Raw genomic sequence first — 119,879 nt, 5'->3', positions numbered from 1 at the left:
AAATACAAAAGGGAAGTTGCCTGTTGGAGGGGACATGGTGAAAATGCAAATTTCCCTTTGCATGTGGAGGAGGAAGTGGGAAGAGGCAGGGGGTGTCATGCTGCAAGGATGGCATAGAGGGGAATTGCAGCTGGAACCTGACACACTCACAGGAGAGTTTAGCATTTTCCAGGCTAATCTAGAGTAGCTGAGGAATCTGACCCCTGCAGTCTTGTCAATGGACTCTCCAGCTACTGAAGGGACATATTTTTTTTTTCCCAGGAATCTGCAGAAATGTGTAATGTACAACAGAAATTCTCTCCTCTCCCCTCTGACAGGCTGCTCAGCTGCCTGGATATGGGGTTTTCCTCCCTTAAGCAGGAGATTTTTTAATTTAAATTAGGACTGTAAAGGTTCTGTGAATATGGAAAGTCTCTTCATTGGAAACTTTTTCCCCATTGCTTCCCAACTACTGCAGACCTGAGAGCTGCTCTGGTCTAATTTTATTTATTAGGACAACACTGGAAGAGAGAAAGTGAGAGTGAGACCTGGTAATTCATGGTGTATTTGACATCCTGTTTTAAAAAATATTATAAACAGATTTTTGATTTATTTTACGTCTTTAATTGGCAGTGTCACTCTTGAAGACAGGCTGGCATGTGTGGTACTTTGGGTGTTGCCTGCCTTTTGTGTCTTTGAAAGGCAGACCTGTCCATGTTAGCTTGTAAGAGAGGAATTCTCCACTGTACCTGCATAGAGCTGCAGTAACCAACACTGTCTTACAGTTTCTGTTGGCCAAATATTTCTGAGAGAATATGTCTGGAATTATTTTGCTGTAAAAGCTAAAATGACACACTTTGTTCCCTCGTATGTTTCATCATTCCCTCTATTTTGGGTCAGATGATTCATCTCTGCATTACTGGTTCTGCATTTCCATTGCCTTAATTGGGATTTCAGAGTCATTGCAGTCTGTATAGAATTGTCAATGCTATTTCTAACAACATCCAGATTTCTTCCTTCCCTTCATTCCTCCCTTCCATGGCAGGGGATGTTGGAATTACATGACCTTTAAGGTCCCTTCCAACCCAAACCATTCTGTGATTCTTCTCTTCCTCTCTCTCCTCTGCTTTCCCTGGTGCCCCCTCCTCACCTTCCTCAGTCCAGGTGGTTTCTCTCCTCCTGTCTTTGCTGCAGCCCAGCTTTTCAGGGAGTGAGCTGGGTTTCACTCACTCTCCTGCTGAAAGCTGACTCCTTTTCTTTAGCCACAAGAGACTCTTCATCTGTTTGAAGGTACAGCCAGGTACGTACAAAAATCCTTGCAGGTAAAGGCTATCAGGAGATGCCCTGGACCAGCACATTCACTGATTATTTCAGACCCTACAGCAGCATGTCGGAATACAGAACATCCCTCTGGGTGCCCTGGATGGCCAGAGCCGCTGGCAGGGGGCTCTGAGACCCTGGCATGCAGCCAAAGACACTCTTGGGGTTTTGATCTTAGCCCGTGGAGCAAATTACCAACTCTGTATGAAGAATTACAAGCCACACACACAAGTTTAGGTGTTGTAGTAGAAGTAGTCACAAAGTGAAAGGAAGGGTTTTTGAGTGCTGTACAGGGGGGTTTTAAGCCTTGCACTCAGGGGTCCAAGTTTTGTACATGGGGGTCAGGAGATCTAAGATGGAGGGATTTGGGTGTGCCCTGTCCTCCTCCTTTCTCCTTCCTAGCCTCCATGTCTTTGGTGATGTTGGCACTCACAGATTGGTTTAGAGTAGAAAGTCACCATTCAATATAGATAGTGGGCATTGGGGGAAAAGTATAAACATGTAACAGTAATGTGTGATATAAAAGATAGCACCAGCCCCCTGGGAGGGCAGTGTGCCTTTGTCTGACCTGCTGAATGGGCCACAGCAGCTCAGGGAGAAGAATCTTTTAGATAAACAACAATAAACAACCTTGAGAACAGACAGCAGAAGACTACTGAGTCTTTCTTTGAAGGCATGTGTTGGAGGAGAGACTTTTCCATCTTTCGGGGTCACCCCGATCTGGGGGTGAAACCCCACAGCAGCAGTTATTCTCATTTTCAGCAGCAGCCCCCAGCACATGGGGGATGTCATGGTTGCTTTTCTTCCCACCTTTTCCCACCCAGGTGCCTGCAGACACCAAGAACAGCCCCCACCCAGCACAGGACAGCCCTTCCTTCTGTGTGCAGTGATTAAGAGCTGGGCTTAACCTAATTGCACCTCCATATGTCAGTAGGGTGCAGCTGCTGGGTGTGCAGAGACCATGGCAAGTGCTGGAGTTAACCACAGCTTATCAGGTCATCACTGGCCACCGAAACTGAAAAATCTGGCTGGAAGCATGCTTGTAGCCAGCGGTGAATAAAATAAAATACTAAGAAGAGTGTTTAATATTTAAAAGTGCCATCCACGAGGCCTAATTGTTCTTAGATTGGTGCTCAAAGGGGCTGTGCGCATTCACAGTTGAAAGGAAGCATTTGAAAAGGAAGAAATTTGTCATTGCTACTCACAGAGGAACTTTCTGTTTGGGATTTTAAAATCCTGAAGCTAAAGAGGACGATTAATTACAATCATGTAATACATCTCTGCATGTAAATAATCCTCATTAACCCTGCACTAAATTTCTGGCTTCTGCTAGAGCTGTGCCTTTTCTGCTTGCTTGAAAGACTTGAAACTTTCAAAGTCATCTGCTCTCCAATTAAAACTTAGGAAAGAATGAGCATTTGCTCTCAAAATATTTTAAGCAAAAAAAAAAAAAAATAGGTAATTAATATTAAAGTTTCCAGGACTGGGAGCTATAAATTCAAGAAAGAAGGAAAAGGAGGGTTATTTTAACCATGAGAATTATTAAGCACTGGAAAAATTTGCTGAGGGATGTGGTGGCTTCCCTGTCACCACCACTGGGTTCCTGTGCCACAGCTGCTGCATGTGCCCAGCGTGTTCCCCAGGTGTGGTGGTGTGTCCAGAGCCTGTGGGAAAATTTCAGCATGGAATTTTCCCCCACAGATGCCCTTGGAGCTCGAAATGGGGCAGCCCTTCAGGTAATATTTCCAGGTAATGTTGAGTGGGCACAGCCAAACTCCTAATTCCTGCTAAGCTGCCTACTGATTGTTGTCACTCAGTAGCTACAGGGTTTGGTGAACTAAGGGGATTGGAGTTTCTTAAACTGCTGAAATTTCTGGGCATCTGTTTAGATTCAAGACTGGGCTCACTGGAATAAAACCTGGGTGAAACTGTGAGTCGTGTCACTAGCAGATGACCTAAAAATAATAAATTCAGGGCATTCTCTCAAGATAGAGCAATAATTTTCTGTTGCCTGGCAATGTCTTTGGCACCGCATACGGAGCCGGGAGTTTATTTTATGATGCTGTGCAGAAAAATTTGTTTACAGTTTTCCACTGTGATTCCCCCAAGAGGAAGAACCCATGGCTCATACAGAGAGAGCAAACATTAATGACACCTTCTTTTCATCTTGGCAAATTTATGACCAAGTTTCCATTCCTCCTTCTGTATTTCCAGAAATATTTATGCAGAGACTTGTGTTGTCTCAATTCATCCCACTTATTTTCAGTGGGAATAGTTTGAAACTACTCTGAACAGCTTATTATAGCACAATTTAAATTTTAGTTGATTTTTATGTACTCCCTTTTTAAAATAATCCTGTCTTCACATGGCAAGCAAAAATCTTTTCCCATTTTTTTTTTTTTCATGGAGGAATAAGGAATTTTCTAATGTATTTCTAGATGACATTTTATTAACTATACAGTATATTTGGTATGGTTTAAAGGGAATATTATTCACCCATGATGTCCTGTGCTTGATAGAAGAATCTGACAACCCAAATTTCATAATATCCTTCAGGCAAGTAAGCTGCTGTATCCCCCCCAAACAACAGTATTTACTGTCACTTGTAGGACTGGGAGATTTTTGTGACTGAATTAACAAACAAAAAAAAAGATAAATTGAATGTTTTGTTTTGGTTTGGTTTGTTTTTTTTCCTCCTGGAGTATACTGCTAAGAGTTGGACAGAAACCTCCATGGCTTCTTGGGCTGGAATGATTTTTTCATATGACCTGGGACAGACCCAGCTTGCATTTTTGGGGGAATACATTAACCCTGGAAAGAGGCTTGTATGAACTGACTCCACAAAGAAGATCATGAAATGAATCACCCAGAGCTGTTCTGATGACCGTCACCTATTGCACATTTAGAAAGCAAATGCCTGCTAAAGTCAACAGTTTAAAATACTCTGAATTTCTTGTCTCCGTTGGTATTTTAACATTTGGTCAATCCCTGTGATAACTGTAACCCCCAAATCTCCTTTTACGGTCACTTCCATCGGAGAGGATCCTGCTGATGAAGGGAGAGCTGATCAAAATTAGGCTCGGCTGCTGATGAGCTCAACAGAGCCAGTGAGATTTTGTCCTTGTTTTCCTTTTGTTTACATGGTTACTGCCTCTTTCCTCTTCCCATACAGATGAATGTCATGCAGCAGAGCAGAGATGTGCTGCCCTCGGCTTGCCAGCAGAAGTTTCTAATAATTGAATCACTTGAATGCTGAAATTTAGAGGCAAGACTTCTCAAAGGAAAAAAAAATATTAATATGCAACCAGTTGAACTTTGTGACATGTCAAGACCACCCTGTCACTCCTACATCTTAAAAATAATTAATTCTTTCATTTCTGTGGGAAAGGTGATGAAGTTATCTGGGTAATCAAAATTCACCGTTCAAGTCACAGATTTTTTTTTGCAGAATCTTGATGGTTTTAAGCATAACCTCAGCAGAAGCTTCTTTTCGTGGTACAGGAGAAAATAATTCAGACATCAAACTGATCCTAACTCATTCTGTTAAATACTTTTCAAAGAGGACAGATTTTGAACTGCTCCTTCAACACGGGGAAAAACAGAAGAGGTTTCATTTGTTTTCACGGCAGCTAATTGCATAATGTGATTTAGCTTGAATGCAGAGGGCTGGAAAGAATAAACAACTTAATAAGGTGCTGTGGGACTTGCCTTTATGATGCACATGTAAAGACTTGTTAAGGATAGAGGCTTAAAGTAAACTGATAAATAAAAGCTTCTACAGGGTGTTTACAGCATCCAGCTCAAGCACTCAGTGCAAGGAGCATTTCCCTCCTCATGGGTTGCACACAGTTACAACCCACTGTTTCCATTTCTTTTTCTTTTTTTTTTTTATCCTTATCACATTTGCTTTCAGTAAAAAAAAATGCGATGCTTAAAGAATGTAATAATTGTGGTTGAAAAGGGGGTTTGCAAGATCAAGTTTCAACAGGTTGATGCAGTCCCATCATTTTAAATCTAAATATTTACAGTGTTGAATCAAACACAGTTCCTCTTGCAAGGGTTGTCTCTTTGCATAGATGTGTTAACACACTTATATATGCTTTTTTTGGTGCCTGTATGTATTTTTTTAAATATACAAAGCACATATGTTTGTGTGTATATATATGTACACATATAGACATGCATGTATATAAAAATAAATGTGTAAAATGGCAAAGATATGTAAAGGAATAAACCTAAGCAAAACGTTAATCTGCATTTAATATTCAGACTGATAGAAATGTAAAAAGGTGGAAGACAGAAGAGGCCCTAAAAGTAAATGAGATGAAAAAGACCTTTCTGTTTAGATAATCATTAGTGCTGCTCGTAGGAATGCAGAAGAGATTTTCCAAGTGGACCCTGAGTTATGTGCCTAACCCTTGCCCTTTGGGAAAACAGGCCTCTCAAATTTATTTTTAGACAAGCCTAGATAGAAATCCAGCTCATTTTGGTAGGGACAAGGTAGTTGCATAATGTAGGCACATGATTCTTCAAAATGTGGATGTTTGCTTCTAAAAAAATGAAGCTGGGCTTCCCATTTTTGTTGTTGGTGCAGCAGAAGGGAATACAAGTATTAGTGGAATTTGACTTTGCCTACTCTTGATCATGTCTGCCTTGGAGTGTGTTTCAGCAGCATCTGACAAGCAAAAATGTTCTGACTAATCCTTCTTTTTTCTGCCTCAAGGAGCAGAGAATTACACAGATTTTTTCGGGTGTACATCACCCTTTGTTGTGCATTGAACTCCAGGTAATTTGCTGAGTTTTTGGCTGTTCCTGGCACTTGCTGCAGCTCTTCAGAGTGCAAAACTGCCTCAGCCATGCTGGTTTTGACATGGAAATGTTGCTTTAGTTGTGGATCATACGAGAAACCCTTTCTTACTGGACCCTTGCTATCCATAAAATATCCTTGTTACCATGAGGATGCTTTTCACAGTGTGAGGTTTCCACCTTGCTGGTGAGGAAACATCTTCTCCACATCCTGAGGAAGCGTCAAACACCAGCACTGACATCAGGGTGATTTTCTCAGACTGATGATTAAGGTTTTACCCATCTGCTGCTGTTTATAAGCCCTCAGGGCTCATCCTGTGAACTTTTCCAGTGCCTAAAATTGTCTTAAGTATTTTTGTCCCTTTTGCTTCTGGAAGGACAAGGCCTACCAAAACCAGATCTTTTGCAAGCAGGGAATGATGTTGCCCCTCAGTGTTTTTCCTTTTGGTTTGAAACAGGGGCATTTAGGCAAAGTGTTCATTTATTCTCATCATCAGCCAAGCTTTTGCATTCTTATTTAAGCAATAAATTGCAGCAAAGGAATGGAAGTTTCGTAGACTGTCCTAAAGCATTTTGTGACTTTGCCAGTGGGTCCCAGGCCATCCATCCCATCAGATCTCTGAGAAGAACAGTGAACCAAAAAAAAAAAAAAAAAAGTGGTAGATGCAAATTTATTTCATTTGCCTCCCACTTTTCAAGGCATGCACATCTCTTATCTCTCATTGAGCTGATTTCACTGATTCAGGTAATTAAATCAGCGGTGCTGCCTTTCGGAGGAGGCTGACACACCCTTGGCTCCCACCTTTCCATAAGAATTTGGGGCTTTGGATCAGTTTGTGAGCTCTGTGTCTCACATTGAACAATATTGAGTAGTTTTTAGAATATGATAGAAACTAATTGCAAAGATGGAGAGCGATGAAATATGTGCTGATTTATACTTGGCATTTTAGTGATAAATGAATGTTAATCACAGCAACAGTCATGCTCTCATCATCTCTTCGTGGCAGCATTAGCATTATTGTATCCATAAACTGAATTTCCTGTCATTTTCAGCAGCAAATAACAAAGAAAATCCTCCCTTCCCCAGAGCTCTTGCAGTCCACATATCACAAAGGACAGGGTTATGTGTCTCTCTAACCAAAGCCAGATGTTTGATTTCAAGGACGGAATTAAAATCTATTTTCACTAGGGATTTTTTCTCATGCAGAAGGTCAGCATGGGAGAAAGCATGCAGGAAGTTCCCCTACTGGCATTTGTACTAATTAAGGGTGCAGAACAGACTCAGTAAATAACCCACTGCTTTCTCAAGCCAATAAACATTTTGAAAATCATCTTGTGAGCTTTAAATATCCACTCTCAATATATGACAAAATAAGTTTTGTTGTGGATTTTTTTTTTTTTTTGTAGTTAAATAGAATGAGATCATTTTAGTTGGGGTTTTTGTGGAAAGAAAAAACACAAAAATTATTTTCCTTCTGTTTTACAGTGCCTGACCACATACTTCTCTTCACCTGAGGATGCCAAAACCTGGTGTGAAGTCTCTTGGCATTCCAAACGTGGAACATCCTTGCCAGGCATTTCTCATTTTTCCTGATTAGCTTTGCAAAAAAGGTGATAGATGGTTTCTTTTATGGGTTACCAAACCAGCGATGCAATGTAAAATCTTTATTCCAAAGCATTTACATTTCTGCTTCTCCTTTCAGCACTCTGGTACCATAAAGAAACTGCCAAAGTTTGTGTCAGCACTTGATGCTGTTGGGAGGTAGGAATGATTTCCTTTTCCTGAGTACCTGGAAAATCCAAGAGTGCTGCCTAAGTGAGGCGGGGGCTGCACTTTGGAGAGGGTGTGGAAAGAGCAGGAGATTTCTTGGCATCAGAAGTGGAAATATCAGTGCTGAGAAACTCCTGGGGGACAGACGCTCTTCCCTGGAGTGGTGTGAAACTCCTGCTCCAAGGGCAGAGCTGCACAGCCCTGGTGGTGTCCTCCTTGTGAGACATCTGTGGGCTACTGTCGGAGTTCTGGATGATGAGAATTTTAGACTTTCTGTGCTTAAAGGCACAGACTTGCAAGAGAACACTGCAATTGACCTGAGGCTGTGGAGAGAACTTCCAAAATTCATGGATAGCACAGGGATTACGGGTGTGCAGTTGGTTAGAAGTGTGTAATATCACAGGGTGAAAAACTTAAGAGTTTGGGGTTTTAGAATGTAGAAATGAATATGAAGCAAGATGGAGGTTATAGGGTGGAGGCAGGTTGTTCTTCTTCACCTTCTTCTTCTTTCTTCTCCATGGGTTTGGGTTATGTTTTGTAATTGGGCAGAACAGTCCACATTTGGGGCTATTTGGGATCAGTTATTGGGTTAAAAGGGAAAATAATTTAGGTGGCATTTCTTAATTGGATAGTTTAGTCTTACAGGACCTTGTAACAAGAGATTGTTAGACATTTTGTGCCTTCTAATGAGAGGCTGCAGAACTCATGGTTGCGAGGCTGTTTCACTGATAGGATATAAACGCCTGAGTCCGAACATGAAACACCATCCCAAGTGCCTTCAATCCCAACCTGGAGAAACCCACAGGCTCCTCTTGGACTTCCCCTCTTCCACTGCCCAGCTCCCAGGTGCTGATGGAACAAACCCTGCTGGGGAGCTCTGCGCAGGCTGCAGCTCTGCCCTCCTCTGTTTCAGCAGCAGCCTCAGCTCAGCAGATGCTCCAGAGCCTCTCGGTGGGTGGAACCATGGCAAATGCCCACGTGCCGGGATGCAGAGCCAGAGCAGCAGCAGGAGCCATCCCCAGGGTGGATGAGCCCAGCCCTGCCTTCTGGGCAAGGCTGCACTTCTGTTCAGACTTGGCTTCTTCCTGACAGACACCTGGTGGAGGGGCTCTTACAAGCAGTTTGCAGTTTTTATCTGGGGGAAGGGTGTGAGCAAGGCCATGGAAAACCCAGAAATGCTTTGATTTTAATTGTATGGATGATTTAGTATCAATCTAAAAATAAAAAATAAAAATAAAAATAAAGCTACAGTTACACTTGACAGCCAGCCAGGATTTTCTTTTAAAATAAGAGAAGAAAAAGGAAAAGCATTTCCTCACTGTGTACAGTGAGATCTCTGAAACCACCAGTGAATTTTCTGTTTGTTCAGAATCCCCTCAGAGACACAGATTTGGATTCATAACTTGTCTGGCCATTACATTTTGGCAGAAATATTAAAACATGTATTCTCATCCTTGCAGCCCAAGTTTCCCTGTACCTCAAACTTTCATTTCATACTGGTTTTAATAATTTGTTGTTTCAGTCATCTGGTGCTTTTCTGCCCACATTAAAAGCTCCCCACTTCCTTTGTGCTGAGTAATCCAGTATTTGTTCTGGGTTAGTCACAATTACAGGTATGAACAGGGAGGAAAAAAGAAACAATACACCTCCCCCAAACATCCTACTTTGTTCCTCCTTCTAAACAAACCTGTTTAAATGTTAGTGTCTTCTAACCAGGTTAAAATGTGCTGGTTTTTTTTGCAAACCTGACTGAATTCCTTACTCAGTATTCACACAGTAGGATCAGGATGCTATCCCACACCTTGTCTGTATCTTAGGATCCCTAAATCCAGTGTTTCTGCTCTGAAGGGCTCCTCCTTCATGGGCTCCTCCTCCTTCATGGGCTGCTCTGCTTTTAGCTGAGCTAGCTCAGGAGATGCACAACAATTGTGCCTTTAGGTGCTTCAAAATGAGAAGCTTCCTATAAACATTTAAATTTAATGCATCAATAGAGGCTCTGACACAAATTGTGAAACATCTTCTGGGGTTATGACTGCAGATTCACCTCTGAAACAATTCAGGAAAATCTCTCATCAGAAACATGTGCTTGGGTCTGTGTCTATGTGTCTGTAACTCTCAGCAGGCAGTGAGGGTTAAACCTTATGTTGATCAACAGCAAAAAGCAAATTGTGTGTTTTGGTTGGTTTATTCTGTGCTTCAGATCTGCTGAACAGAGACAGGTTTTGCATCTGTGTGCAGGGGACTGATGCACAAGTGGAATTTCCAGTTGCATGCAGAGTCCTCTGTCCTTCCCATGTGCACCTCAGCTGTGTCAGACGGGATTTGGAGGGATAAAAAAGCTGAAGTCATCATTTTCCCAAGAGGACCAGCAGGTGCCTTCAGTCAAAAGCGGGTTCCAGGCAGCAGCAAGGGCACAAGCCAGTGAAGCAGGGCCAGATCTTTGGGCTGGTCCCTGGTGTGTGCTGCTTGTGAGCCCTGTGGCATCCATGGGGTGGGCGAGGAGGTGGCATTGGTGTCAGGGCCATTCCCAGGCCTGCAGGGATCTGATAAAGTGGCATTGGTGTCAGGGCCATTCCCAGATTTGCTGCAGGGATCTGATCAAGTGGGATTGATGTCAGTGCCCATCTCCAGATTTGCTGCAGGGATCTGATCAAGTGGCATTGATGTCAGTGCCCATCCCCAGATTTCCTGCAGGGATCTGATGGCTCAGCCAGCCAGGCAGAGCCAGGACAGGCTCAGTCCCATCAGCAGCTGCTGACACAGGCCAGAGCCCCCTTGGATGGGACCTCCAGGTGGCTTGGCCCTTGTAACCCCTGGGGAATGCTGAGCAGGAGAGCCTCTGACTCTCCTCCCAGTAAAGCTCCATAGCAAAGGGCAGTTCCCCCTCCCAGGCTGCTTTCCCTCAAAATCACCTGGCTTTAGAGCTAAAAACAAGAAGCAGGCTACGTAATGTCTGAGATGGGATTTACTCCCCTGCAGCACTGCCAGGTCACGGATGAGGTGTGATCAAGTCTCATCTGGTGCCCAGCTCGTGTTGGGGATGGGATGCTGCCCTGGAAGTGCTGGAGGGAACAGGAGCTTCCCTGTGCTGGGATTGCACAACCTCCTGTGTCAGAGGAGCAGGGCCAGGCAGAGCTTCAGCCTGACCTCTGCCTGACTCATGTTTTTTCCTCCTGTTGCCAATAAGAACTTTTTCCTTGTGAGTCACTTTGAAACAGTTTGTGTGTGTTCAGGGGAAAAAAAACCCCAAAAAACAACAAAACTCAAAGATTTTCCTGAGGAACGGTTTGTTGGTGAGACAGAACAAATCACTGGGTACTGTCAGGGACTGTTCTGCCTGCACAGTTCAGTTAATGAGCTCCAAGGGCTGTCAGGGATTTTTTTATACTGTCATTGGTGGTATGTCCCTTCATTTTAATGCTTTCTTCTCTGAAATGCAACAGTGAAAAACACAAGTGCTGCTCTTCCACTCTTTGCATGCCTGAAGCTCAGGGAAACAATGACCCCTTCAAAAACTTGCCAGTTTATCTGTGTCCATCCCAACACAGACATAAAATATGCTGGCAAAACTCTTCTTTCTTCTTTCTTCTCAGGTCATAGAAAGAGAAGCACATTTATCTGTCGGAACCCAGGACATCCCTCTGGGTGCCCTGGATGGCCAGAGCCACTGGCAGGGGGCTCTGAGACCCTGGCAGCAGCCAAAGACACACGTGGGGTTTTGATCTTAGCCCATGGAGCAAATTACCAACTCTGTATGAAGAATTACAAGCCACACAAGTTTAGGTATTGTAGTAGAAGTAGTCACGAAGTGCAAGGAAGGGTTTTTGAGTGCTGTACAGGGGGGTTTTAAGCCTTGTACGCAGGGGTCCGAGTTTTGTACATGGGGGTAAGGAGATCTAAGATGGAGGGATTTGGGTGTGCCCTGTCCTCCTCCTTTCTCCTTCCCAGCCTCCATGTCTTTGGTGATGTTGGCACTCACAGATTGGTTTAGAGTAGAAAGTCACCATTCAATATAGATAGTGGGCATTGGGGAAAAGGTATAAACATGTAACACGTAACATATGATATAAAAGATGGCAGCAGCCCCCTGGGAGGGCAGTGTGCCTTTGTCTGACCTGCTGAACGGGCCACAGCAGCTCAGGAGAAGAATCTTTTAGATAACCAACAATAAACTACCTTGAGAACAGACAACAGAGGACTGCTGAGTCTTTCTTTGAAGGCACGGGTTGGAGGAGGGACTTTTCCATCCTTCGGGGTCACCCCAATCCGGGGTAGAAACCCCACATCTGGCGTCCCTGGGTGGGCAGGAGACTCGACATTTATCGTGTTGTAGCTGTGACTCTTACAAGGTCTGAAATACTGGGATTTCTGCCCCCTCCCATCCCCACGGCTTCCTTGCAGTGGCAAATTTGACCTGTGTGACTCACAGCCCAAGAGCTCTGTGGCAGGGGCAGGGAATTCAAGTCCCTGAAATCACAGGCAAGTGTTTTAACTCTGAGAGCTGAGTAGTCCCTGAGAAATTCTTTTCTCTGTAGGGAGCAGACATTCAGGTGTTCATTGTACGTATTCACTTTCAGAAGCAGGAATAAGTTTGTATCCTGATGGCAGGAATGATTTGGTTTTTGTATTTGGCTGCAAAAAAAGGTTATTTCTGGCTAAGTCAGCCTGTTCCTCTCTTCTAAGACCCACTGGCCTTGCTGATTGATTTAAGCCAGTTTTGACAGATCAGCTGCAGCCTCAAAGACAATTAAGTTTCTGTGGTTTTTGTGAAGTTTAGGAATATAAAAGAGGGAAGAAACCTTAGCACTGCCCCACTAAGGGAAAGACTGGCTTGAGCTCAAGCCTGGCTAAACATCTGAAATGCCACAACAGGAGCAGTTTTAAGACTGTCCTGATGGTGAGACAAAATTCACTGGGCACCAGAAAATGCAGTCATGGTGCAGAAATCAGGTGGAAATCAGGTCTCATCTGAACTTCTGGTCACCTTCATTGGCAGCATGGTTTTGCCTTTGCCTTCCTGTCCTGGATTTGTTCATTTCCACAGTGAGGATCTTCAGGACTGGTGAATGGGCTCCATCCATCCCACAGTGTGCTGTGGCCACAGCCTGGACTTCCTCAGACTGACAGGCTGTAACCAGGCTGAAGCTGTGCGAGCCTGGTGAGGTCTCTGAGTATTTACTGACAGCTGATTTTGAGAGGTTTTTGAGTGGCCAGAAGGTGAAGGAGGTGGTTCTGCCCTTCTTCTCTGCCCTTGTGAGACCCCACCTGGAATTCTGCATCCAGCTCTGGGGTCCAGCACCCAAGAAGGATGTAAAGCTTTCAGGGTGTACCCAGAGGAGCCCACAAAGATGATCAGAAGGCTGGAACACCTCTGCTGTGAAGACTGAGAGAGCTGGAGTTGTTCATCCCGGAGGAAAGAAGGCTTTGGGGAGAACTTAGAGCACTTTTCAGTGACAAAAGGGGCTTATCAAGAGGAAGGAAATGTATTTTTTTTTTATATGGCCAAAGAGTGAGGGGAAAAGGGGCAGTGTTTTTAAATTGAAAGAGGGCAGGTTTAAATTAGATTAAGGAAGAAATTCTTTACTGTGAGGTCCTGGCACAGGTTGCTCAGAGAAGCTGTGGATGCCTCATCCCTGGGAGTGTTCAAGGCCAGGTTGGATGAGACTTGGAGCAACCTGGGATAGTGGAAAGTGTCCCTGCCCATGGCAGGGGTTTAGAACAGGATGAGCTTTAAGGGTCCTTCCAGCCCAAGTCATTCTGTGATTCCAGGATTCTACCTTAAGTGATTTAATAGTTCTCAAGCTTGAGATCCTATTCATCTACAGGAAGATGAATAAGACCAGCCACTCATTGACTTCTGAAGCACAGAGCAATTTTTGTTCTATTCCCAATGAGATATTCCTCAAATTCCCAGTGAGCCCATAGTCCTGTTCCCCTCGTGCATATCAGTCTGTCCTGAAATGTCATGATCATTCTTTGCATCTGAAATAATGATTGCTTTATAGAAAAAATAATACAAAGCAAGAGAGAAATGTTCCAGCAATGACCTTTCTGTGTCAAACCCCTTGCCTAGAGAAGATCAGGATCTTCTAAGTGACTAATTAAATCAGAAGTGAATCTGTCTAAAGCAATAAATGCTGAAAAAGTATGATGAAAAAGCCTGCTGTCAGCTACAATAATTCAATTACTGATAGTACAGTCTAGGAGAGTCAAATCCCATCTCTAAAAATCTGCTTCTTGATCCTGTAACATTATCCACAAATGGATTTCAACGTGGCTTTTAGCCCTTCCTCGTATAAATGGCAAACTTTAGATCAGTTTAGACATTAGAAATGTAACTGCAGAAAGTAGAAACAGCAGAGCTGGGAGAACTGATCAGCTCCAGATGACTGTGCACTGGGATGAGCTCCTTCCAGGCTGGAGTCCAGCTCACTTGCAGCTCCACACAGCCAGGGCTTTTTTCCTCAACATCTTTTCCATCTCTGTTCCTGTCCTTCCTCACCACCAAAGAGAGAGTGGGCAAATCTGCTGGAGTCCTGAGGCAGAATCACAGAATCATTTAGGCTGGAAAAGACCTCCAAGATCATCAAGTCCAACTTTTGACTGACGCCCACCTCGTCCCCAGCCCAGAGCACTGAGTGCCAAATCCAGGCATTCCTTGGACACCTCCAGGGATGGGGACTCCAAACCTCCCTGGGCAGCCCCTGCCAATGCTGACAACTCTTTCAGTGATGAAATTCCTCCTGCTGTCCAACCTGAACTTCCCCTGGAGCAGCTGGAGGCCGTTTCTTCTTGCTCTGTCACTTGTTCCCTGGGAAACTGACAACACTAAAAGGGATAAGGGAGAAAAGACCAAAAATTTATCTGTGAAATTCAATGATGGCAACTAAAAATGTGGTAATGTGCAGTCATCCATGCATGTACAGATGTTCAGCTATCCAAAATATTGATGAATCTGTAGTTTCCCTGCAGGAGACTGTGCTGAGCAAGTGCAATAGATCACAGAGAGCATGTGCTGCTGCAGGGGATGCAGGACAGAACCTTAAACTTGCTGCAATTAATACAGGACAAGAATGTGGCTGGAAGATGGGAAAAGGGCTGGACAGGACACAGTTTGCATCCTTTATTGCCTGAGAGGTCTTTTCCAGTGTCTGAATTGCTAAAAAGTAAATTGCTGTGAGCCTAACTGATGGTAACTGAAGAAATAATGCTGATATAAATCAGAACCTCAAAGAATTTGCAAATTTCGAGGTAAATCCTGAAATACTCATGATTTCTGTAGCCATCTCTTGCTTGGATTAACCATTCACTGACTTTTCTCAAATTTTTATTTGAAAAGGGAGTTCTGCACATTCTGTGTTTAGGAACCATTAACTCACTGCTGCAATGGAGGTCCAACTCAGATGCAGTCCAACTCACATGGCAGTCTGGCATTACCTACATTTGAAATTGGACAAGACATATATTTCTTTATAGGAGGGACCAAGTCATTTCTAAGGGCTAAAGATCTGGTTTTCGTCCGTGCTAGCCAAAGAATTTCAGCCAAGGTATTTTTCCTGAAAATTTGGATATTTAAAAAAATACAGATGATTAAGAGAAATATTTATATTTGAACATTGAGTTTTACTGATTTATGTCCTCGTTCTTATGGTTATTTATTTATCAGTGGGGTTTTTGAGTCAGATGGCATCCCCTGCCCAGCCTACAGCCAGGGGCTTCGTGTTGCCTTCCTGGCAGGAGATGTAAGTGCATCTGTGGATAGAGCCTGGCAAGACATCCTGGTGCTAAGGTGCACATTCTCCTTAGAGCACAAATGTTTCCACATTGATTCTTTTTTTCTTTTAAATTTTTTTTATTGAAGCATTCTACAATACCGATTTTTTTTTTCTCCTGGGAAAGCTTTAATTTTCCATGGTTTTTCTTCCTTTTCATTTTCTTTTCCCCATGAAAAGAAAATGAAAAGGAAGCTTGATATTTGATTTTCCAAGCCAGAAGAACAGCTCACAAGTGCCTCAATGCTACTCCAGGCCCCAGCTCTGCTACCTGAACATACACAAATGAGAGGGTCTGTGGTTCCAAATCCCTTTCATCCACAAAAAAATTGTCTGCAACACTGTGATACCTATTTAAGTGCTTCTCTGAACATATTGCCTCAGCTCCAAGAGCTGTACCTGTGATTTTCCCATTCTTTAGTGTCAGCTCCTCATAAAATTTCATCCTTGTGTTCACTCCTTGTCTTTGCCTGAGCCAAGTGACATTGCACTGAAGTTATTGTCATGTGCTGTAAAGCTGGAGGCACATCTATCTTGGGAATGTGCCTTGATTATTTAGACAATGGGAAAAAAAAAAAGATTTTGGGGTTTTAGGACCTGATTCACACCCTGCTTAGCAAGGTTCTTGATTGCCTGGCATTGCTGTGTCTGAGGGGATGCTGGAATTGCAGGGAAACGGGGAGCACAGTGACAGCAGCTGGGCAAACAGCTAAAACTCAGGAATAAACACTCACAGAGAGATTTGCTTTTGCTCTTAGCTTGCTTTCAAGGCACAGAATTAAAGACCTTCAAAGTAGCACCACCTGATGTGTGGACAGGAGCTGAATTCAAGATGTTTACACCTGGGTTTTGAGGTGTGCAAGTCTGCCCAGATGTTGAGTGTTTAAGGGGTGAGAGGCAATAAATGCTCTGAAGGATGAACAGGGACCAACCCAGCAGTTTTAAAACGCCTTTTTTCCCCAAGTCAGGCCAGGGGAACCAAGTGGAACAGGCAGAAGAGGCAAATTCCCTGCAGAGAACACAGAGGAGAGAGAACCAGCAAAATTCCCAGCGGAGCATCTTTGTTTCTGTTGCCAGCAGTTATCACCTCCCTGCAAAAGGAAAAAACCCAGAGCACCTTTTCCCCTAATCCAAAAGCCTGCCTGTGAGGACAGGCAAGCTCTGCCACCTTGGAAACAAAGGGATAAGAAAGGTTTATCCAGGATGGGCCCTGCAGTGGCCAGGATCACTCTTATTTCTGTTCTCATCCTCTGGGCAGCCACGCAGCAGGGAAGGGGAGATGAAATTACAGGTGAGTGATGCAATCCCAGCTTCATTTGGATGTTGCATAGATATTTCTTTGAAATAAACCAGGCAAGGTGGCCACTCTCCAGAGAACTGGCAACGTCCCAGTGACCATTTAAGAATCCTCTGTTGATAATTGAACAGAGAAAATCTAACCAAGCAAAAAATGCAACCTTTGTCCCCAACCTTTCATCCCCAGGCAAAAATCCTTGTCATTTCCTTTGTGCCAGAAACGAAGAAGGGGAATTTCTGCTTTGTCTTCAGTATTGTGCAAATTTTTATGAAAATGGTCTTTAAAATGAGCATTAGCAGGAAATGTGCCTGGCAGATTCCTGGGGATGGATAAGATGAAGCTGTAGAAGACATGCTTAAATTTCATCTGTGGTACGGGCTGTAATTTTGAAAAACCCTAACCCAACTGTAACTGCTAAATGAACCCCTAATTTCTTCTTAATTTCTGGTTTGATTCATTTAAATGAGAAAATGTAAAGATTTTTGACTGCTCTTCATTGCTTTTCTTTACTTAAGTGGTTTTGTGCGTCTCAGTTAAATATAAACCATATTTCTTAGAACCTTGCAGACTTTTCTGTCATTCTGTCCAAGCCACAGCAGAAAAGAGGTTTGCAGGCATCAGGGCCAATAGAACTCCCATCCCAGTGCCATCTAAAGTAAATGATGTTGACTTTAAAATTTGGAAGCTGTGGAAATATCAAGCCCATGATCCTTTTTTCATTCATGTTTTGGAGAGTTTGCATTTTCAAAACTAAGCTTGAATCTGCCCTCCGTGAACCTGTTCCAACAGTTTATTTTTAAGGTTATGTCAAGATAAGAAAGGGGCTTGTCTTTCAGTCTGCTCTGCAGTGAGAAAAGATTTTGCAGATCCCAGCTCACAGCGGCTCCTGCGACACCTGAGTGGTGAAATTTCCAGAACTGCAGCTCTGTCTGTGGCATAAATGCTGTGAAGCATTTTTTTTATTGCTGTTTTTTTGGTCATGCTCTCAGTTCTGCCCTGAGTTTAACCTTGAGTTCCAAGGAGCCTGTAACTGTGCAGCCTTTGCTTCCCTCTCAGTGTTTGTTCCTGTTAATAAAGGGTTTGCTTTAATTGTTTGTGCTCTTGCTTAACGTAAAAACAGAATCGAAATTTTCCCTGATGGTGGTTTCTGAGACAAAATCTAAAATCCAGAAATGATAGGTGTAACATATCCATGCTAATGGCAGGTGACTGCCTTCTGCTGTGCCACTGACTTCAGCTTTGAGTCACTGCAAACAGCAGCCAGTGCCTTTCAATCCCATTTGACTGTGCCATAATCCCACAGATGGGAGTAATGAGAGCAGAAAGCCAATTTGCTAAAGAGCCCAAATTGATCCAAGCCACATTGCTCAGCAGCAAACTGCTGTCAGCAAAATAATTGAACTCTGTGAGTGTCAAAGCTTGTTTTGAATGGTCTGGAAGTGATGGATGGGGCAGAGGTTGGTGGTGCTCTGCTTTTCCCTGACACCTTCAGTCCAACTCCTTGCACTGAGGGCATCTTTTTGTACCACCACAGCCTCATCTCACAGCTTCTCTTTAGGCTTTGGCAGCCTCATTCTATACCTAGTGTGTGTATATATATAAATATATAAATATATATATATATATGTACCTAGTATCAATGTTTAAGTATGAAATATGACTTCATATCTGCTCTGACAGCTGTAGCTTCCAATTATAAACTGTGTCTAATTCCACACCATCTTATTCTCAGTTTCATACCTGTATTTATGTTGCACATTGCTGTAGAGACTAAGCCAGCTCAGCTGACACTGGAATTTTTAGCTTTCCAGGGCTGCAGCCTCAGCTCTCCACGGACAACACGAATCCTCAGTGCTCTCTTTACTCAGTTTTTCCCTTCCAGTCCCTGCTTTGCTCTTGCCAGGCTTTACACGAGCTCTGGAAAAAAAGGAGGGATCATGGGGATGAGGAACAAGGCTGAGCTCTTGCTTCTCACCTGCCCTACTCCCCTTTAAACCTGATTTTATACTATAACAGTCTGATTCCTGCATGTAGGAGTTTCTCATTTTCATAGAACAATATTTGTCCTGCTCTTGCCTCCCTCCCTGGTCACAACAGGATGTTTGTGCACTTTCTCCAGGGAAAGGCTATAACCAAAATTATTTAGGTATTAAATCTGTTCCACTCTGGTCATTTAGCCATTCAGATTACAAAATAAAAAAATATTTAAAAACCCCAAAAAACCAAAAACAAATAAAAAAGCTGAAGCAAAACTTTTCCCCTCCACACCTACATGCCTAGGAGCATTTGCAGAGAAAGGTATTCTTGGAGAACTCTTAACACATGGCAAGGGAATGCTTTCCAAAATGCAATGACAGCTGCTTGCTTCTTGTCAGGCACTTGTGCCTCGTGTGAGGTGCTAATGGATCGAACACACTGAATAAAAAGCAGCCCCTGAGCTCTGATTCCTGCTCCAGAACCCACATTTTCTTTCCTTCCCCATTCTCTCAGAGAGTTATCCTGAAGGTCCAGGATAACTGTAACCTCTCCTTCCGTTCCCTCCTGCACAGCCATGCCCTGCTCTGAACTCCATCCCAGCCTTTGGGCTCCTCTCCTGGCTCAGGCAGGGTCTGGGTGTCTTCTGTCCCTCCTGACCACCTCCTTCCACTCCCAGCTTAGGGACAAAGAGCAGCCTGCTGCCTCTCAGGGGTGTGGAGACCTCAGCTGCTGTCCCAGAGCCCCAGGGAGTGGACACAGAGGTGTCCTGCTGGAGGCTGGCTGGGAGGAAGAAGCAGGCAGTGGGGTTCCCACTCTCAATATTTTCCTGCTGAGCTGCTCCAAGGAGCAGCTCAGAGTCCCCGGAGCCTGCTGGGAGCTCTGTGGTTCTCACAGGCACTCCCTGGGGCACAACCCAGCATCAGCTCTGCCTTTGCTGCAGGAGGAAGGCTCAGATGAGCGAGGCAGAGCAGGGCTGGGCTTCCAGAGGCCATTTCTAGACACCAAGTCTATTCCATGTTTTTTTTTCTGGACTGTCCCTGCACTGCAAATGGATCCTCCTCTCCAAAGCTCTTTTCCTAGTCCTGCTCAAATGGATCCTCCTCTCCAAAGCTCTTTTCCTAGTCCTGCTCAAATGGATCCTCCTCTCCAAAGCTCTTTTCCTAGTCCTGCTCAAATGGATCCTCCTCTCCAAAGCTCTTTTCCTAGTCCTGATCAAATGGATCCTCCCCTCCAAAGCTCTTTTCCTAGTCCTGCTCAAATGGATCCTTCCCTCCAAAGCTCTTTTCCTAGTCCTGCTCAAATGGATCCTTCCCTCCAAAGCTCTTTTCCTAGTTCTGCTCAAATGGATCCTTCCCTCCAAAGCTCTTTTCCTAGTCCTGCTCAAATGGATCCTCCCCTCCAAAGCTCTTTTCCTAGTCCTGCTCAAATGGATCCTTCCCTCCAAAGCTCTTTTCCTAGTCCTGCTCAAATGGATCCTTCCCTCCAAAGCTGTTTTCCTAGTCCTGCTCAAATGGATCCTCCCCTCCAAAGCTCTTTTCCTAGTCCTGATCAAATTGCCCACATCTTTTGTTCAGCTGTGATAAAAGCACAGGATTCCTAAAAGCCTGACAATTGTTTTTTTTTCTTCTTGAATCGTTTTAAACACGTTTCACATATTCAGGCAGGAGATAAGTTGTACAAATATGATAAGCTGTAAATGTTTTAATTGTGTGCCTGGTGTGTATATTGTGTTAGCTTCAGTCTGTCTCTTGGCTGACCCTGGTGCCCTCAGAGCTCTCAGAAAAAAAGAAAACAGTCCTGCTATATTTGAACCTCTGCAGCTAATTCATATTTATCTTATTAAAGTTTCTTCTGCTTTGGCTAGAGGATGATACAGGCATTTTAATTCCATCCGATCTGTTTCCCAAATGGGACACAGGGTGACTCAGCCCCTCTGGCTTCTGTAACATCTCATTAGGAGCCAGCCTGATGTCTGTGACATGACTGTAGGTTGCTAACTGCTGATTCTTAAACTCCATCTGCTTTTGTTTCTGTTGTTGGGGTTTCTTTCTGTCGTATGGCGTTGGGGTTTTTCCTTTATCCCTGCTGAAGTATTTCAGTTTTAAGCAAAGCACCTAGAACTGGTTTCAGAGCTCTGGAAGCTGAGTCCCATGCCCAGACCTGTGTGAAATGATGCAGTTAATGACCTTATCACTGCCTCTGTACTCAAAGTCAATGAAGCACTGCAGGGTTCCAGTGGCTGATCAGCAAGGTCTGCTCCGGATGCAGAGAGGCAGTGCAGGATCTCCAGGAATACCTTTTGTGTCGGATACCTGGAAGTGCTTCCCAGTGATGTGTGAGTACCCAGTTTTAGCCTGGGGTGATGTCTGAAGGATGTCTTATTCCAGACATCTCCTGTGACTCATCTGCCCATGAGTTCCTCACCCTTTGTTCCCTGTGTAGTCAGTGGGGAGTGATGAAGGCTTTGGCAACAGCAGGCTGGAGAGGGCTTTTAAACTGCTTGGATGACTCTGCCCTGGAAATGCCAATTGTGCTCTACTGTTAATTTATATTAACATATGTAAATTTCCTTAATATTAACTTGAGTTAAATTGCCCTTTTCCCGCCTCGCACCTGAAGGCACCAAGAACTCTTTGAATTTTCTGCCAGTCTTCATCCTTTCATGACCAAAGTGATGCCTATGACAAGCAGTCACTACCAATTCTTTCTTGTGTCTGTTTTTGGAAGCCATGTTCTTCCCAACGTCAGCCTTCCTGGAAATCATTCATCTGTGTTGGTTCTGTCACTGTTTTCTTACAACTCTGTTTTCCTCTGGATACTGCAGGGAGCTTCTGCTCCGGGGTGTTGTTGGAGTTCTGGATGCTGAGAATTTTAGACTTTCTGTACAGACAGACTCTGACTCCCTGGAGAACACAGCATTCGACTGAGGCTGTGGAACAGGCTTCCAAAACTGATTGATAGCACTGGGATTACGGGTGTGCAGTTGGTTAGAAGTGTGTAATATCACAGGGTGGAAAACTTAGAGTTTGGGGTTTTAGAATGTAGAAATGAATATGAAGCAAGATGGAGGTGTTAGGGTGGAGGCAGGTTGTTCTTCTTCACCTTCTTCTTCCTCCTTCTCCATGGGTTTGGGATGGTGTTTTGTTGTTGGACAGACAAGTCCACGCTGCCGACTTTGAGGGATCAGTTATTGGGTTGAAAGGGAAAATAATTTAGGTGGCATTTCTTAATTGGACAGTTTAGTCTTAAAAGACCTTGTAACAAGAGATGGTTAGCCATTTTGTACCTTGTTAGTGAAAGGCTGCAGAACTCACTGCTGTGAGGCTGTGACATGGATAACAAACAATAAACACCCGAGTCTGAACGTGAATTATCATCTCAAGTACCCTCAATCCCGACCTCGACAGAGGTAGAAAAAGGAAGTCAAAAGCCATCAGGGTGACAAGTTACTGCTGATCCCTTTCTTTCCTGTTTCTGTTTCCCAGAAAAAGGCCTCTCTTTGCTAGGGTACCATCTGTGCAACTACACCCTGACCAAAAGTGTGTTTAAAATGGTTGCCTACCAAAAGTCCTATGAGAAGAACACATCCTGTGGAGGGTGGATCCCGTGGATGGTGTGTCCCCAGACACAGCACAGAACAGAGTTTCACAGCGTTGAAGTCCCTGAAACCATCACTCTCACAGACTGCTGTGAAGGATATGAGCAAGTTGGGCTCTACTGCTCTCTAGGTAAGTTTTATTCACAATAAAATAGGAAATAAATGCTTCTTATGGAAGAAGATTCACTTCAGCTGAGGTGTCTAAAGGCTTGATTCAGTTCTGGGCCATAGGTTCCTATTCACTGAAATAAATGAGTTTAAAACCATGTGCAGGAAACTTTGTCCAACATGGCAAGGAGTGGACATAGCAGATTAGAACTCCTGATACTTGCTCTTTGCCACCTCTAGTCACAAATTCACTAAACTTCCAGGGAAGCCTGAGGAAGGCACCTGCTGGTTAACCCTCCAAGGGCTCATTACCTGTCCAGGTTCGGGCCACTATCCCCGGCCAAGAGCAAGAATTCACTGTCTGGTGCTGTGTCTGCTCTGAGCCTGCCTGCATGGACACCAGGAGCTTTCTCCTCCAAAGTAATTCAGGATGCACTTGGAATAGCATCTCCTTTGATGTGGAGCAGGGTCTGTTCCCAGAATGCAAACCCAATTTTGGTTCAAATCTAAAACAACCTGTGACCTCAGGGGCAACTTGATACCAGATGCTTTCCAACCCAAACTAGACTAGGATCCATTTTCTTAGGACTTCCTTGGTTACCTGTGATTGTGTGGGAGGTCTGAGGACTGGTGAGCTTTTTGGTGGATCTGATCTAACATCTGAGTGTTAATAAGTCTACTCAGGAAGACTCAACCACCTTTGTCTCAAGATGGAAGCTTTTTCCCCTTCCCATATCAGGGTTACCAGCTGTCAATCAGAAATTCCCAGTTTTATCAGAACTTGAGACATAGATGGAGGGGATTCCTTGGGGAAAAGGAACTTTCTTTTTCCAATGGATAAATTTGGATGCTTTTAAGCTGAGCAGGCATCTTGAATTATCTAAACCAGCACTGGACTTTTCCATCATCCAGAAAAGTTCTGCAGGACGTAGTTTTGTCTCCTATTTTCAGTATGACATTGCATTTTCTCTATTTCCACTTTTCAGAATGGACCCGGGCATTTACTTAACCACACACAGGAAGAGCAGATTGAAAGGAAAGGTCCTGTTGCAGCCCTGGCCCTTGTTCTGGGTCATAAGAATTTGGGTGACTCAGATCTGTGGGAATGTCCCCAAACCTGCTCCTGCACAGGATCATGTAACAGTGGCATGAGGGGGGATGAGCCATGTGTCCTGTCACGGGATCTGTCAAGAACAATGTGCTCATCCCACATTTAAATTGCTTCAGAGCATTGGAAAAAGAGCTTCCAAACATTATTTTTCCCCCCCAGGCATTTTCTCCACAGTCACAGGTAGATTATTGTGTCTGGAAGAAATTTAACGGAGGGATGGGAGCACAAAAATGGTCGATATGTTTTATTTGTTCCTAAAATTGTTTGCTAGAGAAGAGAAATTAAAGCATAATTCCTAATTTACTGTATCCCGCTATTGTTTGGCTGTTGTGGAGTCCCAGCAAAGCAGAATTTGAGCTGCAGATTACTGTGTGCCCAAGCAGATTTGTCAGACAGGCAAAGGACCTGCTGCTGATCATCTCTATTTTCCAAGCATCAGTTCCACACAGGGGAAAATCTCCAGTGCATTTAATGATGGTTGAAAAGTTACTTCAGTGCAGTCTTTTGGATATACAGACATGTGCATACATGTGTGCCTGTAAGTATCAAATGGCAGGACTGAGAGGCAATCAGAGAAAATGGCTTTTTAATTCTGTAGTACAAGGAAAGAGCTGTGCCAGCTAAAAGTGGAAAAGCCACCGTGGCTGTCACTGTTTGCACAAGAAATTCAGGTGTTTCTGAACCTCTGAAAGTCAAAACCATCTTCTTGTGTGGAAAAAAAAAAATCATCCTGGTAACGCTTGAAATATTTCTTTCCCAGTATAATTCTGTCTCTTAAAAGCATCTCTAGGGATATTTTAGGCTTGAGAGCTGTTGATGATTCTGTTTCTTCCAACATGAACAAATCTGTAAATCTCTCGTACAGCTTAGCTGCAGAATTTCCACCCTGCCCTTGCCATGTTGTTGATGGGCACACCGGGCAAGTTTGTCCATGAGACACTGTGGTCACCCTGACACTTTTCCCTGTAAAAGTTAATTTGGGGATATTTAAAACCATTTAAGGATTTGTGTGGCTTCTAGGTGATTTCCATGTTTACATTATTCTGGTATCTTTGCTTTTCGGGGCATTAGTCATAAATTCTGTGAATGGTAATGCACTGTCTAGACACAGTCTTAAATAAATGATGAGAAGAGAAACTGGAACTGCAGAAATTACTGCACAGCACTCTGCTGAACTACTGTTATTTTCTTCCTGACATTATCCATGCTCCCCATCCTGCCAGGGGTGGAAAGGTCTCCATGACCTTTCACAGCAGCCTGTTCCTGGCCACTCCTCACCTTCTCTTCCTGGAAGGAAACGTTTTTTTCCCTGCCTGGGATATGGCAGGCCCTGCTTTTATTATTTCTTTACTCTAGACCACTGGTCAAGTGGCTCTGGGAGTTCTCACTAGTTGTGTGTCTGTCCATCAGGATACTGTTACAGGTGCACATACAAATGGCTTTGACATTTGTAAATAACAGCTGAAAAGCTAAATACTAAAAGTTAGGAAGTGCTGGAATTAACTCTTTAGGTAGAATTAAATTTAAAAAAAAAGTTTTCTCTCTTTTTGGCCATGCATGCAGATCAGTGAACTCTTTTAATTACCTGATCCAGCTCTGCAGTGCCCCAAGGACCACATTTCCCCTTGCCCAGGGATGATGGAGCCCCTCTGAGGAGCTCCCCAGAGTGTGCCTTCCTGACCTCCACATTCAGTGCTCTGCTCAGCCTCTCACTGAGTGGAGAATTATTTATCACCTCTGAAGGTGAATCCTGGGGGATTCACAGGCACCAATTTGTCTTCACAAAGGCTGTGGGAAGCGAGGGAGCTTCTGTGTCGTTCACAGATGGGCCACTGAGCTGCGGAGAAACAGATCAAACCATTCTGTCTTGGTTTCAGACCTGCTTTCAGACACCTTGGGTGCAGTTTTAATTTTTTTTTCACAGATTTGTTTTGATTTTCATAGTGCTTAGTGCTGCTTTTCACAACTTGTATGGTTGGGGCACAGGGCTGCAGGTCAAGCTCACAGACCTGTGAAACCCTGAAGGTTGCTTCACCATACAAAACTTCTCCCAGCATCTTGTCTTTTAGAGGTAGAGGTAGGATCCAGCTCTCCAGGCTTGTTTCCAGCTGCCTGAATGGATGCTGTGGTTATTTCTCCTGGTGGCTGGCTTGCTGCCCACTTTCCAGCACGAGATGAAACCAGAGAGCTCCTTATCTGCCATCTAACCCTGCCTGATCCCCAGCCAGGGAGGGAAAGAGTGCATCAGCACGTGATGAAGGCTGGTTTTTAAGCACACTTACTCTTGAAATAAGAAGGCTCAAGACAACTTGAATTGTGGAGTTTCTTGAGAGCACTCGATTTGCAATGTTCAAGTCGGGCTTTAATCGGCGTGCCGCGCGTGCACAACTTTGGAAGGTTTTCAGAAAAACAAAACAAAACAAAAAAGCTCATTGTAGGTGTGCAAGCAGCTCCTCAGCAGGGCTGGGACCTTGCAGAGCTGGCGTGCAGATGTTCCCATGCTGGCTGTAGGCACAGCAGCAGGAGCTGGCCACAGCTGTCCCTGTGCTGGGCTGTCACGGGAAAGCCAGGGGACAGTGGTGTCACATATGGGCAGCACTGCAGCGTCAGCCTGGGGTGGGAAGGTGCCAGAATGTGCTGTTGGGCTTCACCCAGAAGCAGGTGGCTCTGGCTGCCCTGCAGTTTGTGTCCCTTGTGTGCCCCCAGCAGCTGCAGAAATGGGATTATTGGCATCCCTGCCTGTTCCCCGTGCTGTCTGCTGATGGGAATCCTCTCTGGGAGTTGCCTTGTCCCTTTTTTGAGCCCCCTGAAGCTGCCTGTCTCCACACCCCCCGTGCTGACAAATTGCAGAAGTTCCCTCCTGTTTGGGTAAAGAAGTGAGTTCTTTCACCCATTTTATTGTTGTGGGTTCTGGTGAAAACCAGCTCTGCCTTCACCTTGCCCCCTGCCTTTGGGATTTTGTAAACCATGGTCACATCCCCCTTTGCCTTCTCCCCTATAAGGCAAGAGGAACACCCAGGATGGGTGTTAAATATTTGTCAGATGCTGGATCAGCACTAATCCAAATTAAACCCCTGGAGAGGCAGTCAGGATGGAAAGCATCCGCCTGAGCAAGTAAAGGCTACCAGTGCTCAAAGACCCCCCAAAACCAGGGTTGTGCGGTGAAAACTGCCAGCCTGCCTTTGGAACAGACCTTCCCAGGGGCTTCCTCTGTCATTTCATGGATTTGTCTCCACCTTCTGATACCTGAGGCGAATGCAGGGTGCTGGTCCCTGGCTCCACCACACCCTCTGGAAGAAACCATCCCTTCCAGATGGAAGAAGGGAGAGGAAGGGGTTATGGCTGAGTTGATGTTGTCCCTCAGCATCAGCCTCCTGGGCGATGCCCCATCCTACAGCAGATCCAGCAGCTGTCCAGAGGCAGGCTGGCAAGCAACCTTTGGTTGCTAAGCTGCAGTTCTGCTTCCATACATTTATGTAAATAACAGAGGAGAAAAGCCTGTACTCCATCCAAATGACACAGGAGTTGGCCGGCTTGCTCCTCGCTGCTTGCTTGGTCGGTGACTGTCCCCAGCATGATTGAAGGGGAGAGCATAAATTGAATTTCCAAAGTGCGTCTGGTACAATTAGGCAGAAATGTGAAGTGAATCCATCTCTGTTTCCGTTGATCTGAAAAAGATGACCTTTTGATTTTCAGATAAATGGCGCTGTGGCACCCAGCCAGGATTCAATAGAGTTTTCTGAGATTGCATGGGACTCATTAAACCATTTACACTGCAGTTAAACACACACACACAGACATAAAAAAAAGAGACACAGGTGGGGAAAAAACTCCTTTGAACCTCAAACCTGCTTGAACTGCACTTGAATCTCAGAGCTGGAGGAATTTCCACGCCTGGCTCCAGCTGCCTGGTTTGAACAGTAAAGAGCACAGTTGAATAGGGAATTTTCTAACACAAGGAAAGCCCTCGGTGCTCGTGTTTGTGCAAAGCCCAGCGTGAGAGGCTGCTGAGCTCCCTGCACAGGAGGCTGAGAAGGAGCCATCACTTGAGGCTGGGGATGTGTGTGACTCAGCTGAGGCTGTATCACACCTGAATGTGGCTTTGAAAAGCAAGAGGGACATTTCTAGGAAAAGGACCTGTTTGGGGAAACCTCCTGGGGAGTGCCAGCCCCAGGGAGAGGAGGACCTGGAACGTGCACGTGGCAGCAAGCTGTGTAGATTCAGTTTAAATCTTGGTTAATTAAGATAATTTCCTTGGCTAAGAAGGTCACTTGGCTGAGGCCAAAAGTGCTGCATTCAATATCCCCTCCTGCTTCTCAGAAACCTCACATTTACTCTCATCCAGAGCCTTGGGATAACAGAAATTGTAAACCCACAGAACTGACAGTTCGTAACAGATTTATATTTTGCCGTGGTCCTTTCACTTGCTGTGGGCTTTATTGCGTCAAATGTGGTTTTCCTGCACCACAACTGTTCCTATTGCAACAATCAGGTTCATTTTTCTCCTGGCTGACTTCAATTGCTCAGTAAAGGATCAAAAACCCAGAGGTGCAAAACAAATGGAAAAGAGATTTCTTTCAGGTTGCTTAGAAAGACCAGAGCTGGGCATTGCTTGGAGCTGTGTTTGAGAGTGTGGGTAAAGAAATGAGTTCGTAGGGCTTGGAAATATTTTCTCTTTTCCTCCCTAGAAGAGATTTTGTGCTGGCACTGACCCAGAACCACTGTCTGCCCTTGATTTGGGAAGCAGCAACCTCCTGCCTCAGCTGCCCTCTCGGCAGGGCTCTCTGGTGTGGGCTACCAACCTCCTGGAGTGGCCAGCTGGAATAGAATTACTGCAGCTAAGGTTAAATTTGTGCCACAAAATGTTAAATGAAGGTTCTCAACTTCTGTCTTACCTGTTTTCTTTGATTATTATATATTATTTGGATTAGTCACAGCTGGTATCAGGCACATTTTCTGTTTCTCAGTGCTTCAGTGTCTCCACATTTAGAAACTTACCTATGAGCCCATCCATCCATAATTATTAATGGAAAGTTAGAAATTCAAAATTTCTGTAATGGAAATGTCATGGACAAGAGAAAGATCTGAGAATATTTACATCCTTGAAATGAAATAATGATTTTTTTAGGCTGCTGTTTTCTTCCCATTAAAAACTCAGAACAGACACACTTCTAAAATGAGGAGGATGTGTTTGGTATAAATTAAATATCACAATTTTACGGGAAAAAAACTTTCTGTATTTTTGTTCTCAGAAATGTTTTTGTTACTTAGCACTCAATAGATCCACTGTATTTGCCTCAAGACCTGGTATTTGTCCAGTGAAGGATATGGAAACATTTGATTATCCTTGCACGTTCGATACTGAATGTCCAGGGCTGAAAAAATGCTGCAGCTCATCCAAAGGAGCAGGCTGTGTGGATCCCATGCCAGAGGGTATGTTACTGATAAATCCAACACTGCTTCTAATAGAAATACCCTTAATTTTCCCTCCTAAGGGTGGGAGTGGGCAGGAAAACTGTTACCATAGCTCTTCCTAAAACAAATACGGGAATGTGCCTTGGATGGACTCCAGGAGATTCAGCTTCAGCGCTTGCACCCGTGAGCACTGGGTGGTGTGTGGGTGCTGTGGGTCCAGCAAACCTTCCCTGGCTCCTTCTCCTTGTCTGGCTCCTCTGCCTGTGGCATATGGCAAACGAGGCCCCAGCTGGGCTGTTTGTGGGCCCCTCGAGGTTTGCCAGGTGAAATCTTGCTTGGTTTCCTCCAAGCCTCCCTGAAGTTTTGTCGCCTTCTGCAGCACCAGACCTCAGATGACTTGGCTGTTTTATTTCCTCCGCTGCAGGGAGGATGTTCTGGTACAACGTGACAGTGCTTGTGAAAATGGATTTCAGCGAATTGATCCGGGTGGATTCCCACCTTCTGAATCATTCCCGCCTCTTGCACTCCGTGGTATGTCCAAAAGCAAACTCTTCCCTTGCTGTACCCATGATTCTGGTACTCAGGGGCCACTCTTTGCCCCTTTTTGTTCTGCCAGATTGATTTTTTTTGCCCTATTTCTGATTTTTTTCTGTATTTCTGATTACTGAATGTCAGCTGCGTCCTTAAGCAATTCAAGTAACATGGATTTATCAGTTTCTTTAGCAAAGTTTTCAGGTCTCTTCCAAAGGCAATTTGAAGACATACTGAAATAAAGGGGGTTTTCCTGCTTAGGTAGTGCTTGCTCCAGCTTTGTCTCAGTTCAGTTTTGGGTCTATGACAGACTGGGACCAGGCTTCAAGACCTTCAAAGCATGATGTTTTCTGATACGGAATTTTAAGTTAAGCCTTTCCAAGACAAACCTATCTGCCATTATCTGCTGGCACTGATGGGCAGGAGAATAGAAATGGTAACAACAGCATGAGTGTCCTTCTTCCTCCTACCTAATTTCCCCTTCTCATATCCTAAAAAAGCAAGAAACCCTGGTCCTGTTGCTGTGTAGTAGGGAGTAGGGGCAAGGATCCACCAAGGCTTTTCCATCTTGGTCTAAAACAAGCAATGTGAAAAGTCGAACACTCAAGACATGGGGAGTTGAGGTGAAGCTGTTCAATGTGCTTCTCCTCAGAGTGTCCTGCAGTCTGTTCCACTGACTCCTAATGCTCAGCTCACCAGCAAATCCCTTCTCTCATTCCTGACTCTCCGTTGGGGTGGCTTGGTCTCTCTGGGGTCTCTCTGTGCCTCTTAATCCCACCCCTCATCCTGAGTCTATTGCTTTTCCTCTTTTTCTTTCTATTCCCTTTGCCAGCAGTCCATTTAGCTGTTCAAAGAAGTGTTGGACACTTTATTGCAGGTGAATTGTAGTGGCCTGGGTAATTTATGGTAATCCATTGAGACTTTGCAAAGCAGGACTTTTCCCACCTCCTCCTGGGTTACTCCTTGTCTTGGTTTGAACAGACAGGTGTCTGCTAAGGAAGGCAGGAGCCTCCCTTGAAATGGAAAATGCAAACCACCTCCCTCCAAATTGTTATAATTTTGAAATTAAAATGCTCTCAGGCAAAGATATGGGAGCAGGAATAACAGTTCTTTATTAAGGAAGAAAATAAAAATAAAATAAAAATGCAGTAATACAAAACAACACTGCCAGAGTCAGAGCAGGAGCTGACCCCCTGTGTGTCAGGGTGGTGGCAGCAGGGCCATTCCATGGTGGCTCAGCCCTCCTGCAGTGCCAGCTGTGCTTCTGCTGGAGCAGGGATCCTGCACAAGGCTGGAGTTTTCCTCTGCAGCTCCAGGGCTGCTGGAGATGGGCCTGCTCTTCCTCTGGGAATGCAGGGCAGGAGAAAGCTGCTCCTCTGGGAATGCAGGGGGCAAAGGCTGCTGTGCTGTTCCAGGCTCAGGTTGGATCCAGGTGGGAATGCTTGGCTCCTGCCCTGGGCAGAGCATCTCCCATGGGATGATGGAATTTTCTCAGCCATGCAGGGACACTCAGTGGCCATGGACAGCAGAGATCTCCTGGAGGGAGGATTGGCTGTGGGAGAGATAAAGAAAAAACTGCCCATGAACAGCAGAGAACTGCCCCAGCTCTGACAGATGGGAAGCAGAATACACACATCTTGCAACCCAGGACACTCCTTCTGCCAAAATATTTTGAGATCAGCTCCACACCCCCCTGAGCTTGGCATTTCTGTAACATAAATCTGCTGTGAAACGTGAAAATAAAACTCACCTTGCATAAATGCAGGCCTAAACCACTTTGCCATGGCTTCTGAATTTCTTCCTACACTCAGACTATGATAATAACCACTGCAGAATTCATGTGCTGGGAAACGACCGAGGTGCTCCAGTGTTTGCTGCCCTGTTTTCCAGGTCACTGGTGCACTGCAGCCCCTGAATGCCTCTGTGCACCACATCCGCAGTGACCGTGGGGACATCTACGCTGGGACAGTGGCCTCCCAGCTTCTCCTGGGCATGCACCATCCAGCTCGTCTGGCAGAGGTGTCCTCCTCCCTGAAGGCCATGGTGAAGCGCGTGTATGAAGTGATTGACGCACAAGTGCAAGGTCACTGTAATCCTGTCACATTTTAGGGGGTTTGTCCCTCTTCACTTGGGATCTCGTTTATATAACCAGTAATTTGCTTTCAAAGACGGCACAGAGGATCTTGCAAACTTTGCAAACACAGTCCTGACCTCTCTGTTATAGGATGGAGAGTTAATGATTATTTTGGAGTGAATACTTTGGAAGGGAATGCCTCTGAGCCCTCAAATTTATTTTCTCGCAGTAACATCGTTTTTCAGATGAAAAAGCAAATACGTGCAAATATTTGTAGCACAATCATTAGTTTTATTAAACAGGCTGTTAAAAAACCTGTTTTCTTGGGAAGCAAATATATTGCTTCCAGCAGCTCGTATGAAAGAAGTCATATTTGTAGTCTGTTAATTACTGTAGTATATTACTACATGCTTTCTAAATGTTACATAAACATTTCAATATATTAATTTTAAATTATGTCAAGCTACTTATTGCTCCGCAGTTGTCTGAACATTTTCACTCCTGAAATGCATTCTTATTCTGTGTTTGCTCAGTCCAGCTTCCAGTGAAATCACTGGGTAGTCCTCCTTCCTCCTGTGCTGACATCTCAGGTTTGGATGGCATCCTACAGCTGGAGCTGCCCCTAATTGTCCTCTAATTCCAAAGAATTGGGGTAAAAAGTGATAGGGTGGTAACATCCAGAATGGCTTTAACAGCATTACTGCAGCTTTACACTGAATATATCACAGCCACAGCCTGGTCTCCCCATAGTGCAAATCAATCTTGATGCTGCTCCCAATATCTGTGCAAGGTGTGTTCTTCTTCCTAGATGTCAATGAGTGCTCCTATGCTGAATTCAATGCTTGCCCTGAGAAAAGCAGCTGTGTGAACCGGGAGGGTTATTACAGCTGCCACCCCCAGCATGAACATGCCGCTGTCAGCCCTCACTGGCTGAGCCCAAGGAAGGAAGGTAAGAAATGTAGGTCTCGCCCTGGGAAGTGCTGAGGATGTTCCTGCAGGACTTTGTGCTCCTTTGCAGGAGTCACCTGCAGGAATTTCTGGAGCGTGAGTGCCCCTTCTCCTCCTGTTGGAGAAAATGCCACATCAACCTGTTACCTGTTTCTGGTGGAAATGCAGAGTATTCATTTCACAGTCCCTCGTGTTTCCTCTGTTTCATCCTCAGCTGTCCTCACTCACCTGTCAAAACCTAAAACTTCAGACCCTACTGCTTCTCAGAGCAAGCCACTTGTCAGTGCACCTCCCCAGCCTCTTGAGAACAATTCATGGCATTATTTCTACCATTTTCTTTGCTCCTGTTTTGACTGCAGCCCAGACTCAGTGGTTCTATGATCCCACCCTGAGCTCCTGTACTGCTGCTCAGCTCTCTGCTGCAAGCAGCTGGAGTTTGGCACTGGCTGAAATAATTCCTTGTGGTACCAGTTCAGCAAAATATGCTTACAGCCCACAGACATCAATGGGCCTGCTAATAGGCTTTAAGATAATGAGATGAATAACTGCTTGCAGATTCAATGCTTTAATTAGAAAACAATTTTACAGTCCCTTAATCTCAAAAATGAAGATAGTGTATTACTTTATGCTTTTGTGATATGATAACACTTTTATTTTTTATTTATATAACTTCCATTGCTGCTTTTCATGTGGAAAACCTGAATGGTATTATTTTGGATTTGTTTTCTTAGGAATGCTCTAACTCTGATAATATGATTTTCCCCAAGGCATTGTAGCATCTACTCCAAGTTCAGTAAATGCTGTTAACACTGGCAGTAGCTCTCCTTCTCTAAGGAAATCAAGTCTCTTGTCCATAACCAACCAATCTACAGATGCTGAGTGCTGTAAGTAACCTTGGATTTTAATAAATGTTTTCTTGATTTGTGATGGGAACAAACCTCAGTAGATTTGTGTTTATATGGCCGATCCAGCCCTTTCAGGCAAGAGTTATTACAACCCTTTTAACAACACCCTGTTCTTCTGTGGGAGGAAATAGACCTAAGTTGTTCTTTGAGACTTCAGAGAGACAGGCTGAGTACTCTTGATCTTCATCCACAACTTCTGATCGAAGCTGAAGCCAGAGGAATTAAACTGAGGCCCCTCTAGCACAGTGGGGAGTGGCTTTGGGGGATTTTGGCAGCCACCTGGCTCAGAGTGCTGGAAAAAATTGTGTTCTATTGATGAAAACAATTCATGAGTTGATGAAAACAACCTTTTCTCCTTAGTCTAACCCATTAGCACGAAAGAGCTGAAGCTGTGGCAGCAGCGTGCCGTGGTCTCTGGGTCAGCGTGGGGTGTGATGCTCATCTCTCCTGGCCCCAGCTCTCTCCAGCAGTGGTGTCTTGTCTGGGCTCTCTCTCTCAGAGCCAGACAGACTGGCTCTGCTGCAGGGCAGCTCATCCTACCCAGATTAAACACCTCCTCCTCCCAGGAGTGGAATCATCTCTGAAGGGCCCTGTCTTTCCCCACTGACGTGACAATGATTGCACTGGACTAGAGTGGAACGACAGGTGAAGTGCTGCACGCCACTCTCCCCCAGCCTCTGCTAGCTGGGGCCTGGGGGGTTTCCAGGATAAATCCAGGCAACCTTTGCCTGAACAGGTGCATTTTGATGGTTAAAATGACAGGAGGCAAAGCAGGCGTCAACACACGTACAGTACCCAGAGTCACTCTCACAAACTTACTGCTGTTGCTTGCAGCTGTAGCTCACTGGCTGATTACTTCTGTGACTAGAGATTTGGAGGAGATTAGGTTGTCCAGAGGAATTGTGGCTGCCTCATCCCTGGAAGTGTTCAGGGCCAGGCTGGACTGGGCTCTGAGCTGGTCTAGTGGAAGGTGTCCCTGCCCATGGCAGGGGGTGGAACTGGATGATCTTTAGGGTTCTTTCCAGCCCAAACTGTTCTGTGATTCTCTGATTCATCAGAAATGCAGATAGTAAAAGGAAATAAAAAGGTCAAACACTAAATCAGTCACTCTAGTGGGATGGTTCATGGATGAGGGGATCTGCTGGTGATTCTGTCCTCACCCTACTGGCTGTCAAAGTGCTTGTGTGCAGTGGATTTCAAACAGCACAAGGATTTAAAAGTGAAATGTTGCTTTTTCTGTGCCAACTCTTGCAACAGATCCCTGTGCAGTTACAAACCATCGAATCCTCAGCGTTACCAGCAGCAGCTTTGAAATGTCCTGGCTTGTCAGCTCCACTCTGAACCACACTTTCCAAGTCCGGGTGGCCAAGGGCAATCAAACTGTGCAAAACCTGAAGACAGAGGAAATGCAGATGGATGTGTCTCACCTGGAGGCAGGTGTGATGTATTCAGTAGAGATCAGCTATGAAACTTGTGGAAAAACCATTACCTCCCACCAAAATGTTAAAACAGGTAAAGAAACACTTTAAAATACATCTATATAATATAGCATATTATTATATGCTATATTCTTCTCCATTCTCCTCCTTCCATCCCCACTCACTTGCAGTTCAGCAATGACCCTTTGGTCCTCACTGAACAACTTCTTCAGCACTTTTTATCTCATCTTCTCCAGCATTTATCCAACCCAGAATATCAGGCAGCAGAACTTTGGCCTAAGTTGATAAAACAGTGCTGGAGCTGATTAGACTATTACAGACATCAGGCTAAACTATAATTCCTTGTTTAAGAATTTATTTCTTTGGTGCCTGGCACTGCTTTCTGCTGCCATCCATCTCCCAGCAAGCCTCATTTTTCCCTGGTTGATGGCTGTGGCCAGAGGGAAATCCAGGCAACTGGTTTGTCAAGGGCTCAGCTGAGCTAACAATCTGCCCAGAGGAAGGGCAGATTCTGCTGAATAAAGGATTAAAGGACTGAGTAAGAAAGCTGCAGACTACCTGCCCAGTTCTGTTCAATTAACTGGTGGCGGGAGCTTCCTGAGGCCCTGAGGTTTGTGTTGATCAAACAAAATTTTGCTTTTTCTCTAGTCTTAAATTATTTCCTAAGCCTCCATGCAAATAAAGAAATAAATCTCCCCCCCTTTTTTTTTTTCAAAGAGCAGGCAGTGAACTCTTTATTACTGACCACAGTGGGAATGCTGCTGTTCATGTTTATCCCTAAGAGCCTTCCCTTTGATGAGATGAGGGATGACTCCAGTTTGGGTCAGAAGGAAATTACTCTCTTTGTGGAGGGAAAGTAGGAGGTCTAGTGGTTATGAAAACAGAGGGCTGGACTTCAGAGTATGAAGTTGGAGCCTTTGAGAAAAAGAAAATTTTTTCCAAGGATCAGTCCAAGGAGTAACAGCCTGGGAGTGTTTATACAGGACAAAGCAGTTAGAGATTCCTTGGCTCTTGGTTTTGGCTCCTGTGCTCTGTACAGTATCTGTCAGGGCTCACCACGCACACAAGGGACATGCACAGCTTTTTTGTTGTATTTTCAGTTTGAGAATATATTTACTATCCCCACTACCAAGATCAGGAAAATAAATAAATAAAAACTGTGCCTGGTGGGTCAGAGGTGAGCCCACAGGCAATTCAACCCTGGGTGCAACTTCAAGGCAGGAGTTATGTAGGGCCATGCCCAGGTATGTGTAAACCCACACATAAATTATGTGTACACTCAGTTCTCATACAGTTAGGCACCAAAATATCTCTTTAGACCTGATATAAATGCATCTTCTCAATGTATCAGAAGCTTGTAGGAGTCTATTTGCCTTAATTTTTTTATTTAATACCAAAATCTCTCAATCTTGTCCTCCTTTCTTCCATCAGCTGAGATTTTGGTCCAGATATATAAATTTTAACTGAATCCTTTCCTACTTTGTCTGTGTGTTTTAATGGTGTGTTTCACAGAGGCCAAGATATTTGATGTTACTATGAGGATTCTCAACTACAACTTCACTGATGATTTCCACAATTCCAGCAGCTCAGCATATGAGGAATTTTCAAGGCTGTTGCTTACAGAGGTAAATGACTACATCTCAGGGTAATATATATATTTTTTTTTCAATGTAAAATTTATTTAATCTAATAGAGGATTTTATACCTGGATGAAATATTCCTTCAAAAACCAGCATACTATTTCCTGTGACCTTTCTTTATAATTACAACAAAATTCAACTGACTAGACAGATCAAGCCCTTGGCCTTGTTAGCAATGAAGCCAGTGAGAATTTTCCCCTGCAGAAGAGTGAAGGAATTATAAATGCAGGCATGCAACGGGGGCTCCTTTCCTTGCATCTTTAATTTGGCAATAAACTCACAGTAAATTAACTTGAGGCTTTTAAATGGATTATTGAAATGGCATTCCTGGCATTCATTTCAGCACAGTCTGCTCAATAAATGCCTTCCTCCTCTCAAATAAATAGTTCACTGCTCTCTTTCTTCTTTCAGGGAAAGTATCTGGATCAGGCTTTCCTCTCCAGCCCCATTCCTTGCCTGCACACTTGTGGTCACTGTCCACAGTCAGGTGTAATCAGCCTGAAACAAAACTTGAGTCGTGAAGTCTGGTGGCAGCTCTGAGCTTCCCAAAAAGGGGAGGTTTCAGATGGAGCATTCTCCTACATTTGTGCTGCACAGAACAGGGCCCAGACAGAGGCATTGGGATTTCCACCCAACACAAGGCTCCCCCAAAATAAAGGGTGACTTGTAATCATGTGGGAATTTAAATGCAAGAGAAAAACCCAAAACAATAAGGGAGCTATACATTCAAGGGCCCAAGAAAAATTGCTAGTTGAAATCCTCACATGGCTTTATTTCCCACAGTTGCGAGTTGCTCACTTTTGTTGTGTAGGAAGATTTTGGTGACCGAGTCTTCTCTGAGATTAATGCAGACCTGATTGACTTCATCAGGATGGGAAGAAAAGGGAGCATTGCCCATCTGTGTTGCTCCTGCCTCCTTGGGTGTTTGTGAGCACAACATCCCCCTCTCGTTTCTTCTCTCCTCGTTCTCTTGCCTCTCTACCCTGATGTGAGCTTAGACCAGCCACGCAGCTTGTTTGTAGGGATCTTTTTGAGCAAGCTCTCAATGGGAATGAATGGGAACAGATCTGTGCTGATTTATGGCTCTGGATTCGTGCTCAAAGGCACACTTCGAGGTGTATGCAGGAGGAAAAGGCTCAGGCAAGGAGTTGCCTTCTAGACATGTACGGTGAACCTGCCAGTTCCTGCACAGCTCTAATACTGACAGCAGTGTGCCAGCTTCAGTGTTCAGGGTAATGCCATTTGTTCAGCTGGTTTGGTAATTAACCATGATGTAATTATGGTGCTGCCTTGAAGCTGGGCTGTCTCAAACACATTTTTTTGAAGTTATCCACCTCCGTTTTTCTTGTCTCTCATCCTGAGGTTTCTTTATTACTGGACTCAGCTGCAGGCTGAACTTGGATTGGTGAATTTCAAATGCCCCCTGGGAACTAAAGCCATGCCCACACTTGCAAATGAAAGAAAATGTATATGTGACATACAGAGATAACATCAAGGCTGTGCTGCACACAGGTACCAGGACAGGTCGGCTCTGCTGCAAGCAAACAGGGCCGGGGGAATTCTGCTCCCTTGAGCCAAAATTTGGAGCTTGGTTTGTATGACCAGTGGTCAGATGGATACAGTTTTCAAAGGGATCGCACAATTATATAATCACAGAATGGTTTGGGTTGGAAGAGGCCTTGAAGATCATCTAGTCCTAAAGCCCTGCCATAGGCAGAGACATCTTCCACCAGACCAAGCTGCTCAGAACCCCATCCAACCTGGCCTTGGACACTTCCAGTGGTGGGGCATCCACAGCTTGTCTGGGCAACCTGTGCCCGGGCTTCACCACCCTCAGAGTAAAGAAGTTTTTCCTAATATCTAATCTAACCTTACCCTCTGTCAACTTGAAGTCACTCCCCCTTGTCCTGTCACTCCAGGCCCTTGTAAATAGTCTTGCCTCATCTTTCCAGTAAGTTCCCTTCAAGTACTGGAAGGTCACAATTAAGTGTCCCCAGAGGCTTCTCCTCTCCAGGCTGAACAATCCCAATTCTCTCAACATTTCCTGACAGCAGAGCAGGTCTGATCCTGCTGCCTCCTCTGGACTGGCTCCAGCAGCTTCTTGTCCTTCCTGTGCTGGGCCCCAGGGCTGGAGGCAGCTCTGCAGGTGGGGTCTCACCTGAAGGGGGCAGAGGGGAAGAATTCCCCCTGTCCTGCTGCCCACACTGATTTTGGTGAAGCCCAGCGCCCAGAGGGTTTCTGGGTCCCAGTGCCCATGGCCAGGGCACGCCCAGCCTCTCATCCACCAGCACCCCAAGTTCTTCTCAGCAGGGTTGCATCCAGGAGACTTGCACTACTTTGTGCCACGATAATAAGATTTCTGAAATACTTTGGAACTTTTCTTTTTCCAGCATCTTCTATGTTGTGCTTATATAAATGTTTAAGGAGATACCTGTTGGCTCCCTAATTGTCAATAATTGTCTCCCTTTGCTCAGCTTGAAAATTCATTCCCACCCAACGTTTCTGCCTTGTACAAATCTGGGAAGCTGAAAGTGCAGATTGAATCCCTGGCAGCAGGAAGCATCATTGTGAGGCTCAGAATCACCGTGCAGGATCCCGAGTTCCCAGTGGATGCCTCCACATTTGCCCCGGTGCTTTCCTACCTGCACAATGCTTCTGTGCTTGTGGTGGATCAGCAAAACACTGCAGTAGAAGGTAATTTTTTGGTTTTTTTTTTTTTGGAAGAGGAAAGCAGTGTTTGTGGTTTGATCACATGCAGTATCACCAATATTCTTCACAAAATAGAGAAATAAAGGATGTGGTTTGTTGAAGAGAAAACCATGATGTGAGAATTCTTCCAGGGCTTTTACCCATAAGCCCAGAAGGGTCAGACAAAGGAGCACTGGCTGTCCCCAGGTACCTGCAGGCACTGCTTCTCCTCGCTGTGGTTAACCCAAGTGGAGCCCTTGGTTTCCCTATTCATTTTCCTCTCTCTCCTCTCTGTCCCCAGCTGGAAGTTTGCCATATCTTTCTCAAGCTTTCTCAAAGGCAGACAGGATTACTGTGGAATAGCTGTAGCCTTTAGATCCACACGCCCTCTAGACAGTTTTGTGCTCCAAGATTGGGGGACTGTATTTGGGCCAAGGCTTAAGAAATCTAACATCTTCCCTCTAGAAACCCAGCCAGGGGAATTCCCAAATGTCCTTGCTGTGAAAAGGACTGAAGAAACATGCATGGAATTTATGTTAAGCCAGGCCTTTGTTTGATCTTCAGTAATCACCACTTTTATTTTCAAAGGACGAGTTCTGTCCTCAGGTTTCCCAACTGGCAGAGACAGCAGAGTACAGAAAGTTGCCAAAGCCAACAGAATGGGTTATTCTTCTCTCTTGGTGTGTTGAGTCTTTCTGAGCAGAAAAAAACTCCCTTTGGAGTTGCAGAGCATGTGCAGGTTAAGGAGAACAGGACAGGAAAAAACAGGAGACAAATTGCACTCAAAGCCTACAAATATCACAGTGGCAGCTGAGACTGAATTGCAAGATGCTGATGTGTGCCAAAATACTTTGTAAATGTCACTGATCCTGGGACCAAAAGGCTGAGGAGGAAGAAGGGCTCTGGACTGTCACTTTAGCTGCAGAAAACCAGGTGGCTTCCAGTAGCACCACACTAATCCAGGGGCACAGCCAACACCTCCACTCCTTAGGGGCTGAGAAAACGGGTTTATTTCTTAGCTCCACTCCTTAGGGGCTGAAAAAAAGGGGTTTGTTTCTTAGCTCCACTCCTTAGGGGCTGAAAAAAGGGGTTTATTTCTTAGCTCCACTCCTTAGGGGCTGAGAAAAGGGGTTTATTTCTTAGCTCTACCCAAAGAAGTGTTTCTTCAACATGAGTTTCCTAAGTGGAAAATAAGGAGTGAAACACAGGAAGGAAGGATCTGTATAATGGGATGTTTTGCTTCCTGACCCTGGAGAGCCCCAGGACGTGACCTTTGGCAATAAGCCCACCCAAATCCTGTCGCCTGGATTCTCCCTGCAGCCTGGCCACCACCAGGCTTTGTGCTTGGTTTAGTGACAGTCCATTCAACTGTGAAAAGCAGGGATGAGCAGTCAGAAGGGATAGCACAACTGAAGGGAGCGGACCAGATCTCTTTGAAGATCCATCAATTATTAAGTTTATTGCCATGATGAATAAAGACAATAAAATCTGTTTTGTGGGGCATGGTGAGAGAAGAGAAAGGGATGTGTGCTGAGTCAGGCCCAAGATCCTTCTAGCACAATGTCCCATCCAGGAGCCAATTCCTGGAGAAGGCATCACCTCCCACAAATAATCAATCCCTTAGCCAGTAACTGTTTTCAGCTCCGGGACTCCCTGAATCCAGAGGGATTTCTTTGGGCTTGTTTATCCCCCATGAATCTCCCCCATCAAATCAGATAAATTTTTAGCATCTGCCACATCATTTGGCAAGGAATTTCCCAGATTTTTACCCTTTGCATGTACCCCTTACAGGGGTATGATAAATAATCAGAGTGAACACAAAGGTGGCTTTTTAACAATTTTTGGACTAGCACTGTTGTTTGAGGTGTGTGTAGGGAAGTGCCAGATGTGAAGGGCCAGAGAGGTGCCAAGGGTGCAGAAAGAGAGCTCAGAGCAGACCTTGGCTGAGATGTGATGGTTTGGAGAGGAAAAATGTGCAGTGTGTGTGTGTGGATGTCCACAAGTGATGCACCAGTCAGTGCCAGCGTTTTGACCCGATGCATGATTGAATGTGGCCATCAGGGGTGAAGGAATTTGCTTAAAAAGCCGTGCTAAGTGAGGAGAAAGGAAACCCTCAGAGACAATGGAGGCAGTGAATGCAAGTGATTTGGCAATTAGCATCTCTCAGATGGTGTTGGAAGCCACCAAGGGTCACAATTATTTCATAGCACAGTTAGGAATTAACGAGATTTCATCTCTGGTGTTCAGTCAATCCTGCACCCTTCTGCATTCCCTCTAAGTGCCTTAGGCTGGAACATAATAGGCAACTGCTGGCCATAGGCATGTGAAATTGTCTAATGGAGACGATCATGGACACAGCAATTACCCCATGACAAAAAAAAAAAAGTGAAAAGAATTGAAATATTAGCTAGAAGGAAGGAAAAGCAAGCAGAAAGATGAGTGTGTGCATGTGCATGCACGTGGAGTGGGACATTGCTTTGTTTCAGAGAAATAATCACCATCACTAATCTGCAAGTTTGCAGAACAAGCACTTATTGTTATTCAGAATAATTTTCTAGCCTGTGATCAGAATGATTTGTCCCAAGACACAGTTTTTAGCCTCATTTGCTGCTCTCCCTCTTTCAGGGCCCTGAGGCAGCAAAGGTGAATGCAGGAGGCAGTCGCACAGGGAGGGCTCACCTGGGATTCACTGGAATGATTCCTGTCCACAGGACTAAATCAGCCCTTCCAAATTTGCTGGAGCAGGGTGTGAATAGCAGCACAAGACTCCAGATATAAATCCCTGAAAAGAGAAGAGACTCAGCAATCAAATAGGTCTATAACTGCATGAAAAGGCCTCTAACTGATTCAGAGCAGCTGAAATCAGACCTAAGGACACCCTTGGAGCATCTTCATGCATTGATGAATCAGGATGTCTTTTCTGACACTACCAGAAAGAGGATCACAGTTTTACAGCATTACTTTTGAAAAGAAAAATTGTAAAAAAAGAGATTTTGCCCTTGGCACTTCCTCTGTTAGGAACAGAACAGTGCTTCCCCAGGGAGTTACTAGCATTTACTTTTTATGTGAAGCAGAAGATTATTTGGATTAAGTCTCTATTGAATGTTGTATCTACTGGTAGCAGATCTATTCATTGCCTGAAATATCTGGAGGTGCTGTACACAGAACTTGGTATAGTGAGTGATTTTGATATAACTGTAGTACAAACCTACAGCATTTTATTTCAATTTAAATGTATTTACCTCTAAAAACGATGTTTTTAAAAGTCTTTACTCAGAGAAAATACTTTGCAGAGTACAAGAACAAGAGAATAACAAAACAGTTAGTGTTCTGCATCACTCAAAGCTTGGCTGACAGGTAAATGATGAAAAAGGAAGACCATATAAGTAAATTAAAAAAGGACTACTTAATGATTATTTCTAGCTTAATGCAGCCAACAGGGAGGTTCTCTGACCCTCGTTCTTGTTTTGGTCCCACAGACTGGGATGAATGTGCTTCCCAAGCTGAGAATGACTGCTCTGTGTTTGCAGAGTGTATCAATTTGATGGGCTACTACATGTGCAGGTGCAAGACAACCATGGATGCCAATCCATCCCGACCTGGAAGAAACTGTGAGGGTAAGAAAAAGGCTGGCATTTAGGTGGGTTTTTTTTGTTTTTTTTTTTTTTTTTTTTGCCACGAAACATTGGAATAAGTTGTGGGGTTCTACATCTGTTTATATAATTGCACCTTTGCACATATATATATATATATATATATATAAAAAATTATATATAATTATAAATAATAATATATAAATAATATAAATATATTATATATATTTATATATTATTATAGATAATAATATATATTATTATACATTATATTATATATATAATGTAAATAAATATATAAAATATAAATCTATAAAATATATAAATAAATATATATAATATATTAATTTATATATTTATATATTATTATTATATATATGATAATATTATATATATATATAAATAAAAATAATGTTAATAAATACATAAATTCAGGTGAAATCTCTCTGAGATCCTCCTTGATAAGCCTGATATCTGCAAGGAGTACTTTTCCCTTTTTTGCTATGTCTGTGGCAAACTTCCTCCCACCAAACTGATCCACAGCCTTGCCAACCAGAACAGGAGACTCAGGAATCAAATCTGCTTCTTTGTCTCAACCCAAACCAGATTCAACCCCACAAAAATCACATGTTCTACACTGTGTTCATGGCCATCCAAGACCCTTTTTTGTAATGCTGCCATGGGGGGTTGAGCGCCCTTGGTGCCATTTTCAGGCCAGGCCCTGGTGCCTCCTCCTCCAGTTCGAGGCCCCATTTCAGGGTGTGTTTTCTGTGTTGCAGGTGAGATTGTGGATCCTCTCACTGACACCGTGGCTCCTGAAATAACAACCAGCACGGACTTGGCTCCTGAAGAAGGCAGAAGCCCTGCAGGCCCTGCTCCCACTGCCACCACGGGGACAGCGGCCGCTGCAGGCCCCGCGTCAAGCGTCGCCACACTCCTCCCTGCTGCGCTGGTCCTGGGTGACAAACGAGTGTCCCACAGTCCCACCAGTGCTCCTCCAACCCCTTGGCAAAAAGATCTGAAAGATCTGGCCCCACAGATGGCTTTCAGCAGGGCCAGCAGCCCTGTGGCCATGGGGGTCACCCCCAGCAGGGCATTGACCATGGGGACAGCGGCTGCTGCAGGCCTCACGTCAAGTGCCACCACGCTCCTCCCTGTTGCGCTGGACCTGGGTGACAAACGAGTGTCCCACAGTCCCACCAGTGCTCCTCCAACCCCTTGGCAAAAAGATCTGGCCCCACAGATGGCTTTCAGCAGGGCCAGCAGCCCTGTGGCCATGGGGACAGCGGCTGCTGCAGGCCCCACGTCAAGCGCCGCCACGCTCCTCCCTGCTGCGCTGGCCCTGGGTGACAAACGAGCCTCCCACAGTGCCACCAGTGCTCCTCCAACCCCTTGGCAAAAAGATCTGGCCCCACAGATGGCTTTCAGCAGGGCCAGCAGCCCTGTGGCCATGGGGACAGCGGCTGCTGCAGGCCTCACGTCAAGCGCCGCCACGCTCCTCCCTGCTGCGCTGGCCCTGGGTGACAAACGAGCCTCCCACAGTGCCACCAGTGCTCCTCCAACCCCTTGGCAAAAAGATCTGGCCCCACAGATGGCTTTCAGCAGGGCCAGCAGCCCCGTGGCCATGGGGACAGCGGCTGCTGCAGGCCCCACGTCAAGCACCTCCACACTCCTCCCTGCTACGCTGGCCCTGGGTGACAAACGAGCCTCCCACAGTGCCACCAGTGCTCCTCCAACCCCTTGGCAAAAAGATCTGGCCCCACAGATGGCTTTCAGCAGGGCCAGCAGCCCCATGGCCATGGGGGTCACCCCTACCACAGCACTGGCCGTGGGCACAGAGGCCAGGAGCCCAGCGCAGCAAAGCTCCGTGGCCAGGGCTGCTCTCCCAAGCACAGCCGTGGGCACTGCCAGGCACGAGCAGCTCGGTTCACTTGGGCTCCTTCCAGCTCAAGCAGCCTCAGCTGCCACCAGCACTCATGCAGTGCCCCAAGGCAGCTCTCCAGGTGGCCCCGACACAGCTCTGCTGGCCACCAGGAACACTGGCATTGCCACCCCCAGAGCGGATGGAGAGGTGGGAAGGGAGAACAGCTCTTGGTCTGAGGGACACTCTGGAGCCTTGGGGACACCAGCTTGGCCAGGCACCTCTCCAACCCCCAGCTTGGACCGCAGTGAGTACACATCCCATGGGGTCTGCACATGTGGGAATCCACCTCGGGGAGAAGCAAAGCCTCGCTCAGAGTTCAGAAAAAGGCATCTAAAACTATGTTTTCAATGTCAAAGCTATTTTCTTGGTGCCTGCAATTTTTTTTTTTTTATGTCAATAATAGTTTCTGCAGGAATTGGCACTTTCTCTTTGCTAAATCAGCTTGTGAAAGCAACTCCTCTTCCTGGCAATTTAGCAGTTGCTTTTATTGGTGTTACATTTCTTCACTCCAAGAGGAGGAAGCACATAAAAGAATGCACTGAGCATGGCTCATGGCAACATTTGCTGCTTGTCCTTTTGCCACACATCCTGGTTTTTCCTGCAGCCCCTGGCACCAGGACATGGCAGCAGCAGCTGTCTGTGGAGTTAATTTAGGGAGCCAGGGAGGAAAAGGACCTGCCTTCCCATTGCTCTCAGTAGAGGATGATTAGTCAGAGTCCTCCACAAATCCCCTGTGAGGCAGGAGCTGCCTGGAAACCCAAGAGACACTGCTTCAAGAGATGCAATTGAGAGCAACAAGGCTGCTGAAGGTTTAATCTGTTTGGGTTTGGGCAGATGTGTTGCGGTTAATTAGGGGATTTTTCTGTTGATTGGAGCTGAATCATATTTCAGAGAGTCAGATTTGGTCTTAAAATTACAGTTCTGTTTGGGATAGGAATGCTGCTGTCTCTGCCCACCACTAAATGTATATTTTTTCTGTAGCGTGTCACTATTCAGTTTGGCTATTTCAGTTTTGCTTCTGCTTGTCTTTATTCCATCTCTCATGCCCTCCACATCTCTCTGATCCCATGTCACACATTCCTCTGCTCTTTTATCTCCCCCTCCCCTGTGATCTCATGTTCCTGGTGGTCTCCATTCATCCAACCCCAATTCTGGTGCTCCCTCATTCCTTTCTCCCTGGAAAATGCCCTTTTCAGCCATGTAAAGCCAATTCTGCTGCTTCTCCAGCCTCTCTTGTTCCCCCATCCCTGCTCACCAGGTGTCCCCTCCTGCCATCCTGCCCTGCCTTGGGCAGCTGTGCCAATGCCCTGCTCAGCTGCTGTCTTCTCTCCTCCTAAAAAAGATGTTTTGTTTTGTTTTTTTTAATGAAAACAAATATTTTTTTTTTACATGTATAAAATTAGCTAATTTTAACTGACAAAAAGCCACATAAAAGCTGTTCCCAGCTGGAAAAAAAACTGAAGAATTCTACACAAAAAGAGTTCAGTTTATAAAAACTTGTTTTATATTCCTGATGAATCAAATATTCAGCCAGGTGCTTTTGCTGGGAAAGAATCTTATGAAGGGATTATGCCTAAGGAATAAGAGCAAGAGCCACCAGAGTGGCATCTCACTAGGCTGGGGCAGGAAATCCAGAGGGCAAAAGTGAAGTTTCATATGCAGCTCCTCCTTGTGGCACCATCTCTGACCTGGAGGCTCAACCTCAGCCAAGTCTTCATAGTCTGGTCGTTTAAATACCAGGGAATTTTTTAATTGCTATTTGAGATTTGTTCAGAACATTTTCCCCTCTCACCTGAGACAACTGAATGTGTTTTATCCCCTCAATACCTGTGTTCACGTGACAGGACAAGCCCTGGCGAAAAGCAAACCCAAATCCTTTGATCTGACTGTCAGTGGTGAGGATTCCTTTGGGATCAGAATCATGCTGGGATGAAGGAACCCTCCTCCAGTGGCCTGCTTGAAGCAGGCATTTCTCCCCTCCCCGTAAAGCTTCACCTGATTATTATTTCTTTTCCTCCAGTACCTGCCCTAGTTCAAGTGATTCTTTTCCCAATGTGAACTTGGGTGTGAAGTAGTCCACAGAGTTTATGCAGAGCTTTATAATTCCTTCTGTTTCAAAGAAAGCAGCTAAAATGGCAGATTAAAACTGAATATAGGAGTCAGACAGTCTCAGAGCTGGACCCTGGTGCCTGATACCCTGTGGAGGTGCAGTCAGGTGCGTGCAGGGAGGAAAGCAGGTTGCTACACCAGAAAGTAAACACTGGTAACTCGATTCAGAATTTTATACTGAATCCTTAGCAAGATGATAAAGTTCTTGAGGTTTTTGGTGCAGATTATCCTGTATTTTTATAAACCATTGAAACATCAGGTTTTGCTGTGCCAGGAGTGATGATTTGTTAGGAGCTGGGGGCAGAGTGAAGGCAATTTGCTGGCAATGGTCACAGCACTGATTGCAGTCATCAATAAATGCATGTCAGGGGCACAAACCATGCCTGGAGAAGCCCTTTCTCTGATCTCTGATCACTTCGGTGTCTGTAGTAACAATGCCAAGCCCAGAGACACTGGGAAACACAGAGAAATCAGAAAATTAACTCAAATGTTTGAGTCTGCCTTGGTGTCATTCAGCCGATGTGAACTAGGAGGGAAGTGTACACCCTGTTGGGATTCATCTCATCCCACCACAGCCGTTCCAAAGTGTAGATGTGTAAGCTCAGGCAGCAGCCCAGCCTTCCTCTGAGGCTGCAGGGAGGATTTGATGCTGCAATGGTTTCCCTCTGGAGGGACTGGTGGGTCACCCAGCTGAGCCTGGGAGAGCAGTTGCAGTACCTGAACAGAGCAACATTCCAGATATCCCTGAGCATCCAAGGCAGAGCTGGCAGATATGAGACCTACAGGAGGCCAGTGCCTTTCTTGAGAGCCATCTGGGGCTCAGGGAGGGCAGACTAAGATGCTGGATGATTTATTTTTAGACTTTTGGGGTTGGGGCTACATTTCAGAGGGCTGGCCTTCTGCTGCTATGAGTGGATACATGTGGCCAGGAATGCTGGACACTGTGACACACCTGCCCATAAAGCACGTATTATAAAAATTGTCCTGTTTTTCTTACCTTGCAGCCTTCCAGAAACTCAGTGGCACAGTTCGAATAACAAACATGGAATACTCTCCAGGCTTTAGCAATAACAGCAGTGAGGAAAATCAAACCTTTACACAGCTCTTTGTTGATGAAGTAAGTGGTGAAGAGGGATGTGACCTGTTACCTGTCTCAATGAAACCCTGTGTACGGTCTTTTTCCCCCAAAGCCTGTGTAAGTCATGTGTGTCCCTTGACACACCTGTAAGGTTTAGCTTCCCCTGACTGCCTGAGGCTGCAGGATAAGTGTGCAGCTGGGCTTTAGAGGAAGATCAGGATTTTGGGATTCTCTGGTACCTCCATGTCCTCTCCTTCTCATACTTAGGATGACTGAATTATTGATCTCCTCCAGGGGGGTGGTGGAAAGGTAATGGAGCTAGCAAAGTGCTCTGATACCCTTGCCCTGAACAGCACTATCCTAATTAGCTGTATAATTGTTATTATCCTTTCCAGCTGTACCTCAAGGCTGACAGTTCTTGTAATCATCCTGGATTTTGTAGCACCATATCTGGAAAGGGAGTGGTTTCTTGAAAAGTCACCTCCACCCTCACTTCTAATTAGAGTGCAGGATATCAAAGCACAACATGCTATCTGCTGTGCCTTTAACCCTCTCAGCATTCTGGGGTGTTGCCTTTGACAGTATCTAATACTGCAGTGAATTTGCTAGACTTTTGTTCCTTCTGGTGCTCCCTCCAAGACACCCATGCCTGGAAATCCACTGGACATGCTGGGCTGCTTCATTGCCTCCCTTACCTCCCCTCCACTGTCTGTGTTTTCACAGGCTTTGAGAAATGTGGCGATAAATCCATCACTGGCAATTTGATGGATTTTCAAATCCTGCAGAGGCCCTCCAAGACTTACTGGGGACAGAGTCACCACGTGCCCGTGGAACACAGCTGGCACAGGGGCACAGGCCAGGCCAGCCTGGGGTCGCAGACAACTGCAGGGAGGGAAGAGGGTGATCCATTTATCCTTCTTGCACATCAAATCAGTTTCCCGCTGGTCACGACTGGTTTGCACCTTTCTGAGTGTGTTAGCAGAGCACAGCTTTCCTGGAGCTGTTTTGGCCCCAAGCTGTCACATCAGGAAAACTGTGACAAAACGAGAGTGATGTGATTAGCAAAGTGAAAAGGGAGCAATTCTCCAGTGACCTCTCTCTCATTCAGCACCGTGCTCTGCCCGAGGCTATTTCAGAGCAGCACAGTATTGAAATGGACTGATATTAATGTATTTCCTTCATTCAGTCAGATATCTCAGTCCAGAAAATCATGGGTACTAATATATTTCGGAAAAATTGTAAAATGGTTGCATAAAGGAACAAAACTCAGTTTTGCGTCAGTTTTACTTGGGTCTCAAATTTTCAGGCAGAAAATTATAATTTGGGATTATAAGGGACTAACTCCTTTTCCCAGCATTCTGGTTTTGTGGATCAGCTGGAGAGATGTCTTAGTGTTGATTCCTTCCACCTCTGAGCCACTGTAAATGGGCTATAATTGCATAGCTGCTGTAAGTAATATTATAAATATTGTATTTCTAGATGCCAAAGAAAATTTAGGAGACCAGAAAGATCTGTATATTTTCTTTTCAGGTTATGAGGACCAGAAATGGATCTTTTAAAGTAAATGAGGAAAGTTTTATGAGCCTTAAAAGCACTCTCAGGTTCCAGTTAAATACAGTTTGCCAGAGATTTTTTTTTTAAACCTCTTTGGAGTCATAATCTACAATTCAGAGGATTTATAAATCCTAATGTGTATAATGTTCTTAAGCTCCAGCACTTAAGTGCCATGTGGTTAAATTGCCAGAACAGCAAATGGAAATATCATCCTTTAAATAATGAGAAGGAAGTAAAAACTTGATGTGACAACCTGCACTGTCATTGTCCAGGCCAGTTCCACCACCTTTCTTGTAATGCAACTTAAAAACAACATAGCTAAAGGCAAAAAAGTATTTAAGTCCTGGGGTTTGTTCAGCTTGTGTTTTACGACATCCTCAACAAAATCAGTTGGGAAAGCAAAAGGTTTGAGTAGAAAATACATTCACTGAGGTGCAAATAATTCCCAAGTGGAAAGCTTGTTTTGAATTTGGGTGTCTTAAACTTAGCTCAGTGACAAAAGGTGTGAAACTAATAAATAATAATGCTTTATGAGTGACCCCCTCATTTGGAAGGCACACAACCTGTGTTTGTGTAGCTGAATGTACCCAAAATTATTGCAGTTGAAGCTATATGAACGTGGAATGAGTGTAGGAACAGGGATTAAGGAATTTTCACTGTTACAGTGGAATTTCACCCTTTTATCCAACTGCACATCCTGGAAGCTGCTGGTGATGGTGGCTGGGCAGATGTGTGCTCTGGTACCTTCTCCCTGAAGGTGCAGCCAAACCACAGACAGAGGGGAGGTTATATTTTTTCCTCTCTGAGCAAAAAAATAGTCTTCAAACAATGTTATGTTTAAATTTTACTTATCCCCAGTTTCCAGACTGTCAGTGCATTCCCTGCTTAGATTTCCTTTGTGTGCTATAGAAATTGCAATTATGACAGACCTGAAGATAATTTCTGTTGTGAGAACTCCCCATACTCAAGGGTATTATATGCTGAATATTTCATTCCAAAAAGTTCCCTTCCCACACCTCCATCCCGTTTTTTTTGTTTTTTTTTTCCTAGCCCTGTTTCATCAGGCGTTGTTTTGATAACCCAGGGTGTGGTACCTGTTGGGAAATCCTGGAGTCTCTCGGATAAAGGGTTTTGTAGTGTCACCTAGTGGCTAAATACAAATACTGTGAATGTGCCCTGACACTATTCAAGCTCTGGGTCGTGATTTGGGAGGAAAAATAGGAACAAGAACAAAACAAATAAATTCCGTAGCCAGGTGGGAGTCAGGCTCTGGTCACAGGGAACAAGTGACAGGACAAGAGGAATTGGCCCCAGGCTGCTCCAGGGGAGGTTCAAGTTGGACAGCAGGAGGAATTCCTGCATGGAAAGGGTGCTCAGGCCTTGGCAGGGGCTGCCCAGGGAAGTTTGGAGTCCCCATCCCTGGAAGTGTCCAAGGAAGGCCTGGACGTGGCACTCAGTGCTCTGGGCTGGGGACAAGGTGGGGATTGGTCACAGGTTGGACTCGATGATCTTGGAGGTCTTTTCCAACCTCAACGATTCTGTGATTCTGTGAAAAAGAAGAACTGATGAAATGAAATTTTCAGATAGGGAAGGAGGATGAAATCAGGGTGGGCTAAGAGGATGTCACAGGTGTCTGTGTTTAATGTTGAGAAGTTCAGACAAAAATTATGAAAGCTGAAAACTTAGGTCTGACCTCCGACTTTTCAGTACCAGCTTGTGAAACAGCAGAAAAAGAGAGCAGAAGGAGCCCAAGAGACCCTGTCTTGGTGAAATGGGAGATTTGGGGTCTGACAAGGACAGTGCATGTTCTGCCCAGGTGTTTAGAGGGGAGGCAGCTGTCTCCATCCTCCCAGCTCTGCCTGCATGCTCCATGGGGCACTCCCAGGTTTGCTGTGTGGGACTTGCAGGCACATGGCAGCTGTTTTCAGGGACACAACAGGGGGTTTGCTCTGTGCCATGTTGCCTTGGCGCCCAGCACGAGAAACACAGCTCTGGAGACTCAGGAGAGGGTTGCAGGACACCTGCAACTCCTGGGACTGTCTGCAGGGCTGGGTAACAGCAGTGGGGAAGTCAGGGCTGGGTAATGCACAGCAGGCAGGGCACAAGGCTGTGCAAAAGCTGTGAGAATCCAGCACTAAAAGCACCAGCTCTGAGCGTGGGTGCAAGGCAAACAAGGCTTCTCCTGGTGGCTCCCAGCATTTGCCTCTTCCCTGGGCTCTTCCTAGTGGGAATCACTGCTGGCATCCCTGAGAATCACACACTGAAGTAAACTGTGCCTTAAACTCATGGCTGAAAGCCAGCCCTGCTGCTCCTGGTATTCCCTGCAGAAATCAGGGAGAGGAAGAAGCAGTTGGAAGTGGCCACAGTGTAGTAGCCCCCACCCGGCCCCTTAATACCCTGGTGTGGGCATTTAGAAAGAGGTGGGTTTTGCTGGGCTCTGGTGAGAAATCAGCTGTAAAGCAAAGCTTGAAGGTCACCTGCTCTAAGCTGTAATGTTCCTGGGCCGAGAGAGCCCTCAGAGCAGCGTGGAGTGTCAGGAGCACCTCCACTTCCACCAGCAATTCCTTGTGTTGACTTGGAATTCCTTGTGTTGGATTGGAATTCCTTGGATTGCCCCTCTCCCCAGAGACATTTTGAGAGGCAGAACATGGGAGCTTCCCTTCAGTCTCCTCCCTCCCTTTTTGTTATCAGAGGCAAGGGCTTGTGCCAAAGGACAGGTGAGATGTCTTAATTGCTGGGCTCATTTAATATTCATGGTTAAACGTGCACCACATCCTTCAGCTGCTCTGGATTGAAAATGTTACGAAGCAAAAGGTCAATTTTCTGCTGCTTCCCTCCAGAGCAGGAAGCACAACCCTCATTTCTGAGCAGTGTACTCAGCCTGGAATGTAACTGTTCCATCTGCCCACCCCCACGTACATTTTGTTTTTTATTGCAGGTGCAGAAATCTCTGCCCCTTGAGGTGCTGCAGCAGATGGATGCTGGTCTGATTAAAGTGCTGGTAACGGGGGTTACTAATGGGAGCACAGTGGTAAGTTTCAATTTGCTGCTTGCAGAAGAAGTGGACGTCCACCATGTCATCACCACTTTTTGTGAGGCCTTGGAACACAGCTCCTACTTCACCATGGACAGGAGCAGCCTCTCCATACACGGTGAGGAGCAGCTTGTGCCCCAGTAATTCTTCAGAGCCAGATAAATGACAAAAGCTATTATTAATCTGTGTCTTCTGAGGTGAAAATACCTGTAAAACACATGGATGAATAGCCTGTCTCTCTCCTTATATTGCTCCTGCTTATCCATCCAGCAAGTTTTTCAGGGAACACCCACAGATGACATAGAAAGTGAGGTACCAACTGGTCTTTGTGACAACATTTAGAATCAGTTTTACAGAGAAAAAGGTAAGGAGATGTTAGAGCTTATGGGTTGAGGGGTTTGTAAGCTACCAGTGGAAATGAGTCCCTGAACACAGCTATAACTAGCACTGTTTAAAATAATTTAAAAACACATTACGCTCTGCTTTGCACTAATAATTTTTCCCTGAAATAGAAATCCCAATAAATAAATGAGCATATGAGTTCTTTTTCACTGGGAGTAGGTGTTTTCCTCACACACCTGTGGGTCTGGAGCTCAGGTGAAAGCCCCCACTTTGCCAAGCCCAGCGTGATGGCTGATTGTACAACTTCTTTTCTTTTATATGTAATTGAAGTAAGTAACAAAAAACATTAATCTCCTGACTAAGAGATGCTGAAATCTGTTTCACAAGTCACCTCTGAAAAAACCCCCAAATACTGTATCCCTGACACAATTTGTCCAAAGAACATTGTTATAAGCTGTCAATTAGAATCTCATGCAAAATTACTTCAGAAACATATTTATGCTCTGCTCTATAATTGGTTTTTTTTTGCCTGTTACACTCACAGCTATAAATCTGAAAAGTTATATATCCTGCTCATTAGTAGGATCACAACTATCTTGTGGTAGTGCTTTGTAGAGTGCCTGCCTCCCTCAAACCTGTGCTGAAACAAAGGGTTTGTTTCAGGGACAGGTCCCCATAGAGCAGGTGGCTGGTGCTGCTTCCTGAGTCCCACCTGTGGTCTGGTTTGCTCCAGTTTTTAGACCTTGGAAAGAGAAAGAGAAGTAAAAGCATGTTCTTTTCTCTCAAAAATGAAAATTTTGGCCAGGTAAAAATTAAGACAGCGTCTAGACTGCAACCTGGACCAGTCACACAAGCCTTCTGCTTCACTCCTGCTGGGCATTTACTCCTCAGAATTGTGAAATGGGGGAAAAACTGAGAAGGCCCCTGGGGTTAGAAGCATTCCCTTGGGCAGTGGATCACTTTGGGAGTGGGAATGTACTATATTAATATTTAATGCTGTAAGGTTCTTTTAAGAGTTCTGTTTCTCATACTTAATATAAAGAAATTGCCACAAAAATAGACAGGGTTGTCAAGATTCTTAGTGATTTTTATTAGCAGTAGCAGAGGGGACAGAAGAGGTGATAGAGAAAGTAACAGAAAATACTTGATAGGTGGCTTGACCTCTGTATGGCAAATGCAGGAAATGCTGAGGAAATGCTGATATTACAAACTACATTTTTCTATGAGCTGATTCATCTGGCTTCTCTCTTTCCTTAGGTCATTTGGTAGCTGATGTATGATGAGTCTTTAATTTCCTAAATTCTCTTAGGCTTCTTCAGTAATTTGTATTTGGTTTTGTGACCACAATAATAAGGAAGACACAATGATTTGTCAATTGATACCAACATTTGTTCAGTTTTAACTAAGATATTCATGTGATGATAAGCTTTTGGGAAATCCAGCTCTGGAAGAGCTCCAACTTTTATTTTCCTTCCTTTATTGTACAAATCAGTGACTTTTTAATTTGGGGCATTTCTGGAAGCTGGGCAGTTCCATAAGGATTTATATATGTGTACAGATTTTATATGTTACTTGGGAAATAGGTGGTATTTTTGTGTTTTAGCCACTAACATTATTTAAGAGAAGTTTTGTGCAATGAGACACATTGTTTGTGCTTCCCTGCAAATGGAGTTTATTGTCTTGATTCTCTCTCAGTCAGTGGTGGGTGAATATTTAGGGTGTAACCCCAGATCTGTGCTGGATGCTGGATGTTTGACACACATTGATCTGAACCTGTGCTTCCCTTTTTTCCCCACTTTTTTCTTCCTGGAGCCATTACAGATTGCCACTGACACATTTATTCACCTCTCTCAGGACACACCTGCAATATGGGGCTGCCACTTTGTCCCATGCATCCCCCAAAATGAGTTTTCCAAAGCACTCAAGGTCCCATCTTTTGGGTAGTAACTGGTCACAAATGAGGCCTGTTTTTTTAAAAAAATCAAACTCCTGGTGATGCCCCCAGCCAGAACTGGGCAGTCTCCTACAGCTCCAGGCAAAAACATACAAGCACTTGCTGAGCAACTTCCAGTGGGGAATATTGTGCAAGCGCTGATCTTCCAAAAGCTGTATGTACATGTGTTACACACTAATTATTGCAGCTGCCAGGAAATAAAGCACTTCAGCTTTACTGATGGCTCTTCATGTGTCTCATGGGCTCCTTTCTAAAAAAAACCCCGGCTTTGGCAGTAAGTAGAGCAGGTTAAAAGAACAAAAGGAACTGGTTTTCCTGCCAGTAACTGTGAGTTTCTTCCTAAGAATTTGCTTTTGCCTAATGACACCAATCTCAACACGTAAATTACAACAGTACCTTTATTTTTGGCACTCTTCAGCACTTCCCTTCAGCCAGGAGGCAACAGTGACGGATAAGAAACCTGTGAACAGCACAATTTCACCTGTGACATCTCTGCAAACTTCAGCTCGTGTCTCCTCCCCTGCTTCACTGGACTCCTCTCCCACTGAGCACAAAGCTCTGGAGGACACCATGTTCTCCAGCACAGCGCTGAGTCCTCTCACCATGGATCCCATGGCAACTCCTGATGCCTCTCCTCGAGCATCTCCAGTCCCCCTGGTCAAACCCGCCCAAGAGGTTTCCATTAAAGACGCCGTGAGCGTGTTTTGTGAGATTGAGAGGATTGTCCTGGCCATCCAGAAGAGATTCTTGCAGCAGGAGTCTATCCCAGAGAGTTCCCTGTTCCTGGGGGAGCCCGGCTGCAACGTGAGCACCAGCAATGGCACCCACGTTGTGCTGCAGGCGGGCTGGAGCGACTGTGGCACCCAAGTGGAGACCGTAAGTCCTCTCATCAAGGGAATGCCAGCGAGCTCTGGAGCACTTTATTTCTCTTTCAGGAGGGGAGAGGCAGTGGCAGATCCTTAGCTATGCGTGCAGTCTATTAGTTGCTGAACTTCTGTTGGAGAAAGAAATCCCCTTCCTGTGATGGAAAGTTACCTCCATGTGTGATGGGAAGCACCAAAGAGGAGGGGAATCTTTGAGGTCAGGCAGCAAAACTCATGGGCCTGTCCAAACTGAGCGTCACTTCCCACGCTTTTTCTGGGTTCCCTTTGCATCTCTCTTTTCTTAAAAGTAATTTCATCATCTCATGCTGACAAATACTTCAATAGCTACTGTTAGTGGGGACAAAGAGTGACAGGTCTCTTTGGATCCCAAACCAAGGCTGTGTTCAGACCATGCCAAAGTACAGAAACTCCCTCCTGGAGCAATGACCATTGCTAAGGAATGATCATTGTCCCATCCCTGGAAGTATTCAAGACCAGGTTAGATGAGGCTCTGGGCAACCTGGTCTAGTGGAAGGTGTCCTTGCCCATGGCAGGGGGTTTGGAACTTCATGATTTTTAAGATCCCTTCCAGCCAAAGCTGTTCTGGCACTCTATGATTCTATGATGTGACAAAAAGGAAAAGGAGGAAGACTGGTGTATTTTCTTTGCTTCCTGTACAGCAACAAAGGTACTGGAGGTTTAATCTCTTTTATTTTTGCTCTCAGGAGAATGAGGAACACCCAAGCACCTGAAACTGGTACAACCCTGGAAATACTGATGTGTTTTCTCCTGTCTGTGCTGCAGAACATGACTACTACTGTGGTGAGAACCACCCTTCGGAATGATGGTTCTGCTCAGGGAGTAATCCACCACTTGAACGTTGCCAGTCCCATCCACTGCGTGTTTCAAAACGACGTCTTGACTTCCTCTGGGTACACTGCAGAAGGGTGAGGAACAACTCTCTCTGCTTTGAAATTCTGCTGCGTGGCTGAGTGCTGCTGCATTGGGAAAACCCCCAGGGGTTGTAGCTGTATCCAGTGGCAGCACTGAGAGCAGTCTGCCATCCTGGGAGTCCTGTGCTCAGAATGATGCCTTAAGTTTTAGCTTTTGTATTTTTCAGATCCTGTCCTGCATTAGTGTGTAACTTTAACTCTGAACTCCATATAGAGTGTTAACTCTGAACTCCATATAGAGTGTTTGTAAGCTCTCTTCACAGTGTGGTCAGACAAAACAATCCTTCCAGGCCTGAGAACCAAAGTCATCATCACAGCCTCAGGCCTGAAAAGTATAAACAAAATTAAATTGGGGGGAAGCAAACCGAGGGAATGTGACTTAATTACCTGGACAATTAACCTCTGATATGCAAATAGACCAAACTTGTATCTGCCTGAAAAACTCATGACCCTTGTCCATCTTGGCTGTAGCCTCTGCCAGGCTCCTGCATGGCCCAAGATGTATCTGTTAAAGGCCTTTAATAAATATCCACTTTATTCTCTAACTCTGTCTAGCCTCTGCTCTAAGCAGCCAGTCCAAGGCATCAAGGAGATCCCTGCTGTGTGCTTCTCTCCTACTCCAGCTAATGTGCCAGTAGATCCAACAAGTTGGCCTTTACCTGGCTAAACCACAGGTGGAAATAAACCTTTGGGAACTGCAGGTTCAGGAGTCAGAATTCCTGATCTCCTCATTGCCTTCCTGGGCAATCCCTTGTAGCAATAACAGCATTTTTCTGCTTTTGGAGCAAATCAATCATGTATTTTTCTACCTGGTGTGGGCCTGCAGATTGCTGTGTGGCTTCTGAGAGTGGCAGTTTTTAACCCCCCACAAATCCTTCTTTGGTCAACTTGAAAAACCAGAAGATGCATCATGCAAATACTTTTTTTTGTTGTGGAAGGCCCCACCTTCAAGTAAGATGAAATCAGAGCCACATTTCACAGAAAATCAAGGCTGTGCTGACAGAAAATGTGACAGCACAAGCATTTTTGTCATGGGAAGTGTCCTCCCTCCATACAAATGCACCTCCTCTCCTGCCTATCATCCTGCTTAAACTATTGGCACCAGATCCAGTTCCTGTTTCCTAGCCCTGTCCAGAAATTGTATTTTCCTCCCTATTCCCCAGCAAAGTCTTTGTCAGGCCACTTTTCTTTGAGCTCTATAATTTTCTCATGCCTTTCACTTTCTGTTCAGATTTTCCCCATCTCATTTTTGTTGGCTCTTCTCTTCTGCACTAAGCTTTTACTGTCCTTATTGTGAGCTTCCAGAGAGCTCATAGCCTTGTTCCCCTTCTGCTCCACTCTGGTATTTCCCTCTGCCCTGTTTGAATTGCTGAGACCACCCTTTGGATTTTTCCACTTGTGTTTCCATTCTCTCTACCTTTCCAGATGAAAACCCAATGCTTTTTCACCCTTCCTTTTGAACTGTGTCCTGCCATCCTGGACTGCAGATTTTAAATATTTGGGGAAACAGGCACTGATTTAAGACTTGCAGAAACTTACAGACAACTTTGTGGTCTTTAAAGAAGGCTAATTGATTTTTCAGACTTTATACCATCTTCGAGGATTTGCATGGATCTGGATACTTCAGAACAGAAATGCAGTTGTTCATTGGAAACTCCCCAGTGCCCAAAAATTTCAGCGTCTCTGCCAGCGAGGATGTGCTGATCCAAGTGGGGATGCAGAGGGCAGACAGCCAGCTCAAGGTGGTTCTCACTGACTGCTGGGCCACTCCAACCAATAATTCAATGGATCCCCTGTCATTTGTTTTTATCAGCAACAGGTACAGCAATGCCATGTGCAAATACTATGAGCCACGCCTTAGGTCTTACAGTGGCACTGACTAATAATGTGTTATATTTTAAATGACTTTTACACCTGTTCTCATCATTCACATGCACAGTCCCTTTCTATCTGGCCCGGGTTACACCTTCTTTGAACAAGAAAAGTAGATATGAAAAGGGATTTCAAAGGGCTATGTGGAAGTTTTTTGGGTTTGGTTGTCTTCCTTCCAATTTTGTGAGGGAATTGTGCTTTAAACCTGAAGAAATCACTTGAAGGTGATTTTGGCAGTCAGTAGTGAAAGAACATTTGAGAAGTGAGTGCTTTATCTCCTGCTCTGTAGTTCAGAGCTTGTGGTTGCAGCTTTATCAAGAGCTTATGTGTCTCTTGTCAACAAAGAAATAGGTTTTTTAATTCCTCACAAATGATATTACAGCAGCCTCTGGTGAAAGAGGAGGTTTGTTCCTGTCTGGATCCCTGATCTCACCCCAATGTCTTATTTCTTAGGCTCACCTTAAAATACAGGACAATCATTTTGCTCAGTAACAAAATCTAGTCCTTTAAATTTGAAGGTTTTTTTAATTTGTGTTCAGTGAAGCCATGTTTAAATCTTTTTTTCTGTTGCTCTTTCCCTCCTTCTCCAGCTCTCCAACCACTTCTCACAGCTCCTGTTCCACTTGGTTACTGTGAGAATAAAGCAGCAAACAGCCCCTTACCACAACTGCACTGCCAGAGCTGCTTCATGAAGGGTCTGGCTGTGACTTCCTAAAGGAAGGAAAACTTTAAAACCCAAGTTCTGTGCTATAAGCAAAACCTGCCTTCTCTAGCCTTAGCTGTTCTGTGTGGTTTTTGTCTCCCTTTTCAGCTGCCCCATCCCAAATACTTACACCACGCTGCTGGAAAATGGGAATTCAAGCAAAGCTCAGTTTAAGATGAAAATTTTTTCCTTTGTCAACAACTCTGTGGTTTACTTGCACTGCAGAATTCGTATTTGTATGGAGTCACCAGGAAGCACCTGCAGGACTGTAAGTGTTTTGCTCTGATATGCTATTTCCCCCCCAAAAAAAATATATATATTTTTCTCAGTGCCATATGGAGTCGTGCAATGGGATGGAAGGAGTAATGTTTCCAAACAAGGTTTAAAATAACTTTTGAGGTTTCCTTTGTTCTCTGCAGAGAGCAGAGAGGAGTGGGGAAACACTACAGCCATATGGAAATGTCAGCTTTTCCTCCTGTGCCTCATCCTCCTAGAAAAAAGCATGGAGCTTGCACAGAGCTGGGCAGCCTGAGAACTGGACCTTTCACTCATTTTCAGGATGACTAAAAAGCCATGAAATTAGGCTGGTTAGGAAAGTATCAGCTCAGATGGATGTGTCACAAAATAGGAACTCCCAGACTAGCAGTGTCAGAAGAATGTCTGAGGAAATTTATGTATTTTTCTGTCCTCTTTTTCTTATCCCCTACAGATTTGCTTCTTCAGCTGAGAGTTTAGGTGCCAGGAAAGGAAGCTCAGTTTCATTAAGTTTCTAGGGCTGTGACTTTAATAGAGATTATTATGGCTTTTTAAAGCCTGGTTGCTTTTTAAAGCAATAATCCAAGCCATGTTCTGATAAGAACTGCAATTTTTAATTGTCTTTACTACAAAGCATTGGATTGTTTCTTTTTACTTGCAAGTAAGTGATACACAGCTTTATCTAAAATGTGTTGCTACCATAGAAATAAGGAAAAATATGTTTAACTGATGGCATTTTTTTCTTACTAGCAGACATTTGGGAATTCTCTTCCTCTGCCAACCTTCCCGGCTCTTTTTCTATCAAGGATGTTTTCATTAGCAGTTTGGTGTTCCCCCATTGTTTAACACTTTCCTCTAGCTCTAAATAAAACAGTTTAAACTCATTATAAAGCAAATGATCTCTTCCTGAAGGATTTTAAAAGGCTACCAGAAGATGCTTGTTTCCTTTCTCAAAGTATAAGGCTTCCTCCAGATTAAAAAAAAAAAAAAAAAAGTAGGGACAGGAAACATGACTGACTGACAATGGTAAGATGGCTTCAGTTTTTGCAGCTGAGTATGAATATAAATATAGATATAAATATAGACATAAATATAGATATAAATATAGATATAAATATATAAAAATATAAATATAAATATAAATATAAATATAAATATAAATATAAATATAAATATAAATAGGATGCATTCTTCTTTCTCCTATGCAAAATTTACCCCATAAGAAGTCAGTGAATTCAGTGTCTTGGATTGAGGCTAAATTGTGATGTGGGGAAGACAAGCACCAGGCACATCTACACAGGGTGAGCAATGGCTTTTGCAAAGAAGGGAGGAGGATCTGCAGAAGGTGCAAAGATCAAGCAAGATGAGCACGAACAGAGGATATTTGTAAATATTGTAAGCTGGCTGGGAAATTCCCTGGGTCTGGGATCTGACCCTCTGATCTGTTACTCTGGGGAACAGTGACTTTCTTCAGGGCAGGTTTAGCTCAGCTCTTCACCCACACACTCAATACTTACACCTTGGATTATTCCTTCTTACTCAGTCTATTTATTCCTTGTTTTCTCTGTGGAAGGGAGTAAGGTGCTCTAAAGTTTAGAGCTGAAAAAACTGACTGGCTGAGGAGAAAAGCTGTAAGAAATGAGTGAGAAAAATTACTTTGAACGGGAAGAGGAGGGATGTGCCACCACCATGCAGATGTTTGGTGGAATGTGGCTGCTCCATGGCCATGCAGAACCAAAAATTCATTGCCACCAGGGAGCAACTACATAAATGTGTTCTCTAACAAATCCACCTACCTACCTGGGAAAGGTACTTGAGAGCAGACCAAAATCATAAATAACCATATGAGTATTTTCCTGGGGGCTGACCCAGCTGAAGATGCTGTTTGCTGGCAGTGGATTGTAGAGGTTTTCCAGTGCAGCCAATCTGGTAACACAGATGGGATATTCTGGTGTCAACAAGCTGGAAGACACCCTGCTGATTTTGCTGGTCATGGTATGATGCTGCCACTTCTCTGGGGATTTTTTTTCGCTCTTCCAGGAGAGCCACTTTGAATAATGCCAGTAGGTTTTGCTTTCCATCGGGGACCTTTGGGTTGCAACTTAAAACGAAAAGGCAGCAAACAAAAACAAAGGAAGTGCACAGAAAATGTCTGTGCGGGTGCTGCTCACACAGAGCAGCTGAGCTCCAGCATCCCACAGGACAGGGGTTTCAGCCTTGCAGTTCCCAGGTCAGTGGTTCTCTTGTCACTGAAGCTGTGGGTAACTTCAGAACGACACGTGGCTCGGCAGGGTCTGAAAGCTGCTGCTGCTTCTGCTGGTGCTGGCTGCAGTGTGTGCTGTGCCTGCCATGGGCGGCACAAACATCCAAACAAAAGCGCTTGCAAAGCCCTGGCGTCAGTGATAAATTTATTCTCCCATAAGATTTCTCTAAAACAAACAGAAAGTTAATGAAAAGGTTGTCCGTGTGAAGTGTCTGTTCACAGCAGTGTGTTCCAGTGTGACTAATTACAGATTTTATACTGATTTTTCCCTGATGCCATTTCTTTCGGACTTCCTTTTGGTGCTAATTTCAGTTTAACAGAGCGTAACGCTAAGAAACAAAAGCTGGATGGTGGGAGTAGGACTGGGCTTCCACAAGCTCATCAGAAGGCTTTGTATTTTGAGTTAGTAAGCCACATGACTTGTTGGGGTTTGAACTGATCGTTGCAGAGGTGCCATGCAAGGGCTCGACTCCTGAAGGCTGGAGAAACCATCGCCCTGCACAGAACATCCTGGGGACCCCTGTGTAAATCAGCGGGTGAGTTGAGAACAGACTATCATGCCACGGGTATTTTGTGCTGGCACACAGGGGTTTTGTGCCCCTCTATATTCCTTGGGAGCAGGCATTCCTGCTGGAGCCACGTGGCAGCGTGGAGAAGCACGTGCCCTCCTCGGAGCAGGGACTGTCAGGTTGTCAAGGGAATGCAGAAAGGAAGATAAAGTGCTTTTGTGTGGCTGTTTGCACAGGGCAGCAAGTGCAACAACCACAAAATCAAACAATTATTTCAATTGTGAGGTGTGAAAGCAGAGTCGATCTTTCAGATTGCAATCGGTTTTCCAAGTGTTTACACTTGCTGTTAGTCTGCAATTATTTTGGGCTCTGAAGTCCCAAATCAGAGGATGTAAGAGATTTTATTGCTGTGTTTGCTTTGGCTCCCTGCTTGTGACTTCATCACCAGGGTGAGGGGAAGTGGCAGAGCACAGTTGATGCTCAGCACCCTTGGATAATTTGGTGCAGGAGAGGTTAATTGAGGGCAAACACCAGCACTAGGGACAAGCAAAGTCTAATTTGTTATTCGCCTGCATTTTCCTGCATTTAACCTGAGCGATGCTTTCAAGGGCCACCTTGGTCTCCCATGTTTTCAGTCATTTGGCCCCCTCCAGCTTTACATTTATAACTTCTTAACATAAACACTCATTGAGAGTGGTTTGGCTCACCAATATCAGAGTCTTAACTCGTGGCTGCCATAAACAGACAGTTCATAATGTTCTTTTGGACCTGGGAACTGACTCTGACTTAGAAGAATGTATTTTTCTTCCATTCCATGGTCTGTTCAAATAGGCCCTCAGTGCTCATTTCTGAATTAGTTCTTAAAAAAATAATACAGCTTTCTTTGTTTAACTCTTACAACAAATAGCTGTCATTTTTGCTGGAGATCCTGATTCATTTCTAATTTTGAAAAATGGCCATTTTCATAGGGCCTCTGGTGAGGGGGCCTTTCTTTGGATTGTGCTAAATTGATTTCTAGGCAAAGGTGGCACTTTTGGATGCTGTCTCTTATTCCTAGTTTGGATAATCACCTCACATTTTAAGTGATCTGCATCTCTGTGTTGAAGGGGATAACATGAATAATGATGTCAGTAATAACAGGTGTAAATGCTGCAGTGAAACATGAAAAACCTTACCTGCTCTGCCAGCACTTGGTCACATGCTATGGCAAAGGCCACTGTTCCGTGTCCCCAGGGGGGGCCTGCTCTGTGTCTGGCCACAGGCTGCCATTTCCACTGTGCATGTTCTACTTTATTCCTTTGTCTCATGCTGAAATTCAAAAATCAGACTAAATATATTACACAGCACTGCTTTGGCCTGTCTTGGAATGATGCCCTGGGTGTCTGCAGCTTGAACACTGCTCTTACTGACCTTTGTGGCTGCCAGCAGTGCCCTTTGGCCAAAAATCTTGTCTCTAATTGCAGGCTTGTGTGCAGTGATATTTATTTATCTTCTGTGTACCTCAGGTACCACACAAGTGCCTGGCAAAACAAGGGCTGTCCTGAAAATGTAAGCAAACAAATGCCTGTTTTTGTAGGTGCAGCCAGCCTTTGCAGGGAGGCTTTATAAGAACTTGTACCAACATGAAGAGAGGCATAATAATAAAGGGAGAGGGGTTTCTGCTTGCACATTTGGACAAATATATGGAAATGGTTCAAAGGGAACCAGGAGAACACTTTCTGTCTGTGATCTGTGCTGCCTTGGGAGGCACTTGGCAATGTGGGACTTGGCTTTTACCCACTCTGGGGCATTTGGGATGTTCTTTGCTTCCCCTCTGTGAGTGTGGGGGCTCTTCCAGCAGGGCACAGGTCTCCTGCAGGTCCTGTGCCCTGTCTGCCAGACTTGTGCAGGCATTGCAGCCAGCCTCAGGCTGCTCAGCTGCCTCTAAATGACTGCTCAGGTGCAGCACTGAGCCCGTGGTGACCAAGCCAGTGTCACTCCACTGAGCCACATCTCTGCTGGCTCAGCTGGGAGCTTGGAGACCCAGCAGACACAGAGAATCCTTCCCAAAAACTCTGTGTTTGAAGAACAGTTATATACATGATAAAAGCAAACCAAGACATTTTTATAATCATAGATGAATGGAGGCAGGATTAAGAGAGGGGAATGCTTCACCTCTAAAGTACTTCTGAAAGCAAGGCAGCATTTTAAAAAGTCACCAGTACTAAATCTTTAATTCTTGAGCTGAAAATCACACTAATGTCTGCAGGGACTCCACACTGGTGTGTAAAAAGAGAACATGGTCTGTCCTCATACCCTTTCCATGAGAGTCACCCTCCCCAGAAGGCTGATACACTTCTGTAGCACAGTTCTGTACTGGCACGTTGGATAATTAACATGCAGGGCTTGTTTCTCTCCCTAGTTAAGAGATTTAGGAATTTCTAAGGGTTTTTTTTTTCTTTCACTTCTTGATTTTTTTTTTTTTAATTTTAAAATTTTAAATTTTTTTTAGCATCTGATTCCAAGAGAGAGAAGAAGGCTGGAATGGGAATTGGACACATCATCCTCATAGCCCTTGCTGTGTTTGGTTTTGTGCTGGGAGTTGTGACCCTTCTCATTTTCCAGTACCAGCGAAAGACAGGAAGATACAACCTCAGGATCAAATCTGACAACTTCAGCTACCAAGTGTTCTATGATTAGTGACTCACAGGTTGCCACATGTAAGTACTCAGTTATGATCAGCTGCATTTTTTAGCTGTTTATCTCTTCCTGAAAGGGTGAAATACTTGTATATGACCATCTTTTGTATGAGGATATTTGAACCTGCTGTCCTTTTTGCTGTGGCTAAAGGCCATACAAGTAAGAAAGAAATTTCTGCTGTTCTTCCCTGTTTTCAAGGGATGCAAACTACAAGAGGAGGAAGACAGCATTTTGTCCTTCATCTTCCTTCATAGCTTTGATCTCAGTCAGAGTAAATGACACATCACCTTAGAAAACACCAATAAGCATTTCCACAAAAAAAACCATGTAATTTTTGGGTTTAAATCAGGAACTAGTATCATAAAGGAGAGAAACTTTACCACTCGTTTATAAATTTTCCTCAGCAGTTACCTCTTTCTGCAAAAGCTTGGGTTTAATTATTATTTTCTTGAGATTTTTTTTTAGAAAGTAGCAGGATGTTAAACTTAAAGAGCTTGAAATATCGAGATGCATAAGCAGTGCTTGCATGTGCCTGCAGAGAGTCTGAAAACACAGCTCTGAGTAGACTTAACCAGTGCCACGTGGTCTTGGGGAATTTAACACTTTTTCAGGATACCACAGGATTCAGCACTTTTTCTGTAACATCAGTCTGTTCTAGCAGCTCAGCATCATTTGCATTCTTGTCTCTTTAAGGGGAGGAGAGAGAAGTGAGAAAGCTGGCAGGCTGAGGAACAGCCCCTAACAGCACTTCACAGCTCAAGGATGTTTGCTGTGCATGGAATTCTGATCCTGGAGACAGGTTTATTTGCCATGATTGCCAGAGTTAGTCAGTGACCCTTCCCTGGCGCAGGCCTCCCACAGGACAATGCCATTATAGAAACAGGACAACCCCCACGGCAGGAAGGAATGATGAGGAGGACTCCACTGATACCAGAAGGCTAATTAAATACTTTAATATACTGTATTATTCTATATTACACTATATTACATTACATCTAAACTGAATCTGCCAAGCGCTCCACTGCACTCCACTGCCCAGAATCTTGTGGCTGTCACCCGACAGTCCCCACACACACACTTGGCCCTGACAGGCCAAGGAAACAAAACACCATCACTCTGGGTGAACAATCTCCAGATTGCATTCTGCTTGGGCACAAACACAGGCGCAGCAAATGAGATAAGAATTGTTTTTCCTTTCTCTGAGGCTCAGAGAATGTGAAACCCAGAAATATTCTTGGGAAGAATTGTGCCTTGCTTTTCTCTGTGAAGAGAAACGTGGCTGCGTGCCATGGCCTCAGTAAATGCACTGGACACATCCCCGTGGCATTTGCAGATAATTCATTTCAATTCACTGAGCACAGCAGTGGTTAATATACACCCCAGGAAAAGGGCAGGGGACACTATCCCAGCTTCCTGCTTGTAGGTCACATTTTGCTGTATTTCCTTTCATGCCAAGGCCACCCTCTTACCCATCTCTGGGCAGCTCCTGGGAGATGGCTGCAGGTGAGGGTGATGCTCTGGTGGCTTCCCAAGTGCCAGAATCCCCAAGGGAAGGTACCTGGGACTCCTTGGTACAACTCCAGCAGCTGTAGTTCCATCATGAATCCCACCACCATGGAGCCATAACCCAGCAAAAAGGGTATATTGAGGTCCATTGAATTAAAACCTACGCATGAAATCCCTGAGCCTCTCCACAGAGCAAGAATGGCTTCTCTTGCATTCATCACTCTGCTCTCCTGAGTAAATACCTCATAGTAATGGGAATTCTGGAGTTGTGCAAAGAGGTTGTAGCATAAAGGATATTGTCAGGCTCAAAACACTTCTACATCATGATGGAGCCTCAGTTGATGGCTCCATTTTGGAGCTGGCACTACTCAGCTCCTCTGTCCTATGTATTTACTGTCTTTGGAAGGGCGTTGATTACCTGTCTCAATCCTGATTAATTTGGTTCATATTTCTTTTTCCTAGTGGGATCATATGTCATCACATGGACAGCTGAAGTTTGTCTTCACTCAGCATTTGGCTTTCCTTGCTCTACACATCACTGACTCTTTCAAATTAATGTCATATATAAAAAGCTTCTGTAGCCCCTTTCTCCCCTCCACCTCTTTTTTTCTTAGCAATCTGGTTCTTCCCTAGTACCCTAAGAACTCTTTGTGACAACAGCTCCAGGTTGAAGTGAATTTTGGCAGTTTTTGCACTCATAAAATAGAAGGGAAGGAAACAAACACATCTGGCTGTCTCTTTGAGTTTCAAGATCTGGTTTTCTCACTGTGACATATCACTGTGTGCTCATCTTAGCATCACTTGTGCCATTAATATTGACAAGCTGCATGTTTCCATTAATATTCAAGGAAGTAAATCAGCAAACCCTCAGCGACATCTCTTTTTCAGTTCGTAATTTGCTGTTTACTCAGGGTGAGGTTGAAACTTTGAGCAGCAACAGCATTGAAGAGCTAATTGTGCAACGCCTTAAGTATACAGAAGCTGGGGAACCAGCATTGGACTTGCCACCAAGTGAGGAAAAGCCACTTTGGATCTGGGGTTTAACCTACTCAGGGTGTTCGTCAGCATGAGTTTTTGAATTTGATTCATTCTGTAATTGACAAGGTTTCAGTGGAAAAGATAGAGAGAAAAAAAAAAAAAGAAACTATTTTTGCTGCTGGCAGCCCATGTTTTTCCAGATAAATCAATTGGTCCCTGTGTATTCAGCTCAATTAGACCCTAACGATTGTGCAGTCAAGCCACACAGGGCTGCCCACCTCAGAGAGAGCTCTCCAATTGCAAATGAAGAGTTCTAAATTTGACCTGAATTTTGCCTGGCTGCACGACCACCGGTGCAGCAGCGCAGGCTCACCCAGTCCATTGGGTACAACAACAGTCTGGTCAGCTGGATAAACTGGAGCAAAAATCTCTTGATGCAGTCAGCATCCCCTGCAGGGCTCTTTCCTGGGCTGCTCTTCTCTGCTGCCCCAAATCTCCTCCTCAGTGAGTGTGTTGGAAGATGGGAGGTGAAGAGGTGTCAATAACTTGTCCCACCAGCCCTTGGTTCTGTTTGCTGCAGTCACTCCTCCTACACGGTGATAATCTGCTGTGCCTGGGTCACAGCTAACTTCGTAACTTATAAATAAATCCCTCCTTAAGCTCAGTGGACACCATTATAAACAACTCTTAGTGGAAAATGGTCCTTAGCTTGAAGTCATGAATGTTTCTAGTGGTCATAGCACTGAGGTGCTGATTTTTGGGGGCAGAATGGCATAGGAAAGTGGCTTTTCTATCCCTGTCCAATATCCATTAAGTAGTAAGATTACTGGGTAAAATACTTCCACCTCTTGCAAAAGGTTGTACTGATTGATTTTCGAGCTTTTATACACGCCTTTTAAACATATCAAGGAATTTCAGAGTGATCATTTGCATTCTGCTTTAGATTCAAGTGACTCTATGAGGAGTAAGACACTTTGACTTGTCTTTTCCTTATGGAAATAAGAGTTACCAGATCCTGATCTAAAAAAAAAAAATCCATTTAGTTTTAAGTGGTGAAACTATAAATTATCTTTGCTGTCTTAGTCTGATGAACATGGTTTGGGTTGGAAGGGACCTTAAAGACCATCCAGCTCCAAGTCCCTGCAGGGACATGGGCAGGGACACCTTCCACTATCCCAGGCTGCTCAGCCTGGCCTTGGACACTTCCAGGGATGGGGAGTCCACAATTTATTTGGACAACAACATAACCATTAGTTCTTGTTATGTAGGAGTCTCTTAACTTTTGCTCAATTTGCTGTCAAATGTGAAATGTGTTTGCCTTCTGCACTCAGTGACAGGCTCAGCTATTTTACTATAAATATTTTTCTAGTTTTTAGTACTTACAATCCTGAGCTTCTTGGAGGTGACAGGATTAGAGATCTGCCTGTTGAATTTGGTGGAGCAATGCCATTTTCAAAAGCTGAGCACTACTCCTCAGGATGAAATGTGAACAAGGATCTTGTATTTGATACCTTGCATGCTCAGCAGAAACTGTTATTTGTGACTGAGTCTGTTTATAGGAATTTTGGTATCTTAATAAAAGCAGCCTTGTAACTTATTGCTGACTTCTGTACTGTTATGTTTTCCTGTGTGATTTAGTCACAGGTATTAAAGATGTGCACTTGGTGGATGTGGCAGCTTCTGAACTGTTCCAGTATCAGTAAAATGTTCAGAAATCACTGAAAACATGACACAGGACCTTATCCAAAACCCAGTGGACTGCAGTTTCCACTTACTGCAAGAGAAAAGAACTCCTGAGGGTCTCTTTCTTCATCTTTACAAAGGGTAAACACACTTTAGTTTCATCCTTTCCAGCAAAGACAACCAAAAGAGCATTCAACATTCCCAGTCCAATTTATTGCAGCAATGTGGGGATTCAGTCTGAAACTACTGTCACACCAGCCTCCCCGGGTATTTAATTTGCACAGTTCTGAACAGCTGCTCCAAAAGAAGAATCAAGAGCTCTTTGCTTGAATAAATAGGTTCTTAAAGAGTGGCCAGCTCTGCACAGCTCCTTTATCCCTGAAGGAAGCTGTCCAGGGGGTTGTATCCACTGATTCCTTGAACAACTGAAAGTCTGGTCTTCTAAAATCCAGTGTTGTGGCTCTTTGCCTGGCCTATATACCTCAGGCTTGTGAAAACCACCAGGGCATGATCACTGCAGCCCAGGCTGCTGCCAATGTTGACATCTCTACCATTTAAAAACATAAAAGTAAACAAACAAACATATAAATAAATAAAACAAAGCGCCCAACATTCACTTTATCTGTGCTGGTAAGCAACAGGTGTAGTAATGCTTCCTGTCTTTTTTGCACTATCACTTGGATTAAGAAATGAACCTCCTCATGCCCCAGAGCCTCCCTGATTGCTCTCAAATCCCTGAGCTGCTTTTCCCCTTTCCAATTTGGCATTGCCCCTATTTCGTTCTTTCAACTAAACACTGGCTCTAAATAATTATTTGCAACCATGGATGGAAAATATGGAGAAACGAAGATTTAGTTTTGGCTTCTCACACTGTTTCCTAAGAACTTTAGGCCAGTGGTGTGCGTGCCTAATGTCCCCATCGTTCAGCACAGCACTGCTGACACCTGATGCAAAACACTCACCACTGTTCCTTTCCCCCATATTATAATGCTGCCAAATTCTGGTCCCAGTGGGGTTGGGGAAAAAGCTGAGATATTGAAAAAATTTCCTCATCCATTGAAATATAAACAAGACAGGTTTTTAATGCCTGCTTGGAAAGCTTTCTTGCAGGCTGCGGAAGGAAACAAAGGAACTGGAAAAGTTTGGCTGCAGTTGATCTAAAACCATGATGTTGAGTGTGATTTAGTCAAAACCTAGAGCAGAGAGCCTCCTAATGGCTTCCCTGATCACAGGCAGCAAATTCCCTTCCCTGCCTCTCCTGCCCTCCTTTTCCCAGTGATTTTTCCTCTGAAATCCACAGAAGGAAGAGTTTCAGAGACCTAACACAAATATTTACACACTAAAAACAACCATAGTGCAAGTGTGAAAGAAGAATTGAGAACAGGCCAGAATATTTGGAGATGGCAAGGGAAAGATCAGAGCAATGAAGCTGAAATTCTGTATGGAAGTTTCACAAATAAAACACTGGTGTAGTGCTTGCAATGGATCTCAAAACATCCACTCACAATTCTCTTTAAATCAGCTGGTGTTCAGTCCTCCCTGTGATGAAGGCTAAAACAATTAGGATGGATGGGGTAAATGAGTGTTTCTGCTTAGAAACTGGATTTGGTGAAATAATAACTGTAAGGAATGAAAAAATATTCGTTTTATCCAACTATCTTTTTGTTTGTTTAGGTGTGTTTAAGGGAAAGTTAAGCCTATTTAGGAATGATGCAATTTTACAGCGCAAAGAGATCAATTTGAGCTCATCTTTTCCCCTTTCTCCTCCCCCTTGTCCTTACAGAGGAAATACTATAAAAGTGCTTTTTCCTAGGTAATTTTCTCACATATCAAAATATATATAAAATATTTTATCAATATCTATTAAATATATAAAAATATTTAATACCTTCTCGAAAATTACAAGTATTTGTAGGAACAGGTGAAGTAATAAACCCTTATTTAAACAGTGATTTTTTTTCTCCTTTTCCTGCTTTACTACAGAACTAATAAATTTCAAAAGAAAAGTGTCATTTCTCTTCCACAATATTTCTGTTCTAGCCCATAAAGAACACAATCATTCGGCAGCTGCTTTTCTTTGAGTTATTGGATGTCTGCTTTTGCTACAGGTAACTCTGAGGAGGATCAGAACCTAAAGAAAACGAGAAGAGAAAATAAGCTTTGGATACTTTATTACTGATACAGTGAATATTTGGCAAATTGCTGCGTAGGACTTTAACTCTTTCTTCATCTGGATCAAGCCTTTGGGAAAATCCAAGGAAAAAAAAATTGATACAAGCATTGAGAAGTGCTGTATGGTGGCATTATGGAGTTGTTTTCACTGGTATTTGGAGGCAGATCAGGCATGGTTCAGTAGGATGTGAGGAGCTGCATTCTCAGCAGGCTGACACCAATCCATCCCAAAAAACCCTGCTCCCTCCAGGACTGTGGAGGTGACTCTGAATTCCAAGAAGAGGCTGCCTTCCTGACAGAGACATTTGGGTAGAATTTTCATTCAGGTGTAATTATTCCAGCAAACAATATCACTGCATCCTTGGGAATGTGCTGGCAGCTAATAACACTACTGACAGTGTGGATTCTTCATGGCTTATGCTTAGTGATACTGAAACTCTGCAAATCCACTCAGGAAATGTCCGGCTTTGCCTCTCAGAGTGTCTGGAGCTTTGAGATGGAATGTTGGCCACAAACAGTGCTCTCATTCACTAGCTGCCTTTGGCACCTGGCAATTTGAAAAGATGAAGGAGGGGATTCACAGCAATATTTTGAACAAATGCAGCTGTTATTGGTGCATGGAGACAGAAGGGTGGTGTGTTTGTTCTCCTGCCAGCCTTGAGAGGCTAATTACTGAGTGTTGCATATCAATAGTGTTCTCAGGATTATTCCAGCACATTTAATTGTGCTCTGTACCATACCTGCCCAGTGAGCAAAGTTGTCCACTGGTTACTCAGCCAAAAAAGTGAAAATATGGAGGAACTGAAATTCAGAATGCCATGTTTTACTGAATCCAACTTTAATTTTTACAGAGCAGCTCTGGGGCCCCACCTTTGTGTGCGTCTGTAAGGAATACATCAGGAGTTACAGCTGAACAAGATGCTCTTTGCTTCTGGGCATGTTTTTATTGTCCCAGAAAGATTTTCAGCTGATAAGCTGTTTGAGACTGCATTTTGTAGCCCATATAAAAATCAGCTGGCTTAGTCACAGGAGATGGTAGACACTGCTGCAAATTTCCTGAGTTTCTTGGCATTTATCTGACTACCTGTTCTCCTCCTTTTCACTTGACTGGCTGCAGCTGTGACATCAAATTCGTGAAGAGGAGAAAGGCACCTCTGTTTTCTGAAAGGTCTGTGAGAAGCATGACCTTGTGAAGTTTAGTCTCTTCCCTGAAAGGCCATCTAACTCTCACCTGAGTTCTCAGAAAGCCAAATTCAGTGTGCCAGGATGTCCTCGCTGTGTCTTTGTCCTGTATCTTGGATGTCCTGTATCCTGCACTTGTGACACAGCACTCCCGAAGATAACACAATTCTTACCTTCTTCTGTACCTGTTCTGGTACTCTCTGTAAAGACTGGAGGCCGTGTGGCCTCCCTCAGAAAATGCATGTTTGGCATCTTCCAGGTTGTCATTTCTAGCACTTCCCCTGTGGGAACCCAGAACATCCCTCTGGGTGCCCTGGATGGCCCGAGCTGCTGGCAGGGGGCTCTGAGACCCTGGCAGCAGCCAAAGACACACGTGGGGTTTTGATCTTAGCCCGTGGAGCAAATTACCAACTCTGTATGAAGAATTACAAGCCACACACACAAGTTTAGGTGTTGTAGTAGAAGCAGTCAGGAAGTGAAAGGAAGGATTTTTGAGTGCTGTACAGGGGGGTTTTAAGCCTTGTACGCAGGGGTCCAAGTTTTGTCCATGGGGGTCAGGGGTTCTAAGATGGAGGGATTTGGGTGTGCCCTGTCCTCCTTCTTTCTCCTTCCCAGCCTCCATGTCTTTGGTGATGTTGGCACTCACAGATTGGTTTAGAGTAGAAAGTCACCATTCAATATAGATAGTAGGTACTGGGGAAAAAGCATAAACATGTAACTCTTAATATCTGATATAAAAGATGGCAGCAGCCCCTGGGAGGGCAGTGTGCCTTTGTCTGACCTGCTGAACGGGCCACAGCAGCTCAGGAGAAGAATCTTTTAGATAACCAACAATAAACGACCTTGAGACCGGACAACAGAGGACTGCTGAGTCTTTCTTTGAAGGCACGGGTTGGAGGAGAGACTTTTCCATCTTTCGGGGTCACCCCGATCCGGGGTTGAAACCTGACATTCCCCCAAAACTGAATTTTTTAAACTGGGATTTTCGTGGGATAAAGGCACACACACCAGAGAAAGGAGCCCCTGGGGTGGCCTCTGCTATTGACTCACTGCCTTCCTCTGCTGTAACCACAGATGGAAATGTCTTCCCATCCATATGAGCAACTGATATTTGTGCCATGTCTTGGTGTGCTGCACCTTTCCTCCTCCTCCTTTGAATTTCCCAGTGCCACTCAAATCCACTCAGCTGCTGTGGCTGCCCCTGGCACTTGTCACTGAGAGCAAGATGTGACACACATTTGCCTCCCGGCAGCCTTCATTCAGGCCTGTGCAGGCATCTGCTCAACTTTTTTAAGGAAATTCAAAACTGAGAGTAAGGGATGCAGTTTGAAGCTAACGTGATGGGTTTAATGTAATGGGTTTTAAGTTAATGCCTGGGTTTTTTGAAAGTGGGGTGCTGACTGAAAATACAACCTCCCTTTGTGCAAGTTGCTGATATTTGAGGTAAGTCTTCATGGCAGCCTCTTGCTGGAATTCCTGCTGCATTTGGCAGATGATGGATGAAGCAGGAGATAGAATAAAGGATGAAACAAAGCCTTAAATTGTTTCTGTGATTGTACAGCTTTTGTGTGTTTAGGCACAGGTATTAGTGACTGAACAAACTGTATCTGTGCTCTAAAAGTCACCTGCTTGGAGTTTGTTTTCTTTCCCAGTCTCCATAAAGATGCAAACAGATCTGTCTCTATTTTAGCACTTCCTTGGGGAGTCAGATTGACCCTGCTGACCTACAGAGTCCCTTCACCTTGCTCTGCATTTACTGACACAGGTTCACCCAGGTTTTCTGTCTAGTTACACACAAAATCTGCAATTACAACTGCAGGACTCAATAAGTTCTTCATGGTGCCCTTGCAAACCAACCTTACATTATTAACATGCCCAAATCAAATCTCATGGAAAGTTTCACTGTGTTTTTACTGCTGCCAATGCAGCCTTGACTAACTCGCTCAGCACAGGCAGGTGAGTGAATGTTCTCTACCTGTTTCCCAGTTTTCTGAGTTCTCTGCTGGGAGCTCACAGTGGTGCCTTTGGCCTCTGCTTTGCTGGGAGAGGATCTGCAGCCCCCAGCAGCAGCCCCTCTCCCTGTCCAGCTGTGAGCAGCTGCTTTCAAGAGATACACAGAGGGATTTGAGCTGGCAGAGACCAGGAATCTGGCTGGTAAAACACCATCCTCTGAGGTCACAGCTGACCACACACACCTTCCTCCTGGAGATGCCCTGGTTGAGGACCAGCCACCCAGTCCCTGGGCTGGCAGCAGGGGCTCCTCCTGCTGAAGGGAGAGGGCAACCCTTCCTCTGCCTTTCACAGAGAGACTGTTTTCCCTCCTGCCGACAGGGCTGGGGTTTTATTTTTCTGCTCATGCTGCCATTGCTTGGCCACGTGCTGGTGCCAGTGGCAGGGAGGTACCCAGGGCAGGCAGAGGACACTGTCAGGGTGGGGAAGCCTGGCACAGGGCGCCCAGAGAAGCTGTGAATTCCCCAATCCTGCAAGTGTCCAAGGCCAGGTGGAAGGGGGCTCTCAGAAATCACTTCTAGTGGAAGATGTCCCTGCTCAAGACAGAGGGTTGGAAATAGATGATCTTTAAATTCCCTTCCAACCCAAACCATTGAATGAATCTACGATTCTAAGTCTTAAAACTATGTTTAATTTTTACCTTTAAAAAATATTTATATAATATAAATTATATTAAAAATTAATTTAATTACACTGTTGTGTAACACTGTGAAGTCAATTTCCTTCTTTTCTTTCACAGATTTCATAATCCCAAAACCAGGGGGAGGCAGCTGTACTGCACATGCCAAGGTGAGCCAGCACGGAGTAACATGAGGACAAAGTGTTTTTGTCACATCACTTCCTTGTCACATGATTTGGCACTGGCGGATTTTTCCTTCCCAGCAGAAGGTGGAAGCTGTGCAGCATCTGAAACGAAAGTGTTGTTTTGTTCTCAGCAGTGATTCATTCTGCACTGAGGACTCCTCAGCAATCTGGCAAATTTTTCTGTTTATCTACCAAGCAGAAGATGACACAGAAATAACTGTTCAAAGTACTTTGAAACCACGTCCCAGTAATAGCACAGGTTCTCCCATTTTTTCACAACGAACAATAAATGCTTTTGGCCTTTGGTAGGATTTTTTTTTCCTGTTGTGACTATACTTATATGTCCAGTTCAAACTTGTTAAAGTGTTTTATAATTTCTACCATGTTTTAAAGCTGAATGACTTGCCATGTCTTGGCAGGGTACATTTATTGCTGCACACTATTTATCATATTCTTTTGTACCACAGATATATGTAAATTAGTTTATGTAAATTATGTATATTAGTATATGTATATTAGATCTATGTAAAAAAGTGTGTGCTTTTAGCCGACAAAGGGATTTGCAGAGCCACGCAGGAGAAATCCATGTGTGATAAAGAGATCACACAAAGCATATCAAGAACGTTTTTCCCTAGATGCCTGACCTGAAACTGCCTCTTAACTCTGTGCAGGTGGTTCTGACCACAGGACAGAAATTTTTTCCTCATTTCTCCACACCTTTCTCAAGCTCTCCATTTAAAACAGCCACAGATACAATAATTCAGCTGTTCACAGTTTGTTGCCACTCGCTGTGTACTTTTATCGTTGCCCGTGGATTTCTCTTTTCTTTGCCCTGTGGCAAATAACACATTCCCATAGAAATCAAAGGACACATCACTTTCTTTACAAAACTGGAAACTCAGTGATTTCTACGCTTCTTCGAGTGGAAATGGCTTCTGTAAGACAGATCCTGTTCTGTGGCTTGAATCACTCAACAGAATAACAAACTTTATACAAGAGCATGCAGTGATAGGACAAGGGGGAATGGGAATCTAAACCTACTGTCCTTCAAAGATGGGATATCAGAAAGAAATTCTTCCCTGTGAGGGTGCTGAGGCACTGGAACAGGTTGCCCAGAAAAGCTGTGGGTGCCCCTGGATCCCTGGCAGTGCTCAAGATGAGGCTGGAGGGGTCTCTGAGCAAGCTGGGATTGTGGAAGATGTCCCTGCCCATGGCAGGGTTTTGGAACTTTAAGGCCCCTTCCAACCCAAGCCATTCTATGATTCTATGAAATAACTCATCTCTCACTGCAGCCAGGGGCACAATTTAAAAGTTTGTGGTCAGATGGGTTGAACTGAAAGAGGAAAGGCAGCCCTCTGCAGCTCAGAGGACGACCTCTGGTAGAAGTGAAGGTGCAAAGATGGGAGAGGAGGGCAGTGCAAGTCTTCCTTCATGCAGCTTTTCCTCTGCTGTGCACTTGAATCTACTGTCAGGAATATTCCTGGAAACACTCCCAGGAGATGTTCCAGCCCATCTGTCCATGATGGGCTCTCTGGAAGGCATCCCATGGCCTAAAGAGGATCGGAGGCCTGACACATGTGGGCAATATTTTAACTCCTCTAACTGCTGCATTCACAGAGCTGGATGAGCTCACATTTTGTACACTCCCATATTTATATGCAGCGACAAATTTATTTACCGTTGATCCTTAGAGATGACGTAATTACTCTTTTTATAGTCCCAGTGTCTGTTGATAAGCATCAGGTGAAGCTGTTTAATCTCTGCTCACATCGCTGCAGGGAATTTCCCCAGGCTAGGGGAACGAGCCAAGGGCAGCCACAAGTGAGGTGTGTCATTATTTCTGTCCTTCCTCCTCCTCATTTTTTCCCCAGTTTTGACCAGCTAAAAGGTGAACAGAAACTTTCTTCACTAAAAGTGCACTTTAGGGGTGCCTTTTTGAGGCATCTTGCTGTGCGACTGCATCACTACTGAAAACTGCTTTTTCATTTCTGCCCCTTCAAAACTCCTCTGTCCTCTTTCCCCCTTTCACCTGGGGCAGACAGACTCCTCTCCCTCTTCAGCCAACAATAGTTTGGCTGAAAATGCTTTGAAAAACTCTAAAACTGAATTCTTGCAAGGCTGGAGTGTATCTGGTAAATTCACTGCACCAGCAAGGTTAACCTGCTCATGGTGTCAAGAAACCAGAGTTTGGGTGGCAAATCTCCACAAAACCTGAACCCTCCTTGGTTTTATTCTTTTAAACACAGAAGAGCAAAGATATTGTTCACTTGGAGAAAGGAGGGAAAGCTTTGGGGTATTAAGGGAGTTTGGAGAGCCAACCACAATGAGCCAAATCTCAGGCTTCGTGGGATAAGAGTGGATCCTTTCTGGAATCCTGCAAGAATATCTTTGGATGAATCACTTAGTGGAGAGGAGACCAACCTAGGAGAGAAAATATGTTTTCCCAGTCAGATAATGAACCTCTCAGTGCTCCTCCCTCCACCCCCTCTGTTTCTGTACTGGTAGCAATAACAATAATTTCAAGTGGCATGAGTTTGGGAAAGTGTTGCTTTCCAGTGCAATAATGCAGGAAATAAGCAAAACCACAAAGCTGCCTATGATACAGACAGCTAATGAGACTCTTTTCTGAGCCCGTGGAGACCTGCTGTGCTGGGCACTTGAGCCTGGAGATCGTTTTGTCCTGCTTACCAAAGGATCTGCCACTCCCGGGAGCTGCTCTGGCTCCCTGTCCCCAGGTGACCCCAAGCTGCACAGTGAGGGCAGGGGTTTTACAAAGCCACGTTTGGGACAGGGGAAGGATGCTTTGAAGTGTCTGCACATCACAGCACAAAGCAAAGTGTTTATAACGTGACTTGGAGCCAAGACAGATTTTAGCACATCGCCTGAGCACACCAGTGGATGTGTTTTGTTTCTAGTTGGGCTCCAGCTTTTTGTGTTTGGAGGAGCTGGGCTGTGGCCAAGCCATGGTTTTTTTCCCAAACCTCCTCTCAGGTGGTGCAGTGCTGGTCCCTCCTTCATCCCTCACTTTTACCTTACCCCAGTGCAGTCAGCCACATCGTGATGGACAATGGGAAAAGCCCTCAGCAATCCTGCTCTCGGGCTGGGCCATGAGGCACTCAGAGCCAGGAGCAAGGAGAAAAGAATGTGCTGAAGCAAAAGCAAACACAGATCTGCAGTGATAAGATCAGAAATGGCAACGGGGGTTTTTTGTTCTCCTCAACCGAACGCAGGTTCTGATTTTTGCGGGTTAATTTTAGAGACTTGGCTTCAGCTTTCAGGTAGTGTTGCTTGTTTGGACAGCACCTGCAGTGTAAATTGGAGTCAGATTGATGAAATTACTTTCACTCAGCCAATAAATCTCACAGTTAAATAAGAAACCTATAGGGAAATATACTTCAAGAGTACTTGAATTGCTGCTTTTCTTTAAATATCCGGGGTGTGCACTTTTCTTTTACATTTGCACATGAATCTTTCCCTATAAATTTTATCCGCCTGCTGTTTGAGTAACTCAGGTTAGAAGGCAGTTTGCACCTGACTGTTAACATTGCTAAGTGATGTGTGGATTCAGGATTGCTCAATAAAGGAGGGGCTCCTTCCTTGGCTTGTTTCCCCCTTCCCTTTCATCTCATCCCTGTGTAATTTCCCCTTCCCTGTTACGTAGCAGAGCTGAACAGAAAGTGGTCACAGAATCAGAGAATCGCTGGATGGTTTGAGTTGGAAGGGACCTTAAAAATCACCCAGTTCCAACCCCTGTCATGGGCAGGGAACCTTCCACTAACCCAGGTGGCTCTCAGAGCCTCATCCTACCTGGTCTTGGACACTTCCAGGGATGGAGCAGCCCCAGCTTCTCTGGGTACCCTGTGCCAGGGCCCAACCACCCTCAAAATAAAGAATTTCTTTTAAATATCTAATCTAAACCTACGCTCTTCCAGTTTGAAGCCATTCCCCCTTGCCCTGCCACCACCTTCCCTCATAAATAGTCTCTCTCCACCTTTCTTGTAAGATGAATTTTCAGCTTAGTCTTACAAGGCTAATTCAGAATTTGCAGCCCGTTTTCACTTCTGGAGACTGAGTTCCCAGCTCCTTTTGTGCCTTCAGCAGTAACTGGAAGACAAAGGCAGTAGAAATGCCTTTGTGGAAAGCAAGAGGGTTTAATAATTCGTGTCCCAGTAGAGCAGGGGGGCAGATTGGCAGTGGAGCCACTGTGCTGACATGACTGTCCCTTTCCCAAGGAGATCACAGTGCAGGAAGTGACAGTGGAAGAAATAAGCTGTATGCAAAATACCCAATAAGAAAGAAATATTAAGAAATTTTTATGGTTTTGGGGTTTTGTTGTTTGTTTTTTTTTTTATGCCATGCAGTAACTCATCTCCCGTGCAGTAATATATGCCACATCACAGAAAAGGAGATTACTTACCACCAGCCTGTGTGATTTATATTTCACACGTGCATATATTTATATATTTTCTCTATCTACAAGGACACATATGTCATGAGGAACTCAGCACTGAGGCTTTTTTCCTTTCAGTGACTTCTGCACCCACCTCCCCTGATGTTCCCCACAAAGGGGCACTTGCCACCCTCCACACCCATTCTGTTTTGCACACTGGTGTCCCTTCACCCTCAGAAACCTGTGCATCAGAGGGACACGTGGTGGACAATGAGCAAGAAATGTGCACGTGGGCAGTGTGTCTCAAAGTACTCCAGTTAGCAGCAGGTAACCATGTCTTCCTTTCTTGGGGAAATACATTTACAGTCCTAAAGTTTCTCTGTTTCTTCATCTCTCCACAACTTACACTGCTTTCATAAAAATAAATAAATAAAATACACATCCTCATGTTGTTCAATCACTTGCATTTATTTGGGTTTTAAGCTTTCTTCAGGGAAACAGAAATTTTTCCAAGTGCTTGAGGTTTCCACACACCAGTTCTTCACCTCTTGTGGTACCAGTTGATCTGCTGCACTGATTCATCTGAAAGCTTTCCATGCCACATCTGGGCAGATTTTCAGTCTTTAAGGAGTGGTATCCGTATTCTTCAGTGGAAGTACTGAAGAATTCCAATTTTTGTGGAAGTACTTCAGCCAGATATCTAACCACTGAATTTCTCTGTGAATAAAACAAGGGAGATCCATCTCAGCGAAAGCCTTGGAGCAGATGAACTGTGAAAAGTGGCCAAATTGTGCTTCCAGAATGTTCTGAAAATCTCAGATGGCAGCTGCTGTAGAGATACAAACCTTTAAGGTTGTTTCATAATCCTTGGGCACTGGAATCAAATGACTGCCAATGTCAACACAATCTTAGAGGACTTGAATGGATATTTTAAATTATTTTTAAATATTATTTTATTTCCTAGTGATCATAGATCCTCTTGTCATCCTATGCGCTCTACACTTGAAATACAGAATCACAGAATATCCTGATTTGAAAGGGACCCACAAGGATCAGAGTCCAACCCCTGGTGACACAGATACCCCAACAATCTCACCCCGTGCCTGAGAATGTTGTCCAAACTCCTGGAGCTCTGGCAGCCTTGGGGCTGTGCCCATTCCCTGGGCAGCCTGTTCAGCACCCAACCACCCTCTGGCGGAAGAATCTTTTCCTAAAATCAAACCTAAACCTCTCCTTCGTGCCATTCCCTCAAGCCCTGGCACCGTTTACAGGGAGCAGAGATTGGTGCTGCCCCTGTTCTCACCTTCTCACACACACTTCTTTTGCAAAGCTCCCACAGGAATTTGAAGGATTGTTCTGTGGTGATTTATTTAAAGAACTGGTGCTTTAGAGAAGGATTGTTAGCTTAATTTTTTTTGCCATAAGATCCCTTTGTTTCTGGGTGTATTCTGAGATAAGTGTGCCAGCTTCTCATATGTTTTGAAAGCAGGGACAGATCAGGCTGGTGGAGGAGAAAAGTCTCCAATGCCACAGTCTAGCCTAGAAAATTATTGAATTAATACCCCTCAGGAGAGCAAACCAGACCAGATTAAAGTGAGGAAAGAAAAGAGCATTCTAAGGAACTGAGACAAAGAAATAACAGCGGAGGACAAGTCTTAGTCGTTGATCTCCTGCAGGAGCCCTCAAAGGAAGACAGGGAAACAGAGCCTTCCATTATATTTAGTCCTGAAAAGAAACAAAACAAGATTATGGGTCCCATCCTCCTCCCATTAATGCTGGCAGGCCCCAGAAGAATAATTTGCATTCCAGCTGAGCCCTTGTTGTTTTCCTACCTGACTTGCAAAAATGGTTTCTCAGGACTCAGCTGGAACAGGCACGGGGAGCTGAGCCCCCCTGGCAGCTGGATTCACCTAGAGAGGAGCTTGGTGTCTTTGAGCTGCCCCAGAGCATCGTCACAGGAAAATTCAAAACCATCTTAGGCTGAAACTTCTTTCACAAGCTTATGGGGTGGTTGCAAACAAGGCTGTTTAAACTCCCTGTGCCCCGTTCACAAATGTCACCGAATTCTTGTTCCCACACCTGTGCTGCGTGGGGACATTTTTTGTGAGGCTTTTGAACAAAAAAAGGGATTGTGATGCCATGCCTGGTATACTGAGCACTCATTACAGGTAACTAACTCTTTTTTTTTTCAAACTGCACAAAGGTTGAAGCTGTTTTTCATTGTGAGGGAAAAAAAAAAACAACAACAACAAAACCAGCTAGAAGCATTCAATAACCCACATACTCATGGAATTAACTTTGTCACTAATTGGAATAATTGGCGCTGACATTCTGTTGTGGTGCTGAGGATAGGCAGAGAGTGGGAGAGTCAGGCTGGGTATTTTTAGGGATGGAAGTTTCTGTAACTCTATATCCAGGCTCTGGATGGGGCTCTGAGCAACCTTGTACTGGGGAGGGGGTCCCTGCCCATGGCAGGGGGTTGGAAGGAGATGACCTTGAAGGTCCCTCCCAAAAACAAATCACCCCATGACTCTGTGTTGCGCACACCTTCAGGGTAATGTGTGTACAATGGATACAATATTTACATTTGTATAATTACATGAGTCACCTATTATCTCATTTTCACTGCTTTGAAGGTGTTCATGACATTGTCATTTGCCTGATTCATACCTTCATTATTCAACTGTTTCTAGTGATAAATAGCAGTGCTTAAGGCCATTTCAGTGTTTAAGGATAAATCCCAGATTTTTGCTGGGATGATTCCACAGGAGGCATGCCTGACTAGAAAAAATAGGTTGTAACTGCCTTGCTGCTAGTGATCAAAATCGAAATTATTTGTGTAAGAAAAACTGAACTGGTGGAAGAAAATGTGCACTAACTGCCTTGTGTGTTCCTCTGCAGGCTGAGCTAGTCAGAATTCCAGGGTCAGCCCCTCTGCCTGGACGTTTAGCAGGGAGCAGCTCCATTGCTCTTGAGCTATTTGTGCAGAGGGATCCAACCCAGCCTGGATTCCAAGGCTGCTCAAGCACGGAATGTTTGGCTGCTGCACACAGTTGGTTAACTCAAACGTACAGAGTGAATTCTTGGAAGGAAATCACTTCTTTAGCACAGCAACCAATAAATGATCAACATTCAGTCCTCAGCCAAAAGAGATCCCCACCGTACCCTCAGCGCATTTTCTTCATGAGGGTCTCATCCTCTAATTCTGGTCCTGAATCTTTTAGATCTTGCACCTGTCATTGAGACATTGAGACAATGAAAAATGTATGGTTGGAGCCTTTCCTTGAAAAAAAAAACAACTCAAAAACAAACAAACAAACAAAAAAAAAAACCAACAAAAAAAACCACAAAAAAACAAAACCCCCAAAACAACCCCCAACACCCCCCCAAAAAAAACCAAAAAACCCCACAAAAACAAACAAAAAAACCCACAACAACAACAACAACAACAACAACAAAAACAAAACACAAAAAAACCCCAAAAAACTGAGAAAAGCTTCCACAAATGCCTTCTCTGAATAAAAAGAGGTAACACATTCTCCCAGTGACATCTATGCTTCTGAAAAAGCGTGTGCCAGGGAGAGAGTTGATGCACTGAACCTCTGATCTCTCACAGGGCTTAACTCTTAACTCACTCCCTGGTTCTCCCCAAGACAAACCTGCTTTAGAGGGATGAGCTCTAAGCAGTGTAATTTTATCCAATTTTTGTCTCTTGTTTTGGGGCCCAGGAGGAGTCCATAGCTCCCATTTAGTGATGTTTGTGTTGAGGGTGATATTTTGGCACCTCCTTTTCTTTTTCACTTCCCATTTCTCGAAAAAAACTGATTTTTTTTGTCTGTTTTTTGGTTGTTGTTGGTTTTTTTTGTTGTGTTTGTTTCTTTGTTTGAGGGTTTTTGTTTGTTTTGGCTTGGTTTTTTGTAAAATCTCAACGATTTGAAAAAGGTGGTGGAAGTCTGGAATCCTGGTCCTGGCCGTGGTGATATTTTTTGCATTGTGTTGAAGCAGCAGTAATGATTTACTATGAAAAGGGTGGAGGTATGAAATAAGGCAGCCTAAAATGGGGTGAGGTTTTCTTGCACAGTCATTACCTAAAGCATATCAAAGAAAATGATCAACATAGAGGAGTCACTGGCAAAGTAATTGCTCCATTCAAAGGTCTTTAACTATGTTTTTTTTACCCCTGAGAGAACAGACTGTTGAAAAACAAAACCTGTTTACATGAAAAGAAAATCTCCCTGAGAAGCAGACCCTTTTCACTGGAATTATCTTGGAAAACGTCTCACAACACTTCTTCCCAAAATACTGTCAAATAAGTTTTACCTTGCCTTTATAATTGTATATTTCGGGTAGCATTGCCATTTCACAGAGTTGGGAAATCAAAGTGTTTAAATTCAGATAAGAGTCAAAATCAGCCTGCTCAGCCTTGTTGCAACCAAAACTTTCCTTTAGACTGAAAATCTTCTTTTTTTTTTCACAGCACCTTGCAGCTCTTTGGAGAGTGGAGACATTTTGAGTCTGGAGGTTCAGAGCCTTGAACCAACACGGTGACTCCCGTGGCTCTCACACCTCCTGCTGCTTTTGTTAATGCTGAGCCCAAACAATTTTCAACAATTTTCAACAATTTTGTGGCTCACTTCTGTGGACTAAGGCTGGGGAGGGGAATAAGTGATTTATAAAATACCCTTCTTAAAAAACATCCCGAAACACCTGTGGCCAAAAGGTGCTCACTGAACGAGTCCTTTGTTCCAATGTCTATAGGTGAAACAAAATTATTGATCACAAGGGTGGATACAGAGCATCAGAGCTGTGGTTGTTGAAGTTATGCTCTTACTGTTGGCAACAATCCCTGCCTCAGTGCTCTTGAATCCTACCCTGGAACCCACAGGTAATTTCTTTAATTTCAGCCCTGGTCTGTGATTAACGTGGGTGTTTGTCCTCTGACAGTGGGGTATTTGAATGTGTTCCTGCAGCAGAGGTTGTGTTGGGGATGCTGCTTCTTGAAGAGCTGGAATTCCTTCCCTGCAGGAATTTTCTCTTCATTTTCCCGTCCAGAATTATGGGGACTGCACAGCTTTATTCCCTGGCACAGCAAACGAATGCAAATGCAAAGCACAGAAAAAAAAAAGAAGTAAAGAAATGCAGTCACAGAAACAGCATGGTGTCATCAGCATAGATCAAAATCATCAGAGTTTTTCTAATTCTGGCTCTGCAGCCACCCTGGCTGCTCCTGTCTCTGTGCAGTGCTGCCGGCTGAGGCAGCAGCATCCTCTGGTGATGCTGTGCTTTTGGTTCTGTGCCCTGCCCAAGTGCAGAACTTCCTTCCCCCCTTTCCAAACTCTTCTCCTGAACAGAAATTCTCCCTATTTTTGCTACCCTTATTTCCAGAGCATTTTGTCAAATCCACGTTTTGGAAGCCTCAGGGATCCCAAGTGATGCTGTGACCTGTGGGCATTGATTTGTTTCAGCTGCATCTCTGATTCTTTAGCTGTGCTGTTTGTCCCTGGTGTTTTGGACTCGATTCCTCTTCCATTTGCTCTTTTCTGGATCACCCAAAGCAAGGCTGGGAAGGAAAATGTGGGTTTCATGCAGGCACAGCTAGTCAGAGCCCACTCAAACCCTTTGTGGCTCAGCACCCAGCCTTGTCAGTCCTCCACAAAAGGATTCTGCTTTGCCAACTGCAAACAGCAATAGTTTATAAAGCATTAAAAAGTATCTCAACATGAACTCCAAATTCCCTAAATCTAGGAGGCAAATAGAGCTACTTTTTGTCTCTTGTTTCTTTCTTTTAATTTCCTTATTTTTTTTTTTCCCAGAAAAAATCATGACTTTCCTTAACTTTGTTGGGCTGAGCTTTGGATCTTGTTTTAAGGTTTTCAGTGGGGTTGATGTGGGAGAAGGGACACTTTTGGAACGTGTTGTGTTGTTAAATTGCCAAGGCAATTTTTACTCTTTGAATACCCAGTGCCAATACCATCCAATTTCCTTATATCTGATTAAATTTTAATGCTTCTCAGAAACATTTTTTTTTGCCCTGTAACATTTTAAACTCTCATGACCTGTTAAGTTTTGAGAGCACATTTAAAGCCAAACACTTTGAATGTTTGTGGGCTTCTTTTGGGATTTATCATATCTGTGCTGTTTGAAATCCCACCAATTTAGAAATGCACAAATCAGTTGAAAATAAGAGAGTTGTTGAAAAAACAAACTCCATATTCTCTCTGGCACTGAAATTACAAAAGGTAGCTTGTCTGGAAGCGGTTTTAGACATGGGAGAATCTTGTGATTCATGACTGATGAGAGAGTAAACATCAAATAAAACCCTACAGTTCTGAGTTCATATGCAAGAGGCTGACACAGAAACAAACCCCGTGGTTTCCTCTGAGTAATGCAGCTCAGGGGGGCTGAGCCCTCTGATCACCAAGGAATTGAAGAGAAAAATTCAGTGGGCACTTCTTTCACAAGTGTGGTTGTGAATAATGCAGAATGGCAGCTGGAAACGTCACCGACCTACAGCTAGTATTAAAATTATAACATCAATATTAATAATAATAATGATAATAATGAAAATAAAGGAAATTTCTACAACAACAATTGCAGTAATAATAATCTTGAGTGATTGTAGAAGGCAGGAGGGTTTGAATGGCTGAAATCCATACTGTGGCCACACTTTGTGACAGTGCAGGTACATCCTGCTCCTAAGGCTGTTTCATTCACCAGCATTTCCTTGTGAGAACAGGTTGGCTACAGAGCCCTGTTTGTGTTATTCTAACACAAATAATAAAGTTTTGGGGTTGTTTATTATAACAAAACACATTTTGATTTTTACCAACGACAGGTATGTGAACTTACAGGCATTTTTGCACACATGGGAAGCACAGTTCTTACCTAAAACCCCCATTTTTCCTTCACTCCTAACACCCACAGGCCAATGCACATCCTCGCTGACAGTGCTGGCACAGTTTTGGAAGTTCTTGGACACGTAAGTTTGGTACCACTGCAGGATAAGAAAGGGTAAAAGCAGCATTATCCTCTTCCCCCAAATTGTGATTTCCACAAGAAATTCCATCTCTGACATGCAAAATGACAAGTGGGAGTCTGGAAGTGCTTGGGGATGGCTGCCAGGAGGGAAAATTAGAAAGCAGAGTGCCTCAGGATGGGTTGTTTATTTTTCAGCTGTCACTAGCATTTCTCCCCAACATTTGCTGCTTCTAATTCAAGTTGGCTGAATTTCGTTTTTCTCCACATTGTATTCTTTGATTTAATAAAAGATATTGCCTTCAATTCAGCTGATCTCTGTATTTCTTTAACCGTCATCATTATTTTTTTTGTTTGTTTTGAGAAGTTAAACCCTTGGTAAACACAGGCTTTTGAGAAGGTTTTTAAGCAGATGGAAATTAGTATCTAAAAGGTTTTTAAGCAGATGGAAATTAGTATCTAAAGAGAGTTTTTTTTCAAAGTCCTGAGTCTTTGATCACCCCAAAGGAATGACAAGGTTTTTTTTGCCAGTGAACTACATGTCATTTCATCTTGTTATTTCCTTGTGTATCTCCACCTTCCAGCTCTAGGTGAAACCTGAGTTTCTTCAGCATCTGTCAAAAATAAATGTAAGAATTAAGTGATCATTTAAGTCTTGGGTTCAAAGGTTGGTGAGATGAGTCACAAGGAACTTAAAATATTTGAGAAGGGTCACCAGTTTCATACTGGAAAGTCTCTTACCTGTTAGGCATGTGGCAAAACTTGTTCTGTGTTTACCAGAAAGCAACTTTTACTGTAAAGTACACGACAGGCTGAATTAAAAGTTGGTTTGGTTTTGGGCCATTGTCAAGGTGAAAGAAGAGAAACTGTGGAATTGAGCCTGCCTAACAGAGGAGCTCATCTGAACCTCAGCCCTGGGGACAGGCTCTAATGCAACATCCAGCCCCTCTGCTGTACCTATTTCCTGAAAAAAAAAAGAGATTTTTGGGTTTTTTTTTTGTTTTTTGGTTTTTTTTTTATGCAATATGTAATTTGCTGTATGTTGCTAAGAATGGGCTTATGCTGCTAAATCTGAACTTGGTTTCTTCTTTTGGCTCATAAGAGACTTCACACAAGGTAAGCGTCCCTAAAAACCAGTGGTGCTTCTAAGATACCAAGAATTAGACTTAATAGGCTTTGCAGCCAAGTTTCCATGGATGTCATTTCAGAGAAAATCCTGGTTAAGAAGGTAGGGAGTGGCATTTCCCACCCTGTACTCCACAGTTTGCAAGCTCATTAAAGGTTATTTGCACGTGAGTTGGACCTGCAGAGGTCAGGGGAGGGGCTGAGGGTCAAAACCCACCCTGGTGGGTGGAATTGTACCACCACAGTCCCCATGCTGGTATAATCTTATCTTATTAGAGATAAGAGTCTCTGATTCTTATGCCATGAGCAAGAATTAGAGACTGGGTTTGGTCTCATGGAAGTCCAAGAGAGAGAAGTCTGACAACGTTGACCTCCTAAGCAGAAGGAAAATGTGATTTCCAGTTATTTATGCAAGTGGAAATAGCTTGTTTTTTATCTTTAAGAGTTCCAGTTAGGTCTGTAAACAGGAGATTGCTAAGAAAAGATCTGACTGAGTCAGGAGTTTCTACATCAAACAAGGCACAAAGCTGAAATTTCTGCCTCACACCAGAGAACAATACCCTTCAGTTCATTTCAAGGAAAATTTTTGTCCTACTTCCCTGTCAGAGTAAAACCAAAATGAAACCAATTCTAGAAAACAGCTGCCGAAGCAAAATCTGGAATTTATGCAGTTGTAGATGTGCCAAGTCTTGCAGGTCTGTAAGAAAACTTGAAAAAGAATTAGGTAAATAATGATTTTTCCCTCTTCAGACCTTACTCTGCCCCTCTCCACCCCATCCCACCCTACTCAGGACAGCATTCCTCTCACATGGTGTGGTTGGGAAAAAAAACCTCACTGCAAATGATTTCATGAAGACTTCTAGCAGAATAAACCCCAGGCAGGGTAGGGCATTAAAAACATGACAAAATGGAATTGTTGAAGTCACTGATGAGCCCCAGGCACACAGAGGCAGGTTTGACATCGCTGAGTTAAAGCTGTGAGCCAGATTTGGTGACTGTCCATGGCAGCTGCCTCTAGTCAGGAGGAGTTTACCTGCTAAAGAAAGTGGGGATAAACTCCGTTAAAAATGACAAGCCTGGACACCCAGTATTTTCCACCTGCTTCAAAGGAGTGAAATAATGGAGATTTACAACCACTCCAGTCTCTTTGCAGCATTGCAGAACCAATGTCTGGCATCTGTTTGGTGCATTTCCTGCAATTTGTTGTTCTAACGCAATAAACATGCAAGTTAGAACTGAATATTTAAACATTTGCTCCCAAAGAATTAATAATACAGGAAAATATGTGTCACTATAGGGTACGAAATGACGACACGCAGATTGTTGTTTTCAAGGTGAAGAAAAAAATGGGAAGTTTATTTTTCTGATTCCAACATTTATAGTTTTCTAACAGTGACAGAGGATTGGAGGGTGACAGTGCCACCTCTCCAGTGACACTGGATAAACTAACAGTCTATCAAATCTCTCCTCCTCCATGAAAGAATGTAAAACAATAAGATATTTACAGAATTGTGTGGAAAAGTTTGTTACAAAAATGTAAACATCAGAAGGCTTAGCAAAATCTTAAAAAATCCGGGCAACAAATATGGAGTGGGAAAAGGTGGATCTCCGCATTAGGGCAAGACTTGTGGACCCAAGATTTCTTTTCTTGGTTTAATTAAAAAGAAAATTTTGTAACTGTGTCATTTATTAGCTACTTTATGTTTTCTAGCTTTACAAGAATATATTTGCTTATTAATTGCTTAATGCATCTTTTTAACTCCTATTAAGTGTTGCATTGCCATGAAGTCACGCATTGCCCAGACCCAAGGCTGTCAAAATATTTTACTCATTGAATACCCTGAACAAAAAGGTCTTCAGATGTGTTGCACTGCTCACTAAATCCCTCCTGTCTTTGCCTCACCTTTGGCCCACCTCTCATTCCTTGCTCCATCAAGGAAAAGCAAGCACGCTTGAACAGAGAACTGGGATTTACTGCAGGGCAGGTCAGGTGTGAGATTTTCGTCGCGCTGGCAGTGGTCCCGGCGTGCAGAGGCTGGGAGGTGACACTTGCAGCCTCGCCCCTGGTTAAATTCCCCGAGTGTTCCCTTCAAAATGCCACTCTCAGCACGGGGGCCGGCGCTGCGAGGAGGGGGACACTCAGCATGGGCACTCAGAACCACCTCTGGCATTTCATCCTCGCCGCTCTCCTCTGTGAGTAAAAATTGATCCGATTGTTTCTTGTCGCTGTGCATTTAGAGGAGGTCACTGGGAAACATTCAAAATGATGATCAAGGAAGATCAATATTTATTAAAAATAAATATAAATCCAGTAACATGCAATATTTACAAGGTTGTGGTTCGTTGGGTTGGGTTTTTTTTTGGTTTTGCTTGAATGCCTTGGATTTCAGGAGATATTTTAGTAGGGATATAAAGCTGTAAGTAGGTAAAAGAATGAGAGCAAAGTATTCAGAAAACTCATCTAAAAGATCAAACATGCAGTGTCTGACCAGATTTTTTTACTTTTTTTACCCCTAAGTTTAGTTATGAATGATGCATTTTGCCAACTTTTCTCCTCTGAAAGACTCTTTAGGAAAAAACACATAAAGAAGCATGGATTAGGTTGTATTAACTGTGCTGTGTTCTCACTGCACTGCAAGAAATTTAAAAAAAATCTAGAAATTCAGAGGGCTGCATTACTTTATTCCTAATGTCTGGTTTCATGTCACTGAGTGCAGATGAACACAACTTTCTCGACTGATCAATACCTGCCGTTAAAAATCTGGGAGATACAAGCACAGGATCTTACAATTCAAGCTGTATTTGTAAAAAAGATATCAGTCTGTAATAAGGATTTTGAAAAACATTACAAGTTTCTATGTAGACATTAAAACAATATGAAAATACCACTTTGATTTTACAGGTGAATAGAGTCAAAAGCAGTTAATTAATGTGGTCCTTAAGAATTTGATAGAGCTGCTCCAGTACAGCCTGTCTGAGAATCCTCTAAATTTCATTCAGCCAAACCCGAAGATCCAGGATAATAATTAAGTGTTGCTAAGGAGTAAAATTGCAATAAGGCAGAAGGAAAATCACAATAAGGCAGGAGAATATGTCTGTGTTTTTAACAGGAACAAAGCCACTCTTCAAAATCAAAGCTGAACTACCAGATCAAGTAAATTAAATAAGCCCAAATTAGCCTGACTGTTTAATCACAATGAAAAAAGAGATTGATTTTCCTTTCAAAGAAACTTTGAGAGTGTTAGAAGTGTTGTCACCTTCACATTTGGGAACTACAGGAGTTACAATTGATTTGTAGTTAGAAATAGAGGTAAACACAGGAAGGCAATGAATTTTCACCCGGAATTAATATGATTTAGAACATCAACAGAAAGATATCTTCAGAAAAGTTGTTCTCTCCTGCCTGACAGAAGGTAATTAGGAAAGAAATAAATGCCTTGCAAAGTAAAGAAATTGAAGCAATAAAATATACACAAACAGGTAAGGAGAAAATTGTGCTGAAAAAATCATTCTGCTAATTTTTAATTTTCCTGTTAATTCTCTAGGAATTGTACTTTAGAGCAGTCATAGGATCATAGAATCATTTAGGATGGAAAAGACCTTTAGGATTGAGTCCAACCTTAAACCTAGCACTGATGAGTCCACCAAAAAACCCTTTCCTTACTGTAAACAAAATAATATTTACAAGAAGAAAAGTACATAGAAAATTGAAAAAAAAGTAGACTAAGAATAGAAAGGTAATATAAATCTCTACATTTATACAGAAACAAAGTATTACCAGGAAATTGGTAAGATCTCCTCAAATTTATGCAAGTGGGAAAGGAAGTAACAGAGATTTCATGGTAGTTGAGGAATAGCAAAGAATATGAAAGTGGAAATGAGGAAGGGAAGGAATCACAATAAAGATGAGACCATTGAGTGAATTTTTCCCCCAAGAACACAGTTACACTTGGTAGACTATTAAAGCACTTCACAGAATTTCAGGGCAACAATCCTTAATCCACATTTCTGAAATTCTGACAGGTACCCCGATGGCATTAGAGGGAAGAGGCACCACGACTGCCACCGCTGAGACCCCCCTAAATGTCTCAAGGAGCACAAACAACAGCAGCAGAACTGGCCCAGCTGCAAACAGCTCCGATGGCTCCGTGGCAGAGCCTGACACCCTCACAGCCCATTCCCTCCTGGGCACAGCCTCGCTGTCCCCCTCCACCATGAGGACAATGGGTGAAGAAGGGATGAACACAACATCCACAACAGTCATGCAGGAAGGGGGCTCGTCGGGGATGTCTGCCAAGAGCAGTGCAGCGAGCTCAGCATTCCCAACAACAGGAACCGGCACCACCACTGCCCCACAGAGTGGCACTGCTTCTTCCCTGTCCTTCAGCTCAGCAGTGATGAGCCACTCCTCCTCCTCCTCCTCCTCTCCTGAGGGCTTCTCACCTGTGCCTCCCAGCCCACAGCAGAGCAGCACCAGCAGCACCACTGGGATGCCCTTGGCCACCACATCCCAGCCATCCACAGCCCTGCTGCTCTCCTCTCCGTCCTCCACTGCTGGCACGAAGGGCAACGAGTCAGAGCCCCCTGTGAACAGCCCAGCTCCCACCACAGCCAGCACCAACGCGGTGCCTTCCAGCCCTGGCACCTCTTCCGTGGGCTCCCCAGCTGCGCCTCCCAGCCCACAGCAGAGCAGCACCAGCAGCACCACCGAGGCACCCTTGGCCACCACATCCCAGCCAGCCACAGCCCTGCTGCTCTCCTCTCCGTCCTCCACTGCTGGCAGTGCTCAGATCTCAGCTGGGACAGGGACATGGGGCCCAGCTACCCCCAGGCCTGTGGCTTCCACCTCTGCTGCCTCAGGTACCATCGAGGCCAGCCCTTCACCCACTGTGGGCAGCAGTAAAGAGACAGCGACACCTCAGCTCTCCTCCACAGCCCTGCCCCAGGGACAGCCGCCGGGGCAGGGGACAGCCACGTCACCTGCCACGGGGAGCCCCTCGCCCTCCACAGCCACGGCCTCTGCAGGCAGCAGTGCCACCACTCCTCCTGGAGAAGAGGAGGGTTCCACCATGAACCAGGGGGGCAGATCAACGACCGAGAGCTCCCATTCCTTCCCAGCCACATCCCTGGTGTCCACGATGACGACGGCGGGTGGAGAGGGGAGGACGGACGCTGCACCCGCAACAATAACGTCACACTGGGGCTCACTGGGGACATCTCCTGGGAATGGTGCAGTGAGCCCAGCATTCCCAACAGCAGGAACCGGCACCACCACTGCCCCACAGAGTGGCACTGCTTCTTCCCTGTCCTTCAGCTCAGCAGTGATGAGCCACTCCTCCTCCTCCTCCTCTCCTGAGGGCCTCTCACCTGTGCCTCCCAGCCCACAGCAGAGCAGCACCGGCAGCACCACTGGGATGCCCTTGGCCACCACATCCCAGCCACCCACAGCCCTGCTGCTCTCCTCTCCATCCTCCACTGCTGGCTCTAAGGGCAACGAGTCAGAGCCCACTGTGAACAGCCCAGCTCCCACCACAGCCAGCACCAACGCGGTGCCTTCCAGCCCTGGCAACTCTTCCGTGGGCTCCCCAGCCGCGCCTCCCAGCCCACAGCAGAGCAGCACCAGCAGCACCACTGGGATGTCCTTGGCCACCACATCCCAGCCACCCACAGCCCTGGTGCTCTCCACTGCTGATGTTACAGACGTGGGGTCACACACTGTGACAGCAGAGCAGGTGACACCCAGCCCAGCTCCCAGCACAGCCAGCACCACCCAAGCTTCTGCCACCATCCCCTCTCCTGCCTCAGAAACCACTGCGCCCAGCCGTTCATCCTCTCCAGGCAGCAGCACGGGGACAGCAGCACCTCAGCTCTCCTCCACAGCCCTGCCCCAGGGATGGCCCACGGGGCAGGGGACAGCCACGTCACCTGCCACGGGGAGCCCCTCGCCCTCCACAGCCACGGCCTCTGCAGGCAGCAGTGCCACCACTCCTCCTGGAGAAGGGGAGAGTTCCACCATGAAGCAGGGGGACAGAACAACTGAGCCCGCTGCCAACGCCTCCCATTCCCTCCCAGCCACATCCCCGGCGACCCCATCCACGACAAACCACAGAATACCAACATCTGTTAATCCTTCTTTTCCTAGGACTTGCTGTGAGTATTTTAACACACGGTACTAAATTTATTTTCCTCTATTTTTGGAAGAATTGAGTATAATTTTCTTTCATTACTGTCATTTTTTGGTTGGAATTTGAGCTTTTTACAATGTCTTTTTTTTAAGATGGGAATTGAATCCAGGAATATGAATCCCCTGCATCCATCTATTTTCTGAAAAGCTGCAGTTCCTGTCTGGAGTAGCTTTTGAAACGACACACCTTATGTTAGGCAGTGCCACAGGGGTAAAATAAATGCTTTATAGTTATGCTGCATAGGCCAAGTTATGTCAATAGGAAATTTTATTGGTTTTTATTGGTTTCTATTGGTTTCCATTGGTTTTTATTGGTTTTTATTGGTTTTGTTGATTTTGGTCTTGAAATTTCCTCTTACAGAATTCTCCTCTTGAGATTTCCTCTTACTAGAGGCAGTTCCCTCAACGGGAGAACCCAGTTGAATTTTTTTTTTTTTTCTGACTTGATTCTCATTTGTTTCAATACTAATTCTTTTCTAGTGTATCTTTATTTTTATTTTTATTTTTTTTCCAAAGGGCTATCTGCCCATATTCAAAGGACGTGCAGGAATGAACCTCTCATCGTTTTTCAATGGATAAAAAAAGTAAAGCAAAGAAGGAAAAGAGGGGAATGCAGCCTTTTTGTACTCTGCACCCAAAAAACCAAAGGGCAGCATGACTTCCATTTTTAGAGCATAATAGCATTCTTCAGAGGGGTCCAAGGGGTTAATCCATCCCTGATGTGGAGTCCCAGTGTTCATGGAGTGCAGTAGGAGATCTGCACACACACAGTAAGGTACAGCTTGGTCTTTGGCAACGGCTCCGTGGCCAAGGACAGCCCAGTGGCCAGAGGCTCCTCGGGGGTCACTCCTGGGCCTGGCACCATTCAATGTCTTTGTGGGTGGCACTGACAGAGGGATTGAGGGCACCCCCAGCAAATCTGCGGGTGACACCACACAGTGTGGTGCAGTTGGCACTGTGGAGGGAAGGGATGGCATCCAGAGGGACCTGGACAGGCTTCAGAGGTGCCCCCCCGGCCATGAACGGACTGAGAGCAGCTCTGAGGAGAAAGACTTGGGGGTGTTGGTGGAGGAAAAGCTTGGCATGGCTTAGCCCTGCGCCCCCACAGCCCAAAAAGCCAAAAGTGTCCTGGGCTGCATCCAAGGCACCGTGGGCAGCAGGGGAGGGGGGATTCTGCACCTCTGTCCTGCTCAGGTGAGACCCCACCTGCAGAGCTGCCTCCAACCCTGGGGTCCCCAACAGAAGAACACCATAAACCAGTTGGAGTGTGACCAGAAGAGGGACACAAAGATGCTCAGAGTGCTGGGGCGCCTCTGCTATGGAGACAGGCTGAAAGAGTTGGTGTTGTTCAGCCTGGAGAAGGCTCTGGGGAGACCTTAGAACCCCTTCTAGTACCTAGAGGGACTTTGTGCAGGGGCACGTAGTGACAGGACAAACAGCGTTTAACTGAAATAGGGTAGGGCTAGAGTAAATAATAGGAAGAAATTCTTCCCTTTGAGGGTGGGGAGGCCCTGGCAAGGCTGGCCAGAGAAGTTGTGGATGCCCCATCCCTGGAGGTATTCAAGGCCAGGGTGGACAGGGCTTGGAGCAACCTGGCACAGTGGAAGGTGTCCCTGCCCATGGCAGGGGGTGGAAAGAGATGATTTTTAAGGTCCCTTCCAATCCATTCTGTGATTTTGTGATGTGATTCTATGCTTCCTATCTTTACAAAAACGTTGCAGACCCTTACAGCATTTCCCCGGGCTGTCAGTTTCCCGTTAACACTTTGTTCCCTAAAGACACACAGACTGTGACTACGTGTTTCACACCAATTTCCCTCTTGCTTTTCAGCTCCCATCACTTTGTCCATCCAGCTGCTGAAGGTGACCAGCAGAACGATCCAGTTCAGATGGAAGCCTCAAGGTGGCACAGCAGACAGTCCTTACACTGTGCGGCTGCTGGGAAAACAGGGAGAGGCGCAGCAGAAGAGCCTGAATGAAACAAGCACTGCCTTTGAAAATCTGCTTTCTGCTCACCAGTACCAAATATCCGTGGATGTTTCAACTTGCTCTAAGAATGTCAGTGCCTCCCTGACAGTTCAGACAGGTATTTCCTCTGGAATTGTTTCTTTTTCTGTCAGCAAATTAACACATTCATGGCCTGAACATGAAGCCCTTTTACACTGAACACCTACCTGGACATGAACAAGCTACATATTGAAAGGAATAGGCAAAAGGAGGCCAAACTTTCAGAAATTTAAAGTCAGACTGCAATTTTTTCATGGGGAAAAAGTGATCCAGCAACTCACTTTACTGAGCTGGAACCACAGTGGCTCAATGTTCTAGCCTCTCCCAGCTCCATGCCCTTTAACTCCCAAGCCTTACTTAGCTGAGAAACCATTTTTAAACAAAAAGTTCATTTTTCCTGATTATTCTTTCGTATGTTCACAGCTGCTGAAGTCTACAGTGGAAACCATTTTTAAACAAAAAGTTGATTTTTCCTGGTTATTCTTTCATATGTTCACAGCTGCTGAAGTCTACAGTGGAACCACTAGGATTACCAGTGAAGATTTCAAGGATGAATATCAGAATAAATCAAGTACAGAATTCAAGGAGTTTGAAAAGAAGTTAATTATGGAGGTATTTTGCTTAGAAAGTCTAAACTAAAATTTTTATTTTCTGCTGAGCTTTTCCTAATGTAAATAATCATGAGGATCTGGGTATGAATATCTTAAATGTGGGTGGGAAAGATTATGTGATGGTTAGAAATGAAGCAGAAGTCATTTTTCATTTATATTGTCCTCTGAGGCCCTGATTTAAATGAAATTCTGTCTGGAAGTTATAGATATTCTCCTACTGTGAGAGCTGCTTTTTATTGAATTATGGCTAGCATATGTTAAAGAAGTAAAATAGACACTAACTTAAACCTTTTACCTTGCAGATAACAAAACATCTGCCACAGAAGATGCAAGAACTAAAAAATGGAACAAAAATACGTATTGTAATTAATAGCATCGAGGCAGGCAGTGTGATTGTGAACTTTAAGATCGTGTTGGATGTTGGACAAAACATAACAAAATCAGAGATTTCAGATGCTTTTACAGAGGCCCTTAACAGGAGCACACTGTTTGAAGTTGATCTCAACAAGACTTTTATAGAAGGTATGAATTTGTTCATCACTGTGAATTTAAGCAGCGGTGTGTGTTTTTCACTGATGGTAACATCTGGTGAAATGGGATCTGGGTGGGGAAAGGCAAATGCTACTCGGTTTATCTCTTTTTCCAATACTGACTTAAATCTTTGTTCTTTTGTTTTAACTCCACTGCAGCAAGGAACAGCTGCAAGCCAGGCTTAAATGACTGTGACCAAAATGCTGCCTGCACTGCTGAAGAAGCCACTTATTCCTGCCAATGTAACAAAGGATTCACTGATGCAAGCCCTCAAGTTCCAGGGAGAGTTTGTCACCAGGATCAACCTTCACGTAACTGCTTTATATAAATTAAAAAAACCCGACCCAAACCTTAAAATAATTGCATGTAATGTCTTTTCTGACCCTGACCCTCCTTATATCTTACTATAATTATGTACACTGGCCTTGGAGGGATTGGATTTTGTGTGGTACCACACTTAAACATTTAGGCAAGCGATAGAAGAATATTTTCCGGGCTTGTTTTTTTTTGGAAGTTGTTTATGAAAATAAGAAGCATAAACTTGGGCAACTTCAAGATAAATTCTGCTCACTGCCTCCAAATTTCTATTTCACAGAACACACAACTCCAGCCCCTCCAAAAACCGACACAACTGGATTTACAGGAACTACATCTGATTCCATTTTCACTACCACATTTGCGTCAGCACCTTGCCGTAAGTAAATATTTGATACTGAATACTAGAATGAAAATTATCCAATTAGACACAATATTCTTGTTCATGGGTCATAGCAGCTGTGAGATAAAATCCCTGGATATAATTTCAGTAGGGGAAGCCTGATAAAATCACTGGAAATGCATAATTATGCAAATATCAATCAAGGCAGCTCCTACACTTTGGTAAAGCTCTCCTGGATCCGGTAAATGTTCACTGGGTGCCTGCTTGCAGGCATAAATCACTGTGAAAGGTGGGTTTTCTTAACCCTATTATGAAGCACATTTAATAAATACCTCTCTACTGCTCGGAACTTAGGTTTTCCTGGTGGTATTTTAAAAATCCATCCTCCTGAGGGTATCAGGATGAGACAAATACCAGTCCACTTCAGAATGCTCACGTTTTTCTCAATCGGCCTCATCAATTCTCTATTATCTAAAAGCAACATTGCACAATTCTGACCATTTCCCACACTTTGCCTGCAGTTACAAAGGCAAGGAGCAAGCTGAATATCCCCCATTTGTGTTTTGGAGCCATCAAACAAAGCACATTAATGTATGGTTTCTGTCTGTAGAGCAAATTGTCCACTTCTGCTCTTTCGGGAGAATGAGGCGGAGAACTGAAATCAGCTCCAAGAAGCCACACAAGAGTTTATATTGGTTTCATTAATATTATTTCTGCAATAATTAATGTGTAGAATTGCAGAAGTGCAACGGGCTGCTCTCAGCTGTATGAAACTTTCACACTTTGCAGTGACAGTGTCCATCAAAGTTCAGAACGTGACTGGAGAAGAAATACAGCTCAGCTGGAGCAGCAGCAGCAAAGGCAGCCTCTACAACATCTCTGTCAAGGATGGAAAGGAGATTCATACAACAATTACAAACAAGACAAAAACTGTGTTTAAAAACCTGCTTCCTGGCCACGTGTACAACATTTCTGTGGCACTGTCATCTTGTGCTGAGAACAATCCTGCTTCAGTCAGTGTCCGAACAGGTACCTCCTCCATCACCCTGGTATTTCTTTTTAATTAATACAAATGTAATTATTTATATGTATATAAATTTAAATAATTTAATTTATATAATTGATCTATATAAATTTATATAATTAATATAATTATAATTATTTAATTAAATGAATTTAATGTAATTAATATAAACTCACGGTATGCCATGTGATCTGGATTTGATCTCACACACTATAATTCCTGCAAGTTGTTTTTTTGTTTATTTGACTCATCCCCTTATTTGGACGGGACTGCTTGAATCAAACAGGAGTTTGCAAGTGTAAGGGCTTGCTCTGTAAAATTTCTGATCGTGTTGGATTATTGAGCCAGATAATTCTGTACAGGATATTTTGGTTGGAAATTTACCAGAAAGTATTCTGGTAGTGTGAAGTTTAGGTTCTACATGCTGGTGTGAATGCAGGCAGTCCTTAATTGCCATTGTTACCTTTTCCCTTTCATCCTAGGTTACAGACGTTAAGGCAAACAGTTTAATTGTGTCTCTGTACTAAAACTGATCCGCAGGAACATGACACATAACATCCCTCCAAATCAAGGTTTCTCCTTGTAAAACTCCCCATTGCCATCTCCCCCTTAGCCAATCCCTTTAGAAAAAAAACTTTTTCCACTAAACAAATTACCACTTGGCAGAGCATACTGCTGCTTCTCCATCGCTGGAGGAGATCTCAAAGCCAGCCTGTCAAAGGAAGCCACTGGGTTATTTTGGCATGATCCACGTTTGATAAAGCTGTGCTGCACTTTATCATTCTTTCCCAGTGGCTGAGAAAGTGCTCAGGATTTCTTTTTATATAACTTGAAAGATCTAACTTGACTTGTGGCAATCGTTACTTTCTTCCAGCATTTTTTTTGACCTCTAAAGCATAAATGTCCTTGTTGCAATCCTTTTTTGAGTTCTCTAATGGATTGTCTGATTATTCTCAAAACCTTTCTAGGGCAATTCTTTTGGAAGTGGACTGTGGGGTTCCTTCTGATGGACTTACCTCTCTCTTAGTCTTTAGGACCACAAAGTCAAGAAATTCTCATCATTATTTCCATTGAAATCTTTCAATTCTTCAGTCCAGTGGCTTTCATTTATTATATTACTTTCTCTATTCAAGAAAAAAAAAAAAAAGTTTCCTTTTGCAATCTGGAGCCATCTGCCCTACCAGAAAAATGTTTGTAAGCTAATTTAAAAGATCAATAAAGCCCAAGTCATCCATATTTCATGTGAAAATAAAGATTATGTTCAATTCTATGAGAACTAGAGATATCATCCAATGAGCTAACCACATAAAACCTGCTATGCCAGCCTTTGATGGGTTTTGACCCTTCATAAATATTTCAGATTAGGAAGTCCTGACAAGCATACTGAGGTTTTGAGACTCCACGATGCATATTTTTTTTTCCAAAATAAATTGCAGGTGACTTCTGAAAACTCCATCTAGCTTACCTGAGTTGTACAAGCACGTAATAGCACAACCTGTATCTTTAGCTCCCATAAGAAATCAGAGTTCTCAATGCTATTTCAGTGAGCTCTCAAATACCACCTACCCACCCACCACCTGCCTCTCTTTTGATGTGCTCCAATCTCATCATTTGCAATTCTAAGTTTCTCACTGGGCCAAAGGAACTGCTGCTTGGGTGACTCCTTGGCCAAAATTAAAGACTTTCACCTATCCCATAATTTTCTTATTAGCATTAATAATGCATGCACAGAAGTGGTTATCTTGATTTTTACATTTATTCTGCAGATGCTGGTTCCTGTTTCAAAAGAACTGGGCTTTGTTTAGCACAAAGTACTGGCTGCTCTGACTTAAAACGCATCGTGTGCTCCAGTAAGTTTATAGAACCTCAACATTTGTTTATCCATAACTACAGGGTATTATTTCACAATATAGTATCTCCCAGGAGTATTTTGCCATCTGCTTTATTATGTCAGTTCACACAGCATCTGAAGTTCACACTTCTTTGGTGAAGAAGCTGCCTCCATCAAGCTTCAGTGTCAGCTTCCAGCTCTATTTTAGTCTGGACTTTTCTATGTAAAGCTTTCTTCTTTTGGCTCAGGGCTCATCCACCCACTCAGGAGGATTTAAACTCACTCAGAGCCTTGCAGAGTCTAACAGGCTGGTGTAGCTTCTGCTGGAATCAATGGGAGGGTGAATTAGGGAGTGGGATGCACCCTAAATAATACAGGAATGGTGAACAATTTGTGAGGATTGTGATGGATGACAAATGTGGAGAGAGTCAGCTCTGAAGGTTCCAAATCCACTGCATTAGACACACATCAGACACTTAAAAAAATTATTACTATTATCATCATCAATCATCATCATCATTATTAATAATAATATATTAGTTTCTGGTTTTATCAATTCATATTATAAATACATGAGATAACAAAGTCCAAAGACCAGTTGTGGAGGTAATCCTGAGATTCACCTAATTGTTTCTTTTTTTCTTATTTTTTCCAGATAACCAAGCGTTTGCCTGCAGAGTTTGGTTTGAAAACCAGACATTTAATAACGCACTTTATAACTCTGATAGTGCAGACTACATGAACATGTCTGAAAGTCTCAAAAGAGATGTAAGTTGATGCGATCTTCTTTGTCAATGAATGAACTGCTGAAAGGCTTGTGATTAGCAGCCTCAGTCTCCTACAGTCATGGTTAAATCAGGACCTTGATAGGTGAAAAAGAAAAAAAGCACAAAATCTGCCAAGGACAGAGAGCTTGTTGTCCAGTGAGGAGGGCTACATTCCCTAAGCCATCCTCAAATATAAGTTATTTAGTGAAAGGCACTTTAAAATTCTATTTTTGTAAGGAACATCCCGTTCTGTTTATTTTCTCCCACTTCACCAAACTGATGCCTGTGGAGACAAAAAAAGGGAGTTACTCAAAACCAGCACTTCAGCACAGATTTGGGAACATGAGAACTTTGCAAGTGTGTACTCCGAGTCCAGATCACTGGCAATTCACCTCACAAAGTGGCTGCAGGATTGGGCGAAGTATCAAGGGGTCCATCTCAGGGGGAAAATGAGGAGAGAAAGTGGAAGCTTTGAGCTGGTAGTGCTGACAGGCAGAAGCATCAGTCTGCCACTCAACTGTCTTTAGCACCATGCTAAAAAAAGCCCTCTAATGATTTCAACACCTCTCAGGAATCCTGATATATATAAACCTGCTGGAAAGGTAAATCTACTGTGAGATTGGGGTAGACTGCTTTCAATAACTAACACAGCTATTTTTAGTGTGATGATCACACCCTTTAGCTAAGAAACTCCACAGATTTCAGAAGCAGTAATTAATTTGTTCTCACCACGCCAACTCGGAGGTAACCTTGTCTTATGGCTGCTAACATCTTCACTTCATGGATAGAAAATGCATTTTAGTGGATGCAAAAGGTTTCCTCCAACCTGACTGAACGCAGCAGGAATTCCTTTCCTGGCTTTTAATAAGCTTTTACCTCATGCAAAGTGTCAGCTTTTCTTCAAAAAAAATGGCAAAATCAAAGAGAGGCTGTACTAGCATGGTTGAAAACATAAGACAATTTCTCTATTGGATGTTTTTTCCCCAATTTGAATGTTGAACTATTTCTTTTATATTCCACAGTACTTCCACTCTGTAGCTGTAGCTTTAAATGTTGCAGTTTTGCCTGCATAAGTCAGGTTTCCTATCTAGACTGCTCATCAAAGTGAGGGAAAGAAAATAATTTTTGAAGCCTCTGTCCAAAGAACTTAAAGGGATGTAAAGTTTGGGGTGGGGGGTTTATCCCATAGAAAAGATGGAGGCAGAAAACGGAGCAGCCACTCAGAACAAAGTTTGTTATCATCTTTGAAAAATAGTAATCTTTCAGACTTTTCAGGTAAAATACCATATTTATCCACAGGGAGAAGATAACTTCTCTTAGTGGGTTGAATCAAACACCTAATTTGATCCTGACAAAAACATTTCAACCAGTCTTACTTAAAAAAAGGGGACTGCTTGTTCTTGCTTTGTATTCATATGAAAGCACTAAGCAAGGCTCTGCTTTTGGAGGTATCAGTGTAATTAATTTGATTTTGATTGATGTCACAGGAATACACTTGGTTGATGCCAGAATGATTGAGAGGCAAATCACACCCTCGTCTCTCTTTGCAAAGGTATTCTGTAACGTCATGACTTTGAAAATCTGGCGACAAAAATAAGTTTTAGACCTCTCACATGAAGTTCTGTGCTGGTAGTGTGTGCAGGACCACGCTTGAAGCTTAGTTGCACATGTTAAAAAAAAGTTAGGGGGCACTGAACATAACTTTAGAAATATTGGATGCTCTTTGTAGATTCCAAATTTTGTACAGTAGAGGTCCTGTATGGGTTTGTGGAGGAGGACAACTTGTTTTAATGCATTATTCATTGACAACCAGCTAAACAGATTGGAGCTTTGGAAGTCAAAGTCAGATTTCACATTTTCAATCACAGACAATGCATCGCTCCAGAATCCTCTTCCAAAGAGTTTTTTTTATTTGTTATCCCAAAGCCATTGCCCTGAAAGAGCAGTAAGTGAGGAATATCTCATACCCTGATGTGTGTGCTCCTGCTCTGCCTCAGCTGACTGCCAAGTGGAATAAATACCAATTTCACCTTGCACAGGTCGTTGAAGCAATGAACGCTGAGCTGGGCCATGACCACTCTGACATTTTCGTGCTGGGGTTCAGACCTGGCTGTGTGATCGCTGATTTTCTCTTTCTGCTGCCAAAAGAAGAAGCCATGGATGTGGATAATATACAGGCCCACCTGAGGAAAGTGTTAGGGAGCAGGTTTGGGAGCCAAAGTACAGTGCAAAGTAAGTGATGCTGAAAGAGCTTCTCTGTAATGGTGTGGGGATTCAAGGGTCAGATCTACTGCTGGTAAATTAGGATGAGAAATTAGCTTCTCTCTTTTAAGAGATTCAAATAGTTCAAGTAACCTATTTAAACATTCACTGAGCATATAGTGATTTAATGGAGATTATGGATCTATTTTAAAGAGTCATCACACATACCCAGTTCCAGACTCAAAGGATGGATTCTCTTCACACTAAAGCATCTAAAGACTCTCAAGTTACACCATTCCATCCAGCAAATCCTCAGAGCAGCTGTTATGGGTGTCACCAAGAGATCACAAGGACCCTCATGAAAGATTTCTAGTTAACAAATCTTCACCACATACAAAAACATTTTCAATATTATTCAAAATTTCAAAGCTGCCAGGCAGTAAAACACAGCTGTCACTTAGGGCTCCAGGATTTCTTACTCCCACTTTTTTACTGTTTCTAGCTAACATTCCAAAAATGTGTTTTAAATTTCCAGCTCTGTCTGTTCAGTCATCACCTGACAACAGCTCCTCCTGGAGAGTAGCAGTGATTGTCCTTGGAGTTCTCCTTGGAGTTGCATTAGTGCTGATCCTGCTGGCAATTCTGTTTTACATCTATGTGAGGAGAAGATCAGGTAAATACTTGGTTGAACCCTCAGGACTCATCGGAATGTTTGTCTACAAGCACTTATAAGATAAACCCTCAGTTTCACTTAAACATTTTGGGTGAGGCAGAAAATTAATATATTTATCTTATAATTCGATGTTAATTGTGCATAATAACTTGGGATAGTTCCACCCTTTCCTTCCCAATGTCCATTGCCAAACTCCTGAGCTTCTAACAACACCTAATGAATCTTCCTTTAAACAGGTATGGAATTTCCCCCATTGTACACGTGGTAGAGTGAGGAACAGAGAAACTTCTCTTCAGCCTATCCCCTATAGGTACTGCAATGATTTTTAACACTGGCAATCTAGAGAAACAAGAGCCAAACTACTCAATGCTGTATTTAGGTGGCACTGAAAACAGGGTGCCTGAGCCTGGTAGCTGTGGCAGGTCACCTGAATGCTCAGCTGAGCCCAGAGTCATCCTGTTGAGCGTTGTGCACTTGCCCAAGGGGGATTCACCTCCCCTGAGCCTTCTATCACTGCATAAAATTATATATATACATATATAGATATGCCTTTTTCTCTCCTGTGGCTGCAGAATGAGCCCAGGGTAATTAGCATTCCAGCACATGCAGCTTGATGAGGGGTTTGGAGAAAAATGGGATACGTCTCAGTTATGTGCACTTGCTATAGAAGTCTGGTGGACCAGAAACTTGATTTGGAGGCTTCTGAATTCAAGGTTTCTTTAATAACTGCTTCTATGTGTCAAGGGTATAGCATGCTAAATACGGCTGTGCTTTCACAGCACAGTCTCAGAGATGGGGAAGGCAAACCTTAGGTCAGTTTGAGCCAGAAGTATTTCACTCACCTCTTTTTGCCTGTCAGAAATGATTGGCTGAGCAAGGACGTGCCATATAGGGCAATTTTGTCCTGCTCTTGACAATCCCAAAACAGAGTCCAGTCCAATAGAAGCAACTCCTGTGGCATTGGAGCAGACCTTGCTTCAGAGTTCATCGAATTACTTTAGAGCAATTAGGAGAAATGACCTTCACCTTTTCCCACCACTCTCCACTGCAGTCCTGGTGAAGTTACATTCTCTTTCTACTGCGGTGCAGTTTTTCCTGCTTGGAATGTGCTGAACGGATGACAAAGGGGCAGTTTACTGCTGTACCTACTTCCAGCAGGATTTCTGAGTTTCATTTCAAACCAGCTCTCCCTGCACCTGTATATTCTGCCAGCCTGCCTACATTTGGAACTCCTGTTGAGGCACTGAGTATTAACCCATGATGCTGAGGCCCTGGCTCACAGCCCCTGAACACCCCTGGTTTTTGGGGATCAGGTTGTGGTTCTTTGGCACAGATGAGAGTACACTGGTGCCAGAAGTGCAGCACAAGCAGAGTGGAGGTGCACAAGCAGCTCTGCTCCCTGTGCAGCCAGCATTCATCCTTCCCATCCCTCCTTCCCTGTGCTGTAACACAGCTCCTGGCACAGCCCTGCTGAGGACCCTGGCTGGAATATTATTTTTTGTAGCAGGGACCAATGAAACAGGGTCTTGCATGCCTTGCTCTCCCCTTCCTTCCAAGTAGGGTCAGCTTTTCTATCCTGATTGAGATCTGGGGTGTGGAGTCACAGACACCTCACTGGTGGGAAGAGAGTGATTAGTATTTGTTAAACCTATATTCTGTGGCTTTTAAATATAGCCAGCTCTGGTGTTCTGCTCACTGAGTAGTCACTTAACAATGTGTTCTGTCAGTAAATACAAGTTCTCCAGGGAGCTCTGTTGAAAATACAAATGAGCGCTCTCATTTATGTTAATACTCTTGGTTTTTGTGTGTTTTTTTTTTTTTTTTTTTGAGGGATCTACTTTGAATAGCAAATCCTCATTGTCAGTAAACCTTTCTGATGTCCTTGTAAATAGTGTTAAATAGAGACCATGTACAGCAGGCTTGAACAATCCTGGGGCTGTTCATGCCAAATGTATTTAATGTCTTTGGGGAAAAAAAGGTGGTATTTTAAACAATTTTCTCAAAGATGCTTTACAAATAAAATCTTTATTTTTACAATTGTGCATTCTGAAGGAATCTGCTGTTCTTGTTTTGTCATGTAATTTGGAGCCTCTTCCACCTCCAGGGGAGGAGAGGGTGGCCAGTGCAGTCACCAACAGAGCTAACCTTGGCATGATTACACAGAAGGATGATCTCTTTGAGCTAAATCAAACAAGAGAGAAGATCTACTGAACCTACCCTTTTAAAACTTCAATAAAAACCTTTTTTACTTCAATAAACAACCCCCCCTACCACCACAGTGTGGAGTCCAGACTCTGGGAACTCTCTGAAAATGAGAGCAGGAGAAGCCAGACCTCCCCTTTCCAGAGAGGAGCATTTGGGAATGCTCCCAAACATTCAGATGGGCTCCTCATGCATATTCCCTTCTCTGAGAGAGGCAGCAAGTGGGACAGAGAAATAAATGGCTGAGGATAAGACACTCCATTTATTGAGGCAGCTGGCTCCTCTTGGAATCAGTGGGATTTAAGCAACTCCTCCATTTTTGTGTGTGACTGAGAAAGGGATTCTGCCTGTTTCAGACTTGCTTCTTTTCCCCCTGGAACTGACTGACACTATGATCCAGAAAAACCTGAGCTACCACTCCCTCCCTGCATGCTGTGATCAAGGGCAAGGTCTTAGGAAACGCTGTGTTCTCTTCCTATTGCAACTGATGGGATGAGACTCAAGCCTCCAGCTGACATTTTTTAAACTATTTCACGTTTCCACAACTTCTTATTCCAGCTGATGTCAAGAACCAAAAGCTTTTGCTTCATGACTGGGAGAAAATCATGGTTCTCTGGAAGCAGGACCATACCCACTTGTTGCACGGCATTCCCAAGGACACAGGCAGTTTGGGACTGGATAAAGCCAAGCTTGGGAGGAGCAGGTTGTGCACTTGCCATCTTCTATCAAATTGAGATTATTTAGGCTGAGGAGTTGCCATCTTCTATTTAACTGAGATTATTTAGGCTGGGGAGTTGCCATCTTCTATCTAATTGAGAATATTTAGGCTGGGGAGTTGCCATTTATCTAACTGAGATTATTTGGGCTGTGCTAGGAACTTCCCTTAGTGCCTCTGTCATGGTAGATTCATGATGGAACAACACCTTGAAAGGGAGGAGAAAGCAACAAGCCCTCAGACTTACCCAAGCAGGCCTGGGAACACTGGGAATGCCATGTGTGCCCTGCTGTCCCCCAGCCTGTGACAAGCCAGGTGCCAGAGGAACAGAAGGAACTGGGGATCAACACAGGGAAGCCACAGGGCCTGAAGTTCCCTCTGCAGGGAGCTGGATCTGCCATGTGCTGAAAACTGGAGTGAGACACTAAAGGGTCTGAAGACACTCAAGTGACACAAACCAGCCACAAGAGGGGTCAAAGTCACAAGAAGCACAGCACAGTGCCTTCCCCAAACCTAGCTGCTCGCTTTCCTCTCCTCAAACTGCAAGGAAGGGCTGTAGGACTTCAGGACATCCCAAGCACAGACTGACCTATAGCCTAAGGAGTGCTTGTGTGCCCTCAGCACAGCCTGGGGAAAGGAACTGGGGGATTTGGGACTGGCAGCTGGTGCCATGACCTGCTGAGACACCAGCCAGCCCCCTCCTCAGGCCCACACTCCCTGCCCTGGACACTGCAGGGCTTTACCACTGGCCGTGGCTGGTCCTCATGATCACCTTTGGAATAAAAAACCTGCTGACATCAGCTTCCAAGTGTACTCGTGAGGAAAAACATTCCAGGAACAGAAATATTACTGTTGGTAATCCAAGCAGACCTATGTCCTTTTAGTCACTTTTATGGCAGCTGGGCTGTCCAAGGACATTGCATTCTGGGGACCTAAATCAATGACACCCCTGTTTAGCTACCATTAAATGGATCAAGCTGCTCTATCTGCCTGCTGGAAACCCAGTTTTCCCTTTCTGAGCAGATCCAGACTGTGCTGCTGCTGAAAAGAAGTTGGATTTCAACCTTTTTTGGTGTATAAACACACCCACCTGCCAATTGTTTCCAACTGGTTCTTTTAAGGACTCTGTTTCTGAGCAGTCCAAAAATTTAGGGCTGTGCTCCACTTCTGGTTAGAAAGTTTGCAGTGGAAAACTGGGATTTGTCCAGCTCACATCCACTTCGCTGTCCCATGGCACCACTTAAAATTTGTCCTGAGAAACTGAAGGTCTTTTGAGCTGGAGGTTAAACCTGCCTCCATTCCTCTTGCTGTGGTGGACAAATTTATTTTTCTTGAATAAAGAAAGTAATAAATACTGAATACTTGTGAAATTGGGCTAGAAACTATAGCAATAACTGATGTTTTAATTTAGGGATATTTAAGCTGTTGCTGCTGGTGTTGTACGTGCCCTGTTCTGATCTCACCACGATCCTGTGCTGGCAGCACAGGTTAGGCAGCATTAGAAAGGACTCAAAATGATTTTAGGATGGCTTGGTCCTGTCAGTAGCTGAGGCATTTCCTACACCAACACTGGACTCACAGAAGACAAGTTCAGCTTCATTTTCTGCACTTCTGTGCTCTCCCAGTTTGGCTGAGTTGCTGCAGTGAGTCAGTGCAGCTCTGGGATCCCACAGCAACCAAAAAATATTTAATGGATTAATTAGGAAAGGGGATGTGTGTGAGTGGGCTGACTTCAAAGCTATCTCACTGCCAGTTATCCCTTCTTCTCAATTTCCAGTTTCATAAAAAAAAAAAAACCCAAATAATTATTTATTTTTAAATGAGGCTGAACGATTAAAACAGCACACCTGAGCCTCCATAAATCCTGTCGACACCTTGATTAGACGTGCAAAACTCTCCATCCAGGAAGGTGTGGGATCTGAAAGTGCTGCAGAGTGCAGCAGGAGCCACCAGATAGCGCTCCCTGTGCCGCCAGCAGCTGCTCCAAGACCTGTTTGCACCAAAATCTTCACTAATTCACCCATTTTCGGCTCAGCACAGGGCAGCCTGGAAACTTGCTTCATTCCAATAGCTTCAGTGCATTTCATTTCTCTCTTCAAGCAGTGCCTTCTTCCCCAGCACATGGAATGCCCGGAGAGTTGGGGAATTAATAATAATATAAATAGAATAATGTAAAATAATAAGTTTTATTGCTCTGGAGAGGTGGCACAGAGCAAGGAGAGGCTGGACACGCCAGGGGAGCTGCACATCCTGCAGGTGTGACCCTGGGACACCAGGGGAGCTGCACATCCTGCAGGTGTGACCCTGGGACACCAGAGGAGCTGCACATCCTGCAGGTGTGACCCTGGGGACACCAGGGGAGCTGCACAGCCTGCAGGTGTGACCCTGGGGACACCAGGGGAGCTGCACAGCCTGCAGGTGTGACCCTGGGGACACCTTTGGAGCTGCACATCCTGCAGGTGATGCTGGACACACCTTTGGAGCTGCACATCCTGCAGGTGACCCTGGCAGCAGCTCTGGAGCCTTGGTGGCACAGGTGTGAGGAGCCACGCAGCTCTCTGGTCACACATGCACTTAAGCTCCTGGGGGAATTCCAGCCAAAAAAGGAAGGGATCAAGGTGTCTGTGGGAATCTCAGCGTGATCCTACCTGTCTCTGTGGGCACCTAAAGACCAGCCTAAAGCACAGCCCTGAACCCTCAAAAAGCACTTGAAGAAAAAGGGGGTTTTGCTCCAAAAAATCCTCTTCCATTTTTTTTTTTTTTACGTTCTGGATTGGTGCAAGGTGAAATGAGGACATCACAACTCAAGGAGTTGTCAGCCACCTGCCTCCCCCTGAGGCACTGATGTGGTTGTTGGACACTACCAAAGCTACCTCCTTGTCACTGTGGTCAGATGTTGACAGCAGCTCCTAAACTCTTATTTGTCTCATGGCTACAATAAACTATTCAACTCATTAAAAGCTTAATTGTCTATGAAATACAGTTGACATCTTTATTTGATTTCTCATAATCAGAAACCTTAAGCAGCCTATGGGCTCTTTATTTTTTCAGTTGTTCCTTGTGGAGATTTCCATATTGGATTCAGGGAACCAGCAATTTAAGTAAATTAATATCAAAAGCAGATATAATTTCATGACCATGGCCAAATTATCTGTGAAAAAAAACACCCCATGAATCAAAAATGTAATTAAATATTAGCTTTTGGTAATTAAAAAATGAGATATTCCAACTGTCACTTTTCTTCCCTGCCAGTCAGGTCATTTCCCATGTCTAATCATTCCCCTTGTCTAAGGACAGGGATAGCTGCAGAGGGCAGCTATCAGCGAGCTTCCTCTTGAGTATCACATATTATTAAATTATAAGTCATTGTCATATTTATATATGACATCATATATAAATTAAGTTATTAAACCTTAATTAGTGTTTAAGGAAAAGATAATTTTTTTCTTCCCTTCTGCTGGATGCCTAAATCCATGCCTGGTACTCACTGAATTCACACCTGGAACATGGAAATAAGAGCATGGATTAGCAAGAAATGCCAACAGGAGGCCACCAAGTGGGTCACTGCTGTGGTGCTCAGCTGTAGGACACATCTTGGGTTGTAAGATGTGGCTGGGGGTGTGTGTTCCATCACCATCTGTCAGAGCTGGGGCAGTTCTCTGCTGTTCTTTGGGCAGTTTTTTCTTTATCTCTCCCACAGCCAATCCTCCCTCCAGGAGATCTCTGCTGTCCATGGCCACTGAGTGTCCCTGCAGGGCTGATCAAATTCCATCATCCCATGGGGAGATGCTCTGCCCAGGGCAGGAGCCAAGCATTCCCACCTGGATCCAATCTGAGCCTGGAACAGCACAGCAGCCCCCTTTCCCAGAGGAGCAGCTTTCTCCTGCCCTGCATTCCCAGAGGAGCAGCTTTCTCCTGCCCTGCATTCCCAGAGGAAGAGCAGGCCCATCTCCAGCAGCTCTGGAGCTGCAGAGGAAAACTCCAGCCTTGTGCAGGATCCCATGCTCCAGCAGAAGCACAGCTGGCACTGCAGGAGGGCTGAGCCACCATGGAATGGCACTGCTGCCACCACCCTGACACACAGGGCCTCAGCTCCTGCTCTGACACTGTCAGTGGTTTGTTTTGCACTATTACATGTGTATTTTATTTTTTTCCTCAAAAAAATAACTGTTATTCCTATTCCCACATCTTTACATAAGAACACTTTAATTAAAAAATTAGAATAATTCAGAGGGAGGGGGTTTCCATTTCCCATTTCAGGGGAGGCTGCTGCCTTCCTTAGCAGACACCTGTCTTTTCAAACCAAGACACATGTGATGTGCCATAACCCTACAGCCACAGGCTAGTGAACAGCCCTAAAGTGCCAAAGAGATGAGCAGAACAATCTCTTGCCTCTCCTTTCTGTCTTTCCAGAAGAAATGGACTTGGGAAGAGCAGCTCATCCTTGGCCTGGGGGCTGCCACCCAGCAGGGCTGCCCAGGAGGAAGGAGACCTTGCAGGAATGCCAGCCTTGTGTCCTCCCAGGGATGCAGCTGTGTTTGCTGTGGGTGTGATGCTGCGGCAGGGATGAGGCTGCTGTCTCGCCTTAGGCTGGCCTCTGCTGTCAACAGAGAAAAACAAGCACCTCCAGGACATGATTCATATGCCCTGTGCTGTGTGTCTGCTTCAGATGAGATGAAATCTCCCAGAAATGGCAGTTTTTATCCCCTGTATCTGAAGGGATCATAGAGCAACACAAACTCCATTCTAGCACAGCTGCAGGGGCTCAGAAAAAGATTCCATTCCCAACTTCCACGACTCGGAAGAAGGTACCAGCTTTGTCATGCCGACACCTGGTGAGGTGGGTCAGCAGATCTACGGCATTATAGGCATAGGCAGAACATTGTTTTGGAACAGAACATTATATTTTTCATGAAGAAAGAGCAGGAGTTTTTGCAAGCATGGGGAGTTCAGCAGCAGCAGCAATCTGGGAGGCTGTGGCTCTGCAGGCACACAGCTGGCACTGGAATTCTTCTCTGTTTTCCAGGATTTTGCCAAAAGGGTCTATTTCCCCCATCTCCTTTCATGACTGGTGTTTTTCCTCCCCTCTTTGCTTTGAGTATCCCAGAATAACAGAATAATTTAGATTGGAAAAGACCTCTAAGGTCGTTGAGTCCAACCTGTGCCCAATCCCACCTTGTCAACAAGCCCAGAGCACTGAGTGCCACATCTAGTTGTTCCTTGAACACCTCCAAGGATAGTGACTCTACCACCTCCCTGGGCAGCCCTTTCAAATGCTGAACAACCCTTTCCATGAAGAAATTCCTCCTGTTGAGCAGCCTGAACTTTCCTGGTACAGCTTGAGGCCCCTTCCTCTAGCTCTAAATAACTGCATAAATGGGACGGATCTCACTAACAAGATTTTGGTCCTGTGTGGGATAGGATGTAGATCCCTCATGCCTTTCCATCCCATATCCCTCTCGCCGCGCCTGCTGAATGCATCTTGACCTCAACACACACACACACACACATTACAGAAAATGCACTACTGCACGTGCCCTCCTCCCTGCTCACAGAGCTGCTGCCTGATCTTGTGTTTTGGCAAAGCCCAGGAGGAGAGGAGACAGAAAAGGAAAAGGATTAAAGCAAGGATAAGTGGAAAAAAAATTCTTTAGTGCCAAATTAGTGCATGCTGGTTGAACTAAGATCATTTAGGAGGGTTGTGATGCCTCCCTCTTCATGGCAGGTCAGTGCACAGTGCCCTGGAAGCAGCAAGAAAACTAGGATGTGTTCTGACTGTGAGAGCCTGACAGGAGACACCTGCTCTGATTCTCACTGCCAGCAACCTGCCTGCCTCAGACAAGCAGCTGGCAGCAGGGTGGCTCAGCTGATACTGAGATGGAAACCAGATAAACCCCTCCTCTTCCTTTTTTTAAAAATATATTTTGTCTAGGCGCAAAGGTTTGTGGTTGGCCTGTTGCTAATAATGAGTGTCCTTATGCTGCTCTGAGAAAAATGTCCTCATTTCTAGCAAAAAGTGCTGAAAAGACTTGTTAGAAAAGAGAATGGATCTGCAGTTTTATGCCATGCTCGAAAATGCCCTTTTCTTTGAGTTTTCCAGTCTCATGCCAGGAACTGGTTCCGGCTTTGCTGTAACAACTCTGTACTCAGGCTGCCCTTAATGCCTTTTGCAGCACGAGGGTGCAAAGGCATGTGAGGTATTTACAGTTCTCTCACAGGAAAATATGCTCTAGGCTGTCACTGCCCAAAAAAAAAAAAAAACCACCAAAACAAAAAACCAACCAAACAACCCAAAAGCCCAAGCAAAGGAAGCTCTTGGGTCACTGTAAAGAGGAATCTGATTTTGTTCAGCTTGTGCAATGGTAGAAGTAGTTGATATCCTAAATATGAGGAAACAGAGATTTCTGCTGTGTCCTGCAGCTCGTATTGCAATTGTCTCTGTCTTGTTCTCTTTTATTAAATCATCTCTCCAAGGGTAGCCAGGAACAGTTATCCTTTTTCATCCTCTATGCTGCACAATGCAGTCTGTAATTATTTCATTATGACTTTAATTAGTTTTTCTTACATTAAGGTTACAATCATCACATATCTTTATTTATTTATTTATTTATTTATTTATTTATTTATTTATTTATTTATTTATTTAATTGACTACTCAGCTCTTAAAAGAGCTGAGGGATTTGAGCGGCTTAAAAGGGAGTGAAATGGCTATTCAGTTTTGGAATTACCTCTGACACAGACTCAAGAGTACAAAACTAGCTATTTTTTTTTTTCCAGGCCCAAATCATTGCATTGGAAAACTGCCAAATTCAAATGGCTCTGTAGAATCCTGCTTGATTTCCTGTCAGCTCAGACTGGCCAGGGAGGCTGCAGGTGCCAGCCTTCAATCTGCTTCAAACAGGATGGTGGGGAGCTCAAGAGTGGAAACTTCCCTGAGGACTCCTTCCTTCCCTAACCATCTTCTCCTCCTCCCCTTACATCCCCAAATAAAGGCCCTACAAAACTGGAAGAGCATCTTGAATAAAATTATGCTGGAGATATTTCCACCAGTCTAGGGTAAAAAAAGTTATCTGAGCAAAGTCTGAGGAACTGCTGTGATAATTTGGGATGTCCAGTGTGCGCTCCTGCCCTGTACAACACGCCCTGCTGCTGTGGAACATTTGTTACACCATGAGCACGTACATGACAGGCTGCCAGGAGCTTCTCACCCCAGGTGCTACATCTGGAAACTCCAGATGTCCACAGAGCGTGCACAGGTGAGGTGGAAAGTCGATCCAAATGGTTCAAAACAGAAAAAGGAAACAGAGAGATGCTTGCTGTCCATGCGCTGTGCAGAGCGCACCTTGGTGGAAATAAAAGGAGATTTTTAGCTGTTCTCTGCAGCTGTCGGTGCTGAACCAAGGCTGGAATCTTTAAAAAGTATTGATTTGGTAACTTTTAAAAACGTTGTGCTCAACATAGGGTAGCTGTGCATTTTCTGTCTCACTGGATCAGAAGCCAGTGGCTGCAGAGGCACCACTGCTGCCAGTTCTGTTCAGAGAACAGAACAGAAATCTATTTATATTTATATTTATATTCTATTTATTTTGTATTTATCTTCTGAATAGAATAGAATAGAATAGAATAGAATAGAATAGAATAGAATAGAATAGTATAGAATAGAATAGAATAGAAAAGTTTGGGTTGAAAGGGACCTTAAAGATCATCCAGTTCCAATCCCCTGCCACGGCCAGGGCCACCTTCCTCTAGACCAGCTTGCTCAGATCCCCATCCAACCCAGCCTTGAACACTTTGAGAGATGGGGCACGCACACCTTGACACGTGATTCAGCTACATTCTTGTGAGGTTTGAACTAGTATCCTGTCCTAATCTGTCCCACACTGTACAGTACCATAAAATAACAGAAATAGTTTAGCAACAGGTAAAATAACATCCCTCAAGGTATTTATCACTGGGAAAGCTTCTAACGGGCATGTTTTGATTAAGATTGCACTGGAGGCACGGTTAGGCCTGAAGAGATTAAATATTTGAATCAGTGATTTGGAAGTAAATATAACTCCTCTGCTGATTAAGGTGTGTGACTTATGCAGAATGGTAAACAAAGAGGCAAGAACGGCTGCAACGCAACGATCTTGACTCCTTGATAAGCTTGACTCACTGGAGTGAAAAAGTATTTGAGCAGCTGAACTGCCCAAATGCACTTCTAGGAATCAGGAGTGAAGGCCATGTCTCCAGAACAGGAGCCTGTATCTCCCAGCAGGAACGGATTCAGCAAAGGATTTGGCAATGGAAGGATAAGAAGGTCAGCCCGAGCTCCCCTACAGTTACACCGTGGCCAAAAAAGGTTGATGGGATGCTTGGATTAACAGTGCACCAGCAGGGCAGGAGCAGGGTGATGTTAACTCTGAACATGGCATTAGTGGGATCAGCACTGAGGTGCTACATCAGGTTTTGGCATCGACTGCTCGAAAGAAAGGCTGGGAAGGTACTAAAAAGGAGCCTCAAATGATTGGATGGCAGGAGAAAGTGCCACAAAGGGAGCCCCAGAGGGTTCAGCGCATTTTGTTCATACAAAAGAAAAAAAAAAAAATTGGACACAACTTTGTTATGTCTTTGCTGTTACTATGAGGTATTTGCCTTCTTGGGACCTGGAGAGGGAAAAGTACCAGCCTGCAAAGGGCTTTTAAACCTAGTCATGCACACATGTAAACAAGCAGCTGAAATTTGGGGTAGGTATGTAAATACTCTACAGACTATTTTACAGCAAATGACAAAGTGGTGGAAAAAACAGTCTAAGGTAACTTTGCTCTCCTTTGATTTGATACTGTGAAAAGCGCCAATCATTTGGTTTTAAAATTTTAAAAGTTTAATAGTAATAAAATGGTTATAAAAATAGCAATACAATTAGAGTAATAAAAATTTGATCAATTGAGATTAGGACAATATCAGACAATAAGAACAAAGAGTTAAGGACAGTCTGGGTACCTTTTCTGGCCAAAATAAGCCCGAAAAAGGACACCCGTTTACAGAGGATTAACCCTTAAAAACAACAGCCTGTTGCATATTCATACACCTCATACATGACACACAAATTCCATTCCAACAAAGGATTCTGTCTGGTCAGCATCAACTTCTTCCTCTGAATCCTAATGGCATCTTCAAGACTGAGCAAGGTGGAAAGAAGTTCATTTTTTCTGATAATGGAGCAATAAATCCTCTTTCTCTGAAAGCTTTAGGTGTCCTGTGGCTGCTATCTGGTGTGACTACCTCATTCCTTTCTTTAACAAAATATCCCACATACATAGTTTCTATTTTAACATTATGTTATAACCTAAAACTACACTTGAGAAGATTAATACAGCATAACTTCCTAACATAACACATATAATATTCATCCTAATAATTGTGAAAAGCCAACCATAAAATACACATTTTTCACAGTATCTTCAGATAAAGCCAGGATACAGAAGAGAGCTGAACATTGCTGGCTCTCGCAGGGAGTAACTGCATGGCTGAAGGACTGATGAGATTCCAGGGACCAGATCAGCAGATATGACCAGGTCTGACATGTTAGGGAACCAGGGACATGTTAGGCATGACCAGGGACATGCCACGGGGATGGCGGGGGAGACGGGAGCCAGGGGAAGGTGTCAGCGGTGTGGGCATGGCAGCAGAGAGGGGAAGATGCCATCAGGGCCGGTGGCGGGGCGAGGCGGCCCGGCAGCAAGGAGCTGCCCGGCGCACAGCGGCGGAGCGCACCCAATGTTCGGCTCACAGCGTTCGCCCGCTGCTGGATGAGCTCTGTGGTGCACGGGTTCAAATCCGCCCCCCGTCAGTCTCTCAGACCAGCCATCCGCCGCGGGCTACCATCGGCGGCATCCCCCAGGCTCTCTGCAGTGCCTGCTAGGTGGGAAGACAGGACATGTGCACATCAAGTTCCATCACTGGTCCTTGCAGTGCCCCAGCACTGACAGCCTGCAGTGACTGGGGTCGTGGACATCCAAACCTGCCATTCAACCGCCTACAGGCAGCCAACAATCTCAGCAATGCAAGACTGCAAACCATCCTCACACCCTACCACCATGGGGGATAAACATCTCCCTTTTCCTTATTTATTCTTCTCTTACTCACTTCTTACCCCCTCACCAGCTTTTCCTTTCCTCTTCTACCTTTTGCCCCACTGCGCACTCACACCTACCCCATCCCACAAACACACAGCCTCACAACCAAGCCAACAATCAAAACAGCTTTTTTATTTTCGCAACACCCTCTTCAAACCTGTGTCCTTTCCACTTTCATTTCCTTAGAAAAAGAACTGACAAGAGCCACAAGACTTTTGCATGCTGATTGCCCCCACCCCCAACTATTATTTCCCTACATCTTCAATAAACCAACAAAAAAATGCAGCTGGCCATCAGAAGACAGCAAACGTACACCACAAGCCATCCAAACCACTTGCTCTTTTCAAGTGCCAAAATGATCTTCTGTCCACCACAAACTGCTTTCGTTGGGTTTTGTTCCAGCAAATCATTGCATGAGAATTTCACAGTGGGCAGGTTTTCCTCTCACCTTGACTCTTTAGGAAGATTTCTCCTGAAATCTTTTCCAGAAAACTCCAACTCTGCCCACAGCAGCTTCAGCTAACAGCAAGCTGAGGTGCAGTTTGAGTGAAAATGCCATCTCAAATATTTAGCCTTTTACAGTTCTTTAGTTCTCCCATCTCCGGGGTGAGCGTTCAGGGGCAGGGTGCTGTGGGAGAGGTGCTGCTTGCAGCTTTTGGTGAGTTTGGGTCATGGCTGAGAATTGCCTTTGGAAACAGCTTGTAGGCACTAAGGCCAGGGCAAATCCTCCAGGCATCAGTCTTTCCCTTTCAGGCATTTCCTAACTTTTCCCGGTGATGCCTGCGTGTCCCCCTTTGCCAGGTGCTTGACTCCATCCCTTGGCACTGCGCAGGGAGGCTGAGCTGAGGGATTTGAGGGGATGGCTGCCATGGCTCATTTCCACGTTGCCCTGCAAATGGAGACTGCAGCCTTCTCATCAGACTGCCAGAATATTTCCTTCCCCTAATCTGCTCCCAGCAGGTTTGCTGGAGCTTTCCCTTGGCTATCACTGCCAGAGCGCTCTCACTTGCTCCCCTGTGCCCAGAGCCTGAGGCTGCAGGCTGGGCAGGTGCAGTGCAGGGAGCCAGGGGAAGCATGGCAGCGGTGCGGGCATGGCAGCAGAGAGGGGAAGGTGTCAGCGGTGCGGGCATGGCAGCAGGGAGGGGAAGGTGTCAGCGGTGCGGGCATGGCAGCAGGGAGGGAAAGGTGGCAGCGGTGTGGGGATGGCAGCAGAGAGGGGAAGGTGTCAGCGGTGTGGGCATGGCAGCAGGGGGGGGAAGATGGCAAAGGTGTGGGCATGGCAGCAGAGAGGGGAAGGTGTCAGCGGTGTGGGCATGGCAGCAGGGGGGGGAAGATGGCAAAGGTGTGGGCATGGCGGCAGAGAGGGGAAGGTGTCAGCGGTGTGGGGATGGCAGCAGAGAGGGGAAGGTGGCAGCGGTGTGGGGATGGCGGCAGAGAGGGGAAGGTGTCAGCGGTGCGGGCATGGCAGCAGAGAGGGGAAGGTGTCAGCGGTGTGGGGATGGCAGCAGAGAGGGGAAGGTGTCAGCGGTGTGGGCATGGCAGCAGAGAGGGGAAGGTGGCAGCGGTGTGGGCATGGCAGCAGAGAGGGGAAGATGGCAGCGGTGTGGGGATGGCAGCAGAGAGGGGAAGGTGTCAGCGGTGTGGGCATGGCGGCCCGGCAGCAAGCAGCAGCCCCGGCGCTCGCAGGAGCAGCGGACCCGGTGCTTGGCTCAGTGCCTTGCGGCGCTGCCCGTGAGAGTCCGCAGCGCAGGTTCGAGTCGCCTCCAGGCTCAGTCCGGGGCACTGCGGTGTTGGAACGCCCCGCGGCGGGTATTGAGCGTGAGCTTCGTGATGTCAGCGGAGCGCTGGCCGCCTCCTAAGGGCCACCGAGGAGAAGGCCTTGTCCCTGCCGGGAGAGGCTTGCTCCGCTGAAATCAGCACACTACACTCTGGGCCATCTCAGCAACGCAAGACTGCAAAGGATCTCAGTGCCCTGTCCAAGCGGGAGCCCAAAACACAATCACATCGGCTCCTGCACTGGACGGGCACCTCCAATCATGGGAGGCAAAACCTCCCTTTTCCTGTACATTCGTTTTTCTCTTCCACTCACCTACTTCTTGCTCTTAACACCCCTCTCTCCCTATCCTTTCCTTTCCTCCTCTCTTTCTCCACTGCGCACTCACACCTAACACCTCACACTAACACACACGCTCACTACCAAAACAGCTTTTTTCTTCTCACTCTCATCTTTCTCCTCTTCAAACCTGTGTTCCTTCCACTTTGATTTCCCTACAATAACAATTGACAAGACCCACAAGACTTTTTGTTTGTTCCCCCCCCCCGCCACTTTTATTTCCCCAGATGATAAAGAAATCTACAGAAACAAAGCTCACAGGCCAGAAGAAGGCAAAAGAAACATACTCCACAAGCCATCCAAACCACTTGCTCTTTTCAAATGCCAAAATCATCCTCTGTCCACCACAAAC

At 44.5% G+C, this 119,879-nt stretch overlaps 2 protein-coding genes across 2 annotated transcripts; both read left to right on the top strand.

Annotated features, from left to right (window-relative positions):
* The first annotated feature begins 17,167 nt into the window (after positions 1–17,167).
* On the top strand, positions 17,168–69,082 carry UMODL1 (uromodulin like 1). Its single transcript, XM_038128993.1, has 21 exons — positions 17,168–17,316; positions 22,408–22,650; positions 29,011–29,172; positions 29,579–29,685; positions 31,576–31,768; positions 32,568–32,708; positions 33,475–33,591; positions 34,870–35,124; positions 36,564–36,676; positions 39,166–39,385; positions 42,859–42,996; positions 43,752–45,140; positions 48,010–48,122; positions 52,576–52,789; positions 55,386–55,843; positions 56,635–56,777; positions 58,366–58,602; positions 59,467–59,626; positions 62,325–62,412; positions 64,877–65,084; positions 67,033–69,082. Exons 2-20 carry the CDS (start codon positions 22,473–22,475, stop codon positions 65,062–65,064), a joined length of 4,614 nt encoding a protein of 1,537 aa, XP_037984921.1. The 5' UTR covers positions 17,168–17,316; positions 22,408–22,472; the 3' UTR covers positions 65,065–65,084; positions 67,033–69,082.
* Positions 69,083–90,004: 20,922 nt separating this feature from the next.
* LOC119697767 (mucin-5AC-like) lies at positions 90,005–106,364 on the top strand. Its single transcript, XM_038128977.1, has 13 exons — positions 90,005–90,082; positions 91,913–94,039; positions 95,904–96,158; positions 96,579–96,691; positions 96,993–97,212; positions 97,380–97,532; positions 97,817–97,915; positions 98,669–98,908; positions 100,670–100,753; positions 101,390–101,502; positions 103,541–103,733; positions 104,239–104,376; positions 104,613–106,364. Exons 1-13 carry the CDS (start codon positions 90,034–90,036, stop codon positions 104,642–104,644), a joined length of 3,816 nt encoding a protein of 1,271 aa, XP_037984905.1. The 5' UTR covers positions 90,005–90,033; the 3' UTR covers positions 104,645–106,364.
* The last annotated feature ends 13,515 nt before the right edge of the window (positions 106,365–119,879 follow it).

The sequence above is a fragment of the Motacilla alba genome, chromosome 1, assembly GCF_015832195.1.
Source record: "Motacilla alba alba isolate MOTALB_02 chromosome 1, Motacilla_alba_V1.0_pri, whole genome shotgun sequence".
Lineage (NCBI taxonomy): Eukaryota > Metazoa > Chordata > Aves > Passeriformes > Motacillidae > Motacilla > Motacilla alba.
Note: the sequence above shows the minus strand (reverse complement) of the source record. Positions and strands in the feature narration are given on the sequence as shown.

Bases quoted from the DNA above. Each gene is read 5' to 3' on its own strand.
- UMODL1 (XM_038128993.1), top strand. From the start codon at position 22,473: ATGGTTGCCTACCAAAAGTCCTATGAGAAGAACACATCCTGTGGAGGG. The intron at 29,173-29,578 runs GTATGTTACTGA...CCTCCGCTGCAG, and splicing joins TGTGGATCCCATGCCAGAGG to GGAGGATGTTCTGGTACAAC. The intron at 52,790-55,385 runs GTGAGGAGCAGC...GGCACTCTTCAG, and splicing joins GAGCAGCCTCTCCATACACG to CACTTCCCTTCAGCCAGGAG.
- LOC119697767 (XM_038128977.1), top strand. From the start codon at position 90,034: ATGGGCACTCAGAACCACCTCTGGCATTTCATCCTCGCCGCTCTCCTC. The intron at 96,692-96,992 runs GTATTTTGCTTA...TTTACCTTGCAG, and splicing joins AAAAGAAGTTAATTATGGAG to ATAACAAAACATCTGCCACA. The intron at 101,503-103,540 runs GTAAGTTGATGC...CACCTTGCACAG, and splicing joins CTGAAAGTCTCAAAAGAGAT to GTCGTTGAAGCAATGAACGC.